At 38.5% G+C, this 136,967-nt stretch overlaps 8 protein-coding genes and 1 non-coding gene across 17 annotated transcripts; 7 read left to right on the top strand and 2 right to left on the bottom strand.

The window, feature by feature from the left end:
• The first annotated feature begins 16,790 nt into the window (after nt 1-16,790).
• On the top strand, nt 16,791-22,765 carry LOC122646845 (pre-mRNA-splicing factor SPF27 homolog). Its single transcript, XM_043840454.1, has 6 exons — nt 16,791-17,134; nt 19,124-19,299; nt 21,308-21,391; nt 22,230-22,299; nt 22,408-22,541; nt 22,629-22,765. Exons 1-6 carry the CDS (start codon nt 16,895-16,897, stop codon nt 22,684-22,686), a joined length of 762 nt encoding a protein of 253 aa, XP_043696389.1. The 5' UTR covers nt 16,791-16,894; the 3' UTR covers nt 22,687-22,765.
• A 19,210-nt stretch (nt 22,766-41,975) lies between these two features.
• Nucleotides 41,976-43,454, top strand: LOC122646793 (protein PIN-LIKES 2-like). 2 transcript variants are annotated; one of them, XM_043840398.1, is made up of 2 exons: nt 41,976-42,003; nt 42,125-43,454. In XM_043840398.1, exon 2 carries the CDS (start codon nt 42,172-42,174, stop codon nt 43,441-43,443), a length of 1,272 nt encoding a protein of 423 aa, XP_043696333.1. In that variant the 5' UTR covers nt 41,976-42,003; nt 42,125-42,171; the 3' UTR covers nt 43,444-43,454. The 2 variants fall into 2 exon arrangements, with proteins under 2 accessions (XP_043696333.1, XP_043696332.1); XM_043840397.1 differs by lacking the exon at nt 41,976-42,003 and having other exon boundaries at nt 42,025-43,454.
• A 5,536-nt stretch (nt 43,455-48,990) lies between these two features.
• LOC122646587 (probable ribose-5-phosphate isomerase 2) lies at nt 48,991-50,170 on the top strand. The gene is made up of 2 exons (XM_043840168.1): nt 48,991-49,067; nt 49,224-50,170. The coding sequence occupies exon 2, from the start codon at nt 49,243-49,245 to the stop codon at nt 50,062-50,064; it is 822 nt and encodes a 273-aa protein (XP_043696103.1). The 5' UTR covers nt 48,991-49,067; nt 49,224-49,242; the 3' UTR covers nt 50,065-50,170.
• Nucleotides 50,171-71,173: 21,003 nt separating this feature from the next.
• Nucleotides 71,174-73,091, top strand: LOC122646485 (3-ketoacyl-CoA synthase 4-like). The gene is made up of 2 exons (XM_043840049.1): nt 71,174-72,945; nt 72,976-73,091. The coding sequence occupies exon 1, from the start codon at nt 71,174-71,176 to the stop codon at nt 72,761-72,763; it is 1,590 nt and encodes a 529-aa protein (XP_043695984.1). The 3' UTR covers nt 72,764-72,945; nt 72,976-73,091.
• Nucleotides 73,092-81,426: 8,335 nt separating this feature from the next.
• LOC122646933 lies at nt 81,427-81,529 on the top strand. Its single transcript, XR_006330735.1, has one exon. It is a non-coding gene; the product is annotated as a U6 spliceosomal RNA (small nuclear RNA).
• Nucleotides 81,530-96,366: 14,837 nt separating this feature from the next.
• On the top strand, nt 96,367-101,796 carry LOC122646617. Its single transcript, XM_043840203.1, has 9 exons — nt 96,367-96,695; nt 96,953-97,137; nt 98,126-98,304; nt 99,055-99,339; nt 99,431-99,489; nt 99,600-99,636; nt 99,742-99,813; nt 100,386-100,710; nt 101,195-101,796. The coding sequence occupies exons 1-9, from the start codon at nt 96,575-96,577 to the stop codon at nt 101,642-101,644; spliced, it is 1,713 nt and encodes a 570-aa protein (XP_043696138.1). The 5' UTR covers nt 96,367-96,574; the 3' UTR covers nt 101,645-101,796.
• Nucleotides 101,797-111,781: 9,985 nt separating this feature from the next.
• Nucleotides 111,782-113,681, bottom strand: LOC122645411 (F-box/kelch-repeat protein SKIP6-like). The gene is made up of 3 exons (XM_043838718.1): nt 113,633-113,681; nt 112,424-112,617; nt 111,782-111,949 (listed from the first exon to the last, which is right to left on the bottom strand). The coding sequence occupies exons 1-3, from the start codon at nt 113,679-113,681 to the stop codon at nt 111,782-111,784; spliced, it is 411 nt and encodes a 136-aa protein (XP_043694653.1).
• A 1,825-nt stretch (nt 113,682-115,506) lies between these two features.
• LOC122646860 lies at nt 115,507-119,707 on the top strand. 2 transcript variants are annotated; one of them, XM_043840478.1, is made up of 8 exons: nt 115,507-115,654; nt 116,848-117,102; nt 118,441-118,512; nt 118,661-118,728; nt 118,839-118,989; nt 119,213-119,293; nt 119,391-119,480; nt 119,575-119,707. In XM_043840478.1, exons 2-8 carry the CDS (start codon nt 116,848-116,850, stop codon nt 119,662-119,664), a joined length of 807 nt encoding a protein of 268 aa, XP_043696413.1. In that variant the 5' UTR covers nt 115,507-115,654; the 3' UTR covers nt 119,665-119,707. The 2 variants fall into 2 exon arrangements, with proteins under 2 accessions (XP_043696413.1, XP_043696414.1); XM_043840479.1 differs by having other exon boundaries at nt 115,527-115,654; nt 116,836-117,102.
• Nucleotides 119,708-124,692: 4,985 nt separating this feature from the next.
• On the bottom strand, nt 124,693-136,265 carry LOC122646858 (sulfhydryl oxidase 2). 7 transcript variants are annotated; one of them, XM_043840469.1, is made up of 13 exons: nt 135,924-136,265; nt 134,931-134,955; nt 134,714-134,831; nt 134,380-134,566; nt 132,471-132,540; nt 132,282-132,350; nt 132,118-132,191; nt 131,875-132,031; nt 127,889-127,892; nt 127,661-127,748; nt 125,719-125,865; nt 125,141-125,629; nt 124,693-124,981 (listed from the first exon to the last, which is right to left on the bottom strand). In XM_043840469.1, the coding sequence occupies exons 1-12, from the start codon at nt 136,124-136,126 to the stop codon at nt 125,152-125,154; spliced, it is 1,620 nt and encodes a 539-aa protein (XP_043696404.1). In that variant the 5' UTR covers nt 136,127-136,265; the 3' UTR covers nt 124,693-124,981; nt 125,141-125,151. The 7 variants fall into 7 exon arrangements, with proteins under 7 accessions (XP_043696404.1, XP_043696405.1, XP_043696406.1 ...); XM_043840470.1 differs by having other exon boundaries at nt 125,183-125,629; XM_043840471.1 differs by lacking the exon at nt 124,693-124,981 and having other exon boundaries at nt 125,089-125,629; nt 134,380-134,561; nt 134,739-134,831.
• Between the last annotated feature and the right edge of the window lie 702 nt (nt 136,266-136,967).

Raw genomic sequence — 136,967 nt, 5'->3', positions numbered from 1 at the left:
TGCCTGTGCTTTCTTTCAACAATTCCATTCTGTTCCTGTGTATGTGGACAAGAATATCGATGAAAAATGCCGTTGGCTGCTAAATAATCTTTGAATTTCCTGAATTCACCTCCACCATCTGACTGAAAGCTTTTGATTTTAACACCAAAATAATTTTCCACCTGTGTTTTAAAAACAACAAAAGTAGAGAGAGCTTCTGACTTGGTAGTTAGTGGAAACATCCAAGTGTAACGGCTATAATCATCCACAAAAGAGATATAATATTTAAAACCAGTGAGAGAAGGCAGCGGAGATGGACCCCATAAATCTGAATAAATCAATTCCAATGGTGCATTACAACGAGAAACAGAATTATTAAAAGGCAAACGACTAGACTTGCTTAACTGACATGGTTCACAAAATTTAGAAGAGGATGAAGAAGGGTCTACAGGTAAGGCATGCTTTGAAATAATCGAGGACACTACACGTTGAGCAGGGTGTCCAAACCGATCATGCCATACCATTATAGGGACTCTTTCACCAACATAGGCAGTGGCGGAATTTGAAGTACTTGACACAGACGATCTAACAATGAGGAGAAACGATTTATTTGAAGCGTTGCACCATTGAGAAGGTAGAGACCATTTTTACTCCGGCGCGCATGAGGAGGTTCCCCAAGTATCGATCCTTTACACAACAAAAATCGGGTGAAACTCAAATATACAATCATTATCTTTGGTAAATTGGGACACAGAGAGTAGATTTTTCTGTATATTTGGAACATGAAAAATATTTTTGAGTGCAAATGCAGACAAAGGAGTATGCAAAGTAGAGGAACCGACATGAGAGATAGGCAAACCTAAACCATTTGCTACCCGAACTTGATCGGTGCCATTATAGGTGGAAGGAATGGAGAGATTTGCGGATCGGATGTGAGATGATGTGTAGCGCCGAATCGAGGATACCAGTAGCATCAGGTGCGATATTTGGTGAAGCGACATACATGGCAAGAGTTGATTCTTGTGTAATATTTGGATTGAACCTTTGATAGCATCTAATGGTCAGTATGACCAGGTTTATTACACGTGGCGTACACTCGTGGATCGATGGTCCATGTTGTCATTGTAGAACCGACCACGACCTCTTCCACGGCTGCGTCCTCGTCCTCTGTAAGAAGGAGTTGTAGTGCTTTCTTTGACAGCAACATTGGCACTGGGAGCTGTTGGAACTACGTCAATTGCTCGACTTTGCAAGATAACTTCTTGGTTGTTGAGAATGCCAAGAAAATCATCCAACGGAAGGGGTTCAAGTCGTGATGTAATCGAAGTCACGAACCCATCATATTCAAGTCCTAGTCCATTTAAAATACGAGCACCATTTGGTAATCGGGGATCGGGTGTGCCGCGGCAGCAGGATGCGCAGCCAAAATCTTGGCTTGTTGAACATATTCAAGAATGAACATCGTTCCTTTCTTCAAGGATCGAAGTTGGAATTCAAGTTGCATAACCCGAGCTTGTGATTGGGATGCAAAATGCTTCTCAAGAGCATTCCAAACTTCATGAGAGGTATTTAAACCAACCACCAATGAGAAAACTGATTCGGTTAGTGTAGAGATGAGGCAGCAGAGAAGCATTTGGTCTTGCTGCTGCCAGGTCACACACTCTGGATTGTCCATGGTTGTTGAGGCAGCAACAGTGGTGTCCGCAGTGGGTGGTGCCGTGACAGTGGCGAGTGGGCAAGGATACGTTCCGTCAACGTATTTAAGATATCCATGAAGTCGAAAGAGAGATAAAAACTGAGCTCGCCACAACAGATAATTATTTTTGTCAAGTTTGATCTGAAGGATATGAGAAATATTTCCTCCAAAACCAAATGGAGTTGATGGAGAAGAAGAGATTAGGGAAGATGAGACAGAGGAAGCCAAGGAAGGAGAAGTGGCCATTACGAGAGGTTGAAAATTTGAAAAAAAAATTAAAAGGAGAGAAAGAAGGGAGGATCGAGTGCTTAGGCACTTAGGCTGATACCATGATAGAGTTTGAAAACAAATGGGATTTGAATTGTCCTCACACCTTATCTGGTGGTTTCGGATATCTTGTATTTATAAACAATTTTTAAACTTCTTTGTGACTGTTACAAGAGATAGAGATATACATGAGTTTGTTATCTACAAACTAGGAGAGAGACGTTTGAAGAGTTTTGTTGTTTGAAGACTCTTCTTTTGAATCCTTGGGTGACCGTTGAGATTGTGCGTTATCAGTTATTGCATCTACCCCCATGTGCCTGGGAGTAGCCTGCGCTGCGGCACAAAGTTGTCTTTCCCAAGGTAACCCCAATTAAGGAAAGCCAAAACTGCAACATGAGTAACAGAGAAAAACATTTCATTCAAGCAGAGAATTGGAGAGAAAAGGGTACATACTTTGGGTCCTCCAGATCATTACCTTAATGAAACCACACATTCCATTCAAACTATTACAATGAATAGACAGAAGAAAAACTGAAGCAGAGAAAGAGAGAGAGATTGTGAGGACTCAAAAATAGGAGACCCTTCAGTCCAAGACAAGATAATAACGACAGAACTCAGCTCCTGCCTTGTTTGTTCAGAAACACATCCATTCTCGATTGTTGATGTGCTCATGAGCAAACAAGTCAGCAGCAAAGAACAACCTTACACTATCTCGGTTGAACTGAAGGAACCCCTATATATGGTCTTCTAACCATACTCAACACATCAATCCTGCACCTTCTCTCTCTCTAAAAGAGCTTAATGAAAGAACCGAGATGGATAGCCTTCTTATATAGAGATAGAAATTAGAAATGTGGTGTCTAACCCTAGGAGATGTTATGTGTGTCTCAAATTCTTCTACCTGTTATGAAGTTTATCCCTCTCCAATATATTTTGTGGCAATTTGGGCCGTTAGGCTTGGAGGAGTATTTGTTAGTTTTTATTGTTTAATTGTCTGAGCAAGAAAAAGAAGTGAGCTTAATTTGGAAGTTTTTCAAGTTAAGGTTTTTTGGGAGAATTCTTGCAACGATCTTTGGGTATGGTGTTTTTGAAAGACCTCCATTATATTTTCTTCCATCACATTGTGAATTATCTTCAATTTTGTCCGTGGATGTAATACATCATATTGATGTATGAATTAAGTTAAATCTTTGTGTTATCTTTGCTCTTTTAGTTTTTGTATATCTTAATGTTTGCTTTAATTAACAGGTGACCAATATGGAGGGAAGATAAGCTCCCTTCTTAAAAATTCAAACATGACGGCATCGTTGGGTATTGTATGGTAATATGATTCACGTTTTTTATTTTGGGGTTTGGGGACCGATATTCTCCTCTAGCTTGTCCTCTCCATTAATCGACCTTTAACAGACTAGCTATGTCTCTCATGTCTAGATCGATGACCAGGAACAAAAAACAAAGTGGACCCACCTACATGTTAAGTAATGTGAAAATTTTTTGATCTAGGTTTATTTTTCTGAATTCAAATAAATAATATATATATGATCCATGATGACATTTCCATTCTTTCTCCAATGTTGTGATGACAAGTGTAGTTCCTCTTGCTTTGAATGAACTTTTGCCTGCCAAAAAAATGACAGTGTATTTAGATACCGAGGGTTGGTGTTCTGTGGGGGAGCGTGGCCCCTACATGTGTATAGGGGCCAATGAGGGTTGCACATTGGCATCATGGAATAGGATTTTTGCTTTTTAGGTTGCGGGTGATCATTTCATCTCCCTTCTATGTTTAGATGTGGGTGATATATTCTCTCACAAAGAATTTTTCTCATTATTATATATAAAAGAAAAATAATGCTACCTCGTCGCGTGACCTGCATGACTCCAACATCTAGACATGAAAGTACTACACTATCGCCATGGAAAGTGGAAATTCCGCCCAAGGTGATGCTTATGCTTGCACTCCCATTGGCCAACTTGTGTGTGAGCGCTCTAGAGGCCCAAATAACATTCTTTTTCCCTAATTATTATTATGAAAAATAATATGTTTTCTATCTGGGAGTGTGGCCTATACCTATACTCCCATTGTCTATCTCTCCTCCCGAAAATAAGGGGGTAGAGGTGTCTTTTCATATGAGAAGAAGAGAGTCTACCCCTCCCGAAAATAAGGGGGTAGAGATGTCTTTTCATATGAGAAGAAGAGAGATAGACTCGTGAGAATGCTAGCATACGCCACACTCCCAGACAAAACTTTTTCTTTATTATTATTATTCGTTGAATGATTGAAAATGGAATCTTATTTTTATAAAACTTAATGCAGGTTTGGTTTTAATTCTAATTCCGAAGGTCAATTCATAGAATTATGCCAAAGTTGACAATTGGGCGACAGGAATTGTAATTTTCACACCAAATAATTTAAAGAATGAGCATTGCATGTGGTGGGGACATTTCATCTTTTCATGGTTAAAACATAAGAAACAAGAACAAATGGGGAAAAGAAAAAGGGGGTTATGTCTTCAACCAAAAGAAGAAAATAATTGGAGTACCAAATAATGCATCCAAACACAATTCTTTGATTATAAGAATTAGAATCAAAATTAGAATTTTAGAAATTGATATATTTGAAAAATAAAATTGGATCTAATTAATGTGTCCTTGGAACAAATATTTGATTATCTTCCTATGTAAAAAAAATCATTCTGAGAGTGAATTTCCCAAAAATGTATTCCACAAAAGAGGGTAGTATAAGGGAGTCCAAAAGAGGTATTTTCATTTCAGTTCAGCTTTCCTCCAACTGTTACGGGAGCTGGAGAATAGGGTTAGGGTTACATCTCCTCACTACTGCCCTTCCCTTCCCTTCGAAATCAACCCACAAAATAATATACGGAATACAAGACATCATACCCAACACTGGCCAAATAGGAAGAGAGAGAGAGAGAGAATTCCACAATTACATGTTCAATAGGTTGAATCAGGGTAGCGACCAGAACCATAATGGTCAGCATATATACGTACGTCTGTATAATTCTAAGTTCGAGTTTTTAATTACCAATAAACTTCCAATCCCCAGCAAGGTTAAAGTTGGTTGCTCCATTATGAACAAGTGGTCTTCAAGTGTAGGAATCTTGTGTCGTCCTTGTCTCAGTACTTGTTGTGTGACTTCTCCTGGTATTTTTTTTTACCAAAACTAGCTAAAACCAACTCTCTGCATGAAGAACATTAATAAAGAAAGAGATCTTGATCAACTATAAACATCTTTCACTAAAAGCAACCAAATCCAAATTATAACTTTTTTTTTTTTCTCATATAACATCATCATCATCATCATCTACAGGCTACAGTGCTGGAGACTCTTCTTCACGCATATGTAGTACGTAGAGACGTAAACCCAGATGGAACCTCTCCATTATTGAACGATTAGATCTGCTCAGAGCAAAGCAAAAAATAAAATAAAATATAGAATACAGAAATACAGATTATTCTTAGAAGATGAAAAAAAAAGGATGAAATGGTTAAGATCGAGAGGTTTATAGAGTATAGTATAGAAGGGAGCTCCCTTCAGTCCAAGACGTGACAGCCAAAGCTGAACTCAGCTCCTGCATCGTTCGATCACAAACACATCACTTTTTCAAAGTGATTTGATGGGTTCATGAACCAACGAGTCAGCAGCAAAGATCAACCCTAAAACCATCTTGGCTGGACTGAAGAGAGCTCTCTTTCTCGTCTCGACTTCTCCTTAAAAAAAAACCCTAATCACCAACTCAACTCAACTCAAAGTACTCCAACTTACAACAAACAAGTTGTACTAAGGTCCTAAAAACGAATTCCTTAAGTTGGAATTTCCAAAACAAAAGCAAGAAGAAGAAGACAAAAACCCTAATATATAAATCTCAAATAACCTAGTTATCATCAACTCAAAACCAACAAACACGTTGTGCTACAGTAATAAAAAAAGAATTAATCCTAACTGCAACTAGGGTCAGAACTCCCAAAACACTAATAAAATATTAAAGAACAAAAAAATTCGATAAGCTCGAAGTAGTAATTCATGAAGGAGAAAACCACCATTGAAACCAGGCCAAATAGAGTAAGAAGAAAGGGGGAAACGGCTAAACAACACATAAAACCCTAATGAAGAACTTGAGAGAAAAAGAGAAAGAGAGAAAGAAAGAGACAGAGAGAGAGAGAGAGAGATGGTTAAAAATGGCTGGGTACGATGATGAAGTCAGATGGACAGGCAATGGTGGGACGGTACTCTTTAAATAGATGGGTGAATATGAAATGGAGATAACAAGCAAGCTGAGTTGGCGATCTTGGGGAGATGATTATATTTGAATGTGGAAAGATGTGGTTTATTATTGTTGCCTTATCAAATCAATAGTACGATAATGAGAGCAGGGTACCCTACACTAGGGTTTGTAGTGGTGGTGGGCTTCAAGAATAGAAAGAAATAGAGAGAGAGAGAGAGAGGTGCCATTCCAAAATGCCAAGAGGCCCAACAAGAAGCAAGCACCGTACAAAAAAAGACATGGAAATATAAGGCACGCTCTGAAGAAGATTTTTAGTTCAGAAGCCAAATAATAACATTTCAGTACAAATATTGTTAACAATGCTTTGCCTTTAATCAAATCAATATAGTGCAGTGCAGAGTCCAGACTCTCACCTCTCTCTCTCTAAGAGCTTGCTTGTACTCTCTGTGCTAATATCCCATCATCCAGCTGGAAATTTGATTTCAGTCTTTCAGTCTTCTCTTCACAAGCCCTAGTAACTCTCTAGAGTCTAGAATCCAGGAACCCTACTTTTGAAGTTTTGTTTAATTTCATATTGGGAGTGCTTTGTATAAGTTAACTATAGAAGCCAATAAACTTTAAACCCATCTAATGTTCTGGTTGCAAAGGCAGACCAGAGACCCGACCCAAATAACAATTTGGATCCTCTACTGCACGTTACCCATCCTGCCATCATGCTTTCTCACACGGGCAGCACGCAATGATCGCCCTACCACTGCCCGAGCGCCCTGCCCAAGTGTGGTATGGTGGTCATTCCATGCCTACTTATGCAAAGAAACACAACGACACGATGGACAGCACACAATAGAGGATCAGAATCCCCAAATAATCCTGGACTAATATGGTTTCCAACCATGTATACAAAATATTGTACAAATTGTTAGGCCTTATTTGGTTGAAGGATAAAAGTGAAAAAAGATAAAAAGAAAGAGAAAATTTATACTTATTTTCCATAAACTATCATAAACATAAATGTTTGATTAAATGATTTAGAAAACTTTCAGACAACCTCATTTTTCCTATTCCATTAACATTCAAAATCTATGGAACTATTCATGTAAAAATTCATTTTGTATTTATCTCTCTCCTCCTCCAATTTCCTTCCTCTCCCATAGAATGCCATCCATCTCTATTTCCTCTCTCTTCCATCAAATCTCACTCCACTATAAAGTACATATCCCATTGTTTCATTTCCTTTTTCTTGTCAACCAATCCACAACATGTGAGACCTCTCTTCATAAATTTTCCATCCATTTTTATCCGTCAAACAATCGGAGCTTTAAGGAATACACTTGTATATACCATGTGTAGTACAAACATGAGTATTCCTTGAACACAAACAAAGTTTTCATTTTCAAGAGCCATGGATATGTGAACACCAAATTGTTAGGTTATTATTACCTTCGATGGATTCATGCCCCTAATTAGTAAGGGTAACAACTAACTACGCTAGCAATTGTCTTCAAATTATATAAATGGATACTTTGCATCAACTGTTTAAGTGAAAATTTTCATGGATAAACATAAACTTCTTCAAATTATATGAATACATTACTTTTTAATAGAAAACAGAAACAAAAACAATCTGAAAAATAGGCTACTTTGCACATTATATGTGAAAATACTAGGTTCTCAACCGAACTTTGCCATTTTCCATGAGCTGCAGGGGATTAAGGGTTAAAACCTAGAATTTAAGAGGTCCCAATTTCCTCAAGTTCGGTGTCAATTAGCATTGACAATATATTAAACCTATGAAAATTGGAATCTCAAAGCATCTTCAAGTAATAGAAGTGGCATCTTTCTATTCCCTTTAGAGTTTACATTGTTTCTTAATTAAGTTGGTTTCACTTCATTAATTTATTTGGTCAACAATAGATTAAGCCATTTTCAAAAAAAAAAAAAAAAAAAAGGTAAATGTTACAAATTTGGTGAATATAAAATATAAAGAATGAGCTTCTGATTGTTGAAGAAAGTTTTTCTTCAAATCCAAATTTGTTTTCCCATGAAATCACTACTTAATATGGTTTTATAAATAATTCCAAAATATTTCAAATCTAGTTGCTATATTTTGAAAACCCCTATTTCCTTGGTTTTAAGAAGGAAAATAAAAATTTTATTTGAAAAAAAAAAATGATTAACATATTTAATAAGAATTTAAGATAGTTATACAATCATAATTACAAAAGTTTCTATTTTCATTTAGAAATTGATTTTCTGTCCCTTCCTTTCCCTCCAAGTGTTGATTTGATTTTTATGTAAATTTATATCTTTGAACTTAAGGCTGTTCCATTGTGACCTAGTGATCATAGATTCAAGTTGAGAAATAGCCTCACCGTGAAATGAGGTAAGACTAGTACATTATGACTAGATCCCATTATGACCTTCCCCAGAGCCTGTAGTGAGAAGAGCCTCGTCCACTAGGTATAACCTTTTTTTTATATCTTTGGATGGACTTCTCAAATCATCCATACAAACAATCTACGAAGTACTAATTAAGATGGGGAATGGTCTGGTTTGAAGACCAATTGAGAAGAGATCTACCCTGCATGCATGGACTCTTTTCTTAAGATCGAAGATCACAGTTTCTAAGTTGGGTCATATGTTAAATACAGATTAAAAACATATATATGCAAAGAGGGTTGCACATATTTGGGATATGGATCCTGCCTGCATCTCAGACCGACCCGTTTTATTACCCAGTGGATAGCTCAATAAGAGGCAAGATCATACATAATCAAGTCTATTACATTGATCTTTTAATTTCCTCTTTGTGAATGATTGATATATGTTTCCAGACTTTGTCCAGTCATGGTACACATCAACAATCATCTTCTCTGTATAGTCATTTCATGTCAACTCAGCTACCATATTTTTGTATTTTCTCTCTAAAGCCTTCAAAACCATGGGAGAGAATCTAACTACAATTTTGATTTAATGACATTTATTTTATTTTATTTTTGAAAAAAAAAGTAATTCTATTCAAATAAACGATATAATTTTTTTGAATATAAAAAAACAAAGGAATGGAATATGATCAAAGGGTCTCACATGCCATTGACGGCTTGGGATCAGCTACCCCACATGGGGAGCAGTGGGGACAGATCCCAACCCTCCATGGGCTGTGGGACCCATGTCCCATGGAAGGTTCAGATCTATCCCCACCATCCCTGAGTGGGAAACAGATCTGGATTTGCCATCGACATGATTTTTCAGACTAGAGGATTGGCAACAGCAATAGATTCCTTAAAAACATAATTGTAAATACAATCAACAAATCCAAAAGATCGATATGTGAAACATATCCTTAGGAGATAAAAAAACTACTGGTAGAATAGCAATGGTAGCTAGAGCCATATGGGTGTATATCTACTTTAATATATATCATAAATCCTCTTTGATCCCAATGATCCAAAATGGCCAATTGTAATTTTAATAGGTCAAGCAATTAGATTTGGCCTTGACATTCTCCGATCTTTTTTTTCAATATCCATTTCGATTTCGACTCCACCACTGAATCTATGCCCTGCATCCTGAACCCTCTCGTGATGAAAAAAATTGATATATACAAAATCCAACGATGCGATGAGAGATCTCCATAAAGATAGACCATTGTTGGTTCCACGAGCTTCCAATACAAATTCATGAAATCTATCTCATTGATTCATATAGAATAAAAAAGCTCACGACCCACTTTACTCTTCTTTTCGAATTCTCCGCCTCAGTCCTCACTCATTGCATTTTGATTCTTGGACCCCTTTCCTGGGCTAGCTCTGGTTATGTTTTGGTGGGGTATGATGATCATCAGAGCACGTGAAATGACGTGAAAGGAATCAAAGCTTTTGAAGAGAATCCCACTGACTGACTAGCTTAGCTGAAGTAGTTTATCACAGTTTGTACTTGTTGCAGCTTTAATTAGCTTTATACTTCAATGCATTTGGAGCACATCAGTCCAAGTTTTATGTTTGTTCCTCTTTCCATAAATGTGGAAACACACAGGTTTGTGTAGAAGAGCAGTAACTAACATCCAATCTAGTAAAGCCTTTTCTCCTCCTACAAATATTCTGCAAATTAATGACAAAGTGACCCATGATGAGAATGATTTTCATTGATTAAACAATGGTTGCATTACATATATATATATATATATATATATATATATATATATATATATATATATATATATATATAGGAAGATACATAATGCCACATGGCATAACTGACTCAACACCTTATAACAGAACACGTGACTACACATGACTAGACTCTATGGAGGTCTATCTCTATCATGCCCCGTCGAGCGAACCAGGGGTGGACCCACAGAGAGCTTGTCCCAAAGAAGATGAAACCGTTGACGAGAGAGACCCTTGGTCAATAAATCTGCCAACTGATCCATAGTAGAAACATAACGAACCATAAGGTGTCGAGCCGCAACCATTTCACGAACGAAATGAAAATCAATTTCAAGGTGTTTGGTGCGAGAATGAAAAATTGGGTTGGCCGTCAAATACATCGCCCCAATGTTGTCGCACCAAATAAGCGGTGTCTGAGAAAGAAAGATTCCTAATTCTTGGAGAAGTGAACACACCCAAATGAGTTTTGTAGCCGTTGTTGCTATCGTCCTATACTCGGCCTCTGTCGAAGAGTACGACACAGTGCGTTGCTTGCGAGAGGCCCAAGAGACTAGGTGATTGCCGAGAAAGATGCCATAGCTGGCCGTAGATCGACAATCGACGAGACATTCGGCCCAATCAGCATCAAAATAAGCCGTCAAGGAAAGGGAAGACCCACGACGAAAGAAAAACCCATTATCCACAGTGTAACAAACAAAGCGTAGAAAACGCTATAGTGCAGCCCAATGAAGGTCCGTGGGCCTATGCATAAACTGAGAAAGTCGATTAACAGCATAACTCAAATCAGGCCGTGTAATAGTTAGATACTGTAGGGCCCCAACAAATTTTCTATAGTCAGCACCATCAACCAGAGGTGTCCCAAATTGCGATGTGAGTGGAGCGGTAGTGCTAACCGGAGTCGAGACTGGGTTAGCCCCACTCATGCCAGAGCTAGCCAACAAATCAGTAGCATACTTCTGTTGACATAAAAATAAACCATCTTTCGTGCGACGGACATCGATGCCAAGGAAGAAGTGTAAGTCGCCCAAATCCTTAACCGCAAAGGTAGTGGACGTACAGTGCCTTAATAAGCGCAGTGATAGCTGATGTGGAGTTGCCCGTGATCAATAGATCGTCCACATAGACCAGAAATATAAAACAACCTTGTCGTCTCGGAAGATGAATAACGAAGTGTCTGTTTTAGAAGCGATAAATCCTTGGCCCAATAAAAACGTGCTTAGTTTAGTGAACCATGCACGTGGCGCTTGACGCAACCCATAAAGGGACTTTTGCAGGAGACATACATGATCAGGCTTAGTAGGGTCTTCAAAGCCTTGTGGCTGTGTCATGTAAACGGTCTCATCCAAAGATCCATGCAAAAATGCATTTTGGATATCTAATTGCCATAAGGGCCAATCATTGGTGACTGCAAGAGATAAAACTACTCGTATAGTTGCTGGTTTAACAATCGGGCTGAATGTGTCATTGAAATCAAGGCCGGGACACTGATGGTACCCTTTGGCTACTAACCGTGCCTTATAACGTTCCACCGTACCATCAGATTTGCGTTTAATTCTGTAAACCCACTTACATCCCACAACATTTGACGCCAAGAGGGAGCGAACTAGTGTCCAAGTGTGATTGTTTAGAAGAGCATTAAATTCAATCTGCATAGCTTCTCGCCAAGGAGCATAACGCACAGCTTGGGAATAACAGGTAGGTTCCGTTTCTGGCATGGGCTGAACTTGGGCCACCAGATTTAACCTGGCCGGAGGACGTAGGGTACCCTTTTGAGACCGGGTGGTCATCGTGTGAGTGCGACGATGGGCCTGTCGCGATGGCTGAATAGGCGACTGGGCTTGGTTGATAGATTGACCTGCTGAGGATTGTACTGGGCTTGGAACGTTACAATGGCCCACATCATTACACTGGCCCGCATCATTACAATGGCCCGCATTATATGGGCTAGTATTGGGCACAACATCAGAAAGCCGTTCTTCCACCGAAGATGCTGGAGTACAACAGGGAAGCACAACCATGGGCAAATGGTGATACCAGTGCTCAATTGGAAGTGTATGTGATGCAATATCAATAGAAGAATAGGGAAATGTGGATTCAGAGAAAACCACATGTCGTGAAATGTACATTTTGCATTGAGACAAGTCCAAACACTTGTAACCTTTATGATTCAATGAGTAACCCAAAAATATGCAGGGCTGTGACCTCGGTTCAAGTTTATGTTTGGCATAAGTCCGTAACCATAGATAGCAAAGGCATCCAAAGGTCCGGAGGAAGCCATAGTCAGGGTCAGTGCCAAATAGACTACTTAATGGACTGATGTTGTTGATGGTTGGGGTAGGCATCCTATTGATAAGATAAACTGCTGTGGAGAAAGCATTAGACCAAAACTCAGATGGAAGCTGAGCATGAAGAACAAGAGCCAGGCCTGTCTCGGTTATGTGCCGATGCTTGAGCTCAGCAAGGCCATTTTGGGCCTGAGTATGGGCACAGGAAAGTTTGTGAGAGATCCCATTAATGGAGAGAAAGGATTTAAGTTTGAGGAATTCACCCCCACCATCGGTTTGAATGGCCTTTATATGATGCCCAAAGAAATTTTTTACTTGTGCTTTAAAGGAAGTAAACACATGTAGTGTATCAGATTTATGAGTAAGAGTATACAGCCAACTATAGCGGCTAAAATCATCAACAATCAAGAGATAATAGCGAAAACCATCAAGTGAAGGAACCGGAGCAGGCCCCCACTGATCACAGTGCAATAGTTCCAATGGAGAAGTACTAACAAAAGAAGAAAGTTGGAAAGGGAGCCGATGGCTCTTAGAAATATTATAGGCATTACATGGTAAATGAGATAACAGAGAACCATAAAATTTAAGAGTATGAAGAATACTACGAACCATCTTAGTAGAGGGTTGTCCGAGACGACTGTGCTAGTCAGGAGATGAACTCATGCTAGCCATAGCAATCGGAGATGGAGATGGAGATGGAGATGGAGCAGAGGTGGACAACATGATGGTGTAGAGCCCATTATTACTCTGGCCCTTGTACAATGTCTCCTCCGTCCGAGAATCCTTGATCAGAAAAGATGAATGAGAGAACACAAACTGGACAAGATTATCTAAGGTAAAACGGTGAATAGAAAGTAGGTTACAGTGTATACCAGGAACATAGAAAATATTAAAAGCTTTAAAAGATGCAGAAGGAGTGTGAAATAGAGAGGAACCTGAGTGTGAAATGGGTAACCCCTGGCCATTACCTACTACGATTTGATCAGACCCAGAGTAAGGGGTACTTACAGCCAAATTACTGATATCTGTAGTCAAGTGGTGATTAGTATCAGAATCCAAGAGCCAGATTGAAGAAGACGAGGAAGATGAAGAACATATACCAAGAAATGCATGGTTAAAATATTGTGGACAACAGGATGCCGTGTGGCCAACAAGATTACAGATCTGGAATGCAGAGCGTGGCACATTCATGAATGAGGAAGAACAATCAGCATTACTAGCGCCTTGAGTGGAATAACCATAATCATTTCAGCCAGAAGCAGGCACGGAGGAAGTATTTTGATTCTGATAATTTCCAGAACGAGAATTTCCATTACCATTGCCTCGAAAACCACGGTATCCACCATTACCACCCCGGTTGTTGCGATAATTACCAGATCCACGGTAACCACCAGATCCGTTGCTATTGCGGTAGCCAGATCCACAATAACCTCCAGAACCTGATCCACTCTGACCAATAGAGTTATTTGCAGGGCCACGGTATCCACCGGAGCCAGTAGAAGAACCTCGAGCAGAAGAACTGGTGCTGGAGGCAACATTGGCAGTAGTCACGGTTGTGCTGCACTCTGGAGAGATTGAGCGAAGGTAGCTCTCGTGGCTCAGCAAAAGGCCAGTAAGATCAACAAAAGTGAGAGTATCCGACCGAAGGCGAATTGCAGTGGCAAAGTCTCGGAACTCAGATCCCAAACCCCGTAGGGTTGCGAGGACTAGATCCTCATTCGAAATCAGCTGGTCAATAACTGCAAGTGTTTCTGCAATTAGACGAACAGAGGAGAGGTACTCAGTGATTGAATCGGTGCCCTTCTGGATCCTGGAAAGGCGATCTTTGAGATCGAGAATTCTTGTTCTTGAAGATGGAGCAAAAATAGAGTTGAGAGTATTCCAAGCCTCGAATGCTGTGGAGGCTGTCACAACATGCGAAATAACGCTCTCAGAGAGAGATGAAATGATCCAACTAAGGATCAACTGATCCTGTTGGTCCCAAAGAGCTGCAGACACATCAGAAGAGGATGGCTGGGGAAACGATCCATCGATGTAAACTTAAAGATTGTAACCGCGCAAGAGCAGCATGAATTGCGCTCGCCAGAGCAAGTAATTGGTGGTGGTCAGCTTCAAAGAAAGCTGAGAAGAGAGATTTGGAGCAACCAAAGTTGCAGAAGAGTTCGAATCAGAGAGATCGGAAACGAGAACCATTGTAGAAACCCTAACAAGAACCAAGAAATGAGAAGAAACAAAACGAAAAAGTAAAGAAGCAACAGGGAACACGTGAAAGGTCCAGCAGGACTCGTCAGCTCAGATGAGCGAAAGAGACGCATCTAATACCATGATGAGAATGATTTTCATTGATTAAACAAAGGTTGCATTACACATATATATAGGAAGGTACATAATGCCACATGGCATAACTGACTCAACACCGTATAACAGAACACGTGACTACACATGACTAGACTCTATGGAGGTCTATCTCTATCAACCCAGAAGTTTGGTCTTTGAGTTGTAAGACTGTAACTAGTTAACCAAAGCTTGATGGACAAGTCCAAGACTAAAGGGAATCAAGAGGACGAACTGACGAAGCTCTCCATCAGTGGCAATTCGGGTAAAGACTAAAGAGATTTAAGAGGGCGAAGCTATCGATGGACTCACAGGTTACAGACGACTGATAGAGAGAGAGAGTGTGTGTCTTTATTCTTCTTCACTCTTCGCACACATGGGGTATGATAGGGGCGGGGTTTTAGGCATTCAAAGGGCAAACCTGTCATTTCACCCCCCCCACACACACACACACACACACTCACACACACCAATGTCTCTGGGCACACCCTACCCCCGGTGGAGAGAACTTTATCCCAATAGCTACATTGTTTCCATGATACAAAAAATTTCTCCTCTTGATTGGCATGGCGTGATGAGTTACTTCCTGACTAAAGTAACAGAGGACTAAAGTAACAGAGTTGAATCATCATTTAGACAAAAATTTAGTCATGTGAGAGCATTTGATATTCTCAGAATATGTGGAAGGAGATGCCAAAACTAGATACTGATTGGGCCAAGAATCCTGTAACTATCAAAACAAAGTGTCCCTTTAAAAAAATGTAATAAGTCCAACCAAAAATGTTTAGGACTGGGTTAGAAATTCCTGCGCATAGGTTTGGATCCTGAGCATTGATTGGGGAGCAACCCGAATATTCCTGATTAGGTACATCAATAGGTTGTTAGCGACCTTCTAATTTTCCATTGATCCAATGGATATGCTTAGGGTTCAGAAAGTAGCAAACTTGGTCTTTGGCCCATAAGGGCCCAATAGGAAAAGACATGGCACTTGGGCCGATTTGGAACTAATTTGGGTTCCATTAGTCCACAAACTTGGGGCCCAACCCAATATTCGGTGCGGAAATGTCACTAACTGCATTTAAGATCTCTAGTTCGCATTTGCAAACCTATTCTAGGGCTGAGAACAAATCGGCCTAATTTCGGAAGCCTGAATAGGGTTTCAAATTCCACTTGAGGTTTCACGAAATCGGGGATCTAATCGGTACCTGTTGATTCTGATTCAAATTGGATTTAGAATCGATCTCTAGAATCTTATCGATCTCTCGATTCTTATCTGACCTATTCGAGGTTTATTGGCATGAATTGACAGTATATAATTAATCGGAATCGGGATCGATGTCAACTGATTCCGATCCAAATCAACCAATTCACTAATCCAATTACCGATTTTTAAAACTACCTCCACTAGTATTTTATAACCCAATAGTACCGTTCCCCTACAAAACAGGGTTTTAAAAATCATATCGATGTCTTACCAAAAAAAAAAAAAAACTCATATCGATGAATTGGACGATTTCTGATCGGAATCGACCATGATTGATCCAGCCAATTCCGGGTAATCCCTGTCAATTTAAAATCACATCAATGAATTGGACGATTTGGATCAGAATCGGCCATGACTGTTCCAGCCAATTCCGGGTGATCCCTGTCAGTTCTACTACTTTTTTGGCCGATTTGTATTCCAATCGGCACCTGTGTGCCGATTCGATCCCCGATTCCGTTTTTTTAAGCCCTGCTTCCAGAGGTCCTCCCCCAAGGCCCCGACCTCCATTCCAACTTCCAAGACTTCCAAGTGAATGATGCATACGACAGCATATCTCTGTAGACTGTAGCAGTGCAAGTGTAGAAAGGGAGGGACTAAGAGGGGGAAGGTTGCTCTGCGAGACTGCGACTGCAAGTGGTGAGCAAAGAAAGTAAGAAATGGCGGACAAGGGTGACATACTAATGCTGGAAGCGCCGCCGGATGCTTCACGGCCTAGCTGGTCGGTAGCGTCGGAGGAAGAAATGGTAGATGCACTGCCATACATCGACGATGATTACGGTAACCCAAATGTCAAAGAAGAAGTCGACAGATTGGTGGAGGAGGAGATGCGCCGCAGCACTAAGAAGCCGGCTGATTTCCTCAAGGAACTCCCTCCTGTCCCCAAATTGAATTTCGAGGTATTAACACTACACTATTCTCCTCCTCTGATTTAGGGTTTTACTTTTGCACCACCATTTCTCCTTGTTCAGAGAGATTGTTGAATTGAATTTGTACCTAGGGTTTTCTATTTTTATGTATACTGGTTTTTGGTTTGCTATAGTACACCGTAGACTTGAAACTCTCTAAAATAACAGGTAAACTCGATTTAAAGAACGTGCCTGTAAAGGTAAATTTGGGCAGCTATAAACTCATTGTGAACCTATTGAGCATTGTTGAGGTCTTCGTGTAGATAAAGTCAACTCATCGAAATAGCTAGCTCATTACCATAGAATGAGACTTAAGTGCAATTTGTGGATAGAGGTGGGGGAAGGGTGGATGTTAGCCTCAGTGAGAGAATAAAGATAACATAGCCTTATAATGTGAAGGACGAAAGTTGGCTTAGCCCTGTTGAGGAAAGAAAAAGAGGAAAAGGGTGATCCTTACTCTGTGTATGTTGAGAGTGAGAGTAAGGTGGAAGCTAATGAATTAAATGGTTGATAGCTAGGGAACCGCTAGAAAGTAAGGTGGTTAACTCTCATGATTTTCCATTTGTGAGCCGATAACCAACAGATACCCGTGGCAAACAGCTAAGTTTGCAAAGAAGTAGAAAGATCAAAATGGAGAAGTTAGTGAGCGGTGGATTGTTGTGACAGAGTGTTGCACAAAGAATTAGAATAGAGTGGATGAAGTGGAGGGATGCGTCTAGTCTAGAGTGTTGTGTGATCGACCTGTTACTATAAAACTCAAAGGAGCATTTTATAGGAGAGCCATATGACCAGCAATGATGTATGGAACTGAATGTTGGGCAGTGAGAAACAACATATAAACAAACTTAGTGTAGCTGAAATGAGGATGTTGAGATGGATGAGTGATAAATCTAGAAAAGATAAAATAACGAACAAATTAAACCTAATTTAAGAGTAGCTTTGATACATGATAAGTCCCGAAAAGGTCGTTTGAGGTGGCATGGAATGTGCAACAGAGGCATTGAATGCTCCAGTACGGTTGGGTGATTTGATTCAAATGAAGGAGCTAAAAGAGTCAGGGGTAAGCCTAAATGACTCTAATAGAAGTGGTGAGGAGAGACGTGTGTAGCTTAGGACTAGTAAAGTATGCCTTTGAATAGAACTGATTGGAGAAAAAGGATCCTTGTAGCTGACCCCATTTAGTTTGGATAAAGAGGCCTAGAGGACCAACCATCATGAAATAAGATGTTCAAAATGTATTTGTATTGATCATTTAAGTAAAAGGGTGCATATATGTGAAAATTTGACAATATGCATGGATGGCTGCATGAAGATTCCATCTACACTTTTAATTTCTTAGCTGGACACTTAAAAATGGGATGGGTGATTGGGTTCACACCCATTTCTGGCACTGACACCAACACCATTCCAAACAGAGACTCCACTATTGCACAGGCTCGGCTCTGCAGGTGCTCCCTATCCTGATTTTGAAAAGAACAGAAACAAAAATGACCCAAAAGCCAAAATTCATCCACATGGACTCTTTGAGATCTGATGCCCAGAAGACATAATTTGGTGTGGTAACACAAAAGCTAAGAATCTAATTAGTTCTGCACTAGAGGCTTAGTGTTAGGAATTCTTCTTTCCTCATGTAACACCATTTGCTTTCTTCTGCGTCCACTCTATGAATGATGGATCTACACTCTAAAGCTTCTTACTTTTTAATGTAAAAGTTAGAAATATTCACTAAATCTTGTGTAAGTTTTACATAATTTCAGTCAGTTATGTTCTATTGTAAGGAAGTTTGTATCGGATGTGTGATGGTTTTACCTCACTGTCGATTACCTTGCAGTTCTTTGCTGCTTTGCTAAAGAATATAAACTTTTCGCTCTAACTATGATATGTTCTCAAGATTAGAAAATATAAAACAGTGGGGAAGTGTTGGTTTTATTGAAGAAACATATTCATGTCTTCTATCTAATCCTGAAAGTTGCATCTCAGAACCACCCTATGCTTGCTAGAGAATATGAACGTGTGAAAGCAGGCAAGCCTCCTGCAACACTGGAGATGTCTAGATATGGACTAGAACCACCTCCTATAAATAAACGGAACGACATTGAAGCTTGGAAGCCTGTCCTTGGAAATGCTCGTGGGTTGTTACAACATCAAATAATAAGGTATTTATTAATGATGTAATGGCTTTTGGCTGTTAATTTTGCCCCTTTGCTGGTATGCATTCACTGTAATATGATCCTGTTTATTTTTTCCTGTTTGATCCAACTTCTTTATCATAGTGAATGGAGCTTTATTAGTATAAAGGAAGAGGAATATATATCAGACCTAGTCCCCTGTAAAATAATCATGGACAAAGAAAAACTGAAAACTTGCAGTTACAAGGCTAAGGATGTCCCAAAATATTGTGTAACCAATCCCTGCTGCCATCATCACCCTTTTCTGCTTCTGCTCCATACTGACATGCCTTTCTTGTATACTGTTCAGCTGCATGTGTAGCATTATTAGCACATCTATTAAATATTCACATTCTATAAAAGTGAAGGATTAGATCTAATGACATGAGGACTAACTTGAATTCCTCAGTTTAGTAAATTTGGTATAGAAAAGGGGTTTTAGATGCAGGTCCTTGTTTTAAGTTTAATAATGTTTCTTTGGGGATCCCTTCGCCCGTTGAAAGTTTTATTTTATTTTGTTTTGTTAAAAAAATGATTGTCTCATGAGCGTAATTACATCTACATTGGGAAACTTGGAACATAAGATTAAGGTGATCAACTCCCAAAATGAGCAACATGTATCAACTCCCAAAATGAGCTAAATATGTTCCTTGTGCTTGTCTACTTGGATTATGTAAGTACTGAACTAGTTTGACTGTTTTGAGTAAATTTGACTCCAAGAAACTCATTTGTATGTAAGCGTGGATTGCTTGCTTTATGTTTTAGTTTTCGATTAAAATAGGTTGTTTTCGTAGGATAATACTGAATTTAAGACGTTTCATTTCTACTTTATCATTCCCTAAAGTGCCAAATGCTTGTTTTTGTATGGTCTCTGAATGTTCCATAGTGCATTAGAATCATAAATATTTCCATAATGTTTCTATAGTTTCCTTGAAATATTTCCTTTTTTGCCTTTTTTTTTTTGAGGAGGGGGAGGGGGGGGAGACCAAATACACACATGATCCAAGGTTCAAGCTGTTAGCACTGATCCCCATGAATCTAAAATGAAAGATTCTGATAAGTGGACTTGAAATATTTTTCTGTTTTTTGGGCTGTCAACTAATCATGGGGCTTTAAGGACCAGTGGAGTACTGCATGGCCTTGGGAATTGACATTCTTAATTAATAAGTAGAGTTGATCTCTGTGAGCTTTTTCCTTTTCGAAGGGTCTAGAAATCTTCATCAAAAAGCTATGGTAGGAGATTGATTAAATAGTAAAGAATTTCTTTATCTTTGTTTTGGCTAGTAAATTCTTCTTTTTTTCAATACTTCCCCCCCCCCCCCCCCTTTCGTTCTTTTATTCCTTATCGAAACTTTATTGTCTAGATCTAATTCTGGCATTCACTTCTCCATGCTTCTGTATACTTATAATAATTAAATGAAAAAGAAAAAGTTCAATAATCAAGGTTTCAGACTTGCATAAGATTTAATTTCCGTAAGGTAGTAGTGGGGATTTGATTCTTGCAAGGCACTGAATTGAGTAAAAAAAGATGAAGCAACTGGAGGTTTTTAGCATAATCAGGGAAACTCCGCTCCTTATTTTGCTTGCCTAGAAAGGCCGATGACATGGCAGAAGCTTTATGAAAATTTGGAATTCGTAGGGCATACTAGGCAGTGTGTTTTCTTGCTCTTATACATCTGGTTTCTTGACCAATCACCTTTCTCATTTTCCTTACTATCGTCTCTCTTTCCTTATTTCTCAACAAAAAGAAGATCATTGTTTTCTGTTAGTTCACTAATTAGTGTTGCACTATTAAAAAAAAAAAAATCAGTGTGGATGTTTGACTGCTTTTAGATCTTAAGCTTTCTGCCTTGTCAATAGATATCTTCAGAGGTAGATTCTTGTTGCTGCACTTACTGACTCTAATCTCTGAATGCATTAATATACGCCAGATATCTGCATAGATGCAGTGTAGACATTTTTCTGCAATTGGTGAATATACTTGTTGATTTTGCAGACTAGAGAATCTGGACTTGATGTCAAAGCATGGTGCTGATGTTTGGAAACTTTACAATCAACAGCTGGAGAAGTTCTTGTTCAGGTTCATTCTGAATTATCCGTGCATCACTGTTTTTCATGGAATCATAAAGGAACACTAATTTTTATTTCCCCTGCCACCATGTCATTAATAGTTAGGTTGTTTGTGTACCAAATTTCAGTTACGTGCAGCTTACATATCATTTGGTTAGAGCTCTTTTAGAAAATTGATGCTGTCAATACCAATATCCTTATATAGCCTCTGGTATAAATTACGTGTAGCATACTTAACTGATCGGTACAGGGAGGGAAATTTCCTTGTGCTGCACTGTTAAAAAGAAAAAAGTCTGAATGCTGATGAGTTAGCTAACTGTTGGTGTGTAGAGATTCAATTTATGTAGGCCACTAATCAGAAAGGGTTTGATTTACGCTTGCTTTTTCTCTCCTGTTGGTTCTTGGCTTCTTTACTGTTTGGACTCTCACTTTTTGTGTCAAAATCTGTCTGGAGGGAACCAGAGAGAGGTTGATCATCTCTATATAGGAATATGATATGCATAGAAATGTAGATCCAAGTAAGAAGGAAAAGCATTGCATATGAAAGGAATTTGATTTTTGTATGAATTGAGCAATGTAAAAGGTATACCACGGAAATAACATGAATTTATACTTTTGTGGTTAGCCAGATCATTTCTTTCTGGAAAAGAGCAATTTTTTCTTTTCCACTTGGCTCTTTTATTCTAGCATTTGATAGTGAATTTCTGGCCTCATTACCATATGAAAAGTTCAGATGAAGTTGTGCAAGCGGCCTTCATTGCTTAAATGAACACAAGTGCTTCATCTTCTTGTTCACACTCCACACTATATTTGTTCTTATTATCTACAAATTTTATGCCCTTTTACAGGATGCAAGCAATTGCTTTGCAGTATAATGAAAAGATTGAAGTTGTTAACCGTGAAAGGAAATATCATCAGGTGAATGCTTGTGCTCCCCCCCCCCCCTCTCTTTTTCTCCTCTCCTCTCTCGAGGACCAGTTGCTGGGTGTGCATATTGGGAAGTCCTTATTTTCTTGTTATGAACAGCAAAGCACTGCAGTTGAGCTTAATACCTTGTCTGCGCAATGGAAGGAGCTCTGTGAGAAGAACATAGCGATAGAAGCCGCATGTGCTAAGACTGAAAATGAAATTGAAGAACTAAAAAGTGAAGCTGCAGAAAGGTCTATTTAGTATTTACTATCATTATTTTTGGTCACCAGTAAATTACAATTCTATTAGTTTGGAATCTGACAAGTTTGTCCTTTCAGAGGCTGGAACTTGGAGGCTAACATGGAGAATGGCACTTTGATGCACTCAGAACGTTGAGGTAGTGTGGAGCGGTTGCAGATATGCATTTTATCAGCACATTGTTACACTCTGCCAATTAAGGAGAAAATTAAAATGTACTCAATTCCAACTCAGATAAGTTTTTTCTCAATTAAAAGGTGTTGGTTACACGGATTTTATTTCACACCCTCCCTCACCAAGCGTATAGATTCCAGTTCAGAGTTCAAACCCCTCCCGAACATGACCCCGCCTCCCTTTGCCCCTGGTCTCAGACCAGAACCAGGGCTTTCCATCTCCAGTGTGCTCACACAAATTGTGGACAGTTGAGCACGGGAAGGTGCTTTGCTGGCAATCCATCAACATCACCATACTAGGTGATAACCTTTCACCAGTTTCAACAATTTGTTTCAAGGTTTCTCTGTTGACAGACTCGTCTTGCACTGTGTTCAACCTGAATGCAAAGTCACCACCTAAGTTCAGCAGTATCGAGCATGTGATTGCGAAGCAGATGTCTGCCATGGAAACAGAATTTGACGACTTACATGGAAGTGTTTCTGCACTTCTCCTTGTCGAACGCTTCAGCTCCTATCCCCTACAAAGGCCACTGCCACCTTCTTTCTCTCTGTTTTGATGCGAGGACTGTTTACTGATTCCTGAACGATTCCATTGTTCCCCTTGATCAACAGGCTCACCGAGAATTATAGCTCCACTTTTATCAAAAGTTGGAGCTTATGGCCACTGGCAGGAGATTGTTCATGGGAAAAACTCCCTGTAACTACTACGGGGAGTGGTGTACTGTAATGATGGAAGAAGCAAGCAGCGGTGATAGCCCTTTTAGACAAACACCAATGTTTGCTGAGCTCCGAAGGAGATGTCTTTAAAGCATCAATACCTCCTGTAGGTCATTAGGAGTATACCCAAGTAATCCAACAGTCGCACCGATCGAAAAATTCTACACTAGAGTTTCTAGACATCGTAAAAATAATTAGTAACCACTAAAATGGAGACAAATTGAACAAACGCATAGGAGAAACGTTGAAGGTTTTAAGGAAGAAGAGTGTAGAGTACCCTGGTAAGAATGAGAGGGGAAATTCCAGCTTAAAGAAGCGATGAATTTAACCATGGGCGTCTTCCCATTTTCCACCCATCCCAAGTCAAAATTGCTCACACTGACGAACGAAAATGGCAACTTGTTGAAGAAAAGTAGAAAACTTGAGATTTAGGATGGTTTTCAAATGGGAAACAGAGAGGAAACATGAAACAGACACTTGAGATTTCCGCCTGTTAACTGTGATGGTTCTGTTCGCTCCCTCTCTGGTGGATTTGGGTCTATTGGGCGTAATCACTTCAGTCAACCACCTTCCGCCATTGCCGGGGGTACATCGGATCGTAATATCCTCCGAATGGAGTTATGGATCATTCACGTTGGTCTTCGTAAAGCCCACAGCCTTGGGTCGGAGCGGATCTTCTGCTATTGTGATTCCCTCATGGCTATCCAGATTATTGACGGCTTCATATCCGTGCTGTGGCATGTCTTCGATATCATACACGATATTTGGGATCTTCGGGCTCTATTTCAGTGTAACCTGTTCCAATTCCGGGTGCGCGAGGCCAATTTATGTGTTGACGTTTTAGCGGGTTTCCTACATATTCCTTGGGAAATTTATTTTTGTTTAGACAGGCCTGCCTTTGAGGCTTTTGGACCTTGTACAGAAAAATGCACTAGGTCATCATTATTTTAGGTTGTAAATTTCCTTTTTATCACATATAATCTTTTCCTTAAAAAAAATGCCCATACGAAGGTTATATACATGGTCGTGCATCCAACCATTGGATGGGCATGCCCATGTATAGTACATGGGCCCTCATCTTCATCCAATAGTTTGAAAGATAACCGTGAACTATGCACGGCTGTGTACAAAAACCTCTCCCTAATTAAAATATGGAAAAGTTTATCAGCCTGAAAAATCTAACCCTGACCCGACCTCAAGGCCGGGTCAGGCTTATCCTAATTGTCCCTAATCCTGAGGAGGGGGCTAGGGAGATATAGGGATTGGACTAGACGGTTATTATCTTCATATATAATATATTATATAATAAATTGTAAAATAAGAGAACTCAAGGGTTTACACCATTTTACTCAACCCAAGTGGACCAATTTAGTGGGAATTTAAAAATGATTAGACTTGAAGATTTTGTTGTGCCTTGGGTGAAAAGGCCAAGTCTCATTGACACGGATGAGTTTGTGATCCATTCTTGACTTTTTTTTACCCGATTGAATCTACGTGACTCTTATTTAGGTTTTTGAAAATTTTAACTCGATTCTGACAACTTTGCCTGAGTCAAACTAGATTTTACAACTATGCCTAAAAGCTAACCATTAAAAGAGAAGGATGACAAGTCATATTTTACATTTGGCTATTCACATCCAATGTGAGATCGTTGTTTTCACATAAGGCTCCAATAATCTCCCCTTTAATGGGAAGACATGTGGGAATTAACATCTTCTTCAAGGGATTTTATCCATCCTCGAAAATACATTGGAGTTATCAAACCCAGACTCTTTACCACCTGTTGAGATTTTTAGAACTCATCCTTAAAAATTAGTCATTGAAGAAAAAATGTCTATGTCCTTATAAGTCTTCACATCAGGCTATTCTCACTTCCAATATTGTTGATTTTTGGGTAGAACCTCAAACAATTTGAAATGGAGCCAATGATTTCCTTTTTATCTCTTCATTCAGCATAAACATTTCATTAAATTAGCAATTTTCAAATCGAAAAAGGTATCCAATTCTCGAGCTTTTTGCATTGGTAATAAGTTCGCTACATGGCAGTATCTAGTGTTTAAGCAACAGATGAGACCCACCCAATTTCCTTCCGGCACTTGATTCAAAAACTCTAATGAGGATTATAGGACTAACTTTAAGCTCTACCAAAGCAGAATAGCCAACCCACCAATCCTAAATTCCTAAAAGATTGGACCTGATATTGGATCATTTTAGTTTATGAAGTGTGCTCCTCAAGGTTCAAAATCCAAGTATCGGACTCTGTATTGGTCATGGTCGAAACCTCTCCAGATTGGGATTGAATTGGTACAAATCAATTAGCATTGGTCAAAAAACCCCCAAAATCATTTTTTTTAATGAGTCAGGTCATGTATCAGCGAGTGTGATCTTGGTTCAGATCGACCAATATTATCTGGATTAGATCGGTCAATGTCAGTTGGTATCGATCAAGATAATATAAAAAATTTTAAAAAAAAACTTAAAAACTTTGACAGATCCAAAAAAATACAATCGGATCGCCCAATCCAGGGAACGATCTAGTCAAACCTTGTCATTTCGGTCTAATCTTGGGATCGGCCTCAACCCATACTAATCCATTCCGATCCAATTAGAAATTACAAACTATGGTGCTCCTAGTTGCAAAAGATTATTTTTTTTAGGGAGGTTGTTTTCTGTCTAGGAGTGTGGTCTATGCCAACACTCCCATGTATTCATCTTTCTCCTCCTCAAAACAAGGTGTCATTTGTGTCTTTTCACATAAAGAGGAGAGAGAGAGAGAGAGACTCGTGGGAATGCTGGTCCACATATGCTAGCACCATTTGTTTATCTGTTTCTTTCCCCACCCCCTTTGAAATGACTCTCTTACCCCTCAAGAGGAGAAAGAGATATAAGACACAGAGAATTCTACCATACGGTGTACCACTAGTATACTAAGCCTTTTCCTTAAAATAAAAATGTTAATTGAACATCCCTGCCTACACGAGTAATTATCCTCTTCAATTCCTTAGAGCTCGATAGTGCGATAATATTAGGTAGAGATGCCAACACATGGCAGCTCAGACACATGACAATGCTTTGATCTCCAAGCTGCCATGTGTCTGTATTTCCACCTAACATGCCGAGCAAAAAGAAATTGAAATCATGTTCCAAGATGTAGCTGAAATGGGTTCTTATCCTACCGGCAACAAGACTGGTCTTAATAGTTAAAATGTTGGATTTTAAGACTACACGTGGCATCCAGCGAACTCTTCCCGACAACTGTGGCTGATAAAGCATTGAAGAGAAATTTTATCCGGATTCGAATGCTCTACTGCCATTGGCGGTACTTCCCATCCTACACTTCGAGACAACATTCCGAGAGTCCCACTTGGCCGGACTCATATCCAATGGTTGGTATCAATACAAATTCAAATTAATTTGACTTAACATTTCAGATTAGGTTGAATCAATTTAAATATTAAAATAAATTCATTCTACAAGTTCTAATCGATTAAATCAAACCATCACTCAATTTTACAATCCTTTAAAAACCTTTTAAAACGTTTTGGACAACCTTTCTTCCCAAATCCAACATAAAACCGCCGTGGTTTTTAGATCCTTGTTCTCACTTCCTCCTAGCTGCCTGATCTGAATTTGACCGAAATGTGCATTATTTTCGATGCATGTCCAATAGTTTAGTGGAAGCAAAGAAAAAGGGAGCGATGGAAAAATTCTGCTGAAATTTGAGAATTTTCATTCTCCTAAACGATTTGAAACTCTAGTCAGATTTGTGAGTTCTCGAGTGAAATGAGTTTAGTTTGATGTGTTTGAACCAGTTAGGTAAATATGCTTTGGGGTTTAAAGTGATTCAAATAGATCTCTATGTGATTTTCAAATTATTTTGAATTTTTTTAATATCAACAGTTGAATGATTATCAGGTTAGGTGGCACACCGAGAGAGCTCACCGAAGTAGGATCGAAGTACCAGCTTTGAAAGTAGAAGATCCAAATCCAAAACCCGATAGACAGACAACCATTCGGACCTTTATGCCAATTTGGTCAAATATGATACCGTTGATAGTCTATCCCATAGATTTAGCTATCCATCGGTAACTGCCGCAACAACTAATATGGTATTGACGAAACGGCTTTGAACCCTGGATTTTAGGTAACGAGAATACGTTAGATTCCATATCCACCAATACAGATCCGGTATTGATCCCATCCTAGCTCTCTGCCCTTCCAAGTTCCAACCCAAGTAAAACAAACCAAATTTACTAAACAAACCCTACTAAGAAACCTTAATGTTGGTACACTCTACAGTGAAATCCAGTCTCCAAATGTGGTATAGATTCTTCCACAACTATAAAATAGGCATAGAAACACTTTCACTAACTAGTTAACCCCATCTTTGTTATCCAAAAAAAAGCTAGTTAACCCTTATCTCTCTCTCACAAGACATTTCTTTTCCCGATAAAATTTTTGCATTCACATCTCTGCAGTACCAGTACCCATTAGTGCACCTGCAACTCATTATGGTACCCAGAAAAGAAGCACTAGAAAAGCAATTTGTCCATGACAAAAACCCATAAAGTAGGGTTTCACTTCTTTATGGAAAACGACATTTCACTGTAAATCTGTGATGGAATGGCAAGCAAGTTTATTTTTCTGACAGATAGGATCCAACGACCATAAACAGAAGCCACAGTAATAGCTTTGCCTAGATATTATTGAATCCTTCTTTACCAAAGATCTCTGCAACTACGGCAGAAAAATATTACAAAAATGGGTGTTTTAAGTCAACATTTCACCTGCAATGACTTCCAACCTCAACAAAATCAAAAAGATAATCTTTTAGAAGCCATCTTTCCAATCTAATGGGTAACTATTTTCTTGTACATGCTTTCAATTCAAGCCATAAAAAAAAAAAAAAAAAAAGGAGGGGGTACACTAGTGATCTAAAGAGATCTGAACATGAAAAAACAATACAGAAGCTATCCCTGAAAATGGTGGGAAGAAGTGAATCTTCAAAATGACTTCCTTCACAATTCACATACCTACATATACATGCTTCCAGATTTAAAGCAGGTTCCATAATATCTCCTGCAGATCAAAGGAAAAGCAGAAGGCTTCATCTATAAATAACATAAATGAAAGTGAAAGCAGTAAAAAAAATCTGAAACAAAAAGTAGCAAAAACAAAGAGATAAAAATGGAAGAAGAGATAAGTGTAGAGCTCCCTTCAATCCAAACAAGGATCTAACATGGATAATACAGCTCCTGAATTATGCAATCCACAATCCTATCAAAAACCCTCAAAATATAGAGATAAGGCTGTGGGATCCATAGTTCAGCAGCTAGATCTAACCCAGTAAGAACCTCTATTGGACTTCAAGGAGCTCCACTCCAAAACCCTAATACCACTTACAACAACCACCCAAAATCCAGATTATTATTTAACTCTCCATTAAAACCTTTGATGGAGCACAACACAAACGTTACCCACAAACTACACCTGCAGTGCACAGCCAGAACCTGCATCACCTAAAAAAAAACCCAAAAAATAAAAAACACCATTTCCACTGAAACCACAAACCCTAGCACCTCCTTACACAGAACAGAAACCCCATCTCTCATGACCTCAGAGATCTTTTGGTTATTCACTAATTTTGGGGAGATGGGGTGTGCTTTATAAGACGAAATGAAGGGGGTAAGTGAGTTTGGGATGAGAAATGGAGGGTTGAGACTTGAGAGAGTGGGTTTCTCGCCTCCATCTCACTGTCTCGGGAAGCGGCTTGTAAGAAGATTCCCTGACCTATATCACATGCCCGATGCCTTGCCCCCTCTCTCTCTCTTTTTCTATTTTTATTTCTGCTTTTGTGGCAAATTTTCGTGCTATATTGAGAATAGTAGAGAGTAAAAAATACAATACAGATAGGCTACCATAAGTATCTAATATAGCTAGCTGGCTGTATCTAATTACTTTTAAGGACATTAACGACGTGACGATATCGAATCTTCCTCCCATGTCTCCGTTTGGTTGTAAACAAACATTAGAGCCATCAAAAGAATGTTTCCTTGTAAAACGTGGACCTGGGCTGAAGGGGACCCAGATCTTCTGTGGCACGGCAGGGCGTCTAATGCACATTGGACGGTCAAAGCATCCCGAGCATTAGGGGTGTCAATTAGTCGGGCTTGATCGGTTACGGTCGGGCCTAGTCAGACCTCACCAATATTACAAGTTGCATCGTGTCCGATCGTTTAGACATTCGGGCTTGCCTTGGGACGACATGGTACGATTTCATATCGGTCGATCGGTGTTCGATCTTTAATCGGGGCTGCCTTATTCGGACTAAATGGGCCTAAATCGGATCTAAAATAGGCTAATGAGTCGTTTAACTCTAAACGGCCTCTAAACGGTGTGGGCTTACTAATTGATATCTTACAAAGTAAGATCTAAAAATTAAGCCTCATCTCACCTACGTTAAGTGTATCTAACCAATAAATGTCAAAGACCAACAAAAAAAAGAAAATTTGGAGGGAAAGGAAGGGAAGTTTATAAGCTAAAAGGGTTGATTGGGTCGGGCTATAACAGGGCGGTCTAGGTCGAGCTTGGAACCGATCGGTCCGATCGAGTGCCCAAAGGGCTAGGAACCCACACTGGGACCGCCCGATTACTAAACATGTCGGCTTAAGTCCAGCATGCTTAGTAATCGGGCCGGACTTTAACCGAACGGGCTCAATCGAGCCTGGCAGGCCCGGCCTGGAATTGACACCCCTACTGAGCATGCAGCCTAACACATGGGTGCACGGTGGACTGTGTGCCCAAGTGCTCTTAGGAGTCAAGTTTACGTTCATGTATGAGAACAGCTCATAGCCGTTCAGATGGAATCCACCATGTGGGACCCACATGAAATGGATTTCATATGAATGGATGTGAGCCAGTCTCGTATGTTTACGTACATGAACGTCAGCCCAACTAGTGCTCCAGCCGTCCAATGTGAGTTGAACGCCCTACTCTGTGACAGTGGAATCCCATCCGGGCTAAAGGAGAACCAAGGAGTTTTTTTAGAATCCTAACTGGGGCTGGGGCTGGAGCTGGCTGGGCCTGGACTAAAAGAAGAGACAAAAGCTTTACGTTTTGGAATAGTGTACACGTGTCGGTGATAGAACGAAAAAGTTGAGAATGAATGAGAGATTTTGAATAGACAAAAGCGACATTGATGCGACAAGACAAACACAAACAGCAGCGCGGGGCCAGCGCACGGAATCCCTATTCCCTCGCTCTACCGGTAACGTGCGCATTAAGTGTTCTGCACCTCGCGTGCCAATTCAGATCCGCAGATCCCACGTTAGATTTCCAGGTACGGTCCAACTATACTTCGCCAATCTTTTTTTGGTTCCTCGGCAATTCCTCGTCAGGGTAGGGAGGATATAATTTCCATCCTCTTTTTCTACATCAATAAATGTGACACTCCATCAATTTGATCCCATTTTGATTCCGCTGAATTGTTTTGGGATGGTTTAGACCAAATCGAAACCAAATCTTCAAGGCTAAGCCATAAAATTTGAATTTGAAGAGAGAAATCAACACATAAACCAATCATTCTGTCATCATAATTTTTATTGTATTATGTTTTTTTCTTTTTTTGACTTCTAAATATAGTATTAAAAAAGTATTTACACTATGCGAGCAACATTCATTTCTTCTTAAGAATAGGGTAAAAAAGCACTCCAAGGTTGTTTGGCCCTTACACAAGCTTGATGGATATTTTGTATTTAATAGGGGTCAGGTCGTTATTTGTCCGTCCCCTCGCCTTTCAATGTCTGGGCGCAAGCACCACACGACCTAACAATAGAAAAACATGTGTTTCTTTGTAGTGTTTTTCAATTTTTATCACAGTCTTTTCTGGTTTCGATTGATTTTTTCAGCTTTCTATTGGTTTCATGAAAGTCAAACCAAAACTAATAAGGGTACAAATTTGGTTTGATATCCTATACCAATATGATATTGATACAATAGAGCCATATGAAGCTAATGTTGAACGTATTTTTAAAATAGATCTATCGTTATCAATATTGTATCAGTATCAATATCCAATGATAGTAATACGTATCAATCTCTTACCGTAAAAAAAATACATATCAATCTATACATTGATATGATACGGATACTTAAAACCATGGTCCACACATTACAGACACCTGCTATCCGAGAATTAAGGGAAATTTAAAGCTCTTAATGGACGCACATGTCATGTATTAAAAAGTATAACAATAAAATATTGGTAATTAGGCAAGTTAATCCATTCATGGTCCACACGTTACCATACCTGTAATCCGAGAATTAAGGGAAATTTAAAGCTGGTAATGGACGCACATGTTATGTGTTAGTAGAGTATAACGATGAAATTTTCGTAATTACCAAGTTAATCATTCATACCAGATCATTAAACCAAGGAAAAAAGTTATATAATTGTTTTAAAATAAAAAATTCTCTTAGTGGGAAGGTTTAAGGTCACATTGAAGCTCCGAATAGCCTAATTAAAATACAGTTTCTATTGTTCATTAGTATAATTCAACGTACTAATAAAGCCTACAACTTCGCTGTGGACTTGTAGAGTGCCTTTCATGTGAAACGGGAGTGGAAAAGTGAAACTCGAGGACGCTTTGTACCATGAAGTATGGGTTCTGGTTTCTGGGGTGTCAACCAGTCGGTTTTGGTCGCACAAGCCATGCACTATGATTGATCGTTTAGCTAATTGGGTCGGGCCTGGTTGGTCTTGATCGGTCTTGGGTTATAATCGGGCCTTAAATGGAATATGGGCCAGTTTATCTCTAAACAGTCCTTAAATGGGCTCTACACAGTGCAACCCTAAAAGGTTGGATTAGCCTTAGGGATGTAAATGGATATTCATAAATCCGTATTCGATCCGCGTTCGTATCCGTTTAGGAGAATCCAAATCCGTCCAAAACTATTCGGATACGAATATGATAATCCCTCTATTCGATCGATTATTATCCGATTCGTTTAGCAGTCCGACGGTAATAAAAGATCTGAAATATAACTCTGTGTTTGTCTATCCTTTTAAGTTACCTTATTGGATTTTGTTATCTTATTTTTATAAATTTATAAGATAATGTGATTCTTTTTTAAGATTTGCTATTGGTTTATATATATTGTTTTATGCAATGTGATACATGGAATTATATATCTATTAACAAAACAAAAGTAAAAAACTTTAGAGAATAAAAGACTAAAAAGAGTAGAAGAAAGGGCAATTACTGAACTCTCAAGTCTCAACCCTAACCCTCATCATAAAAACGATAAATATGTCAACGGATAGTCCAATAATCGTATTCGATCTGTATTCATATCCATTTAGGAGAACCTGTATTAAAAAAATCACTATCTGAAAATTATCCGAATCCGTCCCAAAACCGATAGGATATTATCCGAATCCGTCCGAATATAATCGGATACGAATATGATAATTTCACTATCTGACCGAATTTGATCCGTTTACATCCCTAGTTAGCCCCAAAAAAAAAATAAGTTCTTTGTTTACCCAAAAACAAATTAAAAAAAGAAGAAAGATGATGAGAAGAAAATAAGAAGTCAGAAAAGGATTTAGCTTCTGGAGACCCTTGTGAAACATTTTATTTCTCTCCGGTTTCTGGAAATTGCCAAATTGTGGCATGTAGGGGTTTAGCCGTTTAGGAAAAGGATATCTCCAGCTAAATGCCCAGCCCAAGCCCACATCTGATTTGTTAATTTGGGTAAGATGAAGAGTGATTGAGCCCAATCCATTTATTTTCGTCCAGCCCATGTAAAATGTTATTTTATCCAAACAGAAACAGTGATCAAAGAGTGAAGTGGGGTTCCACATTCCCTAGTGACCCCAATGCCACAAGCCTAAACCTTGACCATTGATTCACCCAAGTCCATAAATCTGAAGTTGGGCGAGCCCAGAAAAATTGACATAGCCTGTGTCACACAAGGGAGAGGGAAGGGAAGGGGAAGTTTAAAGGGTCGGGTTAGGTCGGGCCTAGAATAGGTCAATCCGGTTGGGCGCCCAACGGGCTATAAATCCACAGTGGGACCATCCGATTGTTAAATGTGTCGAGCTTAAGCCTGACTTGTTTAGTAATTGGGTCAGGCCGATCTTTAACCGGTTGGGCTGTTTGGTCGGTCTAGGAATTGACACCCCTACGCTAGGGTATGGACATGTTTCTATTTAGTCTGTCCGTTATTGGTCCTTTATCAACGTCAAAGTAAACAATCCTTAATCGGGTCATAAAATGGATAAATGGGCTGGTCGGGCTATAAATGATTGATTATCGATCGATCACAATATTCAGTCGATCCTAGTCAGGTGATTTTCGGACCACTACCTTGCCTCAGGAATGCTCAATTATTAATTGGTTGGTGTTTGAGCTCAACATGGTTAGTAATTGGTCGGGTTAGTCTCTTGCTCCAATTGGTCAGTTCATGTCAAATCTACCGATGTGGGACAACTTTTGACACCCCTGCAGGTTTCTATGGACCGCATTATCTAGGGGTGTCAATCAGTTTGTTCAGTCTAGTTTCGATTGAGTTGAATTAGTTTTGGGTTAGTAATGGGTCAAACTGAAACCAAACAATTAATCAAAGTTTGATTTCAATTGGGTTCGATTCTGTTTTTGGAAAACCCCAAACTAAAACCAAACCGATAGGGGGATTGATTTGGTTTGGTTCGGACTGAACCGTTGCTTTCAGTCGGTCTGATCAATTCGAGCTAGAAATTGACAATCTTACCCTTGTTCATAAGGTACGTATTTGGCAAGTGGTTGATTCAAATAATTATCCAAATATTCGACAGTCAAAATTATCATATCACCAATTTCCTGATTTTTTTGGTAAAAGAAAATTCATTTAAGAGAAGATAAACAACGCAGAGGAAGAATGTGACAATTCTGTTTTACATAAAATCGATAATGACTTCTTGGCTAGATTATCAGCAATTCCATTGCTAGTCCTGAAAATTAAAAAAAAAAACAAAATCGAATGAAATGTGACTGCTACACAAAATATATCATGGATAATTGGTGTATTGGTGAGACGAACTGCATCTTTCCTTGGATTGGTAATTGAGGATACAACCTTTAAATTGTCCAATATGATTAGAATATGACCCCAACTCACAAATATCACCAATTCAAATGGCATAATTAGGTGGATCAACCATAAATAATATACAAGTGGGCCCGACCATAAAACCTTTTGCTCAAATATAATCAATATATTTAAAGAATGTATACTCCTTTTTCCATAAAAATATAATCAGTTTCTTAAGAGAATGTATACTCCAAAATCTAAGTTAAGCATCTTATGATGGCAACTTATTAATCAGATTTTATATCGGGGAGTGAACATAAACGTGCCTATTGAACATAATTGAGGTAGAGGGAAAGGTGATTCTTGTGATATTAGTTTATGGATTGTGGATTATTGCTGGCTTTACTTTGTGAATGAGAAGGGCCCATTATTTGTTATAACCAATTACACGAGAATAAACCCATGATTTCTTGTACACACAATTAGGGAATGCCTTCTTGGATTGCCTAAATATTTGTTTCTTGGTAAATCACATGGGTTAAATTTTGTACACAATGAAAAACTAATGTTATTTATTCACATGTCAAGTTTTAGTCCGACGAGAATTGACTATGTGGCCAAAGAAAACTTTAGAAATCCAAAACTAGGGATCTCCACACCACACCAATGATAGTGAAAAGAATGATATCATCCACATACGTATAGAGAGAGTGTGTCGGTATAGATTCCACATTTAATTATACAACGGGACTGTCCAAATGACACTTTTATAGGTGTATTTGGAACTTGTTACCTTCTTTTAATTGTCTCTTGTCTTATTTTCAAAAGTTCTTTACGTTAGAGGATTTAAAAGAATTTTCAAAAATAATCTGAAAGGGAATTGCCATTATTTGTCATGCAGATTTTTTCAAAAACGAATATAAAATAATGATATTTACTCTCATTGGAAAAAGTTGTGTTATAATAAAAGTGTAAAAAATAAGCTTATAAATTAGGGAGAGATTGGCAATTAAAAGAGGTTAATTCAGTTGGCAAAAGACCAACTCCTCAAATAAGAAGAGGTCATGAGTTTAAACCACCTTGGGGCCTATCCCCATCCCCTAACAACCCCCCTTCCCCCACTATTAAAGCTCTCCAATTCCAAAAAAATTAGGGAGAAGGTTCTTTAGTTACACCTAAAATCATTTTTCTTTTCAACACCATTTTTGTTTTTTGGGTAAGAATTAACAACCCTTCTCTTTTTAACACCCCCTTTTTTTTGGGGGTAAGAATTAACAACCCTTAACATGTCAATAGATTTGTTAGCTTGCTTTTTGTTCCTTATTGTATTCATTACTTCTCTCATCTTTAAAAAGTTACAATCATTATATAGGGAGAATGTTCTCTGTGCCGGGGTGTAGGCTATGCCCAGCAATGATCACCCTGCCCCCCTGAGTGGTAGGCCCATGTGTCTAGGCACAGCCTGCGCTGCGGCACAAAGAACATGAGCCCAATTATATATGTGAGAAGGTACACGTCTTAAGCTTAGAGAGTTTTTTCCCTATTTAACACCTTGAGAGGTGTGAATAAGAAATCCTTTTCTTCTTGACACCCCTTAACATGTCAATAGATTTGTAATCTTGGTTTTTTGTCCATCATTTTATTCTCAAAAGTTATTTAACGTAATAGTTCTTAATATTGGGTGAAAAAAGAGTTTTAAAAAAATTGAAAGTCATTTAAAATTCTTAGGTGAAATGATAGATTTACCCTCATGGAAAATACTGTATTGAATGCTAGGCAATTAAAAGTTGTCAAGTTCTAAACATAATAATTATCACCTCCAATTCGTGGGCACCTCCAATTCCTCTAATAGGGGGGAGTGGACCCCACCTTGGGTTTGTTTTCGGGCAGGGGTAGGGTGATCATTTCTGCCCCCATGTGAGGAATTGGAGGAATTGGAGGGGATAGTGAATTGGAGGGGATAATGATTTGGAACCAAGGTTCAAAATCTAGGTATCGAACTCGGGATCGGTCATGGTCGAAACTTTACTTTTCCAGATCGGGATCAAATCGGTCCAAATCAGTCAAGATCGATCAAAAAACCCCCCAAAATCGTTTTTTTATGGATCGGGTCATGTATTAGCCAGAGTTGGTGGGTGTTGTGATCTCGAGATCGGATCGACCGATATTATCTAGATCGGATCGATCAAAATTGATTGGTATCAATCAGTACCGGTCGATATCGGTCAACATAATATAAAATAACTAAAAAAAAAATATTCAGTTGGATTGGTCAAGGATCGGATTGGATTGGCCAATCCAATCGAGTTAGACAATCCAATCAACGACCCAGTCAAACCTTGTTGTATTGGTCAAATCTTGAGATCGACTTCAACTGATACTGATCCGATCCAGCCAATATCGGCCGATCCGATCCAATACCTCAAACCATGTTCGGAACACACCCGTAAAGGTATCATTGAGACACGTCCATTAAAAAACAAAAAAGAAAAACGCTATAGAGTTTGTCAAGTTCTATTTAGGATAAGAAGCATTAGCAAATTTGAATAGATGAGGATTTAAAGCTCATGGTGGCTAGCCTCCCTGTACCCTTTGCTTGGAAGATTCTCGTTGTTGGGATTTGAAAGCTCCTTTTAACTAATTTCCCTTGTTTTTTCTATTTGTCTTTCTACTTTCTTGCCGTTTTAGTTAAGAAATACAAGGGATGTAGATTAGTCTTTCTTGGATACAATAAGATTGTTAACTTTACTTTTTGGGTAACAGACCATTGCCTAGTCTTGTGGTCCTAGCACCAGAAAGGTGGTCAAGGAAATCGTGCGTAGGGGAGGATCAATATGGATGAGATTTTTTATTTCATACTTGGGGTGGGGGGAGGGTAGTTTCACATACTCTTGTATCTAGGTGTAAGGACCACACGACCAGACAAATTTTTTTTGCCTCTTTAGTATGATGCACGATTTTTTTTTTCTTCCGTCTGAGGATAAATCCTATCATTACATATAAAAACTATATTAAAATAATTTTTAATTTTTAAAAATTATTTTTTACACATGGGAATGGGTGCAATGACCACCCTACCCCCTATATAAACTGCCCATGTGTCTGGGCACAGACTACGCTACGACACAAAGAACAACGCCTCATATTTTTTGTTACCACTCCTAATAGAGAGAAGATATTATTAAGTCTCACTGAGGAAAAACTGATATACAATTTTAAGGAGATTCTCATGAAATGAAGAAATTCAAGAACCCTCATGGGGATAGCCAACTCCCCATTTAGAAATAAAGTGGAAATGGATATCTCTATCCATTGCTAGATAGAATGAGACTAATTAGAAAAAACCAAAAAAAAAAAAGGATGTAGACAAATCACAAGCATTTTCAAAATTTCTTCCCCAAAGCTTCATTTTTGTATGTGATAGGGGTTGGCATATATTGTCCTATCTTTATCCTGTTAATAAAGTGGTCCAGGCTCCAGATTGGATTAGTCAAATTGGAACTCTAATTTCTATGCTTGGAAGCTGAAATTTTATAGAAGAAAAGAAGACGGTGGCATGGGGCCCTTGTCTACCAAGTACCAACTACGAATCTAATCTGAAAGACGTAAGTGAAAGAGAAAATGTTCGTCACAAATTGTCTTATGTTCATATGAACTTTCAAATCGACGAAACAGTTTTTAATAGGGTAAATTATATGTCATCCCTTGATTTTCAGACAAAATTCAAATTACTCTGATTTTTGAAAAAACTCATCTGTCCCTTTTTATAGTAACGGTGTTAGTCTGTTGTTAGTTATTGATGTGAAAGGATTATTTTACTCTTGTGCTAAAAAATTAGAATTAAATTTATAATACTGCCCTTCAAAATCTATGTTTGGATGTCAAGGGTAGTTTAAGAATTTAAATTTATTTAACTGGACATCATCACTTAATAGCATAAAGCTAATGGTAGGGATTAATTTGTCATATTGGGGTCTACTATAAGGGGTAATTTAAGTATTTTCAAAAACCAGAGAGTGATTTGAGTTTCGTTTAAAAACTAGAGGTGACATGTAATTTATCCTTTTTAATATTGTAATTGGTGTGGTGTGGGAGATTTCCCACATGAGCAACTTGAGAAACCCAATTCAGATCGTCTACAGCGTAGCAGCCCGTAACGGCCCTACCTTTACATATGCCTATTTTTCTTATGGGAAGGGGTCCTATGAACATGAGGCGTATCCCACACCTATATATATATGTACGTATTTTTTTATTCATATATATATTTTTAAAAATAATAATAATAATAATAAAAAACCATGTATGTGTGGGCGAAGGAAACAACTCATGTCCATAGAGACTTTTCTCTTACATCATATTTTCAAGTTTCAACACTTTACATCCCCACCTTTCCGTTCTCTTCTTTAGATGTCATTATTCCTTTTGAATATAATTAATTAGAGGGCAAGGATCCATGTAGTCGACACCATTTAGTTGGAATAAGGCTGAATTATTGTTGTTGTTTTATCTGTCGATTCATACCAATGTGGATCACAGATCCAATTGAATCGATATAGTTAAAGATTTACATGCCGATTCTAGGGTTTTCTAGACCAATCCCAATACGATCTCAAATCGGAATCGTTTGGGGACCGATACTCATACCAATTGTGGGTTTTAAACTCTGAAAACACGCCTGCGAAAAAGAAACATTATCATACATATCCTAAATTCCTCAAACCCAAAATTGGACTTTAAAAAGACCAACTAAGTGGGTGGGATCACCAAAACAGAAAAATCCCAACTAATAACCACATCAAGAGTACTAGCTACTAACTAAGGTCCCTATCCATCAATTAAACTGGGGTGCCTTGGCACCTAGGATGCTTAGCAAAGGCCACGAGAATTGTAGTGAGCTATACTATGCTCGTGACTGGTCTCCGTTCCTCTTCAATTATAATGATTGATTCCTTTTTTCCCATACAGTTACATCTTAATTGTTTCTCATATATTTTTTTGCGCAAGCAGCATAAAGTAGCTCACCAAAGAGGTGTGACAAAAACATAGCTCATTGGAGCGCACTAAGGCCATTTCATATGAGAAGAAAAGAGATAGACACATAGATGTTAGTGTACCCTAACATAACACGCTTAGTGAACTTTTTCCTATTTCCCATTTCCCATTTCCCATTTCTCTTTTATGGAGGAACACAAATCACATGTATGCCAAGCCCTAACCATGCAAAAGAGTAAAAAAGTTAACAACTCCATGATTCCAACTAATATCATGGTTTTCGATGTTTGTTGACATTTTTTTGGAATCGAGTTTATCTTCACTCATGATAAAGGAGAATCCACTCACTTTGGCCATTGGTACTATCCGATTGGCATGAGTAGTGGTAGTTTGGACATCTAATAGCTTTCAATTGAAACGTAAACCCCATTTTCATAAAATGGAGGGCATAAACTATATAACAAATTAAGATATTTTCATAATTTGGTAGTTACTACTCCAAATCATAGTTATGTAAATATTCAAACGAGCTACATATTTTAGTTAGTACAGGAAATTTTTTTTTTTGGTAACATTTAGTATAGGAATCATTTTGCTTAAGGGAGAGGGTTCTCTAAGCTAGTGTATGTGGAAGGGGGGGTGTCTGGATCTCTAATGCGTTAGTGAGTGCAGCATGCATCGGATGGTTAGAGCTGTTCGGCATGTGCCCAAAGACAGCTCCAACTGTCCAATGCACGTTGCACTCATTGGCCTGCTGGAGAGGATTTTCTTGGGGGGGGGGGGGGGGGGGTTTGTGCTAGTGCTAGATCAGAGAACCTTTTTCTTTTATTTATGGTAAAAAACTTTATAATCTATGAACTAGAGATCTTTCCCTCTCATCATTTCGTCAACTTTTTTTTTTTTGGTAAACATCATATCGTCACCCTTACTCCCTCTTTATAACACCACCAACCAAAATTTTTTTTCTCTTCATTAAGATCAATCGAAACGATCGAAAAAACCTAAACCAAATCGAACCGATCCTTATTGGATTGGTTTTGGACTGGAGTATGATGGGATCGATTGAAAATTGGACCGCACCAGACTGATCGATAATAAACTAAAAACCGAACCAAATGCAACCGATAAAAAAAAATCATTGAGTATAAGGTTATGAATAGGTGAATTGATTATCCATTGATTTCAATATTAGTGAGCAAATTTCTGATTGTAAAAGGAATTGTTACAAATCAATGAGTATGAAGTTATGAAAAAAATGAAATTGACTTGTGACCATGCTTTTTCCATTGATCTCTTTGTTTGCTATACAAAATTAATTGATTTATCAAATAAATGATTTTGATAGTAGGGTTTGTTTTGTGATTTCAATATTAATTATCTTCTTAGTGGCTATTCATTGATTTCAATTTTAATTATCTTCCCTTTACAATTAATGATAAAAAATTATATGATTTGTAACAATAGTTTCGCACAAACTCTATTTATCCATTGATTTGAATTTTAATTATCTTCCATTTTTCTCCTCATACAATTTATTCTTCTTTGTTCGGATTACAACATGAACATATCAAATCGATTTTCTTATTTTTGATTGTATATTTGTTTTCACTTGGGAAGGTGAATTAAAATATTTTTATCGAATATCTTCTCGCTATAAATTATGAATTTAAAATTTCATTGTGGTTCAAATCTGAAAACAAAATCGATCTAAATCGGTATTAACCCTATATTGAAAAATTGAAAAATTGAAATAAACTGAAACCACACTGGACCGAACCTGAAACCGATAAAAAATCGAAGATTCTTAATAGTTCTAGTTTTGGTATCACCATTCCGAGACCAAAAACCGATTCAACCCAACTGAAACCGAGCTGAACCGACCGTTTGACACCTTACACCATGCTGCTATGACAAAAGAGAAATGATTTCAAAAGAGCGCGATGCAGACGTGTGGTTCTATCGTGATCTAAAGAATCTGAACCGTCAGATTCCATCCCAAAGGCATTCCATCTCGCAGTAATCTCAATCTAACGGATGTAAATTTAGATATCACCTGCTTACGTTCTTACTGAATCACTACACCTCAATGAACTGTCAATAATAATCTTTTCCTTTGTAATAATTGACAACAAACAAAGCTTGAATGATTGTTTCTCTCTCTCTCTCTCTCTCTCTCTGTGTTTCAAGCCATTAAAGCTACAGAGGAGCTTTACTCGTGAAAATCATGAGATACTTGTCTCGTCTGGTTTTCGGGTTCTCTGCTTTGTAAGTTCCCCTCCTGCCATTAAAGCTATAGAGGAGCTCTAGTCGTGAATATCATGGCATCCTTGATTCGTCTGGTTTTCGAGTTCTCTGCTTTGTAAGTTCCGCTCCTGTTGTCGTCATTACGTCTCTCTATCTGTTTTGGTTTTAATTCGAGCTCGTACTGTGGTATTTCTTGCATTTTTTTTTGGTAGTTCCTGAAAGAGCATCTTTGGTGTTAGATAACAGTGGGGGACTTTGAATTCTGTTGGTTTAGAAACCACTTCGTTTAATTCTTTCTAGAGGTCTTGCTTTAGGGCTCCAGATTGATATTGTAGCAGATAACATGTCGGGGTTTTTCGTATCATCCGGCGGCGACATAAGGACCATTGGAGCAGATCTGTTAAGTGCTGTTTTACCTTTGATGAAACTCCTCTGCCTTACAGTTGTAGGCCTAATTCTTGGACACCCAAAAACTCAAATTGTCTCCAGAGCAACTTTCAAGCTCCTTAGTAAACTTGTATTTGCTTTGTTCTTACCATGCCTCATTTTCACTCATCTTGGTGAATCCATTACCCTGAAAAATTTAGCCCTTTGGTGGTTCATCCCTGTTAATGTATTGGTTAGCACAATCATTGGTTGCATATTGGGGATTGTGGTGGCAATCATATGTCGCCCTCCTCCTGAATTCATTCGTTTCACCATTATAATGACAGCTTTTGGGAATACTGGGAATCTCCCTATTGCTATAATAGGCTCTGTCTGCCATAGCTCAGATCACCCGTTTGGACAAGATTGCCACAGAACCGGTGTTGCTTATGTATCTTTTGCACAATGGGTTGCTGTAATCCTTGTATACACTTTAGTTTACCACATGATGGAGCCTCCCTTGGAGTATTATGAGGTTGTGGAAGAGGGTACTGAAATTGAGGAACTACCACCCGTCAATGATTTGAGTCGGCCTCTCCTTATCGAAGCTGAATGGCCAGGAATCGAGGATAAAGAGACCGAACATTCCAAGACACCCTTCATTGCCAGGGTTTTCAATAGCATCTCAAGTTTGTCACAGAATACATTTCCTGATGTTGATCTCACAGAAGAGGGAGGTGGTGGTAGCAGCAGTCCCAAGTCCATTAGGTGTTTGGCAGAGCCCAGGGTTGTCCGAAAGATTAGAATTGTTGCCGAACAAACTCCAATACAGCACATACTGCAACCCCCAACAATCGCTTCTCTGTTAGCAATTATTATTGGGATGGTACCCCAACTCAAGGACTTTGTCTTTGGAGCTGATGCTCCACTTTCTTTCTTCACAGACAGCTTGGAGATCTTGGCAGGTGCAATGGTGCCTTCTGTGATGCTTATTCTTGGGGGAATGATTGCAGAAGGACCACATGACTCTAAACTTGGAATTAGAACTACAATTGGTATTATTGTGGCAAGGCTGTTGGTGCTTCCTTTGCTGGGAATTGGGGTCGTTGGTTTGGCGGATAAGCTGCATCTTCTAGTCCAAGGTGATCAAATGTACAGATTTGTGCTTTTATTGCAATATACAATGCCGAGTGCCATCTTGTTGGGAGCAATTGCCCGCTTGAGGAATTATGCAGTCAGCGAGGCTTCAGCACTTCTCTTCTGGCAGCATGTGTTTGCTGTGTTCTCCCTTTCGCTTTATATTTTCATATACTTTAAATTGCTTTAATATGTATGAGACATTATCTAGCGATCAAGGTGGTGGCCTTGCATCATTAGCTTGTCTGGAATAGTTGCAGCTTTCTTATGTCCCTGCATTGTTCAATTTCTGAGATCACCTACTGTTCTGACTGATCGAATTCCATGCTCTTGGGCTATTTTCTACACTTTTTTTAAATCTCTGTCCTCTCCTGGTAAGTAAGAAGAATTTACTCAAGGAAACAGGCAAATATAAAGATTATTCTTTCCTGAAAATCAGTAAATAATGGGAAGGAAGTGAGAATGGTGGAAGTCTGTCCTCTTGATGGTGCACTACTCATTTTGGCTTTCCAGACCCTAGTCACTACTGAAAGACTGTCGAATGGGGTTTTTGGAAGCTCTGCAATCACCCTTTGTTCTTTAGGTCACGAATGACTGATGTTTCTTCAGAGAGTCGAGGTTCTTATTGGCCTTCTATCTGTATGGTCAAATAAAATGTTCCTGTTCATGTGTCAGCAGACAGGCAACATGAGGAAGGGGTTGTATTCTTTGATTCTTAGAAATTATAGCAGAAGAGTACTTGGTAGGAGTCTCTCTTCGGAGTTCTATGGGAGTCATAAGGATGGAACAAGTAACATATGATAGTAAACTTTCTCACTCTAGATTCTCTCATGGAGACAATAGCTGACTGTTACAAGTGTACTAGAACCTAGAAAGTAGAAGTCTAGTCATGATAGTAGGTCAGTTTAGTGATATCCCTCGGAAGAAGGAACGACAGCATGTGAAGTAGAGGTAAAAGGACAAGAATGAGAGCTTAATCATCCATTTGGAAGAAGTTTAGGTACGCATAGGCATGTATTATACTGTGTTCTTGGTGGATTCTAGACAATGGCTATTGATGGAGAGGTCCCAAGAGTAATGCATTCTAATTGTCATAGTTGGAAGACTCTCTCACTGCAGTGCTACAATAGCTCTTGGGGAAAGCATAGGCTTTGCATCAAAGAGCAGTCTAATAGGGTTAGGAATCGTGAGACTTCAAGGGATCAAGTTATCATTCTTATGATAGCAAGCCAGTCCTACTGTTTCTGGGTTATTCCCAAGATGGCATGGAAACAGGGAGGGGTTTTTATTGGTGGTTCAGCTGCTTAGAGTTAATCTGGACTTTCTAGATAGTCAAGAGTTTTATATATTGGTAGAGCTGGAAGCCCATGATGTACTGCTTACATTTCCTGTGTCTAGTGGTATGACATTTCTCACTGGTAATGTAACAAGAAGTTTTATGAAATTAATGATCTCTGAAACAGAGTCTTGAGACCATTGTTTATACTTTTGCTTTACGAAAATTATGAAGTCCCATCCTAATTTTTTGAAGTACTGATAAAATGCATGTGAAGGACTAAAGAGGGTAGTATTCTCAAAAGCTAGGAAATGGGAGAGAGTCCAACACAAATTATCCATTTCATTGAGGAAAATAGTGAGAAAACAGGAAACACTCATCGTTGCAAAAGTGGTGTTTTTCATGTTTTTGGTTTTACGTTTGTCTGGAACCTTGTTTCCTATCACCGTTTCCCACCCTTATCCCGGAAGTTTGTTAGGTTTCTGACTTGTTTATTGTATTTTATGAATTTCCAACTTCTTTGAATGGTACTAAAACATAGAATATGAATTAGAAAGCATGTTGGTTTTTACATGCAGACTTGATTCTGTCAGAACGTACATCGCACAGGAATGGTATTCCCCCATGAATTGGAAGGAATTCCTCAGCTTCTAACAGATACATTTTGTCATCTAAACATGACTTTGGTCTTTACAAATGAATCACATGATGTGGTTGAACTGAGTTACTTATATGAAAAATTAAGAAATACCTGTAAGTTATTAGGCATTTCTGAACTGTAAGCTCAGGTTCCTACCTCTCCTTACAACAAATGAGATTGAGATATTCACTTACATACCATAATTGTAATGGGCATCTTTTACTCTTACATCTTTTTTATGCTCCTTTCTTACTTCCCAAATCAAAAGGCCAGACCTGGTGCAAAGGCATTTTATGTTTACCAAAAACATTTGAATTTTTTTCAGTGGTTACTGGCCTAGACCTGGTCTTCAAATCAGCGGGAACTTATCTTTTCTGTTTTGTTCTTAGATCTTACTATACATCATGAACTTGGCTATTGGCCAAAACCCTTACCATCCAAATTGTCTATCAAAGAACCTGATTAAACTGATGCTTTTCTTTCTTTTCTATAATGGAGTTTGTCCTATTTTATTCCATTAGTTGCAAGGTTTGCTGCTCGTTTGCATGTGCTTTATCTATGTTTGAGGTTAAAGCTTTTTTATATTCTGCTTCAACCATTGAAATTATTTAGTTTTCTACTATCTGTTTATTTACTAATGCTTTGGGAGGATGTTTTGTTTTGCTTCATTATGATTTTATGTTCTTCCCACCTCCAGGATTTTGAGGGTTCTCTTTGAATGCAGAGTTTTCTTTGTATTTGTATAAGATATTCAGATGACCTTAAAGGCACTGCTCTGATCTAGTTCAATATGTAACTATGTATGAAATGCCTTTCAACCTCTTACAAACTTAGTTGTAAATTTTTTTCCTTTTGAATACAAAAACTAGAAACGTTTCGTTTAGGTGGCAAAAAAAGAAATAGCTGTTTCCGGTAAATTTATTAGTTTTGGGTTTCAGTTATCTCAGTCTGTTTTGGTGGTTTTTGGTCCTTTTTAGCCGTTTCACTATATTTTAATGATTTTGACCAAAATTCACACCAAATGTGGAGTCGGAATCTTTTTGGTTTTAGGTTAATTTTGTTGGTTTTAATTTTGAAGGAAACTGAGTTTGGATCAATTCAATTTGTTTCTCATTTTAATGAAGCGTCAAGTTGAGGATATTTTTAAAAAGGCCAAATGTTCTCTGTGCCGGGGGCGCAGGATGCGCTTAGACACATGGAGGTGGGTGAAATGATCGTCCTACCCCCAGGATGGCTGAAATGATCGCCCATGTGTCTGAGTGCAACCTGCGCTCCCAGGCAGAAAACAATCGCCCTTTTAAAAATATCACTTCTAGGGTTTCTTCTGGTAATCCGACCATGTGGGGTGGAACCGCAAATATTTTCAAGGGGGTCATGTATTAAGATGGATAAATTTTTTGGTTCCATCTTTTATTTTTTCCAAGTTTAATGGTCTCAATGAAATTGCCTCGATTCCAATTCCACACTCCAGCATGTCATCCAATCTTGGGGTGTCAACCAGTCGGGTCTTGTCAGGCCTAATCGGTCTAATCGGTGCCCACCGATTTACTATTATCGACTGATTAGGTAATCGGTCCATATAGGCCAGGGCATGTACACATTTTTACTCAGTCTGTAAGTTACCAGTCCATAATTAGAGTCATGTTAATCGGGCAAACTATACTATAACCAGATTAATTGGGCTATAAACGAGCGATTGATTCATAATCGGGTAGCCTCACACCAGCACATTTACTAACTAGTCGTCCAATGTCAGGCTTTAACCAATCGAGCTCAATCGGGCCTATCTATTTGGGCTAGCATTTGACATCCTAATCCAACCAGTGGAATTGACTCAATTCCTTTCCGCATTCTACTAATCCAATCATTTCTCACAAAAAAAAAAAAAAGAAGGGAAAACGAACTCTGTTTAGGAGTGTGGCCTACGCCAATACTTCCATGAGTCTATCTCTCTCCTCCCCATATGAAAAGACAACTCTGCCCCCTTGTTTTAAGGAGGAGAGAGATAGACACATAGGAGTGCTGACGCAGAGGCCACACTTTTGTACAGAAAGCTGCTTACCCCCAAAAAAAACCTATTGATTATTTATTTCTTTTCACCAACACAATACTAATACAGATTCAATAACAAGCATAAAATGTCAAGCCTCTTTTGTTTTTTTTTTGATAAAAATAAAAATCTTATATTAATTAAAAAAGAAAGTGTACATCACTGGGATATGGAGTAGTACAATTGCTATTGAAACTAGTTCTAGCTAAATCCAAGACCGTATTGTAGAGGGTTTTGTTACTACACCATTTGAAACTAACACTAGAGAAATTTGTAGTTTTATCGACTAAAGTGAAATAGTTTTTAAGTAAGTTCTAAGGTAAACACATTTTGTCACTTAAATAAAAAAGAGATCAGAGATCTCTGTTGTAGCACCACACTTCTTTGATGTTAATATTCGCCTTCACAACATGTTTTCACCTTTGCAAAAGCCCGTAAAGATCTGCCTCCTTCTCGTCATTGGTTGTTAGACTATCTGCAGATGTTAGAACTCTCTGGCCATCTAGCAAAATGGAAAAAGCTCAACTGGTTAATCTTAGTTCAGGGTCATAAGTTCTTGCGCAATTTAAACCAGGGAATTATAAGTCAGGGTTAGAAACTTGATTCAATTTATGAGATGAGTGTGTGCATGGTGAGGGTGCATGTATAGGATAAGAGGGGGTTTGAATCTGTAGATCATTAATCCACCGAAATATATCTTTCAAAACCAGCATGGGGTCAGTCTTGGCCAAACCCTTAACAACTTTGTTCCTTATAGACCAGATGAAATAACAGGTAATAATAAATACTGAGAAAAACCAGATTAAAGATTATTTATCAAAGCTTTTTGAGCAAAGGAGAGAGGCACACAAATGTGTCATTGAAGGGCTGGATAGATGCTCACTCGGTTCTCAATCCAAGAGGATCAGATGTTCAGATTTGCTTAGTCCAATCACATGATAAGAAAAAATGCCAAATCGATTCATCACAAGTCCCACAGAACACACAATTAGATTTAACAGACATCCATTTCAAGATAACAATTTTAACAAGAAGTCGTGCACTGAGGTTTCCTTTAGCAATGGTCAAGTCAAGTACTTCAAATGGTGTCCATAAGGAATAGGCGCGTATATAAATCGCAAAGCCTAAACCAAATTTATTTTTTCTGTTTGGTTCAAAATCGACGGTTTATCAGTCAAAGTCGAAACATAACGTTCAATATTACCAAAAAAAAACAAAAATTAACGTTCAATAAAATAATTTCATTTTCTATAATCAGATTCAAATTGATTGATAAACGATTTTGCTTTGCAATAAACTTGGATCTTGGGTAAGTATACGAGCCTAATATGATCCGACCCGCTGCCCGCACTATATCAACCAGAAGAACTCTCCCGTAGTCCCGTGTTGGAAAAGGCAAAAGAGAAAAAAAAGGACATTTCCCAGAAAATTTATGGATACGGTGGCTTTTTATTAAAGGAAGAATCAAAATAGCAGAAAATTTTCAGCTTTCAGAGAGACGAAATTTCTCTGAAAGCTCCTCCGCCCATTGCGTTTGAACTTTGAAGCCTTTTTATAAAGAAACAAAGCATTGGACGAGCACGAACAAAAACCCTAATTCAAAGAATCAAGCCCCGATGGATGAAGAACCCTCTCTGAAAAACGTGACAAAGAATTTCTTTTTCTCTTTCGAAAAATTCTCCTTTTTCGAAAGGTCAGACATCGAGTAAAAGGAATGGTTCAGATCTTCTCTACGTCCCCCCCCCTCCCCCTTTTACCTGCATTCCTCTCTGTCCTCATCTATAAATTATCTGCGACACCTATCTCTCTCCGTGCGTTTCATCTCCCTCTTTAAAGCTTGGTTTGTCTAATTTTTTTCCTTCCTGCTTTTCTTTATTCGTTTGATATTCCCAGAAGGGATGCCTAGAATCTTTTCTCTCCAAAAATCTTATCTTGTCCGAACTTCGAATCCTTGAAAGTATCTTAAACCTAAGCAAACCACCACTAATCTATTCTTTATTATCCACACATTCCCTATTTACTCATGGCGATCGCTTATCCGCGTTTCGTATGCACCGAGAAATCTACCATTGAGGAAGCTATCATGACTCCCTCCTCATCGTCTTCGGTTCCTTCTCCCCCTCCACCACCTGTGTTTCTGACACAGGAAGAGTTGAAGCAAATCGCTGCCTACAAAGCTGTTGAGTTTGTTGAGTCAGGGATGGTTTTGGGGCTCGGTACCGGCTCGACGGCCAAGTATGCTGTCCAGAGGATAGGCGAGCTTCTGCACCAGGGGAAGCTCAAGAACATCATCGGGTTACCCACTTCGAAGATAACCCAGGAACAAGCATTGTCTTTGGGAATTCCTCTTTCGGATCTTGGTGAGCACCCGGTCGTTGATCTTGCAATCGACGGTGCCGATGAGGTTGATCCTTATCTCAATCTCGTTAAGGGCCGAGGTGGGTCCCTTCTCAGGGAGAAAATGATCGAAGGGGCGTGCAGGAAGTTTGTAGTTGTTGTCGACGAATCGAAGCTGGTCCCTTATTTGGGCGGTAGTCGCCTCGCCATGCCGGTGGAGATTGTCCCGTTCTGCTGGAAGTTCACGACTGAGCGGTTGCAGAGGTTGTTTGAAGACTCTGGTTGTGTTGCAAAGCTCAGAACTTGCAAGGACAATGATGAGCCGTTCATGACTGATAATGCGAATTATATTGTGGACTTGTATTTTGAGAAGGATATTGGGGATCTAAATGCTGCTAGTGATTCGATTTTGCGATTTCCGGGCGTTGTTGAGCATGGAATGTTTCTCAACATGGCCACCACTGTCATTGTTGCTGGCGAGCTTGGAGTCACAGTGAAGAACAAGTAGGCTTGGAAGATGATTATTCTCAATGTAGTTTTACTGATCATGCTTTAGGCAGTGGCTAACCTATATATTGTTGGCAAATTGATCATTTTTGCTTGTTGTTGGTCCTGGGAAATTTTGTCATAGCCAACATTCTTACACAAGAGGATGTCCTTCCTATGTCCTTCCCGTATCAATTTATATAATTACTGGGGCAATTGTCTTGAGAAGTTTGATGTGGTCTTGACTCTTGACACTTCATTTCTTTTTGTTTTTTCGCCACCTCAAATTTTGCTTACGGTATCATTGAATGTTATTATAGTCTTCTGATAAATTTAGACGAAATACAATTAGATTTTTTAATAATCATGTCCTGTAATTGTCATATTTTCCCTCCCCAACCTGGGTTCTCACTATGATTGATGTGTTACTAACTTAAAATTGAAAATCAACGTCAATTAGTTCACGTCACCATATTCATCACATGGAATACTTGTATTTGTGCTAACTCAATCCCCTCTCTTTGGGGTTGGGGGGTTGGAGTGGGTCTTTAAATTTGCAAGTGAAGGCCTTTCCCCTCATTCTTTTTTTTTGGTAAATCTTTCCCCTCATTCTATTCCTTGAATAAACTTAATTAGATTAGCATATCAGTGCCTGGATAAACTGGTCCTAGCTGATAATAGCAGTATAGTCTCAAGGTCATTTGCCATTTTATTTTTCCAAGGCTGGTTAATGGTCGTCTGGATAATTAATATGCATTCACATTATAGAGCTTCATTAGTTGGAGTTCTTATTAAAGAATATTATTGTGTAATTTACCTTACATGAATCCATTTAGTTGTGAAAAGGCTTAATTGAGTTGAGTTTAATGTACTTTACAAAAATCCTTCTGTTCATGTTTCATATTCAACATAGAAGCTTCTGTTTGATGACCATAACCTGATTGTTTTTTAAAGGTTTAAGATTGTTCAGATTATACATCATCCCTTTTTTTTTTTCCGTAAAATATTTCTGTTTAGGATCTGCAAGGTTTCCTGTCTTTCTCCGCCCGGTCATTGGAGTTTTGACCTTCTTTACTTTAGAATTAAACCATAGTCACTGGTCAGACATGATATTTAGTAATGCAAGACCTTCTTGTGTACCAGTTAGTTTCTTAAACATCTTAATTGTATGTGGACTCTAGATATTGTTTACAGATTGCTCATCTTTGAGCTAGAGTAGTATCTGGAAGACTTTTGAGACAAGTTCATTGTCATCCACCTTCCCCCTCCCAAAAATCTGAAGGTTATATGATTTCTTGGAAACAGGTGACTTCTTTTGCTAGTTTATTCTCATTTTTGCAACCCTTTCTTTTGAAGCAGAGTTTTTGGTTTTTCAAACCTTTTCTAACTTCTTTATAAACTCTATAATAGAGGAGGGAGAAAGGCTGTCATGTGAGTTTTCTCTGGGTATTCAACTATGCCCTTGCAGATGTTATCTACCAAACAGATTTTAGTTTACTATAGCTGTAATTTACTCCAGGTCACAGCAATTTGTCCTCTCCCCACCAAGATCAGTCTTTTATAAAGAACAGAAATAGTAGGACCTTGTAATTGGGAGGATATTTTGAACTCCAGGATGTTGTGGATGCCTATTGGAGCCTGAAGGGACTTTCTCTCTATGCTAGAGTGTGCCTACACTGTCATTTAAATTGGGAGACTCCTTAATTGATACTGCTAAAGTTAGACGGTTTTTCAAGGGGTTTCTTTGGCTGTAAAGTCCTTTTATTTAAAGGGTTAGAGAGTTAGAAGGATCCTGAAAAGTTACCATTTCTTCTGTCATCTATAATGATCTTAGCTTATTTCATGGGTGGATAGTTGACTATTTAGGATGTAAAATGGAAAATATGTGGGAAAACAATTGGTTGTTCCTTACTTCTCTTGGCTTTTGCTTTCTAGAGGAGAGCGCAAAATGTTCCTGCCTTTTAACCATGGAAAAACAAATATTTTTTTTGGTAAATCAGAAATTTCATCAATCAAGTGGTTATACAAGGGCAGTTTTCATCCTTTACAGACTCTGCTATTTTTCACTTACAACGAAATGTGGAAAAGGGTTTTGTAGTTGAGAAAAACTGTCAAATTCTATATTTTCATGAGAAAAGCTGCAAGCTGAAGGTTTAAATTCACATGATTGAACTAAGCTTGTTTAAGGGTTTTAGTGGATTTGAACCTCCATCTTCTTGGGATATATTGGATTAAGACTCCATATCCTAGGTGCTCTAATAATTTGAGACAAAGGCCCATGTTTATGCTTAGTAGAATCAGATAAATGATGTACCATAGTCAGTACTTTTTTCTGTATTATATTGTTGACATCACTACATGTGTAATATTATGAGCCATCCTATCTGCTTTTTTATTGAAGTTATTGAGTTTCGCTGAGCAACCAGCTTTGCATATGTGCTTAACAAGAAAACACTCATAGCTGGTGTACGTTCCCCATTTGGATTTAAAAAATGGAGTTAGAGCATGCACCGCAAGTGTGAAACTAGTTGAGTTACAAATTGTTATATGGGAAAACTATGGACTGAACTACAGACATTCTGCTGTTGTTCAGATCAAGAAATAATGAAAGGGAACAAACTACCACAAATGGATTGACAATCTACCAATGGCAGAACCTTACCCCCTTTTTCCCCCTTGCTCAATATGTATGGCCGACTTTTAAATATCTGTTGATAGGAGTAGCATCAAGTCAGAGCTTTGACGTCAACTTCTCACACAAAAAACTCTCTTTTTGTATCAAAAGAAAGCTTCTGTTCTATCTTGGAAAAGGGATGATAATAAATTTTGTGAAAAAGAAACTTGTTTGTTGATATAGTCTCAAGGACACAAAGCATTGCATGATTTGGATTTCAAACATATGGACTGTTTGGGCTGATTTGTTGCTCAGCTTACTTGTTGAAAATTAGGCTATGTTGTTTGTATGCCTTTCCTTTTTTGACAATGGAAAAAACACAAACCAGTTGATTTACCAATTATGCATGTTGTTTTGGACGCTTCAGGCTCTCTTTCCCCACTCCCCCCCCCCCCCCCCCAAAAAAAAAAAAATAATCTAAAGATACAACTTCATAAATAATAGAATTTCATCCATACCCTTATCCTAATGAACTGTTGCTCTGTACTTTCGTTTTTCACAAAAAATATCCTTTGGTTGGTCAGGTGTTTACTTCCCCAAATAAGGTTGTATGAAAATAGAGATGCTAGAGCTAGATCAGTAACCCTTCATTGGTGGCCCTCTCTCTCTCTTTCCCCTTTCCCCTTCCCCCCCCCCCCCACCCCCACCCCCACCCCCACCCCCACCCCCACCCTCACCCTCACCCTCACCCTCAATTCTTTTATTTTAATTCTCTCGAGTGTCATGAATTGATTGTCGTGGATCAAATTTTGGTATTAAATTGATCTTCAGGTGTGTTTGAGAAAGGCTGCCCTAACTGTGGTCTGATGGATGCTTCTAGGTTTTGACTTTTTGTTCTGTGTTGATGTCCCGATTATTGCACAATGAGACAGGCCTTTGAGGTGCGGGTTACATGCAGGTCTGGTGGCTGCTAGTGACTAACCTGTGTTGGTGGTGACAGCTATTGGCTATTGGTGTCTACAATGTGCTCAGCCAATACAGAAGGATGGTATTTTGCTGGTTTCTTCTGTTTTTGTTGTGTTCTGTTTAGTTCACTTCTTGTGGACAGAGCTTTCTCTCTATTAATTTATGAAAAAATAAGAAAAAGATTGATATTCAGAGTATTTGATGGTTCTTGTGGTGTGGTTTCCAAATTGATTTATATTGATAATTATCTTGCAATTACAGTATTAGTGAGGTTGTTAGTCTGCAGCTCCAGATATACTGCAGAAAGAAACCTTATGCAAATTTGAAGAAATTGAATGTTTGGGGTGGTACCATATCTGAGCTAAGAACAGGTCCGTTGGGATCGAGTAGTATATGGTTTGAAAGAGGCTAAAAAAGTGGAGAAGCCTGTTGAAGTTAGTTCTGAAGATTATATGAAATTTGAAAATACTAGTTTTATATAAATCATTGTTCTTTTGGTTGTTCAGAAGGCCTGCTAAAATTACCTTGAAGTGTGTTCACTTGTTTAGTGCTTATACCAAAAAAGAATGGTGCTGAGAATATGAGATCTAACTCTTTTTGTTTTTCTTTTTTGTTTTGTGAAGAACTACTGACCTATTGGTCTCATCAGTAGTATGTACAAAGTAGATATCCAAAGTCTTAGGTTCTTAGCCAACAGACTGAAGTTTGTTCTTGAAACTCTCGTTTCCCAACCCCCGTCTGACTTGAATTCATGGAAAAAAAAATTCAGGAAAGCTGCAAGCAGAGATCCTTTCTGATCACTGAGAACCTTCTACTGCTTTTGCTTGCCTCATCTGGTGTCCAGCTTGTGCTTATCAAACTCAGAGAGATAATCAGCTTTACCTCTTATCAATATGCTGAATCAAAATTGTCTTTAGAGACCAACGAGGTACGTGTCTTTGGCTGCTCACTAACTCGACATTGTTTCCAGTTGGCTTTCACATATATTGTTTCTATGCTCAGGCATTTGTAGGCTCTACTTAACAGCCTTAAAAACCTCCTGTATGGCTGCATTGGTCTTTGGCTTAGTAGATTCCATTGAGAATGCCGGTGAAGATCTTGATATTCGAAACTGCACGGTTATCTTATCATGGCATGAAGCTTGCACTGGTCATGGTTGATGTTCAGCCTCTCATAATCCTCTGTTTCAACGGAAGAAAACTTCTGCTCTCATCAGCTTGGGAAGCTTCTTCATAGTCCAAAAGACCATATGGTAGAATGATATGGAATTTGCCATTATTGATTTGAGGAGAATATTTCTTTTAATGAAGATTTGAGGAGAATTCCCTCACCTTATTAGGAGAAAGACAAAGTCTTTTCAATCCTTGGACTCTTAGAATAATGAATGTAGTTATTGACTGGAATGGAATTGAGCAGAGTTATTCAACTGAACACATCTTTATATTTTGTGCAAGTTCTTCATTTTGACACACACAATGGAGTTCCATTTTGTCAAAGAATATCTACCGCTCCCAAGAATTGTCCCGTAGTTTTAGAAAATTCAAAAAAGTTATTGAATCACAACTCAGAACAAGAAATAAAAAGCACAACAAAGTATACGAACGCCAAATTTTTTTTTTTTTTTCTCATGACAACGAAATTAATATGAGGGAGAGGGTTTAGAGATACATTGGTGCTAGCTTACCCTATTCGGTGGTCAGGGAACTTTTTCTTTTAATAAAAATAAAGGAAGGGGTTTGCTGCCAGGCTGTGTGACCCCTGCATCAGTGCTCCCAGTTGTCTACCTCTCCTCCCATCTCTATGAAATGATATCTCTGCCCCTTATTAGGGGAGGAGAGATATAAGCATAGGGAGCGATGGCATAGGTGCAACAACAATCCAAGGGTGCATACCCAAATGGAAACTAAGTAACAATCAACCCTGATTAAGAAGTGTAGAACAATCAATTCGTAAGGACCACCATTGTATAACCATTCATCAATGGATGCCGCTTCCCATATCGAGCAAGAGAGTGAAGAACGAATGATCCTCCAAACAAAAAGAGTGATCGAGTCCTTTCTCAAGGTAGTGAGTGAAAGGCGTGGCAAGAGAGCTAGTTCAACTTGTAAATGATCAGCAAGTGAAGGACCGATCTTTATGCTCTAAGTACTGTTGTGAGATTGGTACTTGGCGGTTCACAAGGGCAACATATAGACTCAGGTTGCCCATTACTCTCTGGCTTCTTTTTGAAGGTCCACCACTCTCCTTCCTCTGCCGGTGGTCCAGCTGATAAACGACCACCCTCCAAAAGAACATTGAACGCCTAGCTTCACCATGCTCCTGGACAAAGAAAACATTCCTTAAAAATAAATAAGTTAGAATAAAGAATAGGACCATTTTTTAACTTCATCAATGGCCATCGGCTTGGGATGAATATTAAGAAATATAAACAGTGAAGGATATTTCAGACTTTCAACAAATAGGGGGGCGGGTGGGGGGAGTAATAATGGCTTTAGCGAGAAATTTTGTGTCCTAATTATAGTAGGACACATTCATTAAATTTGAGAGAGAGAGAGAGAGTGAGTTGGGAAGATTGATAGATTTTGTTTGTTTCCTAATAAACAGATCTCCCTTCCTAGTATTTAGCTTTTCCAATCTGCCACACTTTCATTCCTCAACCCTATAAATTAATTAAATTAGCAATGGAGAAAGACTGAAACTACAGGATCGATCAATTAGTACGGTCTGAAGATCTTCATTCTCTTCTTCTATCCTATTCCCATTCCAATTTGTTGGTACGTTGGTAAGGAAGTTCCTTATTAATAATAATGTCATTACTACTCAGTGCTCGCCTTCTGTCCTCATTTGCATTACATTAACCTGTCTTTTGGGTTTGTGAATCATTAATAGGTATTACTACGTACAGATCGACTACTCTACTCGAGAAGATGAAGAAGAAGATTAATACCAGAGGTGGTCCTCGGAAGAGGAGGAGGAGGATTAATAGGCGAAATGATGATCCATTAATAGTGGTAACAACAACAGAAGATGTGTTGTTCCAAGTGTTTTCATGGCTTCCCGTGAAGTCCCTCCTCAGGTTTAAGTGCCGAAATAAACGATGGCTTGATATTATATCCAGTGATCCTCTTTTCATTCGCTTGCAATCTCATCATCATCATCAACATCATCATCATCATCATCATCATCATCAATCACATTATTCACCTGATCTTCTTCGCTTTTGCGTATCATATCCACATCATGTTCTTGATAGAAGTTTTGATATATATTCCCTCGACATTGAAGATGGTAGGGTGTTAAGTAGATTCAAATTCGATCATATGGAGATGTCGTCGACAAACAGCAATTGCTATTGGGCGTTGCCTACCCGCTTTGATCTGTTGTGTTTCAGTTCCAATGTAGGAATTCATGTTTGCAATCCAACAACACACGAACTCATAACATTGCCACCACTTTACAACAATCGCGGTGGTGGTTCTTTCGGTTTTGGATACGTTGAATCTACTAATGAGTATAAATTTGTACATTTAGTCCGTCCTTTCTTTAATTGCTTTGTCTATTCCCCAACAGAATATACAGAATGTAGAGTTTTCACTTTGGGGATGACAAAGGATTCTCCTTCTTCTTATGCTTCTCCTTGGGCTTGGAAACTAGTAGGAAAATCCCCATACCATGTCTTGTATGAACAATATCCGGTTTTCATAGACGGATCTCTTCACTGGCTCATCGATCATAAACTCCACCCCGAAGTTATGATCGACATCGAAAAGTCAATCTTGTCGTTCAACTAGGAGAGTGAAGAATTTAGACTCATCCCACGTCCTAGTGGGTGTCCCGATCTTAAAACTATCCGTCATTCCAAGGGTCTCCAATTGGTGGAGCTAAGAGGGTTACTCTGCCTTTCATGTGTTGCAGGTAACAAAATGGACATATGGATGCTGAATAAAGACCACCACCACTATGGTGAGGGTGAGACTCATCCTCCTCCTCCTCGTCGTACTACTACTTCTACCACCACGACATGGGTAAAAGAGTATAGTATTGATTTGACTCCTTTGGTGGATTCTGTTTATGGTACGCCTCCTTATGTTCCTATTGACATAATACAGGATGGCAATGATGCCTGGAGTATTAAGGTGCTTCTTGACACATTTAGAGGTTCGTTCTATTGTTACCATCTCCAAACCACAAGTTTTACTAAGTGTTATTCTCGCAAAAGGAACTTACCATCCTTCAGTTTCTATACTGAGAGCTTGCGCTCACTCAGACATGTACTACAGGTAACTCAGCTACTTATATTATTCTATATAGGATCTTTGATTCATTTATTCTGCTTGGTTTATATCTTCTTTAACTAATGACTACTTTATTATAAATCGATGCAGACAAGTTTTAAGTTTGATCAAATTGCGGGAGGTGCTCACTCCCAATCACAGGAGGAGCTGGCATACACGGATCCGCCAACCTATGTAGTACGCGTTTTTGCACTTTTTGAAAATTCAGACAAAAATGCTTATGGGAGATACTTGACAAATCTTAAAGGTGAATTTATTGCTATCGAAGGGAAATTACTGGACAATGCAAGAGATAGCATTGAAGCAGAAGCAAAAACCATTCTTAGTGGGTTGCAATTAGCTCGTCGTGTGCAAGGTATTAATCAACATATTGCTTTGGTTTCTAATGCAAAGGAGCTAGTTGATGCTATTAATAATAATATTACTGGAGGAGGAGAAAGGCCGCCGCAATCTTTTCATCATCAAAGGCTGGAAAATATTCTTACAATGATTACTGATCTTCTTTCTGAATTTAGTTGGGCTCAAATATTCCATGATCGAAGAATGTCAATTCAAGTGTCTTGCCAACTTGCTTCGAGGGCCTTACGGGCTTTACGGTCGAGGACTGAATTATTTTTTAGGGAACCACCTGAGTGGTTCATAGATAGGTGAACCTGAGAACCACCATGCTGGTCGAGAGTGTCCCGTTCTGCTAGAGGTTTTCTAACTTATATATTGTTGGAAAATTTGATCATTTTTGTTTGCTGTTGGTACTGGGAAATTGTTGTTATAGCCAACACTGTTATACAGGAGGATGTCCTTCCCCTGTTATCAGTTTATATAATCACTGGGGCACTTGTCTTGGGAAGTTTGATCTGGTCTTGACTCTTGACACATCATTTCTTCTTGCTTTTTTCCCCACCTCAAATTTTGCTTACGGTATCATTGAATGTTCCTATATTCTTCTGATAAATTTAGATGAAATACAATGAAATTTTTTTTTTTTTATAATCATGTCCTGTAATTGTCATATTTTTCCCTCCCCAACCTGATTTCTCACTATGATTGACTCTTAATTAACTGAAAATTGAAAATCAACTTAAATTAGTACACCTCACCATAGTCATTGTTTTGAATGCTTTTATTTATGATTACTTAACTCCATCCCTGGGCTGGGGTCTTTAAATTTGCAACTGAATGCCTTTCCCTTTATATCATTGAATGAAAATATTCTTCCTGTATGTTTTTGTATTCAACTATGCCCATTTCATTAAGGGGCAGATCCAAACAGATTATAGTATACTACAGCTGTAATTTACACCAGGTCACAGCAATTTGGTTCCCCCCCGCCAATCACCCTCAAGAACAGTTTTTCATAAGCAACAGAAACAGTAGGACCTTGTAATTGAGGATATTCTGAACTCCAGTATGTTGTGGATGCCTATTGGACCCTGAATGGACTTTCTTCCTATGCTAGAGTGTGCCTACACTGTCATTTAAATTAGGAGACTCAATTAATATTACTCTAATTAGAAGGTTCGTTAAAAGTTTCTTAGGCTGTAAGGTTTAGAGAGAAGGATCCTGAAAAGTTACCATTTCTTATGTCATCTATAATGATCTTAGCTTATTTCGTGGGTCGCAGTAGTAAAGGAAAAGGAAAGCAAGGGGAAAAACAATCGCTTGTTTCTTACTCTCTTGGCTTTTGCTTTTTAAAGAGAGCACAAAATGTTCCTGGTTGCTTCTTCTAATGTAGGAATCCATGCTAAAAATGATTCACAGTTAAAAGTGAATTATGTGATGCTGTAGCTCATTTTTAGTCAGTTACGATATGAGTTCTCCCGATTGTAGACCAAATTAATGCTATTTTGTCAATCCTAAGAATTGTTAGCCTGTAAAACTCTTTTCTACGGGATTGTATTGTGCAGGATAGTCTTAATGATTATCTTTACTATAGAATGAAAGTCAGCAGCACAGACCTCCAGCTCATCAACTGAAAAAATGCTTCCCATGTAATTCAATTTGGTCTTTGAGTTCAAAAATCTTGAGAAGAGTTATTGGTATAGATATGGTAGATTAGGAACGATCAGTGATTTGACGGTGAAACAATCATTCAAAGTATCTAAACCAGTCCGAACCTAACAAGTGAACCTCTGGAGTTTATCTATTTAGTCTGCTTTTAACTTATGTATGTCCTTCCACTAATGCTTTTCAATATGCTTAAATTGTTTTGAACAGGAGCTCTTAACTGATGGTAATAATTTGTTTTGGAACATGCAATCTTTAGCACACGGTGTGTTTTGGCAGGTAAAAATCAATTAATGCAATTTATATTAGATATCCATAGTTCACTAAACCATACTTGTGCCTTTAACCATGGAAAAACTGACATTTTTTGGTAAGTCAGAAATTTCATCAATCAAGTGGTTATACAAGGGCAGAATTCAGCCTCTACAGACTTTGTTTTTTTTTTTTAATTACAAAGAAATGTGGAAACAGGTTTTGTAGTTGAGAAAGGCTGTCAAGTTCTATATTTTCATGAGAAAAGCTGTCAAGTTGAAGGTTTAAATTCACATGATTGAGCTAATCTTGTTTAAGGGTTGGTGGATTTGAATCTCTATCTTCTCGGGATTAAGACTCCATATCGTAGGTGCTCTAATAATTTGAGACAAAGGCCCATGTTTATGCTTGTAGAATCAGAAAGTATAATAAATTATGTACCAATGTCACTAAATGTGTTTCTATTATGAACCATCCTATCTTCTATTCTATTGAAGTTATTGAGTTTTGCTGAGCAACCAGCTTTGCATATGTGCTTCAAGAAAGCACTCATAGCTGGTGTTAAAACATTCCCCATTTGGATTCAAAAAATGGAGTGAGAGCACACACCACTAATGTGAAACAAGTTGTGGGAAAATTATGGACTGAACTACAGACACTCTGCTCTTGTTCAGATCAAGAAAAAAGGACATGGAACAAGCTACCACAAACGGATTAACAATCTCCCTTTGTCCCCTTCGCTCGTTATATATGGCTGACTTTCAAATATCAGTTTTGTTTTTTCTTGTCATGTCTGGTGGCTGCTAGTGACTAATATGTGTTAGTGGTGACACCTATTGGCTATCAGTGTCTACAGTGTGCTCAGCCAATGCAGAGGGATGGTATTTTGCAGGTTTCTGTTTTTTTATTATTATTTGTGTGTGTGTGTGTTCTGTTTAGCTCACTTCTTATGGACATAGCTTTCTCTCTATTAATCTATTTGATATGTGAAAAAAAAAAAGATTGATATTGTGAGTATTTGATGGTTTTTGTGGTGGTTTCAGATTTGATGTATATTGCTATTTATCTTGCAATTACAGTATTGGTGAGGTTGTTAGTCTGCAGCTCCAGACATATTGCAAAAAGAAACCTTGTGCAAATTTGAAGAAATTGAATGTTTGGAGTGGTACCATTTTTGGGCTATGAACAGGTCAGTTGGGATCTGAGTGCTTCATGGTTTCGAAGAGGTTAAAAAAAAGATGAGAAGCTTGAAAAAAAAAAAGAGATTGATATTGTGAGTATTTGATGGCTTTTGTGGTGGTTTCAGATTTGATGGATATTGCTATTTATCTTCCAATTACAGTATTGGTGAGGTTGTTAGTCTGCAGCTCCAGACATATTGCAAAAAGAAACCTTGTGCAAATTTGAAGAAATTGAATGTTTGCGGTGGTCATTTTTGGGCTATGAACAGGTCAGTTGGGATCTGAGTGCTTAATGATTTCGAAGAGGCTAAAAAAAGGAGGAGAAGCTTGTTGAAGTTGGTTCTGAAGATCAGATGAAAATACTAGTTTTATACATATCAGTCATTGTTCTTTTTGTGTTTCTTAAGGCTTGCTGAATCACCTTGGTGCTGAGAATATGACATCTAACCCTTTTTTTCTTGGGTGAAGGACTACTGACAATGGTGCTGAGAATTTGAGATCTAACCCTTTTTATCCTCCTTTTTTTTTCTTCCCGTGAAGGACCACTGACCTATTGGTCTCATCTGTAGTATGTACAAAGTTGATATCCAAAGTCTTAGACAACAGTTTCTTGAAACCCTCATTTCCCAACCCATCTTACTTAAATTCATGGAAACAAATTCAGGAAAGCTGCAAGCAGAGATCCTTTCTGATCACTGAGAACCTTCTACTGTTTTTGCTTGCCTCATCTGGTGTCCAGTTGTGCTTATCAAACTTAGAGTGATGATCAGCTTTACCTCTCATCAATGTGCTGAATGAAGATCATCTTTAGAGACCAACCAGGTACTTGTCTTTGGCTGCTCACTAACTCAACGATGTTTCCAGTTGGCTTTCACATATATTTTTTCTATGCTCAGGCATTTGTAGGCTCCACTTTTAACAGCCTTAAAACCTCCTCCTTGGCTGCATTGGTCTTGGCCTTGGTAAATTCCATTGAGGGAAGATTTTGATAGTTGAAACTGCATGGTTGACGAAGTGCAAACTCAAGTGGGTGCAGAGCGTTCCAGGCTGGGCAAAGAGGTGTCCAGGTTGGCAATGGTGATGAGTTTCATCGTGGCATGGAAGCTCCCATTGGTCATGAGCAATGTTCAACCTCTTATAATCCTCTGTTTCTACAGAAGAAAACTTCTGCTCTCATCCGATGGAGAAGCTACTTCATAGTTCAAAAGACCATGGTAGAATGATATGGAATTTGCCATTATTGATTTGAGGAGAATTTCCCTCAACTTAATAGGAGAAAGTCTTTTCGATCCTTGGGACTCTCAGAAATTCCCTTTAGATGTTCCAAGAATTTTAATTCTTTATCAGAGCTTGGACTCTTGGAATAATAAACATAGTTATTGACTGGATTTGTATTGAACAGAGGTATTCTACTGAAGACCTCTTTATATATATTTTCTGCATGGATTAAGGTCATGTCAGGTTAAAGATATCTGTTACTAAATGACATATAATGTAGACATACCAATTCATGTTAAATGTTATTCTACCTAACGCCCAATAAAACGTGAGGCTGATAGGGTTGTGACCCCCACACCTTAAGCCAACATTTGATGCTTTCATAATCAAACCTTGGTAACCTTTTAAGTGGAGGTGCTAAACATAGCTGAATTGTAGCTCCCCAGGTTTCAAACTTTAGGGTACCAACCTTTTCATGGTGGTAAGGTCTTCAAGCAGGGATCAAAAAATCAGAATCGGATTGGTCGAATTGGCTGAGACTGACCCCCTTGCAAAATCTAGAGTTGGGGCATATTTTTGCTGATTCTGGCCAGTTTTTACCGATCTAATCCCATTTTAAATCGATTGAGATCGATCTGGATCCTGATTCTGTTTTTTTAAACTGCGTCTTCAATGGTTTGACAACATGGGGGAGGGGAGGGGAGGGGGATTGGATTTGGTAGGTTTATGGGTTGGTAGGGAATTATCTTTATATAAAACAGGTCTTTCAGACTTTTAGTGAAAATGAATCATGCTCCTTTGAACAAAGAAGAGAAGAGGATAGGCTTAGATGTACTATCAATGAATGAAAAATAGGATGGTGGCATGTACATGAATAGGTCTACCTAAAAATTAGGGAAAAAGGGCACTCTTGGTCATGTAGCTCTTTGCGCATAGGCACAAGAGTGCACAAAATTACTATCCAGCCCCTCTTAAAATAAAAATTGCATCCATCTGTATTACCCATGTGTATGCTCTCATTGGCCCCATGCTAATACAGGGCTACACGACCAACTAGCAATCCCTTGCCCATTAAATTATTATACACAGACTAATATAAATAGGGAGTGGGCATCCTTCATTGACCTTATTTGACATGGAAAAGTTCAAAGTAAATGTTTGAATTGTTTTTGTCCAATTGAACGGTTTCAAGGTCAAAAAAGAGTTCAGTAAGTAGGATATCATAAATTACTGTCGGTGAAGAAAATCTGTGCCCGTGATGGGAAAATTTTGATGATTTTGGTACTTTTCTATGGCCTTGGATATTTAATGTAAGGGGGAGGGTTCTCTGACAACGAAATCATTTCATGTGAGGGAGATGGATAGAGTGGTATTAGCATCCCATGCCACATCGGTTCTGAGAATCTTTTTCCTTAATATAAATACAAGAAGTCCGAGCTGATTGATGTTACATTACGTTTTAAGAGAATGGAAAAGACAAAAAAGGATCCATTAATATTTTAAGGGTGAGAGAGGGCTCTCTAAGAGTCTAAGGTACATGGTAGGAAGAGAGAGCCAGAGAGATGTTGACCTAGCCTCCGTTGGCGGCTCAAATTTCGAGACCACTTGATAATTTTACGAGAAATAATTTCTGGTGTTTTTTAGTTCTGAGAAACAAAAAAAACACTTAAAAATTGCTTAATAATTAAGTGTTTTTTGTGGAACATAAATCAAAATATATGCTCCTTGGAAGATTTTTGACAGGACATGTTCTGTCGTCTCTTGGTTGAAAATTGAAAAAGTGTGTCCGATAAAAATTCTTATATTTGTTCACTATGCTCTTTTGTAAAATTGAAAAAGTGTGTCAAACATATCTTTTTGTTAATATTTTAAAAAAAAAAGAAAAGAAAAGGATTTTGCTTGTTTCCAAAAACAGGTTTATCAAGCGGGTCAAAAATGATTTCTCAGCACAGCAAATGAAAAAACTATTTTGCTATTTCTTAGCACATAACCAGAATAGAAACACCCGTAAGATTATCAAGCGGGCACTTTCATTTTTTTTCCTCTTAAAATATAGTAGGGAGAATGTTCTCTGTGCTGCAGCACAGCAGGCCAGCACCCAGGCACATGGGCAGCCTGTGCAGGGAGATAGGGTGGTCATTGTGCCTACCCCCATGTGCCTGGGCGCAGACTGCACTGCGGCGCAGAGAACAGCGCCCCAATATAATAATAGAAAGAGACTGAATTACAGGTTAAGAATATCAATTGCATGGGTAAGAAATTGGCAAAATTGAAGCGTGGGTTTGGAATCTTTTGATTTAAAAGTAAAAACTTTAATAATCGAGTTTCCCTTCACCCACGGTGAATGGGATCCAATTCAATGCGGGGTGGGAGTGGGCGGGAAAAGATATCAGGACTCGGGAGGGTATTTTGGAACATACTAAAGCCCTAGGAGGGATTTTTGAATCTGCTTCTATGAGAGGAGGGAAACTTAATCCAAACTTTAATGGGATAGTTTGCGAGAGAGAGAGAGAGAGAGAGAGAGAGAGGTTGCCCCTGGTGGCTCAGAGATAATTTTCCCATTTTCTAACATAGTAAGTAACGAAAGAGTCCATTTCATGGCTAAGAATATGAATTCCATGACCAAGAAATTGGCAAATTGAAGAGTGAGTTTGGAAGTTTTTGATTTAAAAGTATAAATTTTGAAATATAATAATTTGCAAAAAATTGACAAATTGAAGAGTGAGTTTGGATGTTTTTGACTTAAAAGCAGAAACTTTGAAATGTGAGAGTGTGAAATTTTTCTGCAATCATTTCTATAGGAAAAGTGGAAGAACAACCACGTAACAAACATAACCCCCCCCCCCTCCTCCCTCCTCCCTCCTCCCTCCTCCCTCCTCCAATCCATTGTCAATCTCTATCTCCATTATTCATTTTATTGTCTTCGCCCTTCTGGATTTACCCAAAAAAAAAAAAGGTTCTTTGCCCTTTGTGGGGACTTGTGGTACATAGCCTTGGATTTAAAAAGTCAAATTGAAATCGATAGAATTGATCGAATTGAATTGATTGATTCTGATTTTGATTCTAATTAGGTTCGATTCCTCAATATATGAACTGGATTGGACGATCTGAATCATTCAATTCAGAGACCGATTCCATGCATGATACCGTGCATTTAAACCATGGTTTGGATATCAGCAATAGTGTGGAGGGTATTATCATATACAATAAAGGGGCAGAGTAATAATGAGCCTAGAATAGATGGTTGAAAACCTACGCACTAGTGGAGGAAAACTTTCTCCCTGCTTGTAGAGCATAGATCATGATTCGTAATCTCGGGATTGGATCAATCTATTCACCAGGATTGGATATGTATCGGCTGAGATCGATCTCGAGTATTGACCGATCCAATACCGTACTAGTTCAGGGTGATCAGAATCAGTATCAATCGAGATTGATCTCGATCCGATTGTCAATACCTTAAACCATGGCATCGATGTTAGGTCTATAGTGAGATTTTTTTTGGGGGGGGGGAATCCCTTTGTGGTCGTATAGCTCCTGCACCAACACGGGGGCCAATGAGAATGCATGCAGAGACATCAACATAGATGTAATTTTTAATTTCATGGGGGCAAGGTGGTACTCAACCATGTAACGTTTTTTTTTTAATATTATTTTTGGTTAATTTTTTAGAGAGATTCATTGGCCGAGGATTGAATGAATTGACTGATTCCACTGATCCCAATTTTCGAATCTGAGTTGGTATTAGATTCCGCGTTTTAAAGCCTTACACGTAAGGCGGCCTAAATAACTCACTCTCCCCATCTCCTAGAAGAGAAAAGAACCAAAAACATTGTCTCAGTCTCCCTGGCCCATTAGGTCTCGGGTACAACGGAAAAATAATCCTCTCCAATTCCCTAAAGGTGTGTAGTGCGGTAGTTCGGGGTAGAGATGTCGACACCTGATAGCTTGGACATCCAAACGGTGCAGAGCTCAAGAAGAAAGAAAAAAATATGGAAGTCAATGAGCTTGGACCATTGGATGTCCGAGCTGCTAGGACATCTCCACCCCTAACTGCCACACTGCACACTTTAGGGAATTGGAGAGGATTAAAATTCACTCTAGATCTCACAAGAAGCTACATCTAATTGGATGGGATAAGGTCTGCTCTCCAATCTCTATTGGAGGACTACGCCTTAGGAAAGCCTTCCTTAATTCTCAAATTAGGTCGGAGGATGATAAATGATAATGGTTCTACCTGAGTAAGAATTCTTAAAGCTAGGTACTGAGTACTGACCCGGAACTTCTGTATTTGATCCAAAGACTCTTCAAAAAAACAAAAGGGTTCTTGGACTTCGAACAATATAGGCACAATGCTCCCAACTCTCAAATCTATGGTTTGAATGAAAACTGGAAATGGAGACAACACATACTGCTGGTTTGATCCCTGGATTCCTTAGGAAGTCTTTACCATATACTTTACCTTCTTCAAACTCTATTCAATCTGTTGGGAATCTTATTTCATTCTATAGTTGGAATTCTGATTTATTCTCACAATCTGTGCCTAATGTGTTTATTGATGAAATTTTAAAGATTCTTATTTCGGACAGTGATGACCAATGGAGATGTTCCCTTTCTAGTACTGAAAGGTTTTCCACACAACAGGCTGCAAAGTTCCTTTCCAATAAGTTTTATAGCCCCATCTATGCAAAATGGTGGCGATTTTTCTGGAAAATTAAAATACATCAAAAACTTAAAATGTTCTTTTGACGTGTCTTAAATGCAGAATTTCCTGTCAAAGCAGATATCTCGAAATGGATGGCGATCGATCCTACATATGTTTTATGTAGTTTTTGTAGAGTCCATGTGACACCTCTTTCTATCATGTGATTGGATTAAGTGTGTATGGGCATCTGGCCTTCTTAGATTGAAAACAAAGCTTCTCTCTAGCCCTTTTCTAGCATGAATGTGTGTCTCCTTTTTCCTCTCAAAAACTTTGGATAAACAATCTTCTCACTGGTTTTTTTTTTTTTTCCCAGTTTTTATTATTACATTTTATCTTGCGGTCTGTAACTAAATGGCTTGGTGACTTGAACATTCATCCCCCAACCCTATTGCCCTACTCTCCTCTTAATGACTCATTAACTATAAATGATTATACTCTATCCCAATATGTATCTAACCTGGATATCAATTGCTCTGTTTTAATCTGCTCAGGCATTTGCATTTTGGACCCGCAACTAAGATTAACCGATTCGGCTTTTGACAATTTGCTAGCTAACCAAGATGTTCTAACCACTGCAGGTTATCACACATTCGCACTACTTCAGATAAGATGAAAGCAGAGATCTTTCGAATAGTGGAAGGATGGAAAGCAGCATCAAAATCAAGAATCATACCAAAAGAAATCTGGTGCACCATGAAGGAGCTGAACGTCTTTCTCAAACCTCTAATAACATCAAGATTCCATGGACTCTTCTTATACCTAACTACTTAGAATTGATGGACATAACTTCTAACTTTTCTTTAGGTACTTGTTTTTTTAATATGAAATTTCTTTTGCTACTTTTAAACTATGCTATGATGATCTTTTAATGCAGTTGTTAGGAAATCTTGCTATCAAGGCCATTATGAAAATTTTACCAAAAAAACAAAAAAGGCCATTGTGGAAACTGTAGTTCTCTTGTTATCAATAGATTTCTTTCTCTTATAAAAAAAAAAACAAAAAAGTCCGGTACAACGTCCAATCTCCATGTGCACAAATCCTAGTCTTGGACAAATCAAATACGGTGGCCAAAGCATCTGCTGATGACATCATGTTGTGTGTAACTTGATGTCATCACATGACCGCATTCACATGGTTTTAGTGTATGGTATCAGAATGAATATCAGCAACACATAAAATCGATATAATATCGATACGGTATTGGCTTGGATCGATTGTATTGAACAAAATTACCTTTAATGAGTTTTCTAACCATTTTACCCCTTGTCCGTAAGGTACTACAACCCGAATCATTCACAAGTCAAGTCAACACCTGAATGGAATCTAAGAAATCATATGCTAATAATGATCATATATCAGAGGATGGAAGAAGGGTTTGCCCTTAATGGCTAGATATGATTGCAAGTAAAGAGAAGTGAAATCATTTATAGTTTTGTAATTATGATTGTATAATTTATCTAAAACGATGTCTATATTTGGTAAAAATACTTTTTCAAACCAAAAGGAATTTGACAAAGCAAAATGAAATTTAATAATCTAATTTGATATATTTTGGAGTTGTTAGTATACCATCATGTGAGGTTAGGTAACGATCATAGAAAATTTCATAATTAGTATTGATTTGATTTCACTCTCTCCTTTTATTTTCCTTGCAACCAAATAAAATCTAGAGAGATTGACAAGCATGTGAGAAAGGTATACTGATCGTTTGGGGTTTGAACTTTGGCGAATTATGTTTTGCTTTCTCGAAGCGTTGTCCAAGTGGATCCCATTGCCTTGTGTAGTATATTCCAATCGTGTGATAGAAAGAAGCTTGTTGGAACAGAATACTCCTATACCAAGTGTTCGAGAGATAGCCCAATAGGCAAGAACCATGCCCAAGGAAGAAGAGGTCATTAGTTTGACTTTTCCACATCCCGTGAGTCCCTACCCACTCTCTCTCCTCTACGTTTACCCCACTTAAGTCGTGTAAAAAAACTTGCACTAAAGAAAAAACAAAAAAAAAAAAAGTCCTGTAACAAAACTGTCCTTTTTCTTTTTCTTGTTTTAGTTCTCTCATCTAACTAAGCAGATATTTAATAGATACAACAATAATAATAAACTCAGTCTTATCCTAACTTAATGGAAATGACTACATGAATCCAATAACGAATATTCAATAGATATTTTAAATTAATTTAATATCAAATCAACGGTTAAAATATATAACATGAGAAAGAGTTGGCAACACATACGTTTTACCACCACCACCACCACCACCCAATATTCATAAATAATAAAAAGTTGATGGATTCCTCTAACATCTCAACAAAGCTTGTGGCATGAGTGTCACAAGTTTCTCATGATCTCAACTCGAAAGATGTTGAGAGGGAAGCTCAAAAAATGAGTTCAAGATTGCAGAGGGAGAGGTTTCTCATGCCCTGATGATAGTGTGTGTGGGGGGTCGGGGGAGAATCTCCTATTCCTCAATCATGGTACATAGAATGGTTTCGCTCAATGTGAACCCATACGATCAAGAATGAAAAAAATATCAATGTGAGACTCATTCTCACACTGTCAGCATGAGAATCTTCCCCCGTTACCCCTCCCCCTTTCTCCTAAAATTATGAGAATGTCATTAAATTTTATTAGTCAAAGGATATTTTTGTAAAAATATACACCCATAATTTTATTTTATTTTTTTTGTGGGTGGGGGTAGGCGGGGGAGGGGGAGGGGGAGGGGGAGGGGTATATACCCACCCATACTTGCTTCATGCTAAAGTTTGACATAGATGGGTTAAATGCCACAACTATGCCATGATTTCAGTTGGGGAAGCACAAAATTACTAAAGTACCATTATAGTAAACCACTTGGCTGGTCCAGTACCCAGTACCCATGCTGGTTTCATGTTAAAATTTGACATTTTGACTACTAAGAATTGTATCACAGGCAAGGTTATAAAACTCCATACTAAGCCGATTCGAGGTCAAAAAGCCAATTATCGATTAAATAATCAAAATTTTTTTTAATTGATACAATCAATACATATATTGGTCAATGTTTTAAAACTTGAATCGGATACACAGATCTGAAAACTCAACGATCTGATCCCAAAACCTCTTGAATTGGTCATTCCAAAATGTCAAGAATTGGATAGTTCGTGATGGATTGATTCTTATCTGAATCAACTGATTCAATCAGTCAGATTTCAATTTTTCGGAACAATGGTATCGGTATCTCGCGATATCGAATACCCTGATCACAAGGGCCTAAAATAGAGCGTGGAGTTATTCAAAATGCCAACAGTGTTGCTTGCATTTGGATATTCCCCTGACGGGTAGAGGAAAAAAAAAAGTCGTCCATTCTCTTTCATGTACAGAGATGACTCAGATCCCTCTTGGCACTCTCGAGACTCGAATCTAAACCATTGAATATCACCATTACGGGCCGGCATTCCCTTAATGTATCACCCCCAATTATCCAAAATGATCAGAAAACGACGGAAGAGGGAAGAAGTCTCTCTTCAAGGTTTCACCAACTGTTAGAGAGGCAGATAGCACAGAGGAAACGGTTAATGTAACCGTTAATCTTAATAATCTCTCTCTCGCAGGAACGCTGAGACCATTCGTGTTACGAAGCGACATCGCAGTGAAGTCTCCTCCGTTCCTTCACATCTCTCTCTCTTTTTCACAATCAATCTCTCTAGATTTTACTGTTTTCTGTAATTTTCAAATCGAATCGTCTCTGAGTTTGGTTTGGCTTAGATTTTTGTTTCTTTTCTTTATTTTACTCGAACACGTTTATATATATAAATAAATAAATAGGGACTACCACTTTCACAGACAGAATTAAGGTCGCTGATTCTCATACATACTACGACCTGTCTGTGCTGTCTTCGTGTTAGACTTAGGAGACAATGGGAGGAGGAGGCGGAGGCGGAGGCGGAGGCGAAGCGGGTGAAGCCGACCATAACAGTTCTTCTGTTGGTGGTGGTGGTGGCGCCGCTACCACTGGCGTTCAGATCCAGCCCAGTCGGAGATTGCCGGATTTCTTGCAGAGTGTGAATCTGAAATATGTCAAGTTAGGTTACCATTATTTGATTACACATCTCCTAACCCTATGCCTCATCCCTCTCATGGTCGTGATCGTGATCGAGGCTGCTCAGATGAATCCAGAGGATGTCCGCCAGCTCTGGCTCCACCTCCAGTTTAATCTCGTCAGCGTCATCATCTGCTCTACCTTCCTCGTCTTTGGCTCCACCGTCTACATCATGACTCGACCTCGCCCTGTCTACCTCGTGGACTATTCATGCTACCGTCCTCCTTCACATCTCCAGGTCCGGTATAGTCAATTCATGGAGCACTCCAGGCTCACCGGTGACTTCGACGATTCATCACTCGAATTTCAACGCAAAATCCTTGAGCGTTCCGGCCTCGGCGAGGAGACTTATGTCCCCGAGGCGATGCATTACGTCCCTCCTCGACCTTCCATGGCTGCTGCTCGTGAAGAGGCTGAGCAGGTCATGTTTGGCGCTCTCGAAAATCTCTTCCTCAACACCTCCATTAAGCCCAAGGATATTGGGATTCTTGTCGTGAATTGTAGCCTCTTCAATCCGACGCCTTCTCTGTCTGCCATGATCGTCAACAGATACAAGTTGAGGGGGAACATCCGGAGCTTTAATTTGGGTGGTATGGGTTGCAGTGCTGGAGTCATCGCCGTTGACCTTGCAAAGGATATGCTCCAGGTGCATCGGAACACCTATGCTGTTGTTGTGAGCACAGAGAACATTACGCAGAACTGGTACTTTGGGAACAAGAAGTCTATGCTAATACCTAATTGCCTGTTCCGCGTCGGTGGCACTGCTCTGCTGCTCTCCAACAAGTCCGCCGATCGGAAACGGGCCAAGTACAAGCTCGTTCATGTCGTGAGGACCCACAAAGGTGCCGACGACAAGGCGTTCCAATGTGTTTACCAGGAGCAAGATGGTGCAGGTAAAACCGGGGTCTCGCTGTCTAAGGATCTCATGGCCATTGCTGGAGGGGCCCTTAAGACCAACATCACCACACTGGGCCCGATCGTCCTCCCAATTAGCGAGCAGCTTCTCTTCTTCGCCACTCTGGTGGCCAAGAAATTCTTCAACGCCAAACTCAAGCCTTATATCCCTGATTTCAAGCTTGCTTTCGATCACTTCTGCATACACGCCGGCGGAAGGGCTGTGATTGATGAGTTGGAGAAGAACTTGCAGCTGCTGCCCTTACATGTTGAGGCTTCTAGGATGACTCTCCATCGTTTTGGGAACACGTCATCCAGCTCTATATGGTATGAGTTGGCCTATATTGAAGCCAAGGGGAGGATGCGGAAGGGCCACCGTGTCTGGCAGATTGCTTTTGGGAGTGGTTTCAAGTGTAACAGTGCAGTTTGGGAAGCCCTGCGCACTGTCAAGCCTTCTCCCAAGAGTCCCTGGGATGATTGCATCGATAGGTATCCAGTGAAAACGGTTGCATAGATCAACCACAGCTTGGTTAAAGACTCTTCTTTCAGGATAGGAGGGGAGAGCTAGTAGGATCCATTCTATCCTCCCAACAGCGCATATTTGAAGATCAATACCAGGATATTAGTTACTGATACATGAGGTTCTGTCTCACTATTTTATTCATCAGGTCTGCTCTCTGTTATTTGACCATGAAAGTCACAATGTTGTGTTATTGACCATATAAGTCATAATGTTGCCTCCTCTGTTGTTTTAGTTTCTTCTATGCATCTCTCAAACACTAGGACTGATTTTTCAACTGCTGTTACTTGTACTATAATATTTTGGGATTTTTCAAGCTGAACCCTTGTATTAGTATATGAAGATTCATTCCTTTATGGCAATGTTATTCTGAAACTCGTCTTGACGTACACCTCCATTCATGTCAATCAAAAAAGATTCTATGATATTGCATAAGCAACTAAAATCGTGTCTACTAATATAGCATCCACTGGTTCTCTGCAGAACCTCAAGGGAGTAGATCAATTGAAAAGACTGTATCATCAGAAAGAAATGTGTCTCTGTAATATTGAGTTAAATCACACAGAATTCAGCAGATTAGAGTGCTGGCCTTGGTGCAACGGTAAGGTTGCTCCATTGTGACCAAGTGGTCATGGGTTCGAGTCTGGAAATAGCTTCTCTGCGAAAGCAGGGGCAAGCCTACATACATTATGACCTTCTCCAGAGCCCGTAGTGGTGGGAGTCTCGTGCACTGGGTACACCCTTTTACACAGAATTCAGCAGATTATTGCGATAAATGTTTCACTAAAGGGAGAAACAAATCTGATTTGATACAATCTTTTGTTACTTATTAAAGAAAGAGAGACACACCTTCTCGCCTTCAATAGCTGTTTCCCAGTGGCCTTCATCCCTGGGCTGTTGGCTATGGCAGATAAGCTACAGGCGGTAATAGCATACTATAATGAATTCAAGAAATTGCAACAAGAGAAAGAAGATGATCGCTGAAAGTTCAGGGCCCTTGGAGACTGAATCACTTAATCAGGCATGCTAGATGACCACTGCATTCTATGAATATCTCATGCAACTGGGTTCCAAGATTGTGCATTTCAGGTGTGAACAAGTTAGCCAAAAGTCAGGCATGTAATGAAATTACTTTAAAGGGTGTATCCTATCCCTTTTTAGTTTCTCGATATTTTTGATCGTCTGATAGAGTTTATGCTCTGGCTGTGGTTTGCTTTATTGGATTTCTTCTGCTCTGTCCTTTCAATAAAGTCACTGCTCTTAAAAAAAGAAGAAGAAGAAAATGTGGAATTCTGCACTTTAATTGTTTATATTAGTATTTCTTTTTGATAAATAAGAACCTGTTTTGAACGTTGTCCCATTATCCTCACAACTCTTTCTTGAAATATTGTCATTAGTCAAATCCTTTCTTGGTCATTTTCAAGGCCAGGATGCCATTATTGTGGCAAATGCAGCTATATAAAACTTGCATGTCACAGTAAATCTCTGTATTAAGTGGCTCAAATGTTGTAGCCCTATTTTACACTACTCTTTTTGTATAGAAAGGTTTCGAATCAATAAGAAATGCATTTAATGATATTGGTGTAAATTCGCACATCAAAATAGAAAGCGAGCTTGGCAGCCCAAAATGAATATATAATGATGGAACTCACTATCCATGATTCTAGAACATGAATGGAAGATTAGCTGCATAATGATCATATTTGTACCTCCCAGCTTCTTTCTAGGGTTTGATTTGGCTTACTGGTAGTCAGTCCATCCTGATTTTATAATCATGCTAATGGACTAGATTTTAATTAAAAAAAGGCTTTGCTAGTCCTGTTAAAGAAGTGGATTTGAGTAGAAAAGCTTTGCTAGTCTCTATCGATATCAGGTAAAAATTTATATTTTTTGAATTCTTTACAGTAAAGAATCCCAAAACATTAGCCTTGTCTACCATGCTGTAAGCTGGTTCTGTCATTTCTTTCCTCCCAGATGGACCATGGAATCACTGATGGGAGAAGCAACCAATATTTTCTGGACTTTGCAGGTTCAATTGTACCACTCCAGCTATTCAAAATTGAGAGCCTTTTCTGTTTTAACCCCCCCCCCCCCACCAAAAATAAAAAAAGAAGAAAAAGAAAATTTTCATTCAACAAAAGATGTCACACTTCTAAAGCATACTCAGTGGATGAGAAGGTGATGAATCGATTCCTCACTCGTGAAGACAAAGTATACAAGAACTGAGCATAGAATAGCCTCTGCTTATCAGGTGGTCAATGGTCAACATTTTGTCTAGAATTTCTGTCCAAAAGGAAAATTGAATTTTTGAAGAAACCATTTAACCCTTATACCCCTTCAAAGTAATTCCAGTATGAACTGCCCTATAATATTAGTTATGCTGGGATGGCCGGAAGCTTCAAGATGCCATGTCCTGTGGTCTTCAAAATTCATGTCCAGCTGAAGATATGGAAAGCTAATTGAGGAGGGCTACACTAAACAAACCTCCAAAACATCAGGGCCACGTTTTATTGTAAATTATTCGTCCTGACTGTGGTTTTAGCAGGTATACTATAGGGTGCAGGATAATTGGCTTCCAAAGGTGTTTTTGAACACCATCTATCAGTCCACAAGCAAGTTTCGTCTCCCTATCCAACGTTTAGACTGACTTGATCAGGAGCCAACTGCATATGACCTCCAAAATCTAGTACCTCCAGAGGAGAACTCGCTGCTTCTACCCTGAAGCCTGTTCATGCGACATTTGGTTGCTCTGGATTTACCCATTTGAACTGAATTATGAATAGACAAGTACAATAACCACCTTTAATAAACTTCATCCCAGAATACTAGCTGATGTTAAAAAATTTCCTCTTTTCCACAGTGACTTCATCTGAAATCAGTTCTTTGGCAATCAAAACTGTAATGGAAAAAGCAGGCATATATTAGTTAGTTATGCATGCCAAAATGCTTTAATAATCACCATATTTCTGCTTGTTGATGAAGAAAGTTCCTTTTCATACATTCCATGTCTGGTGCCTACACTTCGTTGTTTTGTATAAGACAAACTTAAAAGGTAATCCAAGTTTTTTTATTGGAATATATCTTCTCCGTATTAAAGACAGTTAATCAATTCAATGTAAGCTTCTCCAACTGCTATGAGCACCAATTCGTGAAATTAGCTCATTGTGCTGACACCCCTTCAAAAGATCTCAACATGCACTTTCAAGTACAAGTGTGTCAATTGAGAAGTGTTACAGCATTCTCACTCTAGTTCTATGTTATACAATTCAGCTATTGACTGTTATATCATGTTGCTTCTTAAGTTGGATTTAGATGATATTTCTTTTACTCATTCATTTTTACTGAACTTGTATCTTATTTAGAATGTTTAGGCAGTGATGGGTTTCATCTTCGATCATTTTGACAGTTGATCTGCTGTAATTGCTGCAGAAATGTTCTATCTTTTCTGAGAGTTCGTATACATTGTTAAACAAGCTACCTTTTGTGTTATATTTTCCGATCAGCATATTGGCATAAATGATAGCTTAAGCTTACTTGTTTATTGTAGCATCCAATGCTGTTAAGAAGAAATAAATAGGAGACTCTTGTGAAAATTATAACTATGAAATGAAACTCCATAGGGAAGTCAAAAGTTGTATGCTCTAAACTAGGTTTACTGAAATATAATCATATGATCGCATGATGAACTGGTAAAGTAGAACTGTAATTGAATGATCAAAACAGTACCAAAATAGGACCTTTTCTCAGAGAATAAAATCCATATATGGAGAATAATTAATAGCTGCAAATCAGATGGTCAGATCAGAATAGAACTCTGGTCAAGTCTGTTCTATGGGAGAAGAAACTTTGCTGAAAATCTCAGATTAATCCGATGGACAGATCTGAGTTTATGAACTTGTCCTTGTTGAAAACAGAATATTGATCACCAATCGAATCTGATATATGATAGAGTAATGCAGCAATAATCAACCAATAAAATAATCAAATCGAATCAGTACTCCGAATTGCAGAAATCCAGAATCTGGAAATAAATGGCAGAATTGGAATAATGAAATTATCTCCGGATCAGTAGGTCAGGATTAGGTCAAATTCATTGAGTTCATCATTAGCGCTTCTGAACATATAGTCAAAATACTGAAGGATCTATTGGCTGGATTGCTTAATCTCAAAAAACATGTAACATGTAAATTCTAGGTAGAACAGGAATTTGCAGAAAAATTCAAGGTCTGAACTTACTTGTTAATGGATGAAGAAGATGATGGAATAATAGGAACAGAAAATAACATCCGGGCTTTATATTGCAAGGTGGTTCGATTGGATCAAACACCAACCTACCTTGATCGCTCACAATGGGTTCCTTGGTCAAACACAAGGGATCTTGATCAAATACGAGATCTTCAAACATGAAAAGAAGGGCAACAAAAGCAGCAACTTTATTTATCAAATTCGCGTACAATGCTGGCCTCCTTTACAAATTTATATAGAAGATTCAAAAATAGACTCCTATACTGGAAAGGAAAGGCCTAACCCAATCCTTAACTATTAAGGCAACCTAAACTGACTAGGAAAGTGAAAAAATAAAGGAAACAGACTCAAAACAGGACTGGACTTAAAGAATCCTAATCCAGCCCAACGAAGACACTAAATAGCAATTAAAATAAAGAAATAAAGTTACTTAACTACCTAATCTCGTATGTCTAGCCTGTGCCCATATTATAGGCTCATTAAAGTGGCCCATTATAAAGAAAAACACATGGGATCAAAGGCCCAGCACATACATAACCCAACCCAAAGCTTATTTCTAATAGAATATGCCCATTTTGGTGATGTATCTGCATCATCTGGTGTCTATAGGGTTGTGCATCTGCTTACTGGACAGGTACCTGTAGCTTCTTTTCTCTGCTACATTCTGATCCATAAGTACATTTCCATGCTTCAGATAAAATGGTGAATGACATTAAAACATTTCAGTTGTGGCTCCTTCTGATTGGATGTATAATGTCTTGAAGTAACATATGTTAAGAACAAAAGATCAAGAGAATGGCAGAAAATAATTATGCTTCTAGATAATTGTTTAGAAGAGAACTAAAATTTTCCTTTTACATATTTATTTCTACTATAATCTAAGAGTTTAGTTGAAAACTTTAATCTGAAATCCTAACCTTCGCAAATTTGGTGCTACGAATTTGTCATGATGCCATTCAGCTGTCTGAAAAATAAATTTTATTTCCCTGCCCCTATTTGATCAGAGTCCCGATGCCTGAGGATGCATTTGTATTGAAGTCATAAGCTGCGTCGGTCACGTTTCTCCTGACCTTAGCATAGCTCAACTTTGATTATATATATTTATATATCTTTAAGGTAGTTACATTATGATTGTTGGTATTAGGTTGTAAGTTCCGTTTTGTTTTTGTTTTTCACTTTACTTTTAACTTCCTCCACCCAACCGGAGAGAACATGCATGTTTCACAATCAAACAATATCTCATATCTTTTTCAGTAAAGATACTATATGTACATGTTACCTTTTACAGCTTAATAAAAATTTTATTCTCTCTCCGTAAGGCGAAGGAACTTAGGGGTCTTTAGATAAGTATTTCATTTAGGATCTTTAGATATGTATTTTACTTCATGCAGGATATTCTTGATTTGCTTACTAACAGAGTAGTCCATTGATATCCCAAATTGATCAAAGCAATCGCTACATAGCATTGTGTGGGATTGTAGTAGCATTGCTCAGTCTCTTCCTCACTGGGTGGCTATTCTTGACTTCTTGTACTTGGCAGTATCCTAGTTAGGGAACCTATCTAACTTCATTCTGGAAGATATTATGTTCTCAAGCTCTATTGATTTTGGTAGGTTGATCATGACTTATTCATCATTGTTTGATGGAATTCAGTAGTTGCCTTTTCAGAAAGGATTTGTATTATGATTCCTGGGGAGATAGATGCATGAGAGGTATGTTGACAAGCATTCAAGGATTGTTCGAAAAGTATGATGTGCTTCTATGCAGTCACAGTCAAGACCCAGTTTCTTGTTTAAAAATGTTAGCAAGCTCTAGTTTAAGGAGTTTTGTTTGTGGATGCATTCATGATCATTTACTGCGTTCATAGAACCATGAGTTGGGGACAGAATTTGAGGTTGTTTGTGGGAGAAAAAACAGATGACCATGTGAAATGGAAGATTTTGGGTGTTGGTAAGCATTTAATCAGTGGTGTGTTTTTATGAATTGTTTAAATCACAGTTTAATATTTGTAAAAGAAGCGGGGAAATTCCGTAATTGGCATATTATGATCAGCTGTATAGTTTGAATTTTGAACTGCAGCTGATCCTGGCGTTATCTTAGCATTTTAAGCTTTCAAAGTTTTGTCCATAGTGATTGTATCATTTCTGCATCTTGATTGACTTGAGTTATTACCAGGCACAACATGATGGAAAACTGGAAATTTTCTTATTTATATAATTGAGGTTGGGAGAAAGGTTGCTCTGTCAGGTGGCATCTCCTGTTTCAGAAGCTGGCAGTCTGTTCTGGCCATTGAAATAGGTGACATGGATTGCCCACAAGTTTAGTTTGTTTGATTATGTCAGCTTCATGGTCTCCATCCATTGAACTACTCTGATAGTGATGCCAAAAACTGAAGTTTCAAATTACGAGGAGATTAGGCATTCTTTTCCAAAGTTGGTCCAAAGTTGCACATAATAGACAGTACCCAACAACCATACATGGATCTTTTTTGTGACAGAAACTCATTTACCGCATGGAAGATTTGTGGTTGTCTAGATCTCCTATCTAATGGCTGTGTGAATACTTGGTTGTGCTATAGTCAGAACTTTTTTTGAGGGGTGGTGCTTTTCCTTGGCTGAAGGCATGATGGATACTGTTGGAAACTCATTTCATGAGTCCTTTTGGGCTGGCCCATGCCTCTGGTGGTATCCAAATGTTAAATGGATAGAACTTTTTAGACTTTCTGATAAAGCATATTTATTGGAAATCAGGGACTGTAATCATGCTAGGCATGTTAAGCAATTGCAAGCCATGCTTCAGCTAAACTCTGGTGAAATGGATTAATGAGAAAATCTCTCCTAGAATCAATATGTAAAGTCAAACATCAGAGACTGTTCACCTTTCTCTTGCAAAGGAATTTTAAACACTAGGATTATTGCTGATTTTCTTTCGAATGCTCACATGTCTTTGGATTTAATATCTCATGGCAATAGGAGGAAATTATGGAAGATCCTTTGGAAGTTAAAAGTTCACCCTGAGTTTAAGGTTTTCCTGTGGTTTGCAAGACCATTAGGGATAAGGATGGAGGCTTTCATGCTCCCTCTATCATTGATTTATTTTGCATTATTGTTTCAGATAAGCATATGGACAGAATTGACATGTTGAATTTTCTATCTGTGGCTTCAGTTACCTTTTATTTTATATCGTTTGCTAGAAATAGTATCTTATTCCAGAATGCCAAGTCTTCTCATTGCTCTGTTTTATCATATATCCATAGATGGATAACTGGAATGAGGTTTTAAGTTTCCCATCATGTTCCTTAAATCATGATTATGCCACAGATATTGCTTTGCTTGACTCATCATTATCTACATCACTATCTATCCCCCATGATCTACCATCCCTAGATTATCCAATTTTAATATCATCGAGTATATTTGATTCTCTATCTGGATGTGATGTGGTGTTGATGGTTCAGAATGCCTACAAGCAGCACAGGTCAAAGGAATTATTCAAGGACAACAAAGGGCGACACAGCTAGGATACTCAGAGGTTCTGATTTGGGTACAGGATGAGGAAGTAGTTCGCTAGTTTGATGAAAAGAACCATGTTTTCTGGTCATGGCATTTGGTTAATGTTATTTTGGCTTTCTATTTAAAATTGTGCACTTTTAAGTTTGTAAATATTCAAGTTAATATTGGTCATGTAATGTCTAAAGTGGATAGCTTAGTGGACTACGCTTCAAGTTAATTGTGATTTACATTTTATTTTGATTAAAAAAACAAATCAGTGTTGGTTTTTTTTTTTTTGTTTTTTGAAGGGTGGGGTTGGGGTTTCTTTGGCATCGGTCTTGGTATCTGCCGATATTGACACTTTGGGCCGAAACTTAGATGACCAAGAAATCAGAGATCATTTATCAACATAATTAGCAACACCTTTTCAGAATCTACAACTAATGGACTACTATTTAGTTTTGCTAACCCTAAATCCTTAATTATATCTATAGATATGTCTATGAATTATGGAAAATAAAGATGTTTATCACATTACTATCAAGATGATTTTGTTTTTGGAGGGCAACTGTTAACGTAGTTGGATTGAGTCTGTTGCAGTAGAGTGCAGGTTCCTAGGAGACCTCGGTTTCAAATCTCATGTTCCTCACCTATGGGTTAGATCAACTATACATGGATTCTGGATTCAATACAAGGACAAAGAAACAAGATCTATGCTTGCCCGTTTAGTAGAGAAAACTCTAGCTACGAAGGCGTCTTTACGCAGAGCAAAAGGTTAACAAGCCTATTATTGAACCCAGGCCCAACCCACAAAGCACAGATCCCAAGAATGAGTTTGGCATCTCACGGTAAGATAGTCCCATACTGCCAAGCTAAAGAGATTTCTTTCACTTGATGAAACGACAGATGGAGTGCATGTTTGTCTCTTCGGAGACATCCGATAAAATTGGAACGATACAGAGAAGATTAGCATGGCCCCTGCGCAAGGATGACACGCACAAATCGAGAAATGGTCCAAATTTTTTTTCCTCCTTTTTCGCCCGTTTAACTTCGAACTATGCAGTTTACAGCTTCGAATCAATTAGGTTATGCCGAATAGTTCCAAAATTTATTTTTTTCCCGGTTAGTTTCCCATCCCCCCCGCCCCCCCAAAAAAAAAAAAAAAAATTTATCCCGACTTCTTAAGATCCCTTCTCTTGAACTTCGAATCCATTTCATTGCTGAGGATTGAACTTCGAACTAATCAGTTTCTCTTGTTTTCAGGTATGTTTACAACTTCGAATCAATTGGGTTATTTGGAATAATTCTAATTTGAGTTCGAATTTCTGATTCTATTGCGTTCTGATTGAAGACCTCTGTTTATAGTCTTTTATTTGTTTCTTTGTGTGTACTATTTTCTAACCAGATTCCTTTCAAGCCTATTAATCCCCCCCCCCCCCCCACCCCTTTCTCTCTTCAACAAAAGATGTCAACACTTCTAAAGCATACTCAGTGGATGAGAAGGTAATGAATTGATTCCCCTCTCTTGAAGACAAAGTATACAAGAATTGGGTATAAAATAGTCTCTGCTTTTCAGGTGGTCAATTATTAATATTTTGTCTCTAGACTGTCCAAAAGGAAAAATGGAATTTTGAAGGAAACCATTTAACCCTTATACCCTTCAAAGGAATTTCATTATCGATTGCCCTATAAAATAAGTTATACTGGGGTGGCCTAAAAGCATCAAGATGCCATATCGTGCAGTCTAGAGAATTCATGTCCAGCTAATGACTGGAAAGCTAATTGTGGAGGGCTGCACTTAACATACCTCTAAAATGTCAGGGTCAAATTTGATAGTGATCTCTTTGTCCTGACTCTGATATTAGCAGGTATACTGTAGGGATTGTCTGTCAAACGGGTTTTAGAACTCCATCTATCAGTCCCACAAGTAAGTTTTGTCACCCTGTCCAACTTTTATACTGACTTGATCAGGAGCCAACTGCATATGCCCACCAAAATCTAGTACCACCAGAGGAGCAGGGGTTGCTCCCCTGAAGCTTGTTCATGCGAAATTTGGTTGCTTCTGATTTACACATGGGAACAGGATTATGAATAGGCAAGTACAATAACCACCTTTAACAAACTTCATCCCAGAATACTAGCTAATATTTAAATTTCTCCTCTGTTCCACAGTGAATTCATCAGAAATCTGTTCTTTTAGCAATTAAACCTGGAATAGCAAAAGCAGACATATATTAGTTAGTTATGCATGCCAAAAATGCTTTAAGGATCACCATATTTCTGCTCGTTGATGAAGAAAGTTACTTTTTTATACATTCCGTGACTGGTTCCTACACACACTTGTTTTGTGTAAGATACTCTAAAGATAATCCAAGTTATTTTGACTAGAATTATATCATCTCTGCAGTGAAGACAGTTAATCATTCGACCGTGTTGTAAGCTTCTCCAACTACTATGAGCACCAATTTGTGAAATTAGCTCATTGTGCTGACACCCCTTCAAAACATCTCAACATGTACTTTCAATTATCTAATTTGGGAACAAGTGGTCTTGCAAGCATAAATGTGTCATTTGAGAAGTGTTACAGCATTTTCACTCTAGTTCTATGTTATACAATCCAGCTATTGGCTGTGACAACATGTTGCTTCTTGAATTGGATCTACATGATATTTCTTTTACTGATTCATTATGCTGAACTTGTATCTTATTTAGAATGCTTAGTCAGTGATGAGTTTCATCTTTGATTATTTTAACAGTTGATCTGCTGTAATTGCTGCAGAAAGGTTCTATCTTTTCTGAGAGTTCGTATACATTGTTAAACAAGCTACCTTTTGTGTTATATTTTTCAATTAGCATATTGATATGATAGCTTACTTGTTTATTGTAGCATCCAACGTTGTAAAGAAGAAATAAAAAGTGACTCTTTGAAATTTATAACGATAACATGAAACTCTATAGGCAAGTCATTACTTTCTTCATTATTTGGTATTTGTATTTTTTAAGCCAAAGTAGTATGACTAGGTTTACTGGAATATAATCATATGATTGCATGATGGTCTGGTGTTGATTGGGTTGTGCATCTGCTCAGTGGACAGGTACTTGTAGCTTATTTTCTTTACTACATTCTGATCTAATTAACTACATTTCCATGCTTCGGATAAATTGGTGAATGACATTTACATTGATTGGATAAAAAATGTCTTGAAATAACTTATTTTAAGAACAGAAGACTAAGAGAATGCAGAAAACAATTATACTTTCAGATTGTTGTTGAGAAGAGAACTAAAATTTTCCTTTTCCATATTTATGTCTACTATAGGGAGCCTCGATCCTTGGTGCAACGGTTAAGTTGCGCTATTGCAACATTTTGGTTGCAATAGCCTCTCCTATGAAACATGGCGTAAGGCTGCGTACATTTGCCCCTCCCAGTCGCTGCAGTAACGGGAGCCTTGTGCACTGGGATGCTCATATTTATTTCTACCATAATTGAAGAGTATAATTGAAAACTTTAATTGGAAATTCTAACATGACGAATTCAGTGATGCCATTCAGCAGTCTGAAAAACAATTTTTATTACCTTGCCCCTTATTTAACCAGAGTCCCGATGCGCAGAGATGCATTTGTATTGAAGTCATAAGCTGCATCGATCAAGTTTCTTGTGATCTTAGCTAATATATATATGTATATATATATATGTATGTATGTATGTATGTATTTAAAGTAGTTACATTATCATTGTTGGTATTAGTTTGTAAGTCCCCGTTTTGTCTTTGTTTTTACTTTTCAACTTGCTCCACCCAACTAGAGAGAACCTGCATGTTTCTCAGTCAAACAATATCTCATATCTTTTTCAGTTAAGATATATATGTACATGTTATCTTATTTTGATCCTGTAAGAAAGGTGGGTGTTGATAAGATTCTGTTATACTCTACTAAAATGTGGCACCCATTTCTAACTGTTATTATTTGTTTATTTGCCTCTGCTCTGGGGTGGAGCTGGCGGACAAAATTTTTCTGCTGCCTGGGTTGCAGGAATGTTCCTGCTCTTTTTTGTGACAGCAACTCATTTACCCCATGGAAGATTTATGGTTGTCTATGTTTCATTGCTAATGACTCAGTGTGAATACTTGTCCTATAGTCAAACTTTTTTTGGGCGGTGGAGCTTTTTCTTGGCTGAAGGCATGATGTATACTGTTGGAGATTCATTCATGAATCCTAATGGGCTGACCCATGCCCCTGGTGGTATCCAAATATTGACTGGATTGAATTTTTCAGCCCTTCTGATAAAGCATATTTATCTGAAAATCAAGGGCTGGAATCATGCGAGGCATGTTACACAATTGCAGACCATGCTTCGGGTAAACTCTGGTGAAACAGATTAATGAGAAAATATCTCCAAAAATCAATCTGTAAAGTCAAACTTCACGAACTGTTCATGGTTATGGAGGGATATTTATAGAAACTACATCCTATGATGTTCATCATGCTGCAGCTCTCACGGGAGATGATGATTCAGATTGCATTCGACCTGGTACACGGTGGCTGTGCTCAGATTGCTTGAGCTAGGTTGCCATGACATGCCATTTGAATTGGTATTTATTGTTAAACTAGTATATATAGAAAGTGCAACTCGGAAGCACCTATGAGGTTTATATGCGCAACCTGGACATGTCCTAAACAGTTGCTGGGAAGTTTTGGCCGCACAGTAACTCAGCAAGGATGTCTGGAGTCCCTGTAGTTGCATATGTGTATGCGCTTTGAGAAGAAGCCTAGCTACAAGGTGGAGCTCTTTGAAAGCACAAAGGATGGTTGGACATGAAATTAATCATCTACAAGGATTTTTTGTGTTTTGTTGGGGGGGGCGCTATACTGCTTATGGATGAACCATGTACACCAGCCAATAATTTCTAGGCAACTAAGGTAATGAAAGAGCAATGGCTTATATTTCAGGATGATTGTGTCAAGTTTGAGAGTTCTAATGACTGCTGATGAATCTGATTAAAATTTTACACAGTGGATATCAACCCATGAAAAATCTTCCAATACAAAGTGAAATCAAAACAAAACTACACTCTAAAATTTCATCTGAATTCCTCCCATTTTTGTAGAAAAAATTATGTAAGACTTTACTTTCCTTCTACTGTCTAAAAGAATTGCTATTTTCTATTATATTAATGGTCTTTATCATAATTTCTAACACTTTCTATTGAACCAAACAGGGCCTTCAGTGAATTCCTGATAGTATCTACAGATCTGGCAGGATCTGGGCTCACCAAGCGTGAACCACCATTGTTTAATTTTAACCAGGCCAAGGGCGTAGAACCCATTTTATTATGCTAATTGCCGGCGTGTTTTACTGATCTACCGAACCCCAAGGAGATTGCTCAGTTTGCAAGGAGCTAAGGATCAACACCTCACAAATAAGAGGTCATGAGTTCAACTCTACTTGGTGCCTAACTATCAAGGAAAAAAACAAAGATCTACCAAGACTCAAGAGATCGGTTTGTCCTGTAATAACCAGTAAAAAGGTCACACCCACAATAAAAACACCATAGCTTATTACTCTGCTCAAAAGCCCTTTTTTTTTTGTTGATAGGTAAGATGAAGATTTTGTGGACCAAGTTGTCCTTCAGCCACGGGTGAATGTGAATCCATTCACTGAGGTGGGTTCAGATGCGCACAAGGGGTTTTGGGAGGGTATTTTGGGGAACAAACTAAAACCTAATAGGGGCTTGTGAACCCTAGGATGGTGGCTGAATGTTCACTAGGCGGATGAGGAAAACTTGGTCCAAGATTTTATTATATAAAGAAGAATTACAATCTGTGATAAATACAATGATCAATATCCTTTTGTACAAGATTTTCTGATCAGCTTGACACACCAACAGGTGCCTCACTAATTGAAACTTCTCCTTTCAAAAACAGGGGGGAAAAAGCTGAAGTTAGGATTAGTTTGAGTCATATATGAATCTACCATAAGAATAAGATACAGGGCACCATCCCTTGATTTAATTGCAATTTCTGGAAACATTTGATTTACAATTTGGTATTCTTAAGGCTATTTTGGATGGAGATGAGCATGATACGCAGGTTAGAATAGGATAGACATGATTTCATTTTTTTTTTAGCCACACCTTGGACTTTGATTTGCAACTACACAGACAAGTGCAGTATGGTTTCAAGTTCTTTGTGATCTTAAAACTGATCCATTTGTGATTTCATATGACAACAATTAGATTAGGAGTGGGCATTGGTTGGGCTGGGCTGTAGCACAAAGCCAAGTAGACTTACAGAGCCAAGTAATACCCAACCCAAGGTCTACGAGGGTGAGCCCAAGCCCAAGACAAACCCACCCCTCGAGTTTGGGCTATGCCCAACCCAAGTGTTTCCTGTGGGGGAATGTGGCCCATGCATGCATTGTAGCCAATGGGAGCATGCACGAAAGCACAAAGTTCTTTTCCCATATATATAAAGGCAACTGTTTCCTGTTGGAAAATAATCCTCTCTAATTCCTAAAACTGTGGAAGTGTGGCAATGCGGCAGTGCTAGGTGGAGATGTCGACACCTGGTAGTTGCCGCATCCAACGGTCCATATCAATTTGCTCGGACTGATATGGACCGTTGGATGTGGCAGCTGCTAGGTGTCGACATCTCCACCTAACACTACCGCATTGCCACACTTTAGGAATTGGAGAGGATTAAAATCTGTTTCCTTTTTTTTTTTTTGGGGGGGGGGGGGGGGCACTTACCCTCCGCCAACGGCCCCCTCTATGTCTCTCTCCTCGAGGCATATTGGTTATTCACATAGGGAGGAGAGGGAGGGGACGCTAGCGGAGGGTATGCTCCCCCGCCCCTCCACAGGAAACATTATCCCATATATATTTGTAAGGAGATTGTGGGGGAGTGTGGCCCCTGCATGTGTACGGGCCAATGAGAATAGGTGTTGAAGCAAATTGGGGGAGGGGGGGCAGGGCGGTCATTCCCCCCCCCCCCCCCAAAGTGTTTCCTGTGGGGGAATGTGGCCCATGCATGCATTGTAGCCAATGGGAGCATGCACGAAAGCACAAAGTTCTTTTCCCATATATATAAAGCCAACTGTTTCCTGTTGGAAAATAATCCTCTCCAATTCCTAAAACTGTGGAAGTGTGGCAATGCGGCAGTGCTAGGTGGAGATGTCGACACCTGGCATATGGACCGTTGGATGTGGCAGCTGCCAAGTGTCAACATCTCCACCTAGCACTACCGCATTGCCACACTTTAGGAATTGGAGAGGATTAAAATCTGTTTCCTGTTTTTTTTTTTTTTGGGGGGGGGGGGGGGAGGGAGGCACTTACCCTCCACCAACGGCCCCCTCTATGTCTCTCTCCTCGAGGCATATTGGTTATTCACATAGGGAGGAGAGGGAGGGGACGCTAGCGGAGGGTATGCTCCCCCGCCCCTCCACAGGAAACATTATCCCATATATATATTTGTAAGGAGATTGTGGGGGAGTGTGGCCCCTGCATGTGTACGGGCCAATGAGAATAGGTGTTGAAGCAACTTGGGGGAAGGGGGGGCAGGGCGGTCATTCCCCCCCCCCCCCCCCACTGTGTCTAAGCGTGAATGGTACACTCCCCCAACAAAGAACTTTTCTCCATATTTGTAATAATTCTGTTACCATCCATGACCATGTTGTAATCATGGTAACTAAGAATAAGAAAAATATTTCACCATAGTACACATTAGGGGTGCAAGTTTGGCCCTGTCGGCCCGAACCCACCCTGAGCCCGAACAAGGCCTAGGCTGAGATATTTGGCCCTAAGGGTGGGTCAGGGCTGGAAATTTCTGCCCTGAGTCAGGGTTGGGTCAGGTTAGGGTTGAGGCCTCGGGCTTAGCGTGGCTCGGCCCGGCCCAACCCTATTTTTAGTTATACTATTAATATTTATATTGATATAATATATATATTATAAACTTTAAACCTCACCTACATTTTGTTATATAATATATTATATATGAAGACAATAAGTGATATAATACATTTTATTATGGTGTTATTTTACATAAAATTGATAATTTTCTCTTCGGTCCGTTCCAGCCCATGCATTTCCTTCTCCTTCCCATGATCAGGGCCAATCAGGGTTAGCCCGACCCGACCTAGAAGGCGGGTCAATGTTGGATTCTTCTGGCCCTGAGTTAAGGTCGGGTCGAGCTGGGCCTAGCTAAGAGGACTTAGGGTTGGATTAGGGGTTCTATAAAACCCGGCCCAACTTGACCCTGTAAGCTTTCAACCCTTTTACACGTTTTTTGTAGAATAATGTAAAATGTATGCCAAGAATACTAAAGGCAAAGACATAATCCCAACACATTTGCTTTTGCTCGTGAGATGTCCCCTGATCGGGACTCAAAAAAGGCTCATGATATTCAATTGATTTTCATACTGCGCCCCTACTTTTAATTCTTTTCTTTCCTCTTTGTGTTTTTATAGTGGACGTTTGGGATACATTTGCATTTTGCAAGATTTCTCATCCACAAATGTGGATGCATGCATGATTGCTTCCTTTGTTTTTAATCTCATTATTTTTTTCAGGTGTTTTTTTTTTTAAAATTTATTTAGGATAAAAGTTTTTTGTGGGAGAGTGTACCACCATGTCTAGACACATGAGGCAAAATGACCAACTTGCCCCCCATGAAAAGTGTATAGTTCGCTTTTATGATGTCAATGCGCGCCCTCTCATTGGTTCTTGTGCATACACTTGGGCCACACTCCCCCACAAAGAATATAGACCCATTTTATTTATTTATGTTGGATCGATTTGGTCAGGCAAGAGATTAATTTGATATGTGGTCTTTGAAATAGAAAATTAATGGCAGCCTAAGCACTATCTCACTATTGTGAGCATAGTTAGCAAAAACAGGAATGACAAAGAATATGAACATGGACGGTATGGGTTTTAAACGGCGTAGAACTTCGGACGGTACGATAAAAAATGATAAAAAAAAAAAAAGAGAGAGAAAACAAGGAGAAAGGTCAAAAACGAAAAATGGATGATACGAATTTTAAACATATATATTTAAAAAAAAAAACAAAAAACACTATTCTCATATAAATTGGCTATGGTGTTGCTCATTGTTGTCAACACAGTCAACACAAACTCATGGAGTGGTGGTTGAGATGCATCACTTTAGAAATTCTTTTTCAATAGATACATCAGTTTGAGCTCGATTTCGGGGTTCGTGTATTGACCTTGAGTTGAAGGGATCATGAGAAATGTAGTCCTTCAATTCATCTTTACATCAGCGAAAGAATCAGGTCGATCGAAGTTCGAGAGAGAGATATGGTTAGTTAAGCGAGTTAGTGTGGATAACAAACAATACTGCATTAAAAACGTCAAAATAAAGGAAACGTATTTTAAATGTGTTTAAAACGGGAATGCTTGTCGTTTGCCATTTTTTCTATATAGTTGAGAAACAAATGATAAAACACATTTAAAATGGTAAAAAAACGAGAATACATTTTAAACGCGTTTTTGTTAACTATGATTGTAAATGCTAAATCACTATTGACATTTTATTTTTGATTGAGGGAAGGATAGCGGTCTCGACTATTATCAATATTGTTATGGATCATTTGTATTAGACTACATTAGGCCATTTTGCCTCTCAAAATACTGATACATTGGTTTTATTAACCAGTTTACCCTCCCATGTACCAATATCACCATTACAGCATTGGTAGAGTTTCCACCATGTAAAAGATAGATAAGGACAAAGGAAAGATCATTCTTGATACACATTCCATGGAATAAAACCGCCATAAATAGCTATTGTCATTGCTATAGAATCACGTTCTATCCAAAGCTCTTAAATCCCCAATTCCTTAGCAATTGAAATTCTTTTCACAAGAGCTAGAAATTCAGCTTTATAGTTTCAGACCAATAAAGAAACCAAAGGCATCTGAAAGTCACGAATAACACAGAGTAATATGACAATCATGTACTATGAAAACTCATCTAACTTCTATATGGTTGCAACTAAAATGGGATACGCAGAGGAATGAAATTAATTTAAAAAATAAAATGAAAAATTTGCAATTATGGTTGTGTAAATAATATAAATCTTACCAATTATTGTCTTTGGGAGTTTAGTTCCACATCGGCTATTAATCAACATACAATCTCCTTTATACATCTCGGAGTCCCTCCACGTAACAATTCGAACTTTTAGGATGAAAACTGTACATGGTGTCAAAACGGGATTTCCCAATTTCCACGTGTCCACAGTATGTACTAGAATTAGTCTACAGCACCGCTTAGACACCTGGGAGTCCCTCCACCTAATAGTTCGAACTTTTAACATGAAAACTTTACAATACTAATTAATATCTTAAAAACATTACTTTATTCCTTTCGCATTTTTCTATTGAAATTTAAGGAATTTTACTAAAATTCCATATACATTCCTTAAATCAAAACCTCTATCCATCCAAAAACTGCTTCTCAGTTCATTAGGTTCATGCTTCATGTCCCCATATAGATGATGGTGAACCTTATAGCTAATTCCCGGTCAAAAAAGCAACCCCAAATACTTTTCCTTTCTCCTCTTTTCTTAGGAAAGCATATTTTCTTTCGGCGATGAATGATAATTGATGACTAACTAAAGATTAATATGAACAACCTCCCTTATTTCAGGCACTTTAATTCTATTCTTTTTAGACTCATATAGATTAGATTCAATTGTAGAAGCCCTATAGTCTCCCTACTATTTATTAGTGGTAATGTACATAGTTCACACAGTATCAGGTTACACTTACACTGTTTACCAAAAAAAAAAAGGGTTACACTTACATAGTCCACATTGGGCCCTGCTTTGACTGAAAAAGATCCTGTCAATCCAGGCAGCAGTGCTGCATGTGCGGCACCAGAGATGAGGCGGTGCGCATTGATCGCCTTACCCCTGCTTGGGTAAGGCGTTTGGACAGGGGTAAGGTAGTAAATGCGCACCGCCTCATCTCTGGTGCTGCACATGCAACACTACTGCCCGGATTGACAGGATTCGAGTCCCTGCTATGACTGCCACCAAACAGCCCACCCTAAGGTTCCTTAAGAATCCTCTTTTACTAAGCAACTTATCTACCAGACTATTCTATAGTGTTATGATCCTCTTTATCATAGTTGTCACGATGTTTAGGCGATCCAATGCGTTGGAGACTTAAACATCAAGGAGATGCTAACAAGACACCGAAGTAATGCCTAGGTGATCAAGGTGCCTTTCCAGCAAAGGGTGTCTAGGTGTCGTCTTGACCACTATGCTGTCTTTTACTCAATTCTCTCAAGCTTTCATTTTGACAAGTCTTTATCCCCTCAATTTGCCTGCCCCTCAATTTCCTCAATTCCATCTAATAGGAGGGTAAAAATGACCACCCTACCCCCTACCCTAACACATTGCCTGGAGTGGGGTCCATCTCACTCTATTAGAGGGAATTGAGGACATTGACGGGCAGACAAATTGAGGTGATATTTTTCCCATTTTGATCATTGGATGTATGAAAATTATAGGCTCTAATCTATCATATGGTTCACTTTGTATTATATTATTTTTTTATATTTTTAATAATATAAAATTGATCTTATTTTCAACAAAATTAACCAGAGTGAGTTAGGTAACTTATGGGAAAATTTTGGGCCCCACTTGACCTGCCAAGTGTAATTTATATAAGCATTAGGTATATAGAGGATCTAAACTCCAAATATCTTCACTACTCCACTTTGATTAGTGATGTCATCTTCTAACCCAAAGCACCAAATAGAAAAAGAGGGGTCCTAATCCAAGCTTTGACCCAAGTTGCTAGCTTTGGCATATGGGATGATCTTGTTGTTCATTGAAACTTATGGGTCAATTAAACCAGTCAATATCCGGTCTGGTCCCTAAGATGGACTTCAACTTTTGTAGGGCTTCTTGAGAGTGTTCTTAATGAGATGACCCTATTTTGAGGACTCTTGGGCCTAAACTACTACATGGGAAAATTTTTCCCTTCATGCCAAGAAATTATTTCCCTATCACATAAGGTTCTTTATCATTTTTCTCTCCTACTCTGATCATGTGGGCTCTATGTGGATGATATCATTTTTTCGCACCGTAATTGATGTAGCATATAGATTTCTCTTGCCTTACACACAAACATTGTGGGGAACCCTCTCCCCTTGTTAATTGAGTTAATTAATTTTGAGTAATACTAATACTAATACTAATGATTTGATCAAAATCCAAGATAGGCTTAAGGAGTGGACCATGACACCACCAACGTCGTGTTTGTTAGGCCATGTACATAACCCCATAACAACCTTCACAAGTCACTTTAAGTAGCGAACAAGAAATGCACCATAGCATATATACTTGGACTAGAACCCAGTTCAGGCCTTACGTGCAAACATATGCCTCCTCTGGCTTACTCTTTGAACAAGAAAAGACTACAAGCTTTTCCCATCATCTAAGTAAAGATTACCTCTTTATACTATTTGTTAGTGAGATAAAGGTTTCAAGGCTTTAGGCTTAAGACTTGAGACTTATGAGTTAAGGCTTAAGGATTAAAGATTAAAGGTGGTGGTTCTGCTTTATGTCGCCTGATCAGCAACTAGGGGTGTCAAAAGTTTGCCCATTTTGGTAGATCCGATCTAAGTTAATCGATTGAAGCTCAAAGTCGGTCCGATTGATTACTAAACATATTGAGTTTAAGCACTAATCAATTTATAACTGGACATTCTTGATGCGAGATAGTGGTCTGACAATCATCTGATCAAGACTAACTGAATACTGTGACCGACCGATAACTGATAACCAACTGTGCATATCCTAATTAGCCTATTTAAACCCATTTAGCACAACTATAACCCGTTTAAGGACTGTTATAGCTTGATTAGTCAATTTGTCTGTTTAGAACCCAATTATGGATTGATAAACGACCAACCAAATATAAAAACATGTCCATTCCCTGGCCTATGAGGCCTGATTACCTAAATGGGAGAAAACGGCGTGTGGCCTGAAATTCGGAGGGATTCGTTAAGCCTGATCAAAACCATGATGGCAACAACCACCCCTTTTATGCCCCAACCAACGGTTTCTTAATCAGATTGGATTGTTCAATTTGGATTGGAATCCGCCAAGGCCAATCCCAGCTCTGGTCGATCTGGCTCAACTGATCCTTTTAAAAACTAGGGTCAAGGTATAATTGGGTCGATTCTTACCAATTCCGTAACTTTTATGATCCATATTGAAATCAACCGGGACAAATTCGGATTTGGATTCGGGATTTTTAAAACCTGCCCCAATCTCTTTCTTTCTTCTTTATAAGAAGAATCAACGAATTTTCTACCGAAAAAACAGAAGAATCAACGAAGAGTGAGTAACCATGGAATTACGTGCCAAACATGGCTTATAATCTAACATTAGCTTTTCCGAATTCCGATTTGCTTTTCTGTCTACTCTTTCTCCTTTCTTTCCTTTTTCTTAAACTAAAGAAGAAAGATTACTTGTGATAATAGAAAGCTCCTGTGATGTGGACCTTAAACCACTCCATTAATAGACGGATAAACCAAGCTATAACAATGTGAGTTTGGTGAGTCGTTAGGAGAGGAACCTTTTTATTCTTTAGTTTAGTTAGCCTTAAATCCTTAACTATATTTTAGATATGTCTATTGATTATGGAAAATAAAGGTGTCTATGTCGCATGATTATCAATATGATTTGATGCTATGAATTAGTTAAATCAAGAAAGTAGATTGATTAATGACCTGACCATATGATTCAATTTATTTTGAGTTGGCTTGGATCTAGCCAGTTTTGATTAACCTAACCCTATCAGGTGGATTAGTTATAATGAAATGGATTGGTTTAAATGGGAATTATTTGGATCTTAATTGCTCAATCTCGTTTGGGCTGGTCCAATTTCATTTTGCAATTAAAGAAATGAAAAAAAAAAAATGTTGCCTGCTCATATAGTCCCTGTGCCCAAACATAGGAGCGTATGAAATTACTGTCCTAGTAAAATAAAAAATCTTAATTATGTTGATGCTTCTTCTACGGCACCTAACCACATGAGCATGCAAAATTGTCATCCCTCCCCCCCTCTTGAGAAAAAAAAAAGCACCCAGTATGTTGATGTTTCTGCATGCACTCACATTGGCCCTACGCTGATGCTGGGACTACACGACCAAACAACGATATCTTGCCCAAAAAAAGTTGAGAGAGGGTTATTGAGGACTCCAGTGTTGGGGGAATCTGCACACCACACTAGTGGTGATGTGGAGAACTACATGAGAGGGAAATAGTAAGTTAGCTTTAGGGTTGTCAAGATGCAATCTAAACCGGTTGGACCAACCAAACAAAATTAGATTGAACTAAAACCTAATTGGATGGTTTTAGATTGGGATTTTCAGAGAACGATAAAAAATGGAAACCAAAAATCAAATTGAACCGAGAACCAAACAAAAAAAAAAAGAAGATATGAAACCATTAAGAAACCAAAAAAAAAAAAAGGGGGCGGGGGGAGGGATAATTGTATTACTGATTTTTTTAATATTTGTAGGTAACACTGAAACCAAATCAGACTGAAACTGATATCAGACCGACGATAATAACCCGATAAGAGTAAAATGATGAAAACCCGGATTAAACTGGACCAAAATAGAACTTCAACTTAATGGTTTGGCTGAGAAATAGATTGAAGCTGTTTACCAAAATCGGACCAAATCGACTGACACCTTTACCCGGTATTTAAGAAATTTTTTTTCAAAAATAAGGAGGAAAATGAAGTAATCATGGTTGAGGTCGGTTCAAAGTAGTAGTGGGATGAACCGACTCATTAATAACCATATAATTAGCATTGCTTTTGCCTTATTATGAGGTTAACAAAGCGTAATACCCAATTCAATTAACACCGGAGATTGAACAGGCGGATTATACGTGTCTAGGTATTCAGAGATATTATGGACCCCATATACTTGATTGCATTAGATTGAGTATCCAAGAGATATGTAAAATGTGATGGATAAGATGAAAAGACAGAAAGAGACCCTAATAAAAAAGGGTATTAAAAAAAAAAATATTAATCCCAATTAAAGAATGTGTTTGGTTCCTTTTCCAAGAGATTCTTCATTCTTCTGCTCTGTTCCCATTCACTTGGATTCTTAACCTTACTTCGACATCTTCCAGACATGCTCTATAGTTTAAATTTTAAAATGACTAGAAAAACCTCAAAACACATCTAAATCTACGGGTGTCAATTGGGATGAACCGATTTTGGGTTGGTAATAGGTCAAACCAAAACCAGACCGTTAAGCTCAAGTCTGGTTTAGGTTTTGATCCCCCCAGTTCAGTGTCTTATTGGATTAGTTTAATGGTTTTTTACCAGACCATTAAAAAGAGAGATGGTTATTTGAGCAAGCAGTGGCACAGGGGAGGGCATCAATTATGTTCGATGGAACAGTTTCGTCAATAGGAAGGTTGCAAAGTCCTTTTATGTGAAATGAACCCGGTCTGGCCAGCCGATTCGGTCTGGAAATTGACGCCCACATTAAATCCCTGCTTCATTATTAGGGTATTTACGTCAACTGAGTGAGGGTAGCAGGATCGTGGAGTCAATGTTTACAAAAGGTAAGGTTATTTTTGTAAAAAGGTATGAATTATGAACAACAAAATAAATTGGAAAATTAATGAGAAAAAACGGAAACGACAAAAGATCTGCTGCTGGTTGTTTTCCTTATAATTGAGAAGGACTTCTTTATTCTTTTATCCTTTTCGGCAGCCCCCCCGCCTTTTTTCCGTTGCCTCAGCAGCCCATCACTTCTTCCATGTGACCTTTCGCTGCTTCTCTTCCCGCTTTCTCTCTCTCTCATCTCTTGCGTCTTCTCTCTGTCGATCTATATATAAAAACCCTAACATTCCAGAATGTAAGGGAACTGGCAGAGAAATCTCTCATCTCTCTGCAAGTTTTCTCTCAGAGAGAAAGAGAGAATTAGAGAACTGTTTATGGATTCTCTTCGTTTGCAGTGTGTGCTCTGAGACTCGCAGAGCTTTAGCCGCAAATGTACTGCAAATGAAGCTCGTCGTTGCTCAGATCGCTTTAGTTCTAATTGTTTTAACTGCTCTCAATGCGATTTCAGCTGTTTCTTCCAGCTTTCCGGGAAACAAAGATGGTTTTGGGAAGCTAATCTTAGGTTCGTTTACCGTTCTTGAATGTGTGGGAATGCTCGTTCATTAGTCATTACTCTGCCATAATTTCCATTTTTATTGTAGATTTTGCGGTAGTAATGTTTACTACTTTCTCTTTCTGTCAGTTTCGGTTTAATTATAAAATCCTAGAAGATGTAAATAGTGTCGCTCGTGAATTCACGAGTTTACATTTTCTTAATGACTAAGGAATTCTCTTCTGTTTTCCTGTGTTTGGTGCTTTCTTTTTGCCTTCTTGCTGTAGGAGAGGAGAATTTAGGACCATGGACGAGTGGTTTTTTGCAGTTTGCAGAAGCGCCAGGACCTACGAATGGAAGTTCTGCTGGCACGCTTGTTTTGGCAGCGAAGAGGACGAACAGACCGGATATTCTTGATGGGTTCAAGCATTATCGAGGTGGTTGGGACATTACGAATAGGCATTACTGGGCCGTAAGTCCTTGGGATCTATTTTCAAGTTCTTCCTTTTTTCCTCTTTCCAGACTTATTTCTGTTAATGTGGTTGATCTGTTCAAGCGTGATAGCAGTAGAGATATTTCTCTTCTTTAGTTTCAGGTCCATATATGCTTGTCGAAATGTGTGTTGAATTCAGTTTGTCAGAGTTCCATTTAGTTATGGAGTTTGAATACAAGTTGGCTTCTTCTCCGTTCCCTCCATCTCTGGCGCGTTAGAAAGTGGCAAAGATCCTTTTGTAATCCTTGTTCCTCAACTGTACCAGGAGTACGATGCCAGACTCGCAGACATTTCTAAACAATGGATTTAACCTTAATGGAATAATTTTTTATCAATAAATTCTGGAACCAGATAAATGACTGAGGCAGTACCCATTGTTATGGTAAATGCTTCCATGTTTAATTTCTAATTGAACAACATGGTGGTCCTTTTCTCGGCAGATGTTTGTTGTGGAGTCATGGAAGCAAGCTTTAGATCATGTCAAAATTTTAAAGCACAAAATTACTTCTGGAAAAAAAAAAAAAAAAGACATGATTTTGTCCTGCACCGAGGGAAACATTTGCTGGTACCTCTCAATTAAAAAAACTATTAAACTAATCTGGCATGAAAAATAAAAAAAAGTGAAATTTATGGTAGCACATCAGATGAAAGATAACTTTAAATTGGCTAATTCAATTCAAAGTTGGGAATGCCCTGAATTATACCATCTGTCTGAAATATATTTTATAGGACAAGTGGTTATTCTTATGCTGCCATTCTAGATTTCATTCTGTTTTGTACTTTAATTGTTTGTATTTGCTAATGAATTGTTTTATTTTACACATTTTATTAAGAACTATGTCTGGCGTTCATTTGGTGCTCATTCTCTGTTTCTGTTGTCATGTGTAAACAAGTAATATAGGTTTACAGATGCATATGAATTTGATTTGGATACCTCTCTTCAGTTTCTGACCATACATTTTTGCAGTCTGTCGGATTTACAGGTTCTGCCGGATTTATTCTTGCTTTCCTGTGGTTTGTCTCTTTTGGCTTAGTTCTTGTGGTACAACATTGCTGTAGATGGAAGATAAGCATCAAAGAGAAAGGAACCCACCTTCCACATAAGATATGTCTTATACTGCTGCTTGTCTTTACGTGCGCTGCAGCGTAATAATCTACTCTACACCTCTCTCACCTTTTGATGGTTGATATTGATTTGCCTGAATTTTTCTTATTGCTTCATTGCCTGACTGTTTCTTATTGCTTCATGTTTTCCATCTCTTCTTAAGCTTTACGCTATCTGTTGGCACTGTAGTACTTTGGTGGACTTCTCGTTAGAGAAGTTAGCATTTGTTTTTTTCGTTAATTGGTCCTTGGTAGTTGCAATGATGATTGATTGATGGCGAGGCAAAAATAAAGTTCATAAACACATCACTAAGGATTGGGGGGGGGGGTGTGTTGAAGAATACAAGCAAAATGTAGAAAATTCTATCTTTTGTTTTAGAATTTGTTTTGCATGGACTTGTCATTGTCATTCTAGGTTTGGATTATTCATTTGGATAACAATATGGAGGAAGAAAATCCTATCTGGTCCTTACTGTCTCGCAAGTTTGTCATAGATAGACTACTAGTTTGGGGAAAAGATTTCAGAAATGGATTAACTGAACCTGAAAGTAATTACATGGGCCCTTTAACATTTTAGAATAGTATTTTTGCTTGGCATGCTCATTATTGGTATTTAGTTTTTATGAATGTTGTAAGTTATTGTCATATTACTTGATGAATTATGGCTAATTGGGCAATGTTTCCAGCTTGTTATGAATTTTTTCCCCTTCCCTTGTGGGATGTGGGTTGGGGTTAGGTTATTTGCTTTCTTAATTTTTATGCTTATACTTTCTGTACTTTTGTTGTTGCCAGGGTTGGATGTGTTCTTCTTTCTGTTGGGCAGGATGAATTTCATGACGAGGTTTTTGATACGCTGAAATATGTTGTGAATCAGTCCGACTACACAGTGCAAACTCTCAGAAATGTCACTGATTTTCTGTCTCTTGCCAAGACTATAAATGTGGACCAAGTTTTCCTTGCATCAGATGTCAAGGATGAGATTGACAAGTTGAATGTGGATCTGAATACTGCAGCGAATACTCTGACTGAGAAAACAAGTGAAAATTCTGGAAAAATAAGAAAAGTCTTCAATGCTGTGTATGAGTTCATAGCTTTGTTGAAATTAATTAGTTCAGAGCTTTAATCATCACTGAGTTACTAATTGCAGTCTTTTAATACTATGTTCCAGGCGATCATCATTAATCACCGTGGCAGCAGTGATGCTTGTCCTGGCTCTTCTTGGTCTTTGTATGTAGCCATAAGTTTTGGCCAACTTCATTTTTGTCATACTGATAATTTATTTTAGGTTTTTCTGCCGCATTTTAAATTTTCTAAATTATTATTAAAATCTTCTGCAGTGCTTTCTGTACTTGGTCACCAACATGCTATTTATATGTGAGTTCCTTTTTTCCTGGTTTGAACTTTTCAGTTTTTATTTTACTATGTAAACTGCTAGATTATTGCAGGATGCTGCTGAATGTTTCAATATTATTATTGCAGATTCATCTTGAGTGGATGGGTTCTTGTGGCGATTACTTTCATTCTTTGCGGAGTTTTTGTAATCCTCAACAAGTAAGACCTTGGAATTCTGTTACGGTTCTGTTATATGATTCATGTTGTTTCTCTATGACTCTCTGTTGGTTTTTGGAAGGCAAACTTTTTTCTAGAAACATTGTCATTCACTCAAATTCAGTGAGAAGCTGCAGGCAATTCAGTGATGGTTTCTTGTGGGATAGTCTCTGTAGTAAAAATTTATATACTGATTATGTTTCTAAACATGTTTCTTCCCTTCTACAGTATTCTGTATAGAGTTATTGTCAGTTGTCACTTAGAGACTGATCGGCTAATTTGTGCCATCAGTGTCCCTTTCCGGTGAACTCGTTGCTATTTTAACTCAGATATTTCAGCACCTTATTTCCATACCTTAAGTTTGAGATTTACCACATGACCATCTGTGGGGGAACTGCTGCATATTTGCTTGGTTTATGTTTGATTGTGTTGTTTAACATTCAGTGCTGCATGTTTTGAGTCACTATCTCTTCATTCTGATCTTCATAACTAAAACGATTGCATGATGAATGCATAATGAATCCGACTTTGACCTTTTCCTAACAAAATCTTGAATGCTCTTTTGTATTTCTCAGTGCAATTTCAGATACTTGTGTGGCTATGGGAGAGTGGGTGGAAAATCCCCAAGCAGAGACCGCTCTGAGCAGCATCCTTCCTTGTGTTGATCAAGAAACCGCAAACAATTCTCTATTCCAAAGTAAAGAAGTTATTCGCCAACTCGTGAATGTAATGAATACGGCGATATACACCTTTGCCAACACAAACTCTCCTCCTCAAGCCACTTCTTATTACTTCAATCAGTCAGGACCTATGATGCCACCTCTTTGTTCCCCTTTTGACTCCGAGCTTCATGATCGCCCTTGTGGATCCATAGAAGTGTCCATCATAAATGCTTCTGTGGTAAGTTTATAATATTAGATACTTTTGCAAGCTTCTCTTAACCATTAAAAAAGAGTACCTTGATGACGAGTAATCCGGACCTAGAATATGTCTTCATGTTACATAATAATGAGGATGATGTTGGCAGTCCACTTGAGCTGGTGATCTTTTTCTTGAAAATGAAACTAACAAAATGTTTTTTTCATCCGAATGCAACCATATAAAGGATCCTGCATATTGCAATATACAGGATCAGAATTCATGGTGTTTTGAATCATCTGGAGACCTAAAAATATGGGGGTCAGATCCTATTGGGGACCTAACAATGTTTTTTTCCACCCATCTCTCTCTCTCTCTCTCTCTCTCTCTCACTTGCATACACACACTCACACACACAAACACACATAGATGCTTCATTTTCTGTATGCTCATCCAATATTGTTAACTGAGCTTCTGAAACAGAGCTGTAATTAATTCTATTTGCCCATATCTGCTAATTTTTCAGGAGTGGCAGAAGTACGTATGCAATGTGTCAGCATCTGGAATCTGCAAAAGTGTTGGGAGGATTACCCCGGACCTGTACACACAGTTGATGATGGCTGTGAATGTGAGCTATGCCCTTGATCACTACGCACCGCCATTGCTCAACTTCCAGGATTGCAATTTTGTCCGGGATACATTCAGGCACATCATTATGGACTACTGTCCACCCGTGGAGCATCACCTTCAGGTTATGAATGCAGGTTTGGGGCTCATTGCAGTGGGAGTCATGCTCTGCCTTGTCCTATGGATCCTCTATGTGAACCGCCCCCAAAGGGAGGAAGTGTTTGTGAGGTTTTCCCTGCCCATAAAGGCCCTAGGATGCAGTGGCAAGCAGAGCAGAGGCAACATAGACAATAGTAATAGTTATAACAACACGTCTCCAACTGGTGGAACCCTTGTACAGATCCCATAATTGTTACAGTAGCAATTTTCTTCATTCCAGATTAAACCCCCATAGCTAGTGATACCCTGGTGGGGCGAAGCTCCACATTTTGGGTTCGGGGGTAATATTTATCTTGTTGGGGGCGTTAGATGGTTTTCAATGTAAATTCATATATACATGTAAAAAAGTTTCTATCCTGAAAAGGAAAAGGTTCTTTGAGCCACCGGGGTAGTAGGGTATGCTAGCCTTTCTGTGTCTATTTCTCTCCACAAGAAATGACTCAACAGCTCTTCAATATGTGTTACTGTTTTGTTGCATCTCATTGGTGTGCTTCTCTTATATTGCTTGCTCAGGAACCCTCTCCCATCCTTAAAATAGTAGAAGCAAATCAACTGTGTTTGGTCATCCCTTCTAAGTTCCAACTGCTTGATCTGACTTGAACCAACTAAGCCGAGTAAAAATTTGTTTGGGGAAAAAAAATTAAGATTTGATTATTCAATACTTACTGAACTCTAAAGCTATTCTCCTGGCTAAAGTGAAGGAATATAACACTCTTCTAAAATTATTTATTAAATAAAAATAACGTTTTTTTTTTTTTAATCCAAAACAATAAAGATTTTATTAAAGGAAATTAAAGGAGCAACTCTTTCCCAGATGAAATAAGAAATGAATACTATATTCTGATACATGATAATTGAGAGAAATCATTTGAGGTGAGTCAGTCATTTGTTTCCACATGAGTCGAGGGACGCTTCCATCTTGCATCTTTTATAATCGTATTGATTTAACGTACAAGTATACATATTTATTGTTAACCTTTGATTTTGGCACAATATAGATTTTTAAGTGTCTACGTGTAGTGTACATGATAGTTAGCATAATGTAGTTTAGTTTTCTTTGAGTAATTTGTGCATCATCATTAGCCACACACGGGAAACTCCCCTTTGCGGGCCCTCTTTCTTGAAGATATGATCAACATAGAGGAGAGAGAAAGCAAGGAGAGGAGAGAGAGAGGGGAGAGCAAGAGACAATGAGAAGCAAACGACGTCATTGAGACCACACAACAAATTTGTTTTGCAAAGAAGACACTAAAAGAAAGAAAACTACAAATAAGACCTCAAAAGAAAATTGCAAAAGACCTTTTAATAAAGGAAATTGCAAATAAGACCTTGAAAGAAAGAAAATTTCAAAGAAAATCATGAAAAATAATTACAAATTAGACCCTGAAAGAAACAAAATTACAAAGAAGACTCTAAAAGAAACAAAATTACAAAGAAGACCCTGAAAGAAACAAAATCGCGAACAAGACCCTGAAAGAAACAAATTTTCAAACAAGACCCTTAAAGAAAATTAAAATAAGACCCGGAAAGAAACAAAAATTCAAAGAAGATCCTGAAAGAAACAAAATTTCAAATAAGACCCTGAAAGAAACAAAATTGCAAAAAAGACCCTGAAAGAAAATTAAAATAAGACCCTGAAAGAAACAAAATTTCAAATAAGACCCTGAAATACACAAAATTTCAAATAAGACCATAAATAAAGAAAATTACAAATAAGGCCCAAAAAGTAAGAAAATTGCAAATAAGACCTTAAAAGAATGATAATGATAAAGAAGACCCAAAAGGAAAAAATTGCGAAAAACTTTAAAAAAAAAATATTTTCAATAAGATCCACAAAAAAAAAAGTTTTCAAAAAGAACCATGAAGAAAAAATGTTTTCAAAAAAGAACCATCAAGAAAAAAACCCTTTCTCATTTCCCCCATCCTCATGGACGATCAAAGATGAGCACAACAAATCTAAGATTATCCTCATCTTCTCCATCTTTAAGGAAGATGAATTCTGCAAGATAGGGCATATTTCAGATTTAAATTGTCATCATCCCTTCATCATTTCTTTTCCCATTTTCTATTATAAAAGCAACTTTAGGCTACGTTTAGAATATCTACTAAACACAACCTCAGATTGCATTTGGTATGCATTATAGGTCGATAATGCATTTTGGGATAATAATTTTCATTAGGGCAGTGTGGTTTGGAAGCTCCCTATCTTACTTGCCGCCAACTGATTAAAAACCAAAATTAACTGATTGGGTGGCTAGTTAGGATGTTTTATTTCAATAGAACAAGAAGCTCACCCAGGAAACTCTTTCCCAAGCCTCTTTCCTGTGCTGGTATTTATGGAGGGCAAGAAATGACAAGGTGTTTCGAGCAAAGGAGTGGACCGTGCCTAAGGTCATTGTTGCAGCGGAGAAAGCTTACAGAGAGTTCACTTCGGTGTAACAATTTAACCCATCTATTAGGGCCATATCTACAGTTCATACACCTTCGATTTTTGTTTGTTGGAATCCCCCACCTTTCGGATATGTGAAGGCAAACTGTGATGCAGTTGCACCGCTTGATAACAACAGAGGTGGTCTTGGAGTAATTTTCAGGGATCCAAATGGCTCTATGAGTAAAGCTATGTCACTTCCTCATTCTTTCAATTCGGTCAGGCAATGAGAGGCTCTCGCTATTAGATTGCCACTGTCCAAAGCTTTGCAATCAGGCATCACCCATCTTCAATTGGAATCCGATTGTAAAGAGATTATTAGTCTTATAACTGAGCCTATTAAGGTTCCTCATCTTGAGGTAGCAGCGATCATAGATGATATCAACACCTTATCTGGGTTTTTCACTTCTATTTCTTTTCTCTATGTTCCACGGGTTGTCAATCATGTTGCAGACGCCCTGGCAAGGAAGGCCATGTCTATCATGTGTTTGATAGATTGGCTGTATTCCACTCCGTGGTTTCAAAACCTGTGCAGGATTGATGTCATTGGTTGTACACATGTTTCAATTCAGTAAATTTCCTCTTTACCAAAAAAAAAAAGAGAGGTCGATAATGCATTTTTGGATAATAATTTCATTGTTTTTATCATCATCTCATAATGTATTGTCGACTAGAATGCATCCCAAGCATACTTACCAAATACAACTTTAAAGATTAGCAGAGCCAAGGAATATAGCAATGATCATCTTCAATACCATTTTGTCTCTCATGACTATAGCTAGGAGCTATAAGTTTTTTTCCAATAGTTTAGAGAAAAGATGGTGGACACTAGTTCAATATTCAATTATTTTTACATTTGGGCCATTTTGGGATATTTTTGTGGGGAAAAAGATCATGTGCAGTCGTGGCAGAAGCTGCACAGGTGCAGCACCGCTAAACGACAGTAAAACCAGGGGTAAGGTAGTCATTTCATAGGTGGGTCTCACCTAGGCCCCACATGTGAAATGACCACCCTCCTGTATATGGTGTGGTTTTTGTGTTGCCCCTGTGCAGCTCTCGCCACGGCTGCACCAGAGCCAAGTCCATTTTTGTGATCATTCTTCTATGGTCTTGTACTCTTATCCTGTGGCCCAGCCCCGACCAGAGACAAACAATGTCCCCGATATGTCATTGCAACATTGATACAAGTCTCTTGGATATCCAAAAGGAAGTTAAAGCTAGAGCATTAGTGAACGTTAAAGGAATAGTGCGGCTTGAGATCAGTGACCAATCACGGTTATGGTCTCCCACATTTGGATGTAACAACTTCTTCAGGATCATCGATCACGCTTGTGTGTGTGTGTGTGTGTGTGTGTGTGTGTGTGTGTGTGTGTGAGAGAGAGAGAGAGAGAGAGAGAGAGAGAGAGAGAGAGAGAGAGAGAGAGAGAAAGGAAGTCCTTAAGTTAAATGGTTACACTAGGAACCCAGCTCATAGTCATACTTGGCAGGATGAGTTAGCTTGGCTGCTCCTCCACTTCTCGGGCAACCATCCGGCTCAGATTATAAAGAAATATAGCTTATGTGCCACAATTTACCGTGTTTGGCAAGAGCGCAATGGCCAAGCGCATGGCTCCTCCATCCAACCTCCCAAGACGGTTCTTCTCTCCATCATCAGGGACACAAGACTTAGATTCTCCAATTTCAAGGGCAAGGTGGTGGATAATGCCTACAACAGAAGTTTTTTCACAAATTGGGGAATTCATGTGCAGTTCTCTCCCAGGAAAATGACCTTTCATAAGTGGATCCCCTCTCCTGATGGTTACCTTGCTATTAACTGTGACAGATGAATGAGAGACGGGTTGGGTGCCTTTGGCTGCATCGGGAGACTCAAGGATGGTTCTATAGTCTTCGCCAAAGCTGGGGCTCATGCCTCCGTCTCCATTTATCATGTTGAGTTATTAGCTATCCTTTGTGGGTTAGAATCTACAAGAGATTTGGGATACTCAGATTCTAAAGCTGTGGTGGAGGGGATCAAGGGAAGCGCTTCTTCTCATTGGCAAGCCTGGGAAACCATTTTTCAAATCAAGTGTATAGCATCCTCTTTTAGTTCTTGCTCCTTCCAATTTTGTTATACGGAAGGTAACCATTGTGCAAATTGGCTTGCCAAATTTGTCCATTCTCCTACTAAGATAGTTCTCCATATAGACTCCCTTCCCCACCCCTTGTTGCATCTTGCTACCAAAGATGCTTCAAGTCATCTCTACCATAGGATGTAAATCTTTTTCTATTCCTTAATATAATTCTTTCCTTATTCGAAAAAAAGGGGGGGGGGGGGGGGGAAGGAGGTGAGGTGCATGCCACCTTTTTTGGGTTTTTCTTCACCTAATTCAGATGTGTCGTATATATTCATGTGTGAAGTCTGCTTGTGCCTCCTACTGAAAAAAAAAAAAAAAAATTTGCTTGTGCCTTTTGACCTTATATAGATTATGGGCTGATGTTCTCTGTTCTAGGGGCGCAGGTTGCGACTAGACACATTGGGGTGGGAGAAATGACCACCCTGCCCCCTGAATGGCAGGCCCATATGTCTGGGCGTAGGTTGCGCTGCAGCACAAAGAACATTTGGCCATAGATTATAGTCAATTTGAACAAATTAAAAGCCTGAATGAGGTAGTGATCATGCATGTTTTTAAGCCGATAAAAATTTGTTATATATATATATATATATGTGTGTGTGTGTGGTTTCCATACTTGAGAGGTCATTACCATTGTAGGTGCAGCTAATTATTTAATTACAAGATTTTCTATACCAAAGAATGATGTCTACATTGACTATATATTGGTGCACTAAATTTAGAATTTTCATGTGTGAATGGAAGATATACTCGACAAGGAATCCACCTCTTGAATATGGTGAATATTTCAAGAGAATTATCTAACTATGATTAGACATAATTCAGAGTCCTGTCTTGAAAAGAGTTTACAAATACATTCAAAATAAATTTATTTTTATTTAATGGGATTTTCTTATTGATACTTCCAAAGGTGTCAAAAAACTTGTAACCTTATTTTCTACCCTTTTAGTGTAACACACTTCCCCCCTCTTCCCCTCCCCCCTCTTTTTAGTGAGAATGAATATCGTTATTTCACATATGTTGTTGAATAATATGCAATGATAATGATAGCTTTTGATATTGACATAATGATAAGTCACTTTCAAACTATTTTTGAAAACCCTTTTATATCTCTGACTAAAGAACTTTTGAAAATAAAACAAGGGCATTTAAAAGGTGTCAAGTTCTAAATACACCTATAAAGATGTTATTTAGACATTATTTTATTTAATAATTATAGTTATTTTGAAGGTTTAGGTTTTTTGATGGGATTCACAATCCATGCATGTAAGCCCGTTTTGTGATATTGTTAAGTGGAGGGATTTTAATGTAATTATTTCTAACATTTTAAAAAGGTTTTAGTTATTACCATTTAGTGGTATACTTAATGATTAATAATTTCGTAACTGTTAAAAGTGAGACTTTCAGGTAATTATTTTTATTTACAATGTTGAGTCTGACTCATGTAAGAATGAAAACCTTCATTGGTTCAGCTAATAGGATCTCATCACTTGGCATGTGATACCTTTAGCAGATTAGGATTCCAATTTTATAAATTAAGAGCTTGGATAAAGTGTAGGGCATGCTTGTTAGTAGAGTGCCTCTCTCTCCTCCTCATACACTTTGTCTTCTTTGTGAGATTAGGGCTTTAAGCCCTAGTGTGTGAAGATCAATTTGTGTTTGCTAAGAGACCTTGTTCAGGTGCCATATTTTTTTGGAGGTATTGCGATTGTGGTAAAAGAGATAATTTGAAAACTCTAGTTTTGGTTTTTGTTCGAATCCCTAATGCCTACGAGAAACAATTCATGGTGAAAATTTTTATTTGACATTAACACCATTAACAAAATAATGTCTATCTTATAATTAAGGGAGAATGTTCTTTGTGCCAGGGGCGCAGGCTGCGCCTAGACACATGGGGGTGGACACAATGACCACCCTGCCCCCCTGAGTGGCAGGCCCATGTGTCTGGGCGCAGCCTGTGCTACGGCCCAGAGAACATGAGCCCATAATTAAGTTGTCAATGCAAACTATGGGCAAAAAATTCCCACAAGGTCGAAGTGGGAAGGAATCTACATGTTCTCACATAATGACCCGCGAGACTTAACTCACATTGAAGACTCTCTCCCCAATCAATATGTGGGTCCCTTGTTGAAAAGATCTGTCTCCCACCCTCTCGTTGGTGTGATTTTCCACTAAAACCTCTACCCACAGTGTATTTACTAACAATTCTCTCTCTATATATATAGTCGGACTCAAATATATGATGAGTTCATCGATTAATACCATGCAAGAATAACCGTTTTAATTTACAATGCATCTGATTATCCTCCATCCAATGATGATGATCATGTTATTGACTTGCCAAATCAATTCGATTATAAAAACTTTATGTATGATTTCGTGACGATACGTGTCCTTTTGCTTTCATAAATTAAATACTTGGTCCTCCATGCCGTAATTAAAAGTATTTAAAGAGATAATTGTGGAAGAAAAAGGATATGTATCATTAAAGAACCATCCAGGCTCACGTAAATGTGTGTCTACGTATCACTTGCTCCAGATACAAGTCAGTCTACTTACACGACACATCTATCTTTGTTCTTAATGTAGAAATTAATTAGAATAAATATGCATTAGTACTACTCACATACATATATACATCATCAATTTGTTTGGAAATGAGATTAATGCATGAAATATGATGCTTCTAAACTTTTTATTATAAACCAAAGCATTTCAAATCCTGTTTCTAGGCGTGTGTAAAGTACATAGGAAACTTTATTAAAACATATTTGTTTGAATCATTGACCCATGGTCAATTCACCACCTTTGGTTACTATAAGATTATATATACTTTGTTTGGTCAAATGGCTCTAGCGTCCAGATATAGGAACACACACTATTACTGTCCAGCCTTTCCTGAAATAAAAAATCTTATTTGTATTGATACATTTGCATGCGCTCCCATTGGCCCCCCCACACTGGTGCAAGAGCTACATGATCAAGTTGCGATCTCTTGCTATATATATATATGGAAATATCTTGTTGCAACCAAGGCTAGAAGATCCTTGTACATACTAGAATCTAGATCACCTATTGATTAATGCTAACAACATAATTATTAGAGGCTTAATAAATTTTTGAGAGAGGGTTCTATACAATGCCAATGTGGGGGAATTTTCTGTCACACCAATGGTAGTGTGGAGATCGGTATCATTCACATGAAACCCATACGATCAAAGTAGATAAAACACAATAAATAAATAAAAACTATCTGAGAAGACAATAGTACACTGGCATCGTGAGAAACTTTTTCCTAAATTTCTCCCCACCTAGGGTTTTAGGACCAAAAAATCAAATATCAAAAGGGTGAAAAAATAAAATCTCAAAACCTTTAAACCTTACACATAATAAAATCACAACCATGAACACTAACCTCCATATCCTCTCTTCGATTCTTTCAAAGAAAATCTTCAATATCCCATTGTATACACTTACTTCACTCATGATTTATATATATACACTCCCTTAATTATCATGATATTAAAAATAATGATACAAGTAGTAGAATAGATAATCAAGTGTTGGGGTTGATGATCATCTGACTTCATGCATGCATTAGATGAGATAATTAACTATAAAATATAAAATTCTTTCTGTTCCTTCTACGAAACAATATATATTGACTTGGGATTAGATAGAGTATTAGAGTGCTTTAACCATTATATTAATTTTCTTTTCTTGTAATGGAAATAATATTCATATTTGTGACACAAATGTAAGGTCTCATGAGTTATACAGGTGGGCCATATGCATGCATGCATGCGTGCAACATTAAAATAGGTTGGATTACCTAAACCCTCTATCCTACTCCTATATATACATATTCGGACGTATGTGAGTATTTGGTCTTGTTAGAGAGAATTAATTAATACTCTTTAATCTAATTAAGAATCCCTTTTCTATAACTTACAATCCAAGAGATGAGTTCCAAAAAGCTACCAAATCTGTATCCCCTTCAATAAACATGGAGTCCAAGATTCCATTAAGAAGGAATCATGGTTTCAAAACACGATATCGGGCGGTGCCGATAACCTTTTTTTTTATCGATACTGAATCGGTGGAAAGGTATGTATCAACGGTAAAATGGTTAAAAAATGATTTTATATTTAACATCGAGGGCAAAACTATTTGATTCGACCCAATAGAGCTGTACTATATCAGTATCAATATCGGTATTGGCTGAGACTGATACCATTACTGACACTTGATTTAAACATGGTACACATGCACCATTAGTCAGGATTTACAGGTTTAAAATTATGATTGAACTCAATTATTTGCGATTTTTATATCGGATTATTTTATCGTTATATTAATCTAATTCTCGGAAAATCAAAACTTTTTCACAAGAAGGTTCTTTCCATGAAACCAGTTTTTGGATCTTGATCATGCGTTGAACACCCTTCAATAAATAGTCCTCTTTTTGTTTTTTTACCCGAAAAAAAGAGGCAAAAATTACAACATATATATGAGGGCCAATTATCCCAAAATTCAGAAACAAAAATAACAAAAGGAAGTTTTCTTTTTGGTTTCATTGGATATTTTGGGAAAACAAAAGCTGCCTGATCACATAAGCACCTGTGCCCAAATATATGAATGCGTGAAATTATCACCCAGTCTATATGAAATCACTTCCATATATATGCCTTTATGCGTGTTCTCATTGGTCGTGTGCTGGTACAGGGACTATGCAACAAGAGAACGATCTCTTGCCCATATACTGTTTTCATTCTAAATCTCAATATAGTTTAAATTTGATAGTTATTCGTTAGAGGAGAGAAGGTAGGATTTGAATTCTTGCTGGTCTAGCAGAAGAAAACAAGCTTCAATTCAATAAGGAGTTATACATTACAGACAACAACATGATCGAAACAGGGAGCGTATAAGTGATTAAGCCAAGTTCATGTCCTCTCTTTGTTAATGGCTCCAATTACTACTCACAAATAATTTGTATTTATTTATGATTGGAATAAGTCAATAAGCCTTTGATGGAGTGTGCAGTCGGGTTTGGTGGGGTTTGGGGTTTGGAAGTCGAAACTTCCCAGCAACTTGAACCGACCTTCCCCCCCCCCCCCCCCACCTGGATTTTTTTCCTCTAAGGTTCCTTCACCCATACGGTTGTGAGGTTCTTTTTACGGATGTTCGACACGTGTTAGATCCAACGGTTGTGAGGTGAAATACACTTCACGATAGTGGTTCCCAAACAACGAGTGACTCTCTCTCTCTCATCTCTCTCTCTCTCTCTCTCTCTCTCTCTCCTCTCTCCACTGTATCCTTAAAACCACTCTCTTCTCTCTCCTCTCTCCACGTTTGCTTAGAACCAACCTCATGACGTCCTCTGGAAGTGCAACCAATTTATTCTTGAAATTATGGAAACTAGCACTACTGGTGTTCTTCACCACCACCGTTGCCGCCGCCAAGAACACTTTATATTGCCACAGTCGAGAAGGAAAGCCATGCTAATAACTTAGCAACCTGCTAATACATGAAATTATTATTTATTCATACAAGTAAAACCAACAACCAAAAACGTTTTTTGAAAAAAAAAAAAACACAAACACATGTTGGAGAGTACCTGTAGTGGAGCGAGAGTGATCGATCGTCACTCTTCTTCCGCTTGATCCATTAATCCTGCCTTCCTTCTAAACTTTTATAAGAGGATATGAATGATTCCACATAATCGAAATTGGATGATTGCAAATCCAATAAACAAGGAAAGCCCGTTAGTTAAGACATAATAAGATAATTATGGACGGAAGAGGATTAGTGAGGTGTTATTCGTCGCACCACATAAGAACTTGGGCAAATCCTTCTGCACACCTTTCAATTCCTTCCATATGCCCTCCTTCACGTCGTAACCCCTGATTTTCCCCAAATAATTATAGCAATACAAAACCCCATCAACAACAGCAACCTGCTAATACATGAAATTATTATTTATTCATACAAGTAAAACCAACAACCAAAAACATTTTTTGAAAAAAAAAAAACACAAACACATGTTGGAGTACCTGTAGTGGAGCGAGAGTGATTGATCGTCACTCTTCTGCCGCTTGATCAATTAATCCTGCCTTCCTTCTAAACTTTTATAAGAGGATATGAATGATTCCACAGAATCGAAATTGGATGATTTCAAATCCAATAAACAAAGAAAGCCCGTTAGTTAAGACATAATAAGATAATTATGGACGGAAGAGGATTAGTGAGGTGTTATTTGTCGCACCACATAAGAACTTGGGCAAATCCTTCTGCACACCTTTCAATTCCTTCCATATGCCCTCCTTCACGTCATAACCCCTGATTTTCCCCAAATAATCATAGCAATACAAAACCCCATCAACAACAGCAGCTCTCCCCCTCCACCCCAAATTGAGCTCAGTCGGTACACTTCCGCCCAATTAGTAGATCGAGCCCAGGAATCCACCAAGCAACCTCCCATGACATAAATTTTCCCATTGAGAACATCAACAGTGGCGAATTCCCTACCGACACACATTTTGGGACCGATTTCCCATCGACTGAATCGAGAATCGAAGATCCAAACGGTGGAGGATGGAATATCGTTTATGGAACCACCAAGGACTGATGGATGGAGAAAGAAGGAAGGATAACAGCCATCGGCTTCACCGGAGTTTCTCCAAGGCGAGCTCTTTGTTGATTTTTTGGAAATAGTATAGAGAGAGGAGAGAGACGAGAGTGGGAAAGAGGAGACGTGAGAGTTGCAGTTTCATTGAGAAACTGCAAACGTGGAGAGAGGAGAGAAGAGAGTGGTTTTGAGGATAGAGTGGAGAGAGGAGAGAGAAGATAGTGGTTTTGAGGAAAGAGTGGAGAGAGGAGAGAGTCATTCGTTGTTTGGGAACCACCATCGTGAAGTGTATTTCACCTCACAACCGTTGGATTTCTCTCTGACACGAGTCGAACATCCATAAAGAGAACCTCACAACCGTATGTGTGAGGGAACCTTCGAGGAAAAAAATCCCCCCCCCCACCCTCACTTCTCGAATTTAGCTCATCTCTAGGGAGCCCAGCGCGCCCAGGGTGCTGCCAGCTGTTGGATTGTGCCGTACACATCCCTAGGCGTACGCTGAGATGTGTGCCGCACAGCTTGACCACTGGATGCCCCCTGGCAGCACCCTGGACATTGGGCTCCCTGGAGACGATCTTGATCCCCACTTCTCACAAAAACCCCCTCTTTCGAATGAGTTGTCAAGAGAATCCCTTCAACCGTGGGATCTGACTTTCTAATTCAATCAAAGAAGGGTACTTCGGACCTTCGGCAATAGGGGTGAAAATGATTACAATGGATCATATGCACGTACGTGCAAGAGAACGTACATCTCGGAGCCAATGATATGTTTATTTTGTTTTCATAAATGCCCCACTTGCCCTTGTAAAGAACAAAAATACCATAGGGGATTGTCTCTCACATGTATGTGCATCTATCTACATGTCCAATCACAAGTCAAATCAAAATGGATTAAGAAATTTTATAATGGGTGACGAAAAACTTTCACCTCTTTTTTAAAGGAGGTGTGTCATCCCATCAATCCAATCAAGCATAATTGGTATCAATCAATTTAAAGCTCCACACTGTTACCATATCGTTTAGGTAATCGAGCCCCATAGGCTAGGCTAGGCATAGACATGTTTATATTAGGTTTGTTGATTACCGGTATGTATCAGGTTCAAGTTAACATGGCTATAATCGATCTTTAAATAGGTAATTAGGCTATAAATGAACAGTAAACGGACCATAAACGAGTTGCTCAAGCTATAAACGAGGCAATAAATGGTCAGTCCCAATCTTAGTTAGTAAGTTTGGGAACGGCAATTGAACGGGAACGGATACGTACGGCAGTTAAACGGATTAGACGGTAATAATACTTTTCAAAAATCCGGCTTCATAAAATGCATACGGTAATAATACGGTATACGTTTAATACGGATATAATACGGCATAGACGGCAATAATACTTTAAAAAAAACGGACATATATTCATTATATAACATGCATTCACCACCTAATAAACAAAATAATATCATGATTTTATTAACTAAAATAAACACAATAATATAATATGCTATATAACATCTCTAAGATTATCATTTAACATACCAAAATATCAATAATCTACAAGAAATGAATGTAGATTGTCTGAAAATGACATGAGCAAGTTGAAAGACCAGAGAAACAAGAGGAGAGTACAAGACTTAAGTGCCGCTTTGTTGAACGGAGATGGCGAGGATGATTGGAGATGGAGGGCGGCTACTTTTGCCTGCTACGGTTGGATGTTCAACGCAAATCGAAAGGGACGAAAGGGAAAGTGAAATCGTTTCCCTAAATTCTAATCTTTTGGATAATTTTTTTTTTAAAAAAAAAACGTATAATACATGTATTATTCGAGTATAATACGTGCTTGCTTAAAAAACGTGTTTTTTTTATAAAAATACGGGAAAATACGGGGACGGGAATATTATACGTTTAAAAATACGGGAACGCGTATAATACGCGTATGATACGCGACTTTACTAACTAAGGTCCCAATTGGCTACGCCTATGCATGTCGGTCGATCCCAATCAGATGCCCATCAGGCTACAACCAAGCACCGTAAATATCTGAATAATAATCGATCTAGGCCCAGCACCAGACTATTTACTAATCGATCTATACCGATCGGGCTACCAGTGTAGGCCAGTTTTTGATACCCTTACTTTTTACCCTATAAATCATGCATGGGTTTTAGCTTCCAAGGCTCCATATATCCAACCTAACTTCAAACTGATACTTAATATACCGATGCTGATATTGATACATGACTGATCCCATATCGGTGGAACAATTCTTATTAAGAAAAAATCTGTCAAAAATGAAAAATCTATTGTAATGTTGGACAAATCATATCAAATATGTATTAGTATCTATTTTGATATCAACCAAGGCTAATACGAATCCCGGTACCCATATTATAATCATGTTGTAGACTATTGGGCCGATATTTCTGGTATTATTTGTCCAAGTCCCCATCCACAACATCGACATCCCACACTTAATTGATGGAAATCAATGCACTTAGCACTCAGAAATTCAGAATAATGGAGAAGCCCAATTATGTTTCATCCAAATTAAATAAAGAGATAAAATGATAAATTATAGGTTACACCCATGACAGCACTTATTGTATATATCTACAAATCCTTAGCTTCTGATGGGCTTGGGTCCTCCATCCAGTCAGAATGGGCCCACTTCTCAAACTGAACGGTAACCTACTGTGGGCCCTACAACTAAATGGGACTAAAATCTGGTAGCCCATCTCAAAATGCTCCCTCTGGGATTCTATAAATTTGTATGGTTGGAGAGTTGTGGCCACAGAGGCACAAGCATCGGGGATTTTAACGGCAAAACCGGTGAAAAGCTATGGAATCGTGGCAGTCATAGCCTACACAGATGCGAAGGAGATTCAAACTTGAGAGAGATAGAGATGAGGATTTGTTTCTGGATTATGTTTGTATTCCGATAACGACGACACTCAATCTCTTGCTTCGTTGTATAAAACAGAGATTTCGAAGAAACCCAGAGAAGAGCTTTCTTTCCGGGAAGGAATCCGAACCTCTCTCTTTGTAAGCCTCTTCTTCTGCTTCTCTGTTTCGTCTTTCATGCTCCTGTATATATCTACTGCTCTTGTTAATGTTTTTTAGTTTCTCGACTTTCTTACATGGTCAGTTGTTACGGCTACACCTGGTGAAGGCCCTGCTGACACGTCCAGTGGTGAGGAAGTGGAAGGTATTCCACGACGAACACCCAGGAGCAGAAGACGTCCCATCTTTCTGAATAATTACGTGTAGAATTGACAAGGTAACGGGAAAATAATTGAGAGGGAATATTGGATGTCAAGGAATCAGAGTGGTTATTTCGTGTCCTATAGATAATATATATGTGTATCAATGGAAAGGGAAGCAAATATCTACCTTATTCTCTTTTCTTCTTCTTCTTCTTTCCCTCAAAGATAGCATTCTTAACCTGCAACTCTAGAGTTAACGTAATATCAGTGGTTTTTGATTGATCAAGCGACCTGTTTTCTTTTTTTTTTTGGTTCGTGCCCATCTGGGTCTGTTTTAAATTTGTTTTTCTCTTTTACCAAAAAAAAAAAAAAAATTGTTTTTCTCTCTGTTTCTCGTTTTGGGTACTTAGTTTTTCTGAGATTTAGAAGTTTTTCCTGGGTTGTTAGGCGTACTTTTTGAATTTGGGGATTCCGTCACTTTCCTCGTTCTCAGCGTGGTTTTGGTTCTATCCTCTTTCATTGTTGGATGTTGCGTTTTCAAGGCTGCTGTCATTAAAGGTTTTCGATCTGTTGTTCATAGTTAATTACTAATATAGGTGTTCCCTTTTTAATTTTCGTCTTATTTCCTTCCGTTCCTTTCCCTACTTCAGCTCTCGTCTTTTTGTTTTTTTTTTAAGTTTATTTAAATGATTTTCTGAAACCTGGTCAAGTTCCATTCCTTCTTTTTTATTCTTGTAAAGGAACTCTTTTCCTCTCGGATTTTCATTTTAGCCCTCCAGGGCGGCTTATTTTATGTTGCAAAAATTATCATCGTCTCTCTCTCTCGTCTGATTGTTTTCCTAAATTCTGTCATCATTCTTTTTATTTCTATTTATGTGTGGTAGGTTCTTAATTTTACCATTTTAAGTTTTGTTTAGATCGTTTTGTTTTCTCAGGACCTTCGATGAATAATCAAAGGTTTGCTCAAAGGGTCTCTTCCTGGTTTTTATATATACCTTTCTTCTTCACCTATTTCTTGAGTGTTATCTGAAGATGGGGGATCACTTTGTGCTGCTGGTGGATCGGTTACTCACTGAATCGACCCTAGAAGCTGCAATTGAGAGCAGAAACAGGTCTTCAGAAACCAGTCCCTCGGCTGTTGAAGCCACAACCACAGAAATTTCTTCCCCTAGTAGGGATTTCAATCATGGGTTGTCCCCGAGGAAATTGGTGGAGTGCAGAATTTGCCATGATGAGGACGAAGATTCAAACATGGAGACACCCTGCTCTTGCTGTGGCAGCTTGAAGGTTAGTTTTTTTTTTCTATAATCTTCTCTCTAATTGAAATAGTTCTGCATCACTAATCCAATGGTTCTTTTCATAGGTTAGAATGTTGAATTATGGGTTCATCTTTTAACAATTTGATTCATTGCTTCTCTCTGTCATACTGCTTTTTACAACTTCTTATGAGCTTCTTTCTTTATATTGATCTGTAATTTTCAACTATTACCATTTAGGAAACCTTTTAATTCCAAGGAAGTTCTGGATCTTCTCTTCCTCACCCATTAGAGATCTGTTCAAGACCACCCCCCCCGGCTTTTTTTTTTTTTGGGGGGGGGGGGGGGTGTGGGGGTGGGTTTTAAGTTTCTGTTTGGGGCTTACGAAGTTTCCTATTACAAGTTTTACCAATTCAATGGAGAATGGGACAGAGAGTCAGAGACTTTTGTTGGGAACAAGTCTCTATCATAATCTCAATCGTAATCTGAATGAGGACCTTTAGTCATAAGTTTTGTTCAAATGTCATGTCAGAATCAAATATTTCAACCGACTTAATGTCGATCTCTGTTCAAAAGTTTTGAATGGTAGATATGTCATTGAATAACTCTGTCTCAAGTCCAAGCCACTGGCTTCAAGTCTTCGGGGTTGAGGACCATTTTAATTTTGATAAATGCTGGGGAAATCCATGTCTTCCTTGATTCAAGCGTTTGACTCTCTTCATGATATAAACAGTAGTTAAAAAACAAATACATGAAACTCAACTCTCTAAGCTGGGGAAATTACTTAGTTTTCTCGTCTCTATGACTTATGAGCTTAACTGTAACCTCTAGGTCTTACTCTATTTTAGTTCAGGTATTTTATGTTCCAATCTTAATATGTACTGAATATTTCTGTTCTGTGGCACAAATATTCAAGTACTGCACTTTATCCCAGTGGAGTTGAGAACTGATATTTCCCCTTGCAGAAAAGGGTCTTGAACAGATCTCATTATGAGTTCCATGTTTTCTATAAAAAAAATTGACATTTATCTTTTTCCCTTATGTACAATTTTGTAAAATTTAGGGAGAGATATTGTTGTTTATTTCAATATATGGGATGAAAATAATTATTCTGTGCTATACATTCTACATTTTGGGTTTCCTATATCGTGCTCTCCCTACTCAGATTCCAACAGTTATCTGAGAAAGTTCACTATTAACAGTTCTTTGTTTTTCCAAGTATTAATTTCTTTTTGGTTTAAAATGGTGTTACGGCACTATATTGCGTTTATCTATTCCTAATGGCTTTCATCTTTGTCACATCTAATTTTTCTAATGGAGATTTATCTGATTTCCTGCCTTGGCCACATCTAATTCTTGCTTGTTGCAGTATGCTCATCGCAGATGTGTCCAAAGGTGGTGCAATGAGAAGGGTGACACCATATGTGAGATATGCCACAAGGTGGGTGATCCATTTTTGGCTGCTCATCTAATGTAGTCAATCTTTTTCTTCTATTCTTAATTGATTGTCTTTTATATATATATGCTCTGAGTTTGTCTGACAACTGATAATATTGAACTTCCTTTCTGTTGAATGTGTGAGATTTCAGCAATTTAAGCCAGGTTACACAGCACCACCTAAGTTGTTTCGTAATGGGGCTATTCCTATGAACTTTAGGTAACATTTGATCTAATATTTCTTTACCTACATTGCCACTACCGCTGGCCAGGGACCTTCTGGTTGCTCCTGTTACCATGACATCTTATATGCTTATATGTGTCTGTCAGGGGTAATTGGGAGATTTCCAGAAGGGACCTGCATAATACACGATTTATAGCAATGGTTGCAACTGACCGTAATTTGTTGGATCCTGACTATAATCAGTATTCAGCTGCCACTTCAAGAAGCCTGCTGTGCTGCCGCATAGTGGCTATAATTGTACTCTCTCTCTCTCTCTCTTTTGTGTGCGTGCACATACATGGAGATATATTCCATGGGGAACACAAACTGAGTTACTGGCTGGTCACAAGCTATAATGTGCTCTTTAGTTGAATTCATATTATGACGCTTAAGCCTTTTTTTTTTTTTTTTTTCAAATCTTTAGTACACCAGTTCTTTTCTTTTATCATTTATGTATCTTTTTCCCCTTTCCTTCATCCAGTTCATGGTTGTCCTGGTTCTAAGACATACGCTTCCAATCGTGGTTAGTGGGGCTGGGGAGTATTCCGTTCCACTATTAATAGTAAGTCTGGCTGGTTTTAACTTTTGTTTCAATAAAACTGAAAAATACTTTTAATATGTGAATTATTCAATCGTTTCATTCTCTAATTATCTGACAGTTGCTGGTATTGAGAACTGCTGGGATTCTTCTTCCAATCTATATAATGGTGAGAGCAGTAACGACCATACATCGTCGGCGACAGCAACAAGTATTGTCAATCACTTGTATCTTTGGACAATTTTTACCCCCAACACCATTTAATTACTTATAAAACTTCATTATTTTTCAACCTTTTGATGTAGGAGCCTCACATGTCTGTCACGGAATCTGATGAAGAAAATGAGCAGCAGCCTAATCTGCAGTCCCAGCCACACGTCATCCGTGTTTACTAAGCTACGATACCACTGACATGTAAAGCAAGTTGAAAAGGAAAAAGTGTTTAATGAAGGTTAGCCTTCTGACTGATCCCTTACCACTGACATGTAAAGCAAGTTGAAAAGGAAAAAGTGTTTAATGAAGGTTAGCCATCTGATTGATCCCAAGCTATGTGATGTAAAGAGTGCACTAATAACTAGCTGAGAGAAGGCGATCATCATCAGCCACAATCAAATACTGGATGAGAAGTGCATTAGATGATTGAATAGAGGAGTTTCTATCAGTTAAATGGTTCAAACCTGAGCTCTTGCGGCACAAAATCCATCATGATTCATCCTCTTGGGGAAGAATTCAGCAAGGGATCATCAATGGAAGATTTTCAGTTGCAGTTCAGTTAGTTTTTCAGATACATAGAGTCACAGATTCGCTCCCATCTGAAAGCCAAATGTAAATCACAATTCATCCCCCTGTATATATGTATAGTCTATGAGAAATATCAGCCACGCGATCAAAGATGAAGGGTTCATTCTGTATATATTTTGTCACATTGAATTCCCACATGAGGTTTGTGACGCTTGTGGAGCTGTTGTATTGTTGACACTCTGTATTGTGGAACTATTGTTATTAATGGGAAGGCTTTGTACTTTACCTGTTTCTGTTTTTCTGACTAATTCATACCCTTCAAATATTAAGAATCCACTCATTTTTCCATTTATTCTCTGAAATGTTTCATATAAAAAAAGGGTGGAATATTACTAACAATTTTCAAAAAAAATTCAAGCCCATTTTCCCCCATCAATCGCTTTTTCTATTCTACAGGCTTGAAGCTGATTGGACATGCAACCCACTATTATGGGTGTGGCTGAAATGCAAGCAAGGTTCTCTGATTATTGGAACCTCTTATTATTTGTCGGCAAAGAAGATTTACAGTGCAAGTGCTCCTAAATGGAAACTTTCTGGATATGTTTAAGCTCTCTCCCAAGCATTGCACATACACCATCAATAGTTGATTTCCAAAAACATGCTTCAGGGACTTGAATCTGCCTACCTATCATCAGCACAAAGGTGTGGTAATGGATGTTTGTTCAGTTTTCAAATAGGACAACATTGGGTAGGTAGTTTCCATGGACAGGGACAGCTAGGTTTTAGTTGTTGATGTTGAAGGCAGTTAGTTCTTTCTTTCTGATGCCATTAAAAATGTTGGTGAGCCCATGACGTGTTCCTCAGATTATCACTGACTCCATGAATGCTTACAAATATGACGATGGTGATAATGACCAAGTCCTAACATTTTTTCACTTGGAAAGGTCTTCATCTATGTCAAGGAAATATATATATATATCCTCTGGTGCAGAGCACAATATAAAAAGTGACAGTGACATGAAGATCAAACCCATTTGCAGATTTGAACCAGAGAAATAAACCAAGAAGAGACATGAGTTGTTGCTGCACTTTCTGTGTCAATGTTGATGTATGTCATATTGATATACTACATCTTATCCCATTATCATCACCTTCAGGCTGTTTCACAGAACAGCAATGAAAGCAACTCTCGGTACGTGATGAATCATTCTGAAAATTTTTAAAGCTTCATTGTATTTATGGAAATGGTCATAATAAGTCAGAAACTGTATAAGAGAAACTGAACTCCAGATGGTTAAAACTTTACTTCCATGAAACAGATTTCAGTAAGTATGCTATGAAGCTCATCGAAGCTCAATGGTTTACCCTCGCACAAAATCATGAAGGAAGCCTTTTTTGTTTAGATTGGGAAGGTAAGAGATTTTTGAGACAAGTATCAGTTTCAGTTCCAAAATTGATTGGGCAAGAGGCTAAGGGACGAGATGGGCTTAATCGATGTCGCTGCAAATTTGTTGGAAGCTCGATCATTTTTGTTTTTTCAGCCTGTAGAGGCATCTGTTCTTGAACCTGTACAACATTGGGGAATAAAATATCTCTGCTTTAAACATGTCCTCTATTCGATTATAACCTGAACACAGGAAGCTTGTCTGAGCTTGGGTCCCTTAAAAAGTAGTGGGTGTGATCTAAAGGTGGGAAAGGAACCACACAAGTCTTTCAACCAAGTACTGAATTTGCCGCTCAGGGCTGGATGAATAAATTAAACGTTTTACAGAGCAACAAGCAAATTATGAAATGTTGTGTCTAGTAAAGATATGCCTTGTCTAGTAAATATCTCTGATTCCAAATATTTCGACCCTTTATCCTATGCCAAGTGAGCAGTGAGCAACGTCCATAGTATCCACTGCCAATGTGCACCGGCCCAGACGAAAGAGCTACGACAAGGTTTCCATCTTATTTGAACAATGAAAGGATGATGGGATGGCTCTGGGATTCTAAAAATAATGATTATATGAAATTTAAGGGTAAAAATGGAAACAAAAATATTTGGGTCAAAAAGAAAATTCATTCAAAATTTGCCATGGGGAAAATAAATCCCAGGCAACGATAGTAAAGAGGTATTTACACACAGTAAAGGGTGGAGCATGAATCCACCAAACACGTGATATCCTTAGCCTGCAAATATGTTTAAATTCCTGCTGATAAAGCGGAAAAAAACAGAGGAGAGCAGATCAGAAATGGCGAGGACATCTGGTATGAGACCACGTACTAGCAGCCCAGTCACAGGAGGACGGTAATCCATTTAGAGCCAGCGATCGCCGGGCGGGTAGTAGCAGTCGGAATATATGATTAGTCTATCAACACCCAAGGCTGTGAGCTAATAGGAGGCCGTCGGATGGTTTTCATCTCCATTGCATTTGCAGAAAAACCGACACTCCATTTGCATTTAACTGCTGTAAACTTTTCCCCAGGATCCCATATAATGGCACCTCTTCCTCCTTGATGTGACAATTCCAAGCGCCATCTTTAAAGATGGAATAATGGTTTATAATTCTTGGCTGATAAGATGAGATGGGAATTGGAATTTCAGAGTGAGCATGGAGAGGTCCTTCCCTTGCATGCTGACCTTCAGTGAGGGATTTGTTTGCAGGGTTAGTAGTTCCAAATAGGCTTGGGGTGATTGCTTTAAAACAAGCTTTGTAACCGGGTTGGTTACAAACTGCCTTACCCTTATAAAACCGATTTAAAAAACAAAAAAGGGTTTTTTACAAATACCTCCTTGAAAATGTGTATTTGTCTAAATACACCCTTACAATTTTTGAAATTGCAAATTCCCTTTTACTTTTAAAACATTATAACACTTTGGTCTAATCCATTAGTTTATGAGATTAGACGTTAATTTCAGGAAATCTAATGACCAAAATACCCTTATGATAAAAACCTACCAAAATTAATGAGTAAAGTGACCAAATTGCCCTCATCTTCAACAATTAGGGCGCATGTTGTGGGCCTGTGGCTAACTTGGCTCAACCTTCCTCAAACAAAGTTGTAAATTAGGCATTAATGGTTGGTGGGAACTTGCTTTGCTTTTAAAATTAGGCGAAAGAAGGTAGCAGCAGCTACTCTATCATGATTCATGAACAAATTGGACAAACGAATTGTTTAATTTGAAAGATAACCCCTTGAAAAATCATTCAATCTTTATGCATTCAAACGATCCCTGTCTAAGTGGGATTTTGGCTTTGGGCCATTACCCAGAAGCCACCGATATGCATCATTATTGCCTAAAAACTGCAAGATCTCATCTTTTGATTATATTGTGTAAATACACAGAAACTGTTCTTAGTTTGAACAAATTGAATAATTTCTTCAGAAACTGGCTTTTGGACAAATTGAATACTTTCTTCACCTTCCGCTGGAACAAGAAAGGAATTAGATGAAATTTGAAGAGAATTGGAGCCAGGACGGTTCGTTTGGTTGGGTAGCGCTAGGCTTTGCTTTCATGCGAAGAGAAGATGATGACGATGATGATGAGCGAGCTTTTCCTTTGATTGCTTCTTCGATTTATTCTATTTCAATTCGTTTTGAAATTTTCCATATTGATTGATTGACTAGCCTCTGGGATCCTCGAATTCAGTTTTATATTTTATTAAGTAATCATAATGAGGAAGTATGGTGGTTTTTAATTAATTTTGTAGCTCCAATTTCAAAGATTGAAATTACAATACGATGCAGACGCTACTGTGTGCATGTCAACTTCTCGTCATCTTATACACTTCTGGTAGTCTCGATATTCATATTCAATCAAATCGGTTTCAGGATGCTCGTCGAGTTCCCTGTTCTGCAGCAGACCTCCAGCTTCCACTTCGATTGGCCCATCTTCGGCACCAATTCCTTCTGCTCCTTCGTCTTGAATCTTGCCGTGTTCTTGCTCGTCAGCGAGAAACTGGCTAACTGTTGGAGAAGATTGGATTTCAGAGAGGTCTAGAAATCTTTTAGGGTTTTTTTGATTTTCAGTTTCAAATCTAAACCATTTAAAGAAGACGAAGACAATTTGATCACTTTACTCTTTAATTTTGGTGCGTTTTTATCATAAAGGTATTTTGGTTATTATGATTCCCTAAAACTAGTGTCTAACCTCCCAAACTAACGAACTGGACCAAAGGTTACAGTGTTTTAAAAATAAAGGAGAGTTTGCAATTTTAAAAGTTGTAGGAGTGCATTTGGACAAATGGACATTTTCAAGGTGGCATTTCTAAAAAACCCAAAAAAAAAGATAAATGTACCCAATCTCATTTAAGTTGGGATGAGGGTAAAGTTGAGTGAATCCAGATCCTCTCTAATGACATTTAACCACCAGAGTCGATCTCCCACTATCCATGGGGTGTGGTCCCCACTTCCCAGAGGTGATCCCACACCCCATGGATGGTGGTAGACTGACTCTAGTGGTTACATACTTAAATGTCATTGGAGAGGATCCAGGCTCAAAGTTGACTTGTATTCATTTTACCAAAAAGGTCAACGACGAGTAACAAAACAAGGGCGCAAGAGAATAACACACTTTTAAGTCCCAGTCCCGTATCAATTGCCTCGCAGCATCTCATAATCCTGTTTATGCTGGGAACACTTCTAGCAAAGCAGAAGCAAAAGCACAAAAAGGCATTAAAAAAAACCGTACATGTTGGTTAAAGAAGCAGATACAACACAGGAATAAAAATTGAATGAAAGAGATCCAGAGATCTTGGCACCTTCCAAAATTTAGATTATGAAGAATCTGTACATTCCATATTAAAGCCTAACATAGAAGGAAGTGGGAAAACAAAACACATAAAGACCTGGTGCAGGGAAGTCTCACTATGCAGCTTTGGTTGATTGGATGTGTATTCCCACCAAGTTTTACTGTGTTATGCGCTCTGAGTATTGGCAATGCCCGGTTTTGATCTTCAATAATCTCAGCTCCAGATCCTCCTTGGCCTGAAATTTTTGGAAAGAACAGGCAGTGAAAAAGGGAAACAAGAATATCAACCTCCCAAAACGAAAAAATATGTTACACAACTCCTGAAGCCCTCACTAACTTCCTTTTTCTTTCTTGTGTATTAATGTTTGAAAAGGGCCCATAAACATGATGACTATCCTTCTAATAATCAGATGTTCTTTAAAGGGTGGTGAAAATACTTCCGATTCTTCTGCTGCGAGCGCCAGTAACAAGCAACTGCTCCAAATGCACAGCTGGCTACAGCAATGGCCAATGCAGCCCCCATAGGCACAGCAACGGCATTTGTTGAGGTAACCCCATCATCTACTAGAGACCCAGAGCTTCCACCATCTCTTATAAGATCCTTGTCTTTGTATGATGACTCGAGCATCTTCCCATAATAGCCAACCAAGAACTTAAACACCTCATCTTTGTTCCAATCAACTAGAATTGTGCTGTTGCTATTCCTGCTTGTGGATAGGTAACATGACGGGCAAAGCTTCTTTGGAGGCCATATGATCTTTGGGAATTCTGGGTCACCAGTTTCCAGAGAGGCCTCTTCTACCTTTAGCCTTTCGTTGACCTTGTTATGTGTACTCCATAACCACAGAGCCAGGTCATGTGTCTTGTTGAAAGGACTAGAAACACTATAAGTGAAAATAATCAAAGTGAGAATATTTGAAGGGAACTTGGAGAATGTAAGGAATACAGCTTAGAAGCACTCAGTTCCCTTTACCTTGAACACATCTGATAGAAATGTTGGCGGCAGTCCTGGCAGATGAAAAAGTTGTGAATGAAGTCACATATAGCTGTAAAGGCCAAGTGGCTCTCTCCATCTTCTATCCTTACAGAGAGTGAATGCAGCAGAACCCACAAGCCACAGCTGCAGAGAAACGGAAACCACATAAGTTGAACATGCCAAGGCATCTCACAATCATGGCTATAGATCTTTGAGCATGTGGAACACCGACATGTAGTTCGTTGGAAAGAGAAATAATTTTTTCTTTTTTTGGGGTTGGGTGGGGGGGGGGGGGGGAGGACAGGCTGACTGTGAACATAGTCTCTTAACTGTCTGATTGTAAAGAGTCAAACAATCCACAATCTGCGGAGGTGCAATTCAGAATTGGATCATGCTTAAAAAATTCATGTGATCTACCCAGACAATATTTGTCAAAAATCATGATTAGAAAGTGAATTCCAATACAGTGATATGGTATGAGACCTATGACATGCTCAATTTATCTATATTATTAATCACATCCTAAGTCAATCCTGCTCCTTACAAGGTTATGAGAAGGCAAAAAACTTCAAGCTGAATTCTTTGAGCTTAAGGCGAGTGCAAGAATCTTGTAAATGCACATTATAATTCAAGGACCTTGGAAAAGAAAAGTCAAGGCGAATAGGTTAGTTTAAGACCCAAACAGAAGATCTGCCGAACTGAGAAGCTCCACCACTTCATTGCTAGTTAATACAGAAGGGAGCAGCAGATTGACGTAAAGGATATAAAGGAAATAGATGTAGAAAATCTGGTTTCAGATTCATTTCGAGCTAACAAGAAGGAAAAACCTCTCCCTCCTTCACCCAGTCCCTCTTCTGACCTCTGACACCCAGCCAAAAAGTTGAAAATCCATTAAGCTTCACTATTAAAGTGAGTCAACAATGGAATGGAGAACAAGCTGAAGAGAAGGCACCAATAGAAGATTTTCTGGATCTTTAATTTCATGGCTGGTCAACCATGGATACAAAGAAGCTCTCCCCACTCTAAATCAAACTGTATCTTATCCGTCTTCTTCCCTTTTCCTTAATTGTGGATTCTCTCTCTCAAAATCATCTTATGACACAGCTACTTCCAATACTCCATTATCCTTTAACTGTAGCAGTCTACACAACCATTACCAATAATGACAATATGCTTCTTCAGAGGGAAGTTCCTCAAGAATTCATGAATTGCTCCAAGTCTGAGAGTTGTATGGAGGAGCACGAGAGATTCCTCAGGGAAACAATTAAGGAATAGAAAGGTATATCTAAGCTAAGCGGCACTTATTTAAAGGAATATCTAAGCTAGCGGCACTCATTTAATAATTAATAATTAGGAAGCATAGTGAAGTTCACGACCAGTGGGTAAAGAAGAAATGATCAGTCGGAAGGATAACACATGGGAAAGCATTGGATGCTTTATTGGTAAAATGAAACTGTCATTGGAACGCATTGGATGCTTTATTGGTAAAATGAAACTGTCATTGGAAACATGGTTTTCAAGGAGTGCTTCGGCATCCAGGCGACCTTCACTGAGGGTGCCTTGATCGTCTAGTGATGTCACCTTGATTTTTTCCCTCCTCCAACGCCTAGGAATCTAGGATCACCTAGACGCTTGACAAATATGATTTGAAATGGCCTTGTAGGTTGTACCAAAGATCCTAAAGTTGCACACAAGAAAGTTAACGGATTATTAGAAGAACTCAAACTGCCTATAGCAACCAAGACATAATTACGGGATCTGATGACAAAGATTAGGGCCAGTAGACACTGATAAAACATATGATTTGAAAACAAAGATCCATTGTCGAATGGCCATATACCTACACATCTTTTTGTTGGGATAGGAGTGAAAGTGAAGAAATACTAAATGAAGTCTAGTTTATATAAAATAATAAACAAAGAAACAATTGCACCATTACCTATAGCCCCTGGTGTCCGGCTTGCTGCCCCGACAAAATATCTGCAACAAGGCACCCAGAATGCATCTGGAAACAATCAGAGGTTGCTCTTATTGAAAAAGAATAAAAAAATGACAGAAAAGTGATTATGAGAAGAAAGTTCACTAGAAATTTGAACTCAAGATGGACAAACAATTAAGCATTCACCATTTAAAGAGAAAACTGAAAGATGCAAGAGATCACTTGCACCTTGCTTCCCTGCTGAATACCTCATCCAGAAAAGAGGAGAGTTCAAAAATGCAATGCTTATTCAAACCTATGTCTGCAGGCCGCATATTCTATTGTATTTGGTTCTGGCCACTATTAAGGGGATCATTTTCTTGTTTGTAGGATCTGAGTTCCACTTCCATGTCTCATCTCCTTTCCTGATAAATGAGCAATTCAACCAATATCCAAACAGGAAGAAATGTCCCAGTGGTCCAACCAAAAAACCTGCTATTTTTTAAATGATTCACTTATAGTAAAACCCTATTTCTAGTGTATTTAAATCCAGCTTGACCTGAATATTTGGTTAACTGAGTCTTAGGGACTATAAGCTCACCAACTACTACCATCAGAATCCATATAATCTACCAAAACCAATCTAAACTGAAACAACAAGCTAACATAACACACTTGCTCAGCTTTTTTTTTTTTTTGGATAAATCACTGTTAACTTCAGCATTATGTCACACAGTTCCTATTTCCCCCCACCCCAACCACCCTGAAAATAGGGTTTTGCTAGCATGAACCCACTGTGGCACACAACTTCCATAAACCTCTCACAGAAGTTCAGACGCATGAAAACAGGGGGGGGGGGGGGAGAGAGAGACTGCATTAGCATACAGAGTCCTTAAATTCCAATAGGATTTATGTCATCAGACATTTTATGGATGTTGGGTAGCACTATGGGTTTACAATATCATTTTCCTAGAAAATATAGTGGAAGGACTTTGGTATTTGGAGAAACCAAAAGGCAAAAAGAGCTTTAAGTGGCCGACCAAGGAAGGCCTTCCCACATGGCCCACCTCATTGTTCCACATGGACAGATGATGTGGGCCATGTGGCAATGGCAACTGTTGGATAGAGAGGACATGGTCTGAATTACCCGCATGTCAACTTCAGATCCTAATTCAATCAAATACCCCCCATGTATTCGCATGCATCACCATGTATGTTGACGCACATCTATGGTACTCCGAACAGTACCATGCACCCTCCCATGGTAAGATTTTTCAAAGCTCTGTTTTGCAACTTGGAAAACTCTTTTTGGGTTGAAATTTGATATGTGAGCAGGGAAACTCGGGTCTACCTGTCCACAAAATATGGAACCCGTTGGGCTGCCAAACAGCAGATATTTGGACCGTGCAGGAAAAAGGGCCTCAAAACAAATTGCTACTTTTGAAAATACTGAAGATAAGTCAGATATAGAATTCAAAAAAGCAGAATGGGATAAAAGGATTCATGTGCCAACCCTATGTAGTTTGGCCGATGCTTATCATGGTTTATACCATTAATGAGCATCAGCTGTTACCTATTTAGGGAATTTCTGTTAAATGAATTATTCTAGAATGGAAAGATCATCGTTCAATTAGCAGTTGGCTGTCCAAATGGTGGTCCATTTGTGGCCCTGTTTGGCAGAAGTGGTGAACATTAAGTGATCAGAATGCAGAGCTGATTGGAAGCATGAAGTGAGGTTCAAAATTTGAAACACCAAAAAGAGAAGCCCCAAATATTTGGAGCATCTTTGGAACGCTAAACAACCATTTCTTGGCTCTCTCAATTTTTTGCATTACCATGAAGGTGAGGTTCTAATGACTCTAATCCCATGCACAAAATTTTATGGCAATGATTCTAGTTTTGGATCCTGTGGATCCAGGGAGAGGAGGGGAATGCATTCAAAAGAGAAGTGAGAAAGTGAGGTGGCATTTTAAGCATCAAGGAAGAGAGAGTGCATTTAAAATAAAAAGGGAGTGTAAACCAAGGGGTGTGTGTGTGTGCTAAAACCATGCTTTCTTCGACCATAGATTCCAAGTGGTTATGCCCCAGAAAAGGAAAACTGTGGATTTCATAAGAAACATCCCCCCTTAGATGGTTCTAATCACTAAGAGCTTAGATTTAGGGATTGGGATCAGATTGGCCCTTTGGCCAAGTTAACTCAATATCAGCCAGGACCAATCCCATTTGACTTACTGATCCACCAAGTCAAGGCCAAATTTACTCAGGATCATATCAGACTCCATAGTGGCCAATCCGATCCCCGAGTCCGAGCCCTAAATCCTTGACTAAGGGTGAACCTAGACATTGATGGTTTTACATTAGGTAATATAAGCATTCAGGGGTTGAGGGATCTATTAGAAATTGGCCTGATTCTGTAAACTGGAACTTACTTGTCCCAATGGAGTAGATTCCACTAGAGCAAAGATCTGGTTATTGGCTCACCGAGTGCCAGGATTAGATATGTGTGGGAAGTAGGATTAAACAGAGTTATTAAAGGGGGATTGCACCCAATGTCACTGGATGATTGCAAAGGATGGGCAGGGAACACTGGAGATCGTTTATCTCATTAGACAAATCAAAGCTATGGTGTCCAAAAGGGAGATCTTGCCCCAAAGAGTACCTCAGTCTGCTGATGAAATGGCAGATGGTTTGGCAAGGCAATAGGTTGTTAGGCATACGGACTGTTTGGAGACTTCTCTTCCATTTTAGCCTCTTTTTATTTTCATCTGGTCCATGTATCCTAGTTCGTTCATGGGCTGTACTGGCTACTTGTTATGTATATACTCTTCTAGTGGGACACCCTCAATTTCTTATTTTTTAACAAAAAATTTCATTCATTGAAGACTCAAGATTTAGTCCCAAATAAAACAGTGTTAAACCAGCAGTGCTCATAATATCATAGGTATCAAGGAGTCACCTAGGCAACGCCTAGGCATCCAGGCCTGATTCTGGGGGCTGAGAGATCAATCGACTTGCTGCAATCATGGAAGGCGACTGCCTTGGTGACCTGGGCATGGCCTTGGACGCCTTGGCCACCTGGTTGCCTGACCGGGCCCCTTATTGCCATATATTTGTATATATAAATATAAACGATTCTCTATGGTTCTGTCTTCCCTCCCCCCCCCCCCCTCTTTTTTCTTTTTCTTCCTTCATTACATGTTTATCTTCGATTTGACATAAGGTGGATATTATTTTTTGATTGAATCAGGCCTTTTACCCTTCTAATTCCATATCTTGGTCTGAATCATGAATTGCATGTTTATTCTTTCACATGGATCTGGTTATATAAATATGAACTATGCTAATTCTTAACTACTGACCTGTTAATCTGTTAAATCTAGTTCAGCACCCTTGTGTTACATTTACAACTCTAAAAGATTGTGCATGCTTCATTTATGTTTCCTTTTCCTTAGCTTTGTTAAATGCTAATGATGGGAGAATGTGGATGCTTCATTCATGTTTGTTTAAGTGCTTACAGTGGCCAGTGGATTGTACCATACATTAGCCCCCCCAGACCCTGCAGTAGTAGGAGCGTTGTGCCCTGGGATGCTCTTTTATATCCATTCAGCGTAGAATTTGTTGCAATTATATGCCTTGTAATGTTGTTGCTTTGATGGGATGTTAATTTATTCTTGAATGTGTAGCTTTATGGGCTGTTAAATTATTCATACTTGCCGAAAAATCCATGAATGTGTAACTTTTAATGGGCTGTTGCTAGATATAATGGATACATTTAAAAAAAAATAATAGGGCACCTTGTCGCCTAAGCGCTTAGGCGGCCCTCCAACGACTTGTGCCACCTAGGCGCCTTGACAACTATGCATAATATAACATATAAATATTGAAGAATCAACCGTACAGAGAACATGCATAATTATATAACAAAGCATCATCCAGTGTAGATTAATCCCCATGCATAGACCAAGCTATATTGCTGTCTTGCTAGTATAAAGGTTTCTTTAGATGATTGCACATTTTCATAAGATAGATAACATATAGCACATAGTTAAACAAGGCAGCTTAATGGTTATAAATATGATATAATCATACGGGATCAGTGAACCCTGCACCTGCATGAATAAGAAATGATTCTCTTAAAGTTGTTTAGAATGAGAGATGGAGAGTAAGCGGATGATGCAGAGCATATACAGAAGATTGAATTCAAAGGGGAGGAGTAGCAGTATATGTTCACGCACCCAATATCCACGAGGAACATCTTTCCCGCAAATCCTGAAACTCTTAAGAGCATCCTTTCCATGAGAAATGACAGCTTCTTGCTGAGTGACAGACCACAGATTTGAAGGCCACAAATCATCAAAGTTTACAAGTATTTCTGCACTTCCCTTTCGACACCTAATACCCAAAAGAAAAAAATGTATAAACTAGTGCGGAAAAAGATCCATGAGAACAAGATACATGAGCAGAAATTTGCATTCAACCTCCTGGAAGGGTGATGTGCCACCAAAAGTTGAAGGAACCTAATAAGTGAGCCTCGAGTCTCTGACTTGATCATCTGCAGAATTGTAAACAAGATATGACGTCCCTTAAAGTCGTGAGCTTTTTCAAATACAGAACAGCCATATATCGAGTACATGAGTTGTACCTTGTGGTCAACTATAATCTCAAAGGCATTTGATGTTGCTTCTTCAACATCATATATAGCACGAACAATCTTTCAAGAGTCATGGATCACAAAAGTTGAAAACAATATTATTGAAATAAAACCTACAACTTTCAGTAGTCACACAAATGACGCAAAGTAGGCAAACATTCTATTTGGATAAAAAAAAACCTGTTCAGGGTCTGATGCATTTTGTGGAAGATGCTCATTCTCATACTTTTCATCATCCAAATTGTATGAACTGTAGAGTTAAAGAAGTATCAAAACTGTCTCAATCAAAATAACCACTTGAAGCTAACACATGCAACGTAAATTTATAAAGAAAGATAACCAAAGCAACATATAAAAAATAAAATACACAAAATTTTAAAAAAACCGATAACTAATCACAGATATCTTCACATAAACAATACATAACACATGAAAAAAGTAACAGCAACAGTCTAGGGTATGTAACAAGGACACCCCTTCAATTCCCACAGCTATCAATAGCAAAACTATAATTTTAAATCTGACCTATGGTGAAAACACCAAAAGACAATTCCAGGAAAAATGGATGCATCAACTCTGGAAATGCATCAGTAAGAGAAGACATTAATAGAGGGGACATGAACAGACAGGTGGGTGAAGACAGTAGAAGAGACAAAAAGAATTCACAGTAAATATGAATTTATATAATAGACATTGCAATGCCTTATAATCATATATCAACATGTAATTCAGAAAAAAGAGAACATTTGGAGTCATTTAGAAATGGACCAAATAGGATTCTGATAGCAAGTAAACTTTTTTCACCACTAGAACCACTAGAAGGATAAAGAGTTTCGACATGTAAGGATTGTAAGATTATCCCAAGCGGAAACCTAACAAGTACCAACCCAAAATAGACAGACCATTTTAGATGGTTCAATAAGACATGGAAGAGAAAAGAAATGGAGATTTGATACCCAAGGATTAGACAATGGAACTAAAAAGCTGAGAATCTAACAGCATTTTATAAATAAATAAAGGGAACGCGTTCTGTCTGGGAGAGTGGCCCCTACGCCAGCATGCGGGCCAATGGGAGGGCGTGTGAAAGCATCAAAAGGGACAGGATTTCAGCCTTCATGGGGGCAGGGTGGTCATTTTGCCCCACCTTGTGTCTGGGTGCAGGGGCCACACTCCCGGACAGAATCCTTTATCCCATGAATAAAAGAAAATATAACTCAGAAAAAGAATAGACACAAAGTGGAATGTCATTGCTAGTTTAAAACAGTAGCAAAGGTTCTTACAGAATCTAGGGAGAACAACAATCAGCTAAGAAACTTGATGGATGGAGGGAAAGTATCGTGGTGACTATCTGCAAGAACAAGGGAGATACTCAAAGTTGCAGATTATTATCATGGTATCACACTTAGAAGTCAAATGCTGGGACACTGGAAAAGAGTGATGCAGAATAGAGCCAATAAAAACTCGAATAGATTGAAGATCAAGCCTAGCCCTTTGAGCCCTAGTCCATAGATGTGGACCTCCTACATCTCCTCCACATGGAATTATAGCAAACAAGAGAACAAAATAAAAATACCAGAATTGATCGGTCCGGTTCAAGCACAAAATTATTTTTCCAATATTTCAAATACCAAAAACAAGACGCAATTAGAAGCATGGTCAAAATATTAGTTTCCTGGACTCTTGGTGCAACATCAGCAGTATCTATCTTGTTAATTTTGATGGAGCTACTAAAACTACAAGGTTTTTTATTGCTACAGAACAGTTTCTTCATCAAGTTCAGTAGCTCTCCCAACAGAAAATGCTTTTAAGGAAGCCTGACCAATCAAATAGAACAAAAATCAAGAAAGAAACAACAAAAATTTCAGATATTTGTTCTACATGAAGCGAAAACCTTCAATATAAGTTTCAACATGTTCAAAAAAATATTTGTTCCACATAGACCACTTAAGACAGCTATTCTAAACCAAAACAAAAACTAAAAAAACACTTCAAATGTCAATAAATAAGTTACTTCGGTTGCAGCTGTTACATGTCTCTTCCAGTATGGTGCCCGACTAAGAATACAAATATCATACTTAGGTGTACATACCTTCCCAATTGCTTATTAATCCAATTAAGAAGGCGATCAGCTGTCCGTCCATCATCAATGAGACGTATTTCGCTTTTGTCTTGTTTAGGTTCCCAACCACCAGATGCAAATTTAGATGGAGGACCCCAAAGGAGCATAGGATAATGGCCAACTGAAAATCTATCACAGAGCTTTGTATTTATCTGTGCTGCCACACATTCAAAAAAGAGAGGGACTATTAGAATGGGGGAAAAAAAAAAGAGAAAAGCAGGAAGATAAGAAACTATGAACAAGCTCAAAGATGAATTTATCTGTTTCATGAACAAGTGGTTTTAAGGCTACATAGTTACAAAACCCTTGAAGAAACCATGGCCATATACCTTCGATGCACAGTCTACCCTCGCCATGAATACAACTCCAGGATGTGCTGCATCAGGTCCATTGAAAAGCCTTGCAACCTTTTCATAATGAGGCTGCATAATGGCTCAAGTTGAAAAAAAAAAAATCAATAATCAGAGTTAAATAAAAATATAAAATGATGGATGGTACACCCAAAATGTAGCATACTATACCTTGTAATTTCTGCAAGCAGGACACCTGCAAAAATAATATTTGTATAGGATTAGAATTCCAAACAACATACAAACAGTGCAACAAAATGAGACATTTCAAATTTCTAGAGAAGACTTCATCAGAACCATAATGAAAATGAACCCATGATTTTCCTCCTATATTCAACTTACAATCTAACAAGGTTAGCGCTCTCTTAAACCTGACTCCTGATGTTCACCCCAACTTATTGAAATCCTAAACCATCCTTCTCCAACACTTTCCCAATGCTTAATCGCTACTTCACTCTTATTGTTCATTTCTTCCTCTCAATAACATTGATTCTTCATGAATATCACCTAAGCCCTAGACAGAGATTGTTGGGAGAAAAAGTGGCCCACCTAGTGCCCTGAGCAAGCTCAAATGAGACAGACAAACTAGTTTTGAGTTGTTCCCAACCCCCCGCCCCCTCAAAAAAAAATTCATATTTCTCTATCCTCGGATTGATTTTTTATAGTAGCTAAATTCTACTAACTTCTTACAGTAAATTAACAAGGAAAACTTATCAACTCCAGAACAGATAAACTAGTATCTCTCTTGATTATATCATTATACTCAAAATTGTGAAAACAACGATAATCACAAACAAATGAATACACAAAATCCTAAGAAGCTCAAAGAATAAAGAAGAACCACATTCCCAACTCTCAAAAATTCGTGATAGCCTCACAGTCGAACCAATATATGCATCTCTTCCAGCACTAAATAAAATGATCTTAGGAGGATAAAGAAGATACTACAACCATTCCTGGAGCAACTTAAAGTTAAATTTATAAGCAATCCAAAATTGTAAATCTCGCAACAAATCCGGAACCCGTTATCCATCCCTATATCAAAGATAGCAGCTGAACACAAACAGAAACGAAAACTTTCGCACTTATCACTAACTGAAACATGTTGGAGGGAAAAATTAAAACCCAAAAATAAAAATTTTCTGATCTGTGTAATATACATACCAATGAGCAAAGAATTCCACGATGGAGAAGGTAGCGGGAGAGTTCTTGAGAACTTCATCAAAACTGGTGTTGTTCAAATCAGCAGCTGCATCTGGAATATCAGGGCCGCTGAGTGTCCGAAGGATCGCACGCGATCCAACGGAAACGGATGACACCTGGAAGCTCAGGAGAAGCAAAAGGAAGAGAAGGAGAATCGAAGACATAGAAAAGAAAGAGTAGAAGCAATTGTAATATGGAGAAACAGTTACAACTACAATAGTCTCTCAGACAGAACATTAGATTAGGGTTTTAGGAAATTCCATTTGCCGGGCAAAATCAACGTTCGAAGGAGACGAGGAAGTGGGAACCAAATCAACCAATACTCAGAATTTTTCTTAATTTTAAACCCTCAAAGATTTCAGAGGTCGGAAGTGTTAATGGATCTATTTTTTGATGTTTCTGTAACATCTATTAGCGATGCGTATGAAACTGATTCATTCCCCCCCCCCCCCCCCTCCAAAATAATTATTTACAATTAAACCTAATACTTTTTCTAAATGTAACCAAACCTGGTGAAAATTAAACTAATATTTTGTATAAATGTAACTTATATTCGTGACACCTAGATTTGTTGCGACAACCTCTAAAACTCGCTACTTCCTTGAAAGAAAAATACAAAAGAAAAATAACTTTGTCTAGAAACATGGCCTATGCGAGAGGTCTCAGGTGTCTCTCTCTTTCTTCATGTGAACAGATAATTATGCCTTATTTTTTGGGAAAGGCTCCTCTGCAGCACCCTGTCCGTGCTGCACGTGCAACGCCAGACACGACGAGACGTGCAAAGACCGCTTTACCCTTGCTTGGGTAAGGGTAAGGTGGTTTTTGCACACCTCACTGTGTCTGCCGCTACAGGTGCAGCACGGGCAGGGTGCTGCACCAAAGCCAAATCCCTATTTGAGAGAGAAGCGAGATAGATAGCATAGGCCCCCGAACACAGAACTATTTCCCCAAATAAAAACAAGGTGCCTCCAAACACAATCAAAAACAATCTGTCAGTCATATCGA

This window comes from Telopea speciosissima, chromosome 11 (assembly GCF_018873765.1).
Source record: "Telopea speciosissima isolate NSW1024214 ecotype Mountain lineage chromosome 11, Tspe_v1, whole genome shotgun sequence".
Taxonomy (NCBI): Eukaryota; Viridiplantae; Streptophyta; class Magnoliopsida; order Proteales; family Proteaceae; genus Telopea; species Telopea speciosissima.
This window is presented reverse-complemented; position numbering and strand designations above follow the sequence as displayed.

Coding starts and splice junctions, on each gene's coding strand:
- LOC122646845 (XM_043840454.1), top strand. CDS start 16,895: ATGGCGGACAAGGGTGACATACTAATGCTGGAAGCGCCGCCGGATGCT. Junction 19,300..21,307: donor TTACAACATCAAATAATAAG/GTATTTATTAAT, acceptor TTGATTTTGCAG/ACTAGAGAATCTGGACTTGA. Junction 22,542..22,628: donor AAAAGTGAAGCTGCAGAAAG/GTCTATTTAGTA, acceptor TTGTCCTTTCAG/AGGCTGGAACTTGGAGGCTA.
- LOC122646793 (XM_043840397.1), top strand. CDS start 42,094: ATGTCGGGGTTTTTCGTATCATCCGGCGGCGACATAAGGACCATTGGA.
- LOC122646587 (XM_043840168.1), top strand. CDS start 49,243: ATGGCGATCGCTTATCCGCGTTTCGTATGCACCGAGAAATCTACCATT.
- LOC122646485 (XM_043840049.1), top strand. CDS start 71,174: ATGGGAGGAGGAGGCGGAGGCGGAGGCGGAGGCGAAGCGGGTGAAGCC.
- LOC122646617 (XM_043840203.1), top strand. CDS start 96,575: ATGAAGCTCGTCGTTGCTCAGATCGCTTTAGTTCTAATTGTTTTAACT. Junction 97,138..98,125: donor CGAATAGGCATTACTGGGCC/GTAAGTCCTTGG, acceptor ACATTTTTGCAG/TCTGTCGGATTTACAGGTTC. Junction 100,711..101,194: donor CCATCATAAATGCTTCTGTG/GTAAGTTTATAA, acceptor CTAATTTTTCAG/GAGTGGCAGAAGTACGTATG.
- LOC122645411 (XM_043838718.1), bottom strand. CDS start 113,681: ATGTCTATGCCTAGCCTAGCCTATGGGGCTCGATTACCTAAACGATAT. Junction 112,618..113,632: donor TCGATTACCTAAACGATATG/GTAACAGTGTGG, acceptor TCCATCCATCAG/TCCTTGGTGGTTCCATAAAC. Junction 111,950..112,423: donor GATCTACTAATTGGGCGGAA/GTGTACCGACTG, acceptor ATGTATTAGCAG/GTTGCTGTTGTTGATGGGGT.
- LOC122646860 (XM_043840478.1), top strand. CDS start 116,848: ATGGGGGATCACTTTGTGCTGCTGGTGGATCGGTTACTCACTGAATCG. Junction 119,294..119,390: donor ATTCCGTTCCACTATTAATA/GTAAGTCTGGCT, acceptor ATTATCTGACAG/TTGCTGGTATTGAGAACTGC. Junction 119,481..119,574: donor ATCGTCGGCGACAGCAACAA/GTATTGTCAATC, acceptor CTTTTGATGTAG/GAGCCTCACATGTCTGTCAC.
- LOC122646858 (XM_043840469.1), bottom strand. CDS start 136,126: ATGTCTTCGATTCTCCTTCTCTTCCTTTTGCTTCTCCTGAGCTTCCAG. Junction 132,541..134,379: donor ATTAATAAGCAATTGGGAAG/GTATGTACACCT, acceptor TTAACTCTACAG/TTCATACAATTTGGATGATG. Junction 125,630..125,718: donor TTCTATCAGATGTGTTCAAG/GTAAAGGGAACT, acceptor TTTCACTTATAG/TGTTTCTAGTCCTTTCAACA.